The following is a 144,179-nucleotide window of genomic DNA, read 5'->3' as shown; positions in this document are numbered from 1 at the left end:
AATTTGGGGACCAAAATTGTGAATAGTGCTTTGCAAGGTTCTATATAAGCTCAACATAACATCTCTGCTTTTCAATTCTTTCCCTCTAGAAGTGAACCCCACAGTTTTGTTTTCTTTGTTATTTGGCCCACTGTGCCCTCCCCCATACACAACTCTTTGCCCTCCATTAGAACTGCCCTGTACCCAGGCTGCAGCTGGTTGCACTAGTGCTGCCATGTACCCAGGCTGCAGCTGGTTGCACTAGTGCTGCCCTGTACCCAGGCTGCAGCTGTTTGCACTAGTGCTGGCCTGTACCCAGGCTGCAGCTGGTTGCACTAGTGCTGCCCTGTACCCAGTTGCAGCTGGTTGCACTAGTGCTGCCCTGTACCCAGGCTGCAGCTGGTTGCACTAGTGCTGCCCTGTACCCAGGCTGCAGCTGGTTGCACTAGTGCTGCCCTGTACCCAGACTGCAGCTGGTTGCACTAGTGCTGCCCTACCCAGGCTGCAGCTGTTTGCACTAGTGCTGCCCTGTACCCAGGCTGCAGCAGGATGCATTAGTGCTGCCCTGTACCCAGGCTGCAGCAGGATGCATTAGTGCTGCCCTGTACCCAGGCTGCAGCTGGTTGCACTAGTGCTGCCCTGTACCCAGGCTGCAGCTGGTTGCACTAGTGCTGCCCTGTACCCAGGCTGCAGCTGGTTGCACTAGTGCTGTCCTGTACCCAGGCTGCAGCTGGATGCACTAGTGCTGTCCTGTACCCAGACTGCAGCAGGATGCATTAGTGCTGCCCTGTACCCAGGCTGCAGCTGGTTGCACTAGTGCTGCCCTGTACCCAGGCTGCAGCTGATTGCACTAGTGCTGCCCTGTACCCAGGTTGCAGCTGGTTGCACTAGTGCTGCCCTGTACCCAGGTTGCAGCTGGTTGCACTAGTGCTGCCCTACCCAGGCTGCAGCTGGTTGCACTAGTGCTGCCCTGTACCCAGGCTGCAGCTGGTTGCACTAGTGCTGCCCTGTGTCCAGGCTGCAGCTGGTTGCATTAGTGCTGCCCTGTACCCAGGCTGCAGCTGGTTGCACTAGTGCTGCCCTGTGCCCAGGCTGCAGCTGGTTGCATTAGCACTGCTTCAAGTATGTTACTGTTCTGGCTACTGAAGTAGCATTGCAGTAGAAATTAAACTGTGTACATGGGAGTACAGGCTCATTATGTGGTTTTCGTTCCCTACTTGTGGTCTTGAAGCACCAGCACCAGCAAAGACAAAGTTTACTGCAGGCGCCACTTATCATCAGGCCTGCAATTTTGTTCTGACTCTCAGCCTGTCTGTACAAGCCAGCAAGGCAGTTCTTACATCAGGGTAACCCAAGGCCAAGGCCAGAAATGCTAAAATAAAACATAATGCAATTTTTTTTAAGGGACTATACATACAGTTTCCGTGCAGTCTCCAGATCTGTGCAGAGAAGATTCATAACCTGAGAGACCAGTTGCTGTCTGCTACGAATGGGCTATCGTTTTCTCTCACTCCCAGTAGGGAGTCACCTTGCCTGTCTCCCTGTGTCAGTGTGAGGAATAACAGATACAAATTCAGGCCCTACCATTCCGCTGAAACAACATGTTAAGACGTGGCACTGCTCACTTTAGGTGGTTTTATTAACAGTCCTTCAGCAACTTGCCTGAAACACACAGCTGAAATTTAATGCAGAAAAGTGTGAAGTAATGTATGCTGGAAGGAAGAATAGGGAGAGGCAATATAAACAAAATGGTACAATTTTAAGCAACAGACAGACCTGGAGTCGTATGTCCACAATTCGGTAAGGGTGAAAGGAAAAGTTGAGAAAGCTGTTTTAAAAAATCATCAGGGATCCTTGTCTTTATAAATAGAGGCCGAGGGCTGAATTTACCCAGGTCCGAGGAGACAGGTTTGGAGGCAGGGGCACAGGGTAATTTGGTAGATTGACACCTTCCTGCCTCCGTACGTTTTTCCCAGAGGTGGACGAGCAGGTTTGACGCCACCCGCCTGGCAGAGTTGGGAATCCAATTCTTGCTGGAAATGAGCCACCAGTCTGCAATTTTCCAGGCTGCAAGAGATTGTCCCTGGAATACATGGGCCCCCCACTGTGTCGAGAGCCTGAATATGGATTGGAGGCAGCTTCGCAGTGGGAGGTCTGAGCAGTGAATCATTGGAGGGTTTATGTTTATTTTCCGGCAGTAATTTACAAAGGGGATTTACCCCAGGCAGCAGGAGCTCTTGCAGCCACTTCATGGAGACTGATGTCTCTGCTACAATGGCAGCCTCTTCCCTCCCACTGAAGGTGTCTCCATGACAAGGCTGCTCCTGCTGATGGTCAGGCATCGCCCACACAGCGAGGGCAGCCGGCGGCCTTACACCCATGGGCCGCACTGATTGGACCGTCTGATCCTGGAACCTGCCCACTAATTGGACAGGCTTCTTAATTGGCCGCTTCCAGGAAGACCGTGTCTGACATTCCACTATGGTCATTTCCGGATTCCTGATCCAGAATTCATCCCATGTCGGGATCGGCACACTAGCGACAAAATGTAGCCCATAGAGTACAAAAGCAAGGAAATTATGCTAAATATTTATAGAACACTGGTTAGGCCTCAGCTGGAGGATTGTGTCCAATTCCGGGCACCACACTTTAGGAAGGATGTTGAGGCCTTGCAGAGGGTGCAGAGGAGATTCACTGGAATGGTGGCAGGAATGAGGGAATTCAGTTATGTGGAGAGACTGGAGAAGCTGAGGTTGTTCTCCTTAGAGCGGAGAAGGTTAAGAGGAGATTTAATAGAGGTGTTCAAAATGTTGAGGATTTTTGACTAAGCAGATAGGGAGAAACTGTTTGTACTGGCAGGAGGTCAGTAACCAGAGGGCACAGATTGAAGATCATTGGCAAAAGAGCCAAAGGGGAGAGGAGGAGAATTTTTATTTTACGCAGTGAGTTGCTGTGATCTGGAACGCGCTGCCTGAAAGGGCGGTGGAAGCAGATTCAATAGTAACTTTCAAAAGGGAATTGGATAAATAAGTGAAGGGAAAAAAATTCCAGGGCTTTGGGGAAAGAGTAGGGGAGTGGGATTAATTGGATAGCTCTTTCAAAGAGCCAGCAGAGACCCATTGGGCTGAATGGCCTCGTTCTGTGCTATAAGATTCTATGCCTGTACTATCACCTATACAGGTGAAATTGAATAATCCGGATGTTATTGACAGAATTCCCAGCCTGAATTGAATTGTACAAGTCTTGGAATTGGGTGACAGAAATAATTTAAACTGCTACATAGCAAATAAAGAAAATTATATTTTTTCAGGGACTATAGTCTTCATTAGAACAGAATTTCATTCAAGTACTTACATCCTCGTGACTCTATGCCTTAACATTCCACTGTTTTATCTTCTTCCTATAATGGGATATCCAAAACTGCACATCAAACTCAAACTGCAGCTCACCATCTCATGACAAGTTCAGTACCAACTTCTTGTTTTTGTACTCAATGCCACTACGTACAAAGCCAAGGATTCAAAGTGACTTTTTCTGGTTTGACCAACTTGTGCTGCCTCTTTTAATGATCTCTGCAATTGCACAACAAGATCTGTCTGCTCCACTACACTATTTAAAACCTTGTCATTTAAGGTATATTTCTTTCCTCTAGTCTTACGTTGCCCTTTCCTACTGTATCTGCCACCTCTCCTCCCATCCTGCTAACCTATCTATGTCCACTGACCATCTTTACAACCCTCATCAGATGTTTGCCATAGTCTACAGTTTATTTAAGGTGTTAAAATGCCTCTAATGTTTATTTGAATGCACTCATTTCAACAATCAGAACTATACTGTCCAGACAATGTCAGACTGACCTGTCCCTTCTTCACACTGATGACACAGATTACATACAAAATAAAAATAAGTAAAATTTTCCACCAGAATTTGCTGTCAAAATAATGGTGAGGCTGAAGGTGTTTGCCGTTTTTGGTGTGTAAATGATACAGCAACTCCAGGCGAGAAGTAAATGTGCACTAAATGCCCATGTCTAAAATTCGCTCTCTGTGTTAAGCTACTCCACTGTTCACTTTGCAAAAACAGCATCCCCATTTTTTTAGGGAACTTTCTGCATTTTCCCATTAAACTCATCACAAAAAGGTAAGACTTGTCATTACAAGTGAAGGTACTCTATTAACAAGGTGATAATTGTTAATTACTGCTAATCAACCTCTCTGGCCCTGAAAATTAACTAGTATAAGTCTGTATTCTCATTCTTTTAGGTTTTGAGACTTTCAGGGAGATTTTAAATAAATCAGATTTGAATTTTTTTTCTTTCCCTTACTGTCTCTCCTCCTCTCAATCCCATCTTTCTGCCCTAATTTTATTTCTCATTCTGTACTTATTTTGATATTAAACTATTCCCCTTTAATTCACCTTCCTTCTTAGCCTTACCTCTATTTATTTCCCAGTCCTTCAATCTGATTGGTTAAGGAGATATCCAGTTGCTTGCCCTGATCCCGGATGTCCAGATTCCCTCACTGCGACATTGTCCCTCGCACTCTCAGCAACTCTGTGGGGACAAATTTGAGTTGAACAGTTTGAGCTGAAGGATGCAGTGGCAAGTCTACTAATGGCAGACCCGGTGACTAACACCAGACCCCAATTACTAACACCAGACCCCACTGACTAACGCCAGACCCCAATTACTAACACCAGACCCCACTGACTAACGCCAGACCCCAATGACTAACGCCAGACCCCATTGACTAACGCCAGACCCCAATGACTAACGCCAGACCCCAATGACTAACGCCAGACCCCAAAGACTAACGCCAGACCCCACTGACTAACACCAGACCCCAATGACTAACACCAGATCCCATTGACTAACGCTAGACCCCATTGACTAACGCCAGACCCCACTGACTAACACCAGACCCCAAAGACTAACGCCAGACCCCACTGACTAACACCAGATCCCATTGACTAACGCCAGACCCCATTGACTAACACCAGACCCCAATGACTAACACCAGATCCCATTGACTAACGCCAGACCCCATTGACTAACGCCAGACCCCATTGACTAACGCCAGATCCCATTGACTAACGCCAGACCCCATTGACTAACGCCAGACCCCACTGACTAACACCAGACCCCAATGACTAACACCAGATCCCATTGACTAACACCAGACCCCAATGACTAACACCAGACCCCATTGACTAACGCCAGACCCCACTGACTAACACCAGACCCCAATGACTAACACCAGATCCCATTGACTAACACCAGACCCCAATGACTAACACCAGACCCCATTGACTAACGCCAGACCCCACTGACTAACGCCAGACCCCAATGACTAACACCAGATCCCATTGACTAACGCCAGACCCCAATGACTAACACCAGATCCCATTGACTAACGCCAGACCCCACTGACTAACGCCAGACCCCAATGACTAACACCAGATCCCATTGACTAACGCCAGACCCCACTGACTAACGCCAGACCCCACTGACTAACGCCAGACCCCAATGACTAACACCAGATCCCATTGACTAACGCCAGACCCCACTGACTAACACCAGACCCCAATGACTAATGCCAGATCCCGCTGACTAAATCCAAACCCCACTGACTACGGGCAAACCCCGCTGACTAAATCCAAAATGCACTCACTAACGCCAGACCCCGGTGACTAACACAGACCACGCTGACTAACGCAGACCCCGCTGACTAACGCAGATCCCGCCGACTAACGCAGATCACGCTGACTAATGCAGACCCCGGTGACTAATGCAGACCCCGCTGACTAACGCAGACTCCGCTGACTAACGCAGACCCGCTAACTAATGCAGACCCCGCTGACTAACGCAGACCCCGCTGACTAACGCAGACCTGCTGACTAACGCAGACCCCGCAGACTAACGCAGACCCAGGTGACTAACACAGACCCCGCTGACTAACGCAGACCTGCTGACTTACGCAGACCCTGGTGAGTAACGCAAACCCCACTGACTAACGCAGACCTGCTGACTAACGCAGACGCTGGTGACTAATGCAGACCCCGGTGACTAATGCAGACCCCGCTGACTAACGCAGACGCCAGTGACTAATGCAGACCCCGGTGACAAACACAGACCCCAGTGACTAATGCAAACCCCGGTGACAAACACAGACCCCGCTGACTAACACAGACCCCGCTGACTAATGCAGACCCCACTGACTAACACAGACCCCGGTGACTAACACAGACCCCGGTGACTAATGCAGACCCCGCTGACTAACACAGACCCCGGTGACTAATGCAGACCCCGCTGACTAATGCAGACCCCGGTGACTAACACAGACCCCAGTGACTAACACAGACCCCACTGACTAACACAGACCCTGGTGACTAATGCAGACCCCGGTGACTAACACAGACCCCGGTGACTAATGCAGACCCTGGTGACTAATGCAGACCCCGCTGACTAACACAGACCCCGGTGACTAATGCAGACCCCGCTGACTAACACAGACCCCGGTGACTAATGCAGACCCCGCTGACTAACACAGACCCCGGTGACTAATGCAGACCCCAGTGACTAACACAGACCCCGGTGACTAACACAGACCCCGGTGACTAATGCAGACCCCGCTGACTAACACAGACCCCGGTGACTAATGCAGACCCCGCTGACTAACACAGACCCCAGTGACTAATGCAGACCCTGGTGACTAACACAGACCCTGGTGACTAATGCAGACCCCGCTGACTAACACAGACCCCGGTGACTAATGCAGACCCCACTGACTAATGCAGACCCCACTGACTAATGCAGACCCCGCTGACTAATGCAGACCCAGGTGACTAACGCAGACCCTGGTGACTAATGCAGACCCTGGTGACTAATGCAGACCCCGCTGACTAACACAGACCCCGGTGACTAATGCAGACCCCACTGACTAATGCAGACCCCGGTGACTAATGCAGACCCCGGTGACTAATGCAGACCCCACTGACTAATGCAGACCCCGCTGACTAATGCAGACCCCACTGACTAATGCAGACCCCGCTGACTAACACAGACCCCGGTGACTAACACAGACCCCACTGACTAATGCAGACCCCACTGACTAATGCAGACCCCGGTGACTAACACAGACCCTGGTGACTAATGCAGACCCCGCTGACTAACACAGACCCCGGTGACTAATGCAGACCCCACTGACTAATGCAGACCCCACTGACTAATGCAGACCCCGCTGACTAATGCAGACCCAGGTGACTAACGCAGACCCTGGTGACTAATGCAGACCCTGGTGACTAATGCAGACCCCGCTGACTAACACAGACCCCGGTGACTAATGCAGACCCCACTGACTAATGCAGACCCCGGTGACTAATGCAGACCCCGGTGACTAATGCAGACCCCACTGACTAATGCAGACCCCGCTGACTAATGCAGACCCCACTGACTAATGCAGACCCCACTGACTAATGCAGACCCCGCTGACTAACACAGACCCCGGTGACTAACACAGACCCCACTGACTAATGCAGACCCCACTGACTAATGCAGACCCCGGTGACTAATGCAGACCCCACTGACTAACACAGACCCCACTGACTAATGCAGACCCCGCTGACTAATGCAGACCCCACTGACTAATGCAGACCCCACTGACTAATGCAGACCCCACTGACTAATGCAGACCCCGCTGACTAATGCAGACCCCACTGACTAATGCAGACCCCGGTGACTAATGCAGACCCCACTGACTAATGCAGACCCCGGTGACTAATGCAGACCCCACTGACTAATGCAGACCCCACTGACTAATGCAGACCCCGGTGACTAATGCAGACCCCACTGACTAACACAGACCCCACTGACTAATGCAGACCCCGCTGACTAATGCAGACCCCACTGACTAATGCAGACCCCACTGACTAATACAGACCCCGCTGACTAACACAGACCCCGGTGACTAACACAGACCCCACTGACTAATGCAGACCCCACTGACTAATGCAGACCCCGGTGACTAACACAGACCCTGGTGACTAATGCAGACCCCGCTGACTAACACAGACCCCGGTGACTAATGCAGACCCCACTGACTAATGCAGACCCCACTGACTAATGCAGACCCCGCTGACTAATGCAGACCCAGGTGACTAACGCAGACCCTGGTGACTAATGCAGACCCTGGTGACTAATGCAGACCCCGCTGACTAACACAGACCCCGGTGACTAATGCAGACCCCACTGACTAATGCAGACCCCGGTGACTAATGCAGACCCCACTGACTAATGCAGACCCCGGTGACTAATGCAGACCCTGGTGACTAATGCAGACCCCGCTGACTAACACAGACCCCGGTGACTAATGCAGACCCCACTGACTAATGCAGACCCCGGTGACTAATGCAGACCCCGGTGACTAATGCAGACCCCACTGACTAATGCAGACCCCACTGACTAATGCAGACCCCACTGACTAATGCAGACCCCGCTGACTAACACAGACCCCGGTGACTAACACAGACCCCACTGACTAATGCAGACCCCACTGACTAACACAGACCCCGCTGACTAACACAGACCCCGGTGACTAACACAGACCCCACTGACTAACACAGACCCCGCTGACTAACACAGACCCCGGTGACTAACACAGACCCCACTGACTAACACAGACCCCGCTGACTAACACAGACCCCGCTGACTAACACAGACCCCGGTGACTAACACAGACCCCGCTGACTAACACAGACCCCGGTGACTAACACAGACCCCACTGACTAATGCAGACCCCACTGACTAATGCAGACCCCACTGACTAATGCAGACCCCGGTGACAAACACAGACCCCGCTGACTAACACAGACCCCGCTGACTAACACAGACCCCACTGACTAATGCAGACCCCGGTGACTAACACAGACCCCACTGACTAACACAGACCCCGCTGACTAACACAGACCCCGGTGACTAACACAGACCCCACTGACTAACACAGACCCCGCTGACTAACACAGACCCCGGTGACTAACACAGACCCCAGTGACTAACACAGACCCCGCTGACTAACACAGACCCCGGTGACTAACACAGACCCCGCTGACTAACACAGACCCCGGTGACTAACACAGACCCCACTGACTAATGCAGACCCCACTGACTAATGCAGACCCCACTGACTAATGCAGACCCAGGTGACTAACACAGACCCCGGCGACTAATGCAGACCCAGGTGACTAACGCAGACCCCGCTGACTAACACAGACCCCACTGACTAACACAGAACCTGCTAGATGCCCTGCTACTGCAGATTTTCATCCATAAATTAACTTGCGTAATAATTTAGAAGGACAAGGGTAGCAAATACATGAGAACACCACCACCTGCAAGTTCCCCTCCAAGTCACACACCATCCTGACTTGGAACTATATCGCCGTTCCTTCACTGTCGCTGGGTCAAAATCCTGGAACTCCCTTCCTAACAGCACTGTGGGTGTACCTACCCCACATGGACTGCAGCGGTTCAAGAAGGCAGCTCACCCCCACCTTCTCAAGGACAATTAGGGATGGGCAATGAATGCTGGCCTGGCCAGCGACACCCACATCCCATGAATGAATTTTTAAAAAACTACATACTAAAAGCAAGTAGATATTCTTGTGTTTGTAGTAAATAGCTTTTACATACAGCCTCACTATTTTTGGGCACAGTAAATCTGTATTTCTGTGCATTGCCAATTGTTGGCCGTAGGAATTGGATGGTTCATTAGCTAATTGCAGCTCCTGGTTACAAACTAAATTAAACAGAGCATGGAGATGCGAGGAGATGTCCACTAACTTGTGCTACTCCTAACCATTGTCAGGAGTGAGGCTTGGGATTGCAATTGGTGTGCACGCCTGGGCTGGGAAAAGGAAAAACCACTCCAGGGTCATGCTGAAGACTGTTATTCAATGATTCAAGCTGGAAACCATCGATGTTGGGCAAGGACAGAATTAAGGTGAGTGCCGCCCATGGTCGAATATTCTACCAATGCTTTAACATTGGTGTTACACAAGCAGAGTGGCCTCTGCTGCAGGGAAGCAGAGAGTTGCTGGAGCTGGTGGAAAGCTGACCTCAGGCTTAAGGAGAGGGAAGTCAGGGAAAAGATTTAAATTTTAAAGTCTTTAATCCATTGTATTTATACTTACACACCATGATCTTACATTTCATAACAAAAGTCCAAAACCAGAACCAGCTGTTTATGAAGCCATGTCAGGTAGTGAACATACCACTTTCATCTGTCACTAGCCAGTAACACAAGCAACTGGGACAGAGTTGTAGTTAACAGAAGAGAGACAGCATTCAGCTTTTAACTCAAGCGTCATTAGTATGTGCTTGTGTAATTGTAGGATTCATTTATAGTGTTCCACTTCTTCTTTGATCTCCATTTGGTGTGGGGACAGTTACAATTAAAATCACCCTGCTCCGCCCAAACCATGGCTCCAGCTAAGTCTGTGCCTACAGATCCTCCTTTAATTCTTGTTTGTATACATTCATGGAGACAGTTGACAACACACTCTCTGCTCACCAGCAGCCACTCACTCCCTCACCAGCATCAAAGGCAAAGTTCAGCCGTAAAATGCAGACAGCAGTGATATTAATTTTACATTTACATTCAATATTATGAATGTATCAGTGTTACCATTAATGCTACACCCTAACTCCCCACCCCACCCCCCCCCCCCCCCCCAAATGGGGAAAACAGTTATTCAAAAAAGCACCTGATTTAAAGCACATGGGTAACAGAAAAATAAAATCAACATATTGGACCGGAGCAACATCAGGTGCCTGGGTCAGATTAGTTGGCAGATTTCTGAATTGGCTTTAGAACAAAAGAGTTGCATTTATATAGCACCTTTCACCACCTCATAACATCCCAAAGTGCTTCTGAAGTTTAGTCAGTGTTGTAGGAAATGTGGCAGACAATTTGCACACAGCAAGATCCCACAAACAGCATGCAATAGTGACCAGATTTCACAGTCATATTGATTGAGGGGTAAATATTGTCCAGGACATCAGTGATCATTCTGCTGCTTTTCTTTGAAATACTGAAAGGGCAGACAGGTTTAATGTCTCATCGGCACCTCCGCACTCCACTGGAGTTTCAGCTTGATTCTTGAGCTCAAATCGTGGAGTCAGGCTTGATTCCACAACCTTGAGGCTCAGAGGCGAGAGCACTACCCACAGGTCCACGGCTGACACGTGGCAATATGAGCAAGGTGCCAGAGAGCTGCTGGTGCCAGTCAAGCACACCCTGAACAAGAGTTAGTACTTCCAGGAGAAGGAGGGGGGAAAACATGAAGAGCAAATAGAAAGAAACTGCATAACAGTTGATTGCAAGTAGCTCCAGTAATAGAGAGAGACAGAGAGGGGCACACAGAGGGGGAACTAAAGTCTTTTAAAGATTTGAAACCTCCAGGACTGGATATTAATTGGACAGGCTGCACTGGTGGAGAGGCAGAGTTTTGGACAGGAAAGTTGGAGTTTAGGTTTCCCCACACGCTGTGGAGTTTTAACTCCACAACGTGCATCTTTGAACCCTGACAGATTCCCCACCTGGAAGTCAGCCTGATTAATAGGCTAGGGTTCCAGTCAGGGCTGCAAACTCTCAAGAGCTGGCCACAGGCCCAGGTAGGTGTGATCCACCTAGTTACTGGGCAGAGTGTGAGCACTGGATGCTCTGCCTACTTTCAGTTGATGGCCCAGCCAAAGTGGAGCCCTGATGGTGGGGCCAGCAGGAACAGGACTGCTCGACTGGGCTGCAACAACACCGTCCTCAACCAGTGCTAGTCCTCTTCACTAGTACTGAGAATGCCGAGCTCTTCTTCCTCGACTTCACTCTGATCTTCCAGAACATATGGATCTGTTATGATTCAAATAGGGTGGTGAAGATTAAACATTCGGAACAGGGAGGAGGCCATTCATCCCTTCGAGCCTGTTCCATGTTCAATCATATCATGGCTAATCTGTACATTAACTCCATTTACCCGTTTTGTTTCCATCTCACTTGATAATAGAAACAAAGGTCTGGAAATTGGTGACTATCAGCACAGACTGAGTGTAGAGAGCAATCCATGTGTTGGAAGGGACCAGCTGAAGAACCACTCAATGTTTGATTAGGACTGGCAGCTCCCCAACAAAGACAACCTGAATTATGCACCGCAGGCAAGAGCCCTCAGGTAGGTCATGGAAGAAGGAGGGAAAGTGATTGAGAATAACATGATTTTGCATGCTCCTTTAACAATGCCTGCTTATTTCATGTCCAATTATGTTGCTGCACTGCTACTTTACAGTAACACTTTGTCTTGCTTTTGTGCTCTGCTCGAAGTTACGCAATATCTTGCAGATTCCCAGCTAGATTATCCGAGTCATTAATCTCACATCCCCTTTTCTCTGACAAAGTCCTGTCCTTGTTGTCCCGTACAATATTTGAGAGGCAAACTCTCTCGACAAAAATCTGTCCTCTTTGCTCCATGACACTGATTAGCAACGCATTCCAGAGCTGATCAATGCTTCATGCTTTCTCAATCTTTATTGAGTCATTCTACACAGCCTGTGCATTCTACAGCTGGATTGTCAAATACTTCACCATTTATACCAGTTTGCATGATTTTTTAGTTGCTTGGGAAGTATCAAAGACTTATTATTGCAGGAGTATCATTTATTAGCATTCAAAATTAACTCATCATACCAGGTGTAATGTAATTTTACATATATCTTTAATAATTACCACCTGCCTTCATGTCCATTTAAATCCCACACATTTCAAAACCACAGATCCCTATAATTCTATTAGGGGTTGATTAATTACAATGCAAACAAGCATTTCTCCCATATTTTAAAGAAGTCTAGGAAAATATGATACCCAGTTTTTTGTCGGGCTTCTGAAGACTAGCTACTGGATCAATGAATCTTACTTAACCAATGAAATCTTAAAGGTGTCAACTTCAAAGATTTATGGCATCAACAACTTAATGAAGGGAGCAAACACGTTAGTGCACCTGAGTAGAGATGTCACGTTGCACTCCTTCAGGCAAAACATCTGTTAGAAGCAGGCAAGCTGCATAAAGAAACCATCTGTAGCACACTGCACTTGCAATATGAACAACTGTGCTGGTTCAAAATCCTCCCAATTTGCGTCCATTCCGTATAAAGTAATTGGAAAGCGAGGTTACTGACAACATATAAATGTGGTGGGGAATTGTGGATGTTGATAACATGTGCCGTTTGAGCGCCAATACTTAACCATTCTTAGCAGAGGTGAGATAAGCTCAGCTTTGTTAGAGCTTAATAAAGAACACTCCCATTTCCCAGTGATCATACTGCTGCTACCTACGTGTTAATTGGCACGGAATTGGCAGCCTCATCCCGAGCAGCCAAAGACAATAATTGGTGTACGGAGCAGAAAACTTTACATTTATGCTGTCGGAATGCTTTACTGAGGCTGGGTTTTGGGAAAATTGTTGGGGTAGCGTAGAGGAAAGAGATTTTTACTCTGCATTGTCCATGTACTATACCTGAGAGGCAAGTTTTTGATACAGCTGGTGTATACTTCCTCCTGTGTATACTTCCTCCTGTGTATACTTCCTCCTGTGTATACTTCCTCCTGTGTATACCTCCTCCTGTGTATAATTCCTCCTGTGTATACTTCCTCCTGTGTATACCTCCTCCTGTGTATACCTCCTCCTGTGTATACCTCCTCCTGTATATACTTCCTCCTGTGTATACCTCCTCCTGTGTATACCTCCTCCTGTGTATACCTCCTCCTGTATATACCTCCTCCTGTGTATACCTCCTCCTGTGTATACCTCCTCCTGTGTATACCTCCTCCTGTATATACCTCCTCCTGTGTATACCTCCTCCTGTATATACCTCCTCCTGTGTATACCTCCTCCTGTTTATACCTCCTCCTGTTTATACCTCCTCCTGTGTATACCTCCTCATGTATATACCTCCTCCTGTGTATACCTCCTCCTGTTTATACCTCCTCCTGTTTATACCTCCTCCTGTGTATACCTCCTCATGTATATACCTCCTCCTGTGTATACCTCCTCCTGTATATACCTCCTCCTGTGTATACCTCCTCCTGTGTATACCTCCTCCTGTGTATACCTCCTCCTGTATATACCTCCTCCTGTGTATACCTCCTCCTGTGTATACCTCCTCCTGTATATACCTCCTCCTGTGTATACCTCCTCCTGTGTATACCTCCTCCTGTATATACCTCCTCCTGTATATACCTCCTCCTGTGTATACCTCCTCCTGTGTATACCTCCTCCTGTATATACCTCCTCCTGTGTATACCTCCTCCTGTATATACCTCTCACTCTGAGAGATCCCACTCTGTCTCACTCGACCATTTCCAATCCTGAGGCTCCCATTCCCAGCCAGATTGGAGATGATTGGGTAATTCCCTCGCCAATCACGCCTGGAGACTGTGCTGCTGTAAGTAACTGGGATTGATTTTATACGCACATCATTTGTTTATAACTATCCTCCACTCACTGCATTTTCCTGGAGAAATAACCATGCTTTTATCAGAAGACATCGCTGCAGTTATGGTCATGAGTTCTGCTTGCTGTAGATCATAGAGGCTCTTTTTTAAACAGACTCTGTAGACTGTTTGCTGTAGTGTGCTGTTTAAACAGTCTCTGTTTGCTGAGTTAGAGGATTTCGTTTGCTGTAAGACAGACTGCTTACTGTGAATGCTGCCATAAGTTCCGCACCACTTCCAACTCTTTGGCTAACACAGTGGTAACAACAGGCACCCTGTCCATTACCTGCAGCCTCCTTGTGCTCACACCTTCAGCTTCAGTTTGACACCCCTGACTCAGACACAGGCACTGGAGATGGTGTAAAGCAGATTCACAAGGATGATACCAGAACGGAGAGGTTATAACTATCAAACAAGATTGAACAGGTTGAGATTCTTCTCTTTCGAATATAGACAGCTGAGGGATGGCCTGATAGAGGTTTATAAGATTGCTGATAAGGTGAGATGAAGTAAGGTGAGAGGAGGCTCGTATGGAGCATAAATACCAGCGTCGACCATTTGGGCCAAATGGCCTGTTTCTGTGCTGTAGATTTTATTTATTTAATAAATGTAAAACTACTGCACACTCAACACATACCCTGTCGAAAACTGGGCACCGCAGCATCCAAGCACGCCCAGACTGTTATCAGGGATAATGTGCAGCATGGACATTTAAATCAGCTGATTCAAAATGATCTGAGCTACAATTTTCCAACCTTTTCAATCACCAAAACTTCCCAGAGCGCGAGAAGCTCCAATTGGCTGATTGTAGGGTATAGGCTGCTGTTAATAACAGTCTCACACCCACAATGCTGTTAGCCACCGCCCTCTGCAGGGCAAGTGTACAGCTATTGCTCAGCCAGAAGGTAATAACTATATAGACATTGTTGCCTGGCAATCCCACACCACCCAGGATGCTGTTTTCTGATTTTTTTTTTTACCTCTGCCAATCTGCAAGGTCTCGGAATATCTGTTCCTGCTCTGAACCACCCCCCATTGTCTCCCTGGCAGCAATCCCCTGAGTGAGTCCCGAGATCTTGTGGAAGGAAACAAGTCCCTTTAGCAAACAGGAAGAAATAAACTAAGGTTTAAGGAAGAAAATCTCCAGACAGAGACACTGGAAGCACAGACGGGAGTTATATTCCAATGCAGTGCCAAGATGAAGTGGTGTGAAACAGACTCCTGGAGGCATTGAACACCACTTGGCTGTAATGCAATGTCTGGAGTTGGATTGCCACATTATTTCAGAGTTATAGTGCCACTTTTGTGTTCATGAGCACCCAAAATTGCTTTGCTTCAACGCAAAGAATAAGTGCAGCCTTGTATTCATCTTCCAAGTCTACTGCTCACTACTCTCACTGTTACTCATTACTATTAGTCCCTGTTTGTTTCCAATTTGTTGATTTTGGCTCTGTTTTCTCAGCAGTCTGTTTCTCACTTGTCTTTTCTTTCTCCTTTGCCTTTGCGGTGATACCAGGAAAGAAACCAATGAAAGAAACAAACGATTGTAGGTGAATAGGAGGGTGTTATGGCAAATCAGGGATCAGCATTTCCACAAGTCCCAAAAATATCAGGAAAGGAGAGAGTTTTTATTCTGGAGAAAGAACAAACATGCTCTGTTCACTGCTGTATGAAAGAATTTGTTTCTCTAAACTTCAGTCACATGTGGATTTGTACAATGTGAACAAGCCATTCAGGCCGTCAAGACCAGGTTGATGTTTTTGACTGCATGAGCTACCTAGTCCTATTGCACACCCCTTAACATCCCTCTTTCTCAGGCCACTGTCTAAATCCCTTTTGAAAGAACTTTTAGGGGCGAAATTGTCCTCTTCAAGGTGATATTTTAGTGGAAAATGCCTCTCTGCATCCACCCCAGCTCCAACCCATTTTACCTGAGGCAAAGATCATGGTGTATGACACAGAGAGATTCTGAAGCACCAGAAGAGGTGGCAAAGGACTTGAAAGGAGCAGAATCGCCTCGAAGATGGGATTCAAGGCTGAAGCAGGTAAGACTCAGGGGCTGACTGGAAGAAGTGGAGGGCTGTTAAATTGTCCTCTCTCTCTACTGGCCCCACCCATTACAGCAGCTACTAGTTTCTTCATTGCCTCCAGTATCCTAAACTTGCTTTTAGATTCTCTAAATTCTGTGCTTCTAATCCCAAGTTAAATAATTTGCTAAATTTATATTGCCTATGTTTTTCAACATTTTAAAGAGTTGGGGTCCTTTTCTGCATTAAAAATAAGTTCAGCTCTGCAAGTGTGTATCTATAACTTAGACTCTTAAATTCCAGAATCATGGCTGTTGTTCTTTTCTAAACCCTCTTGAGTGCATCGATGTTCTTGTGAATGAAGAATATCCAGAATTTCACAGGGAATCTCAAAGGTCTCACCGTTGATCCATGTACAGTTAGCAAAGGTTGTCTTGATTATTTGTCCTTGTTGTATCCTCATTGGCTGAAACGTTCCATTTAAAAAGAAAGCACAACCCAAAAAGGTCAATTACATTTACAATTACAATTGGCAGGGAAGTGGGACTAACGAAATTGTTCTTGCAGAGAGCTGGCACCGACCCAACGGGCCGAATAGCCTCCTTCTGTGCTGTGACCATTCTATGATTCTACACCTGAAAATGACAGGGAAAACTCACACTGCAAAGACACCAAGGAGTTGGAGGAACTGAAAAAATCAGCCAAACAGAGGCAGATGTAAATTCAACAAACACGAGCATGAAATCCAAGCATTAGGAAGCCAAGATAGGAACATTATATTGCAAATTAACAACTAACAAGAGGGGCGAGCTGGAGGGTTATCTCAACGTAAGATACACAGAATAGTAAAAAAGGAATCTGATTAAACACCAGGCCCTAATGTAACACTAAAGCAAATAACAATACAAGCTCAAGAATACCCAAAGAAACCAACCTGCTAGGAGAAACGATTTACAAAGAAAAGGAGCAACTTGTGGAAGAAATTCTTTCCCCTTTCCCTGACCCTCTGCAAACATTCAGAATGCATTACTCGCTGACTGAGTTTTGTATAGCAGGAAAATGTACTTGTGTTTGTTTGTCTCCTTCACTCACAGCATTGACCGTGGCCCCACTCCACAGCTGAAAATACCAGCCCAATAAACAATTCAGACTTCCTTTTATTTCACGTGATGTTTTTACTTTTTGATTACATAATTTTCCTCCTCTTATTTCTTGGCTGGTGAGGCTATGGGGGTGGGTTGGAGGGGAGGAGGGGGAAGGGAGCACAGAGGAGGAGGGAGGGGGTAAGGGGTGGGGAAAGGGAAGGGGTGATGAGGATGGGAGTGCAGGTAGGGGTGGGGTGGGGAAGGGGGTTCATGGGTATGATAACCCTATTGACAGCCTCAGCTACCATTGAACAGACCACTAAGAAAGAGTGGCCCAAGATTATTCACTCCAGTTGTATTTCCCCTGCTGCTCCATTCTCAGTCACATTGTAGATTATTACAGTGATACACTGCCAGAAGAACTATTCAGGTCCCGTGTTCAGTCCTTGATTTGAGTTCAGTCTAGTTATTTCAGCTGAGGCAAGGCTGGGATGTTGCAATTGGTTTTAATGTCCCTGGAATAGGGTATGCAGGAAATGGCTGGAGTCTTGCTCCTGGTCACTATCCAGTGCAGGAAAGTGCACCAGGGGCCAGGACAGGATCTGGCCCGGCTGTAATCCACACCCACCCACTCCCCTCCCCCGCCCACATCTGTACAGACTGTCGACTTTTGGAGTGTAGGCTCACACATGACAAGCAGCCATTTAAACAAGATGCTGGAGGACAGCCAGCAATAGTATTCCAGAATGACTCACTGCTTTCAGGTCAGGGGCGAAAAAAAAAGCAATTCTCAAATCACCTACACACTACATAAATCAAACGGGACGTGTCATAAGGCAGAAAGGAGCCATGGTGCAGGATTTAAACCTCAAACCTTATGTTCACTCTCCCGAACAACTCCTTGCTAAATTATCTGCCATCCCTGTAACTATACAACCGATAATATGCTCATAAACCAGAAGGTGAGATTATATTTCAGTTTTAATGAACATTTTTTCACTAAAAAAATGTAACTCTCCAGTGGAAAGATTAAAATGCTCCACTTCCTGTTATGTTACAGGGTTGTAGGGTTTCAATCAATGATTCTGCGGAGCACCATGTGGGCAAATTGCCAAGAATAATAGATGTATCTACCCAGGTGCCCCATGTAACATACACTCCAAACCACACTTTGAAAAGTTAGTAACTGCAGTGCTGTAGATTCAAGTAGAAAACAGAAATAAATAGACAATTGATTTGAGTTGTGAATAAGAAAACGTTTTCTGTTTCCGAAACATGAGCGTGTGAGCTGAATTTCTTCATCAACTTTCCAAAGCACACGTTCAGGATTTGTGTGGTTTGCTTTGTCAATATTCTTCAGTAACACTTTCTTTGCTCCATTTCTCCCCCTGTCCCTAAGTGAGGTGACTTATGTTGGGATAAAAAGAATATTGGAAAATGCTGTAAATCTGAGATCAAAAACAGAAAGTGCTGAATCAGTCAGGATCAGAAAGAATAGTTAAGCTTTGCGCTCCAGTTCAGACCTGCTGTGGGCCCACATGCTGGCAGCCCACTCTCCAGTGATCAATATTCACACATGTGTTTGGACAGTGACTTCAGCAGAAAATCAGCAGTAAGAACATGAATGTCGTGCCTGATAGTGTCCACAATATCCACATCAGTGTCAGCTGCAGCTCAGTGTCTAAAGTTCTTGCCTGTGTGTCAGAAGGTTCTGGGTTCAAGAAACTCCAGAGACTTGAGTACAACAACCTAGGGTGACACTTCAGTGCAGTACTAAGGGAGGGTTACAGTGTCAGAGGAGCCATCTTTCAGTTGAGATGTTAAACCGAGGCCCCGTCTGCCCTCTCAAGTGGATGTGAAAGATCCCATGGCACTGTTTCAAAGACGAGCAGGGGAGTTCTTCCAGGTATCCTGGTCAATATTTATCCCTCAACCAATATCACAAAAATAGATTATCTGGTCATTTCTCTTCCTAACAGCACTGTGGGTGTACCTACACCACAAGGACTGTAGCAGTTCAAGTAAAACATAGAAACATAGAAAAAGTAGGCAGCTCACCACCACCTTCTCAAGGGCAATAAGATGGGTAATAAATGCTGGTCTTGACAGTGACATTTATGTTCCCTAAACCAATTTTAAAAACTCTCATTGCTGTTTGTGAAATCGTGTTGTGTGCAAATTGGCTGCCCCGCTTCCTATATTATAACAGTGACCACACTTCAAAATTACTTAATTGGCTGTAAAGCACTTCGGGATGTCCTGAAGTCATGAAAGGCGCTATATAAATGCAAGTTTTTCCTTTATACGCTCTGTCTACCGTTCAGTTCCACTTATCTCAATGGAGTTGGTGAGTGCGTAATAGGTGGCTGAAGTGATACCAATTGTTTCACACTAGCAACCGACAGGAATTTCTAACCCATAGCATCAAAGGTGGGGTGGGAAAATCTAATCTAATTTACGGAGGAAGCCAAAGGCATTGGGAATTTTTACAGACACAATTAAAATAAAAATGCTTGAGGCCAAAGAAATGAGCTCCTCTGAATAAGCAAGACAACAACAAAATTCAAGTAAAGTTGAAAGCTGTAATTTGAAATGGCCGTTTATATTTTCTAGCATAATTTAATAACAGATGAGGCAGGACCATTCGATGTGAGTATGGTGATGTCAAGATTTCCTTGGGCAATAATATAAAGTGATTTTTGTGTTGCTAATGCCACTGATTGTGAATTTAAGCCTGAAAATCTTTGGAGTGAACTGTACCTGCTTATCATGACTTCAATAGTCACTCATCACTTACAGTTTTTCCACTAGCTAAATGATATCTGAATTGAGGAATGAGAAATTCAATAGTCATGCTGTGATCAACCAAGTGTATTACCAACCCAAGCCAAATCTATCTTTCACTTAAAATAATAAACTTGCCCCATCAGTGCTGAGTCACCTGATCTGAGAGGCAGGTCAACTCAGCTGAGTCAGGGAGTTGGAGCATTGCCTTTGTCATCACTGTCCATTGGCCTCTGGTGGAAGTGTAGTTGTCTGGACATTGGATGAGGAGGAGAATAGGTTTAGTTATGATATTCTCCTGGGCTAAACAACCTGCCAACACTCACTGAGAAAGCAATGTACTACAGAGCAACTGATGGAATATTCTCCACCTGCCTGGATGGGTGAAGCTCCAACAATCCTCAAGAAGCTCAACACCATCCAGGGCAAAGTAGCCCATTTGATCAGAACCCCATCCACTACCTTCAACATTCATTCCCTCCACCGCCGGGGCACAGTGGCAGCAGTGCGTTCAATATACATTGTTCAGTGATAGCAGCCTCATCTATTTCATTCTTTCTATCTACACAATTATTTACCTACATAACAACAGTCACAGTTGTCAGAAGCACTTTTTAAAAATTGCTAAAGCTCCATATCAGAACTATTTAAATAGCAAAATGTACCTTATACATACTGTTACCACCAGGTGAGAGGGGTCTAGGGGTTCCCTCTCAACCTTCGCCTGGTTTAACCGTAACAGGGATTAATTTTAAAAACACCGTGTTTTAGCTCCCCCCTTAGTGAATCCTTGTTCACTGCTTTCCAATCATAAGGCAAATAAATCAATTCAGACAGGTTTTCTTAGATTTTTAAACAAGAAAGGTAGAAGTTTATTAATCTTCAACTCTAATCCGGTTAATGACTATGAATATGCAACGCAACCACGCGATAAACAGATATGCAGATAGAGACAGAAAAAGTAGAAGGAATAAAAAGGAAAAGTTTGAGGCAATATCTGGTAGTTACAGTCCTTTAAGTTCAATGTGGAGTCTTTGGTTGCTGGTAAGTCTTACAATTCGTTGGGACCCAGTGCACGCTTCAACTTGTTCCGATGTAGGACTCTTTTCTTTCTTGAGGTTTACATGTCTTCCATGGGTCCAGTGGCTTGGGAGAAAGCAAGAGAGAGAGAGAACGAGAGAGAGAGAGAGAGAGCTGCTTCCTTGTTCCAGCTTCCAGTTCAAACAGCCTTCTGCCTCTTTCTCTGTGGCACAATCCACGAATGTTTTTCCAGTCAAATGTCTGGTGATTTTTTTTAACTAGTCCTTTCTTCACTCCAGCAACAGTTTAAAATCAATGTTCATATGACAAAATTAATATGCCTCATTCTTGGCAGGTTGGGGTAGAGGCCTGCTACCTGACCCGAACCTGACGGGACCCAACGACATGTGTCGGGTTCGAGTCAGGTCAGGCCCATCTTCAGGGTTCGGCTTTCAGGCTCGGGTTGGGTCGGGCCGAGTCCAGGTCGAGTCGGGTCGGGCTGGACACACACGGTAAGTGCTCTGCTGGTAAGTATTGAAATTAAAAAACTTACCTGAGCTGGGAGTCCGGGACGAAACTGAGTCTGCGCAGTGAGCGAGTGACGTCACTATGACGTCATCGTGCATGCGCTGCAGCTTCTTGCAGGTTCGGTGTCAGGAAGGTAAGTAAACGGATGGTCGGGTGAGGCTCGGGTGAGGCTTGAGTCGGGCCCGGGGCTAAATAGGAGGGACTCGGGCCGGGTCAGGCTCAGGTCCTCTGTGGTTTGGTCGGGTTCGGTTCGGCTTCCTTTTTCCCGACCTGAGTAGGCCTCTAGGTGGGGGTCTGCCTGACAATACTTACTATAAAATGTAAAACAAGAGATGGAAGTATTGCTTCAAAATGGCCAGTAGGTTTATAAGCCCTGTGGTAGGAATTGGTCCTCATTGTGCCTCTTTTCCATGACCAGTTTTAGGGTGCAGTGTGTCATGGGTACTGTCATGTTGGGTCAGGTGGCCTTGCAGCCTTTGCACATCGGGCCTTAAACCTAATAAACCTAATAGGCCTAATGAATGTGAAGCCTGTTTTAGGAACCTCCCAGGAAATAGGTGCTCCTCCCCGGTCCACAGTGCTCCTAACAGCTGCTACTGGGCCTTACTTGACCCTGCTCCTGTTCCCTTCCTCCCTCCCCCATGCAGGTTATCTCAGGGTTGCAGAGCTTTTAAAAATGAAGCCCTAGGACAGCTATTGACCAACGCCGCTGGCCTACCAGCTCGGTGGCAGGGAACAATTGCTTTCCCACCCCTGACGAGTTTCTACCCCACTGTTTACACAGATATTTGTAACTAATATTCCAAACAATGCAGTTTCAGAATTACAAATTCATTGCAACTGCAAGACAGCATTACAAAGATGAACCCGGAATGTTTGTTAGAAATGCTTTAGAAAATCAGGCCCTAGGTTCTTTATTTTGAAACTTCTACAAAACATTCTGTTGTGCAGCATCCTCTAAGATCAGTAATACACAGAATTTACAAGACAGAAACAGGCCATTCGGCCCAACTGGTCTGTGCCGGTGTTTATGCTCCATATGAGCCTCCTCCCACCCCCTATTTCATCTCATCCCATCAACATATCCTTGCATTCCTTTCTCCCTCATGTGTTTATCCAGATTCCCTTTAAATACATCAATACCACTGGGTCTCAAAGAGACCTGGGAGTGAATGTACACAAATCTTTGAAGGTGACAGGTTGGTATTGTGATTAAGAAAGTATATGGAATACTTGACTTTGCAAATAAGGACATTGAATACAAAAGCAAGGAAGTCATGCTAAACCTCTACAAATCTCTTGTTAGTTCCCAGCCTGAGTCCTGCGCCAATTCTGTGCACCACACTTTAGGAAGGAGGTCTAGGCGTTGGAGTGAATACGAAGGAGATTTACCAGGATGACACCAGGGATGAAGGACTTCAGTTATGTGGAAAGACTGGAGAAGCTGGGATTATTCTTCCCAGGGCAGGGAAGACCCAACAGAGGTATATAAAATTATGAGTGGTTTTGAGAGACTAAGTAGGGAGAAACTATTAACTCTGGCAAGTGTGTCAGTAACCAGAGGTCATAGGCTTAAAATAACTGGCAAAAGAATTGGAGGGAAATGAGGAGTTTTTTTGGCAGCAAGGGTTGTTAAGATCTGGAACGCACAACCTGAAAGGTTGCTGGAATCAGCAACAGTAACTTGCATTTATATAGCACCTTTAACGTAGTGAAACGTCCCAAGGGGCTTCACAGGAGCAAACAAAATTTGGCACGAGCCATAAAAGGAGATATTAGGGCAGGTGACCAAAAGCTAGGTCAATGGTTCCATAGGAACTGAGTGTTGTTTTGATTTTTGTTGGGTAATTACTCTAAAGCGGACTTCTCCACATTCTGAGCCTTCAGCAAGCTCCCTGCAATCAGTCTTTCACAAGATATACAATTATCTTTTGGGAACAGACCAACTCCGAAAACAATCCGGCTGCTTAACGAGTAGTAGCTTCATTTCCTGTCGGTTTCACTTGTAGATGACAGGCTCTTTTTTCAGTTTCTTTACCAACTCTGGTTATTCTACCTGTGTTAAAAATATTGAACTGGTAAAACATGGTTAAATGAAATAAAGGCTTTGCATCTGCATTCCCCTGCTGCTCTTTATTTTTTGCACTAGTGTTTTCACTAATGTAGCAGTCAGATTTAATAGATTTTACCTGCACAACAAGGCAAAATAATTAGTACCTCTCCCGTCCTCAGAAAACCACAGCCAATGAGTGCAGTCACTGTTGTAATGGAGGAAATTGGCAGCCAATTTGTGCACAGCAAGCTCCCACAAACTGCAGTGAGATAAATCAACAGATAATCTGTTTCTGATGTTGCTGGTTAAGGGATAAGTGTTGTCTAGGATAACAGGAAAACTATTTCATATCCACCTAGGAGGGTAGATATGATCACACTTTAGCATCTCATTCAAAAGACAGCAGCTCTGAAAATGCAGCGGTACCTCAGTAATATTTGATGCAGCAGGAAAACCATTAAGTTAAGTGACAAATTTGCAATGTACAATGTGCATCCTTTTATTCTGCTTGGGTCAAAAATCAGCCAATTAATGCCCGACTTACAAAATGCAGATTCAACTGATTAGATCTGATATTTTTCTGTCTTTCCTATTGTTTTGGGGAGTGTTCTTCCTGGCCTCCATTGTGCCTTTAATAACCTTGGCCAATTTTAACCATCTTTTCTGGCCAATAGCACAGGTGACTGATCTGAACTATGTGGGTGATTTAAATGCAGCAATAATTAAATGGTGGTATCATATATTCTATTTTCCATCAGTACTGTGTCTAATACATTGAGAAGCAGGCTATTGTATTGTGCTCATAAAAAGGTAGCAGTTGGTTCAAAGGACCCAACATTGAGTCCGGACCCCATGAAGTCTCATGGCATGAGGTCAAACATGGGCAAGAAAACCACCTGCTGATTACCACCTAGCACCTTCCCTCGGCTGATGAATCAGTGCTTCTCCACGTTGAACACCACTTGGAAGAAGCACTGAGGGTAGCAAGGGCACAGAATGTACTCTGGGTGGGGGACTTCAATGTCCATCACCAAGAGTGGCTCGGTAGCACCACTACTGACCGAGCTGGCCGAGTCCTAAAGGACATAGCTGCTAGACTGGGTCCGTGGCAGGTGGTGAGGGAACCAACAAGAGTGAAAAATATACTTAACTTTGTCCTCACCAATCTGCCTGTCGCAGATCATCTATCCATGACAGTATTGGTAGGAGTGACCACCGCACAGTCCTTGTAGAGACGAAGTCCCGTCTTCATACTGAGGGTACCCACCATTACCATTGCTGAATCCTCAACCATCAACATCCTGGGGCTTACCATTGATCAGAAACTGAACTGGAGCAGCCACATAAATGCTGTGGCTACATGTCAGAGGCTGGGAATCCTGCGGCGAGTAACTCACCCCCTGACTCCCCAAAGCCTGTCCACCATCTACAAGGCACAAGTCAGGAGTGTGATGGAATACTCTCCACTTGCCTGGATGGGTGCAGCTCCAAAAACACTCAAGAAGTTCGACACCATCCAGGACAAAGCAGCCCGCTTGATTGGCACACCATCCACAAACATTCACTCCCTCCACCACCGACGCACAGTGGCAGCAGTGTGTACCATCTACAAGATGCACTGCAGTAACTCACCAAGGCTCCTTCAACAGCACCTTCCAAACCCGTGACCTCTACCACCTCGAAGGACAAGGGCAGCAGATGCATGGGAACACCACCATCTGCAAGTTCCCCTCCAAGTCACACACCATCCTGACTTGGAACTATATCGCCGTTCCTTCACTGTCGCTGGGCAAAATCCTGGAACTCCCTTCCTAACAGCACTGTGGGTGTACCTACCCCACATGGACTGCAGCGGTTTAAGAAGGCAGCTCACCACCACCTTCTCAAGGGCAATTAGGGATGGGCAATAAATGCTGGCCTAGCCAGCGACGCCCACATCCCCCGAACAAATAAAAAAAATCTACTTTGAAAGGATTCTCAGAATGCTAATTTCTCAGTCAATTTTCAATGCTTTGTTTTGTTAATTCACTAGTGACAACTGCTGTATAACCTAGAAATGCTGGAACCACTCAGCAGGTCTGGCAGCATCTGTGGAAAGAGAAGCAGAATTAACGTTTCGGGTCAGTTCCGAAGAAGGGTCACTGACCCGAAACGTTAACTCTGCTTCTCTTTCCACAGATGCTGCCAGACCTGCTGAGTGGTTCCAGCATTTCTTGTTTTTATTTCAGATTTCCAGCATCCGCAGTATTCTGCTTTTATTATTATGCTGTATAACCTACCTTTGTGTCTTGTGTTGTGTGGTTCTCTACTTCCCCTTTCCCCACTTCTAAAGAAAGCACATTCACTTCCCCGGGGCTAGCTGACCTCTGACCTATATGGGTTCCCAATCTGGCAATGCCTCAATTTTAACATTTTCATCCATGTTTTCAAATGCCTCCATGGCCACGCCCCTCCCTATCTCTGTAACCTCCTCCATGGCCACGCCCCTCCCTATCTCTATAACCTCCTCCATGGCCACGCCCCTCCCTATCTCTGTAACCTCCTCCATGGCCTCGCCCCTCCCTATCTCCGTAACCTCCTCCATGGCCACGCCCTCCCTATCTCTGTAACCTCCTCCATGGCCTCGGCCCTCCCTATCTCTGTAACCTCCTCCATGGCCACGCCCCTCCCTGTCTCTCTAACCTCCTCCATGGCCTCGCCCCTCTCTATCTCTGTAACCTCCTCCATGGCCACGCCCCTCCCTGTCTCTCTAACCAGCTCCATGGCCTCGCCCCTCCCTATCTCTCTAACCTCCTCCATGGCCACGCCCCTCCCTATCTCTGTAACCTCCTCCATGGCCACGCCCCTCCCTATCTCTGTAACCTCCTCCATGGCCTCGCCCCTCCCTATCTCTGTAACCTCCTCCATGGCCTCGCCCCTCCCTATCTCTGTAACCTCCTCCATGGCCTCGCCCCTCCCAATCTCTCTAACCTCCTCCATGGCCACGCCCCTCCCTATCTCTGTAACCTCCTCCATGGCCACGCCCCTCCCTATCTCTCTAACCTCCTCCATGGCCTCGCCCCTCCCTATCTCTGTAACCTCCTCCATGGCCACGCCCCTCCCTATCTCTGTAACTTCCTTCATGGCCTCGCCCCTCCCTATCTCTGTAACCTCCTCCATGGCCACGCCCCTCCCTATCTCTGTAACCTCCCCCATGGCCTCGCCCCTCCCTATCTCTGTAACCTCCTCCATGGCCTCGCCCCTCCCTATCTCTCTAACCTCCTCCATGGCCTCGCCCCTCCCTATCTCTCTAACCGCCTCCATAGCCTCGCCCCTCCCTATCTCTCTAACCTCCTCCATAGCCTCGCCCCTCCCTATCTCTCTAACCTCCTCCATAGCCTCGCCCCTCCCTATCTCTCTAACCTCCTCCATGGCCTCGCCCCTCCCTATCTCTCTAACCTCCTCCATGGCCTCGCCCCTCCCTATCTCTCTAACCTCCTCCATGGCCTCGCCCCTCCCTATCTCTCTAACCGCCTCCAGCCCCACAACCCTCCGTGATCTCTGCCCTCCTTTAATCTGGTCTCTTGTGCATCACCGATTTTAAAGAAAAATTAGAAAGAAAAGTTCCAAGGGGAGGACCATCCGTGGTTACCTAAAAAAGTTAATGATAGTATCAAACTTAAAGGAAAAGCATATAATTGCGCAAAGATGGGTGGCAGGTCAGAAGATTGGACAGAATATAAAAAACAGCAAAGGACAACTAAAAGATGAATAAAGAAAGCTAGCTAGAAACATAAAAACAGATAGTAAGAGTTTCTATAAATATTTTAAAAAGGAAAGAGTTAACAAAGTGAGCGTTAGTCCTATAGAAAGTGAGTCTGGGGAATTAATAAGGGAAAATAAGACGATGGCAGATGAATTGAACAGTTATTTTGCATCGGTCTTCACTATTGAGGATACAAGTAACATCCCAGAATTAGCTGTAAGTCAGGAAATGGAAGGGAGGGAGGAACTCAAGAAAATTACAATCACCAGGGAAGTGGCCTTGAACGAATTGTTGGAGCTGCGGGCTGACAAGTCCCCGGGTCCTGATGGACTTCATCCTAGGGTCTTAAAAGAAGTGGCAAGTGAGATAGTTGGTGTGTTGGTTTTAATTTTCCAAAATTCCCTAGATTCGGGGAAGGTTCCGTTAAATTGGAAAATAGTGAATGTAACTCCTTTATTCAAAAAGGGAGGGAGAAATAAAGCAGGAAACAACAGGCCAGTTAGCTTAACATCTCAGGGAAAATGTTAGAAGCTATTATTAAAGATATTATAGTAGGGCATTTAGAAAAAGTCAAGGTAATCAGGCAGAGTCAACATGGTTCTGTGAAAGGGAAATCAAGTTTAACCAATTTATTGGAGTTCTTTGAAGAAGTAACATGTGCTGTGAATAAAGGGGAACTGGTGGATGTACTGTACTTAGATTTCCAGAAGGCATTTGATAAGGTGCCACATCAAAGGTTATTGCGGAAAATAAAAGTTCATGGTGTAGGGGGTAACATTTTGGCATGGATAGAAGATTGGCTAGCTAACAGCAAACAGAGAGTAGGCATAAATAGGTCATTTTCTGTTTGGCAAGATGTAACGAGTGGTGTGCCACAAGGGATCTGTGCTGGGGCCTCAACTTTTTACAATTTATTTCAATGACTTGGATGAAGGGACCGAAGGTATGGTTGCTAAATTTGCTGATGACACAAAGATAGGTAGGAAAGTCATTTGTGAAGAGGACATAAGGAGGCTACAAAGGGATATAGATAGGTTAAGTGAGTGGGCAAAGACCTAGCAAATGGAGTATAATGTGGGAAAATGTGAAATTGTCCACTTTGGCAGGAAGAATAAAAAAGAAGCATATTATACAAATTGTGAGAGTTTGCAGAGCTCTGAGATGCAGAGGGATCTGGGTGTCCTAGTGCATGAATTACAAAAGGTTGGTATGCAGGTACAACAAGTAATTAGGAAAGCTAATAGAATATTATTGTTTATTGTGAGGGAATTGAATACAAAGGTAGGAAGGTTATGCTTCAGTTATACAGGGCATTGGTGACACCACATCTCGAATACTGTGTACAGTGCTGGTCTCCTTATTTAAGGAAGAATGTAAATGCATTGGAAGCAGTTCAGAGAAGGTTTAGAAGCATAGAAAAATAGGAGCAGGAGTAGGCCATTCGTCCCTTCGAGCCTGCTCTGCCATTCAATACGATCAAGGCTGATCATCCAAACTCAGTAACCTTTTCCCACTTTCTCCCCGTATCCCTTGATCCCATTAGCCCTAAGAAATATATCTAACTCTTTCTCGAATATATTTTAATGATTTGGCCTCAACTGCTTTCCGTGGTAGAGAATTCCACAGGTTCACCATTCTCTGGGTGAAGATATCTCTCCTCATCTCAGTCCTGAATGGCTTACCCCTTACCCTGGTCCTGGACTCCCCCGCCATCGGGAACATCCTTCCTGCATCTAGTCTGTCCAGTCCTGTTAGAATTTTGTAGGTTTCTATGAGATCCCCTCTCATTCTTCTAAACTCTAGTGAATACAAGCCTAATTGACCCAATCTCTCTTCATACGTCAGTCCTGCCATCCCAGGAATCAGTCTGGTGAACCTTCGCTGCACTCCCTCCATAGCAAGAACATCCTTCCTCAGATAAGGAGAACAAAACTGCACACAATACTCCAGATGTGGTCTCACCAAGGCCCTGTATAATTGCAGCAAGACATCCTTGCTCCTGTACTCAAATCCTCTCGCTATGAAGGCCAACATACCATTTGCCTTCTTAACTGCCTGCTGCACCTGCATGTTTACTTTCAGCTACTGGTGCACAAGGACACCCAGGTCTCGCTGTACCTCCCCCTTCCCCAATCTATCGCCGTTCAGATAATAATCAGCCTTTCTGTTTTTGCCACCAAAGTGGATAACCTCACATTTATCCACATTATACTGCATCTGCCATGTATTTTCCCACTCACTCAACCTGTCCAAATCACACTGGAGCTTCTCTGCATCCTCCTCACAGCTCACCCTCCCACCCAGCTTTGTGTCATCTGCAAACTTGGATAAATTACATTTAATTCCCTCATCTATATCATTAATATATATTGTGAATAGCTGGGGTCCTAGCACTGATCACTGCCTGCCACTCGGAACGCTTATTCCTACTCTTTGTTTCCTGTCTGCCAACCAGTTCTCTATCCTTGTCAGTACCTTACCCCCAATCCCATGACCTTTAATTTTGCACGCTAATCTCTTATGTGGGACCTTATCGAAAGCCTTCTGAAAGTCCAAATACACCACATCCACTGGTTCTCCCTTATCTATTCTACTAGTTACATCCTCTAGATAAATACCTGGAATGGACCGGTTGTCTTATGAGGAAAGGTTGGACAGGCTAGGCTTGTATCCGTTGGAGTTGAGAAGGGTAAAAGGTGACTTGATTGAAACACATAAGACTCTACAGCTTCCAACCTCATAGTCCTGCAATCCCGGAGAGCCCGCTTCTACCTCCTTCCCAAAATCCACAAACAGGACTGTCCTGACCCAACATTTCAGCCTGTTCCTGCCCCACTGAACTTATTTCTTCCTATGTTTACTCTATCTTTTCTCCACTGGCTTCCCACCTACATCTGTGACTCTTCTGACACGCTACCTCATTTTGACAATTTCCAGTTTCCTGGACCTAACCACCTCCTTTTCACTATGGACGTCCAATCTCTCTACACTTCCATCCCCCACCAGGATGGATTGAGGGTTCTCTGTGTCTTCCTTGAACAGAGGCCCAACCAGTCCCCATCCACCACTACCCTCCTCCGCCTGGCTGAACTTGTTCTTACATTGAATAACTTCTCCATCAACTCCACTCACTTCCTTCAAATAAAAGGTGTTGCTATGGGGACCTGTATGAGTCCTAGTTATGCCTGTCTTTTTGTGGGATATGTCGAACATTCCTTGTTCCAGTCCTACTCAGGCCCCCTCCCCCAACTCTTTTTCCGGTACATTGATGACTGCATCGGTGCCGTTTCCTGCTCCCGCCCCGAACTAGAAAACTTTATCAACTTTGCTTCCAATTTCAACCCTTCTCTCACCTTTACATGGTCCATCTCCGACACTTCCCTTCCCTTCCTCTACTTCTCTGTCTCCATCTCTGGGGATAGGCTGTCTACTAATATTCATTATAAGCCCACTGTCTCCCACAGCTACCTCGACTACACTTCTTCACACCCTGCTTCCTGTAAGGACTCCATTCCATTCTCCCAATTTCTCCGTCTCCGACGCATCTGTTCTGATGATGCAACTTTCCACAACAGCGCTTCTGATCTGTCTTCCTTTTTCCTCAACCGAGGATTTCCCCCCACTGTTGTTGACAGGGCCCTCAACCGTGTCCGGCCCATTTTCTGCACCTCTACCCTCAACCCTTCCCCTCCCTCCCAGAACCATGACAGGGTTCCCCTTGTCCTCACTTTCCACCCCACCAGCCTCCACATCTAAAGGATCATCCTCCACCATTTCTGTCACCTCCAGCGTGATGCCACCACCAAACATATCTTCCCCTCCCCCTGTCAGCATTCTGAAGAGATCGTTGCCTCCGCGACACCCTGGTCCACTCCTCCATTACCTTGATACCTCGTCCCCTTCCCACGGCACTTTCCCGTGCAATCGCAGGAGGTGTAATACCTGCCCTTTTACCTCCTTTCTCCACGCCATCCTGGGATCCAAACACTCCTTTCAGGTGAAGCAGCGATTTACTTGTACCTCTTTCAATGTAGTATACTGTATTCGCTGCTCACAATGTGGTCTCCTCTACATTGGGGAGACCAAGCGCAGACTGGGTGACCGCTTTGCGAAACACCTTTGCTCAGGCCAAAATCATGATCCCGAGCTTCCAGTTCCTTGTCATTTCAACACTCACCCCTCCCCCCACCCCCCACTGCTCCCGTGCCCACGTGTCTGTCCTTGGCCTGCTGCAGTGTTCCAGGGAAGCTCAATGCAAGCTTGAGGAACAGTACCTCATTTTCCGATTAGGCACTTTACAGCCTTCCAGACTGAACATTGAATTCAATAATTTCAGAGTATGACTGGCCCCTTTTTAATTATTATTTTGTTTTATCATTTTTTTTACCATGTGCTTGCTTTAAACTATTTTCTCATGTTTGTGCTTTTGGCTAGGGCTGTTCATTATTCTGTCCTTAACACTCTCTATGCACTAATGCTTTGTCTTTCACCACACCATTAGTGCACTCCTTTGCCCCACGACCACCTTGTCAGTTAATCTCTCCTGCCCTCTGCCCTATCATACACCTTCCCTTTTGTTCTCTTCCTCCGCCCCTCCACCATCCTCACTTTATTTGCTTAAAACCCATTACATTTCTAACCTTTGCCAGTTCTGATGAAGGGTCACTGACCTGAGACATTAACTCTGCTTCTCTCTCCACAGATGCTGCCAGACCTGCTGAGTATTTCCAGCACTTTCTATTTTTATGTATGATTCTGAGGGGTCTTGACAGGGTGGATGTGGAAAGGATGTTTCCCCTTGTGGGAGAATCTAGAACTAGGGGTCACTGTTTAAAAATAAAGGGTCACCCATTTAAGACAGAGATGAGGAGAATTTTTTTCCCTCAGAGGGTCGTGAGTCTTTGGAATTCTCTTCCTCAAAAGGCAGTGGAAGCAGAGTCTTTGAATATTTTTAAGGCAGAGATAGATAGATTCTTGATAAGCAAGGGGGTGAAAGGTTGTTGGGGAGGCGGGACTGTGGAGTTGAAGTTATAATCAGAGCAGCCATGATCTTATTGAATGGCGGAGAACGCTCGAGGAGCCGAGTGGCCTAATTGTATGTTTGTATGTATGTTCATAATTGCTCCCCCATTGGCAGCTGTGCCTTCAGCTGCCTGGGCCCAAAGCTCAGGAATTCCCTCCCTGAACCTCTCCGTCCCTCTTTTCTTCTTTAAAGTGCTCCTTGAAACCTACCTCTTAGTTCAAGCTTTTGGTCACGTGTCCTGGTATCTTCTCATATGACTTGGTGTCAAATTTTTTTCGATAATCACTCCAGTGAAACACCTTAGGACGTTTTACTACTTTAAACGTGCTATAGAAATGCAATGTTGTTGTTGTGTGGGGTCATGGAACTTGCATTCACTGCCTTGGTCACCTCTTTCTGCTGAGCGGTAGCTCATCATTTGAGAACTAATGCCAGTCAGTCCCAGCAGGACCTCCTGTTCATGCTGCCTCCAAGAACCAAGGGGCTCTGTGCCCTGCAGCAGACCTGGCTTAAAGATAACTGTGTTGTGATTATATCTTGCCCTTTAACCTGCTACGGGCCTTTAAAGCCAGCTGCACCATAAGATTTCTTCCCCTAAATGAGGAAATTGTCACTGAGAGCTCACCGATAAAATAAGGCAACCTCAAAAACTTTTGGTGACTGGTGACAGAATAGTCAAGAGATTGGAAATCCCATCCAGCAACAGTTCCCTTGGCAATCACACTGTTGAGCAAAACCTGGGCAATGAATTATTTGCAAAGCTCGATTGGTGCTTTATTACACTGTCAAGCGTACATTGATGGGAGGATTGGTTGATATAAATACTTTCTGATTTTGTGCTGTTATCTTGTATTGTGTTAATAGTGATGGGATGACTGAATACTGGGCAGCAGGATATTGCAGTTACCTGCAGAAAGAGGAGGCAAAGCAGGTAAATAAGTTAATTGTGAAGACGTATCAACGGTAACCTTTGTAGCAGGACATTGAATTGTGCTGTCCATCATTACCCACATTGGTCCATTCCGTCCAAGTGCAAAGATATACTGCCGAGATAATTACTCTCCACATCAGTGGTCACTTTTTTGTCTGAAGCTTCTAAGTGTTGTGGGGACGACATGTCTAAACCAGGATAATTTGGTCCATGGTAATAATATGTTGCCTCTGAATGGTGTCTCCATCACTGGCAAGTACTGTCTGGGAACTCATGCTAGCTTTTTTATGTTTAGTATTTCTAATAATAAAGATTGTTTGATATGGAACATTTTTGAAATTTTTTTTGCATATACTTGGGTAATTTTACTTCAGGCGTGTCAGAGTGAGTGATGTCAGTTCTCAGGAATGAAGCAATTTTGCCCTTCAGGTGCTGACATCAAAGGATAGATTTTCTTGATATTGCACCTTGTCTATTGGATCAGAGGGACCCAGTTCACAATGGAAAATCAGGCAGGACCAGGTGTGCCAGTCATTGAAATTAATGGACAGGAAATCAGGCATCACCCTAATAGGTATGAGATCCTACTACTCAAACTACCCTCAAACAGTCCCAGCTCAGATATATTGCTGCTTAGATTCAAAGTTAAGGTTTATTAGAGTCCGTTATTACCTAGTGAAAACCATGTGTTTATATGGAGTTTTTTTGGTTTATTTTTGCTACAAAAATGAGAAAATCAGTGGAAGAAAACTGGACCCTAAAAAACCTGGGTAAAGATAGAGAAATTTAATGAAAGAAAAAGTTTTTAGTTTTCAGTTCCTCATTAATATCGGACGTTGGTCCCCAAAAAACTGGGCTGCCTGTTTCAGGGGAGCACCTCATTAAGTGATGCAGATCAGAATTGTATGATTAGCTTTGAGCATTGCAGGCTTGTTTCAATGAGCAGAGGGTGTGTGATGTATCATTACTGTGAGGTATGGAGCAGCCTAGATAGCAGTCCTTAAAGGCCTGCAGCAGCTCACTCATATGAAGGTTTTTTTTAAAAAACGATTCTTGGGTCCACAAAAATATTCTCTGTATCCCGCCCCCACCCCCCCCCCCCCCCCCCCACCTTTAACCTCTAACTTCCAGCTTAGCTGTGTAGAGCAGTTGCTGGATTCTGCTGCCTGCAATCAGCAGGTGGCCTGTGATAGCTAGTTCAATACTCGCAGCTTTCTGAGTCCAAGCAGTTCACCCCCGACCATGAAAATGGTTCAGCCTCTCACTGAGGAAATCATTCAGGCAGCATAGTTGCTTCTGCTATTGTCCATGCCTGATCTGCAAAGAAGTTTAAATTAACCTTGTGTTTGTTAACTGAGGAATTAGGTAACAGATGTCCTGTAAATACATAAAGGTTCGATTATCTGACTGCTTATTATTTGTGTAGGAAATTCACTTCCTATTTTAAATTCTATAAACTTGAGATCATCCAAATCTCTACTGCCCCATTCCTAACTCACACCAAGTCCCGTTCACTCATCACCCCTGTGCTCACTGATCTCACACTGGTTCCTGGTGCAGCAACTCCTCGATTTTAAAATTCTCATCCTTGTTTTCAAATCCCTCCATGGCCTCGCCCCTCCCTATCTCTGTAATCTCCTCCAGTCCCTCAACCTTCCAAGATCTCTGCTCTCCTCCAATTCTGGCCTCTTGTGCATCCCTGATTTTAATCACTCCACCATTGGTGGCCGTGCCTTCAGCTGCCTGGGCCCTAAGCTCTGGAATTCCCTCCCTAAACCTCTCTACCTCTTTCCTCCTTTAAGACGCTCCTTAAAACCTATCTCTATGACTAAGCTTTGGCCACCTGTCCTAATATCGCTTTATTTTGTTTGATAATCACTCCTGTGAAGCCCCTTGGGATGTTTTACTGTGTTAAAGACACTATTTATATATGCAATTTGTTGTTGGTGTTTAAACAAGCTTTGTTGTGATACCTCATTGCTTTCAAAGACTAAAGTGGAATCTTAAAGTGATAGCATAAGATAACCGATACCTAAAATGGAATTGTTTGTTTACCTGGACATGTTACCAAAAGCTTATGTAAATCTTAAGGCAAGGATAGAAATCTGAAGATGTGGGAAGTTGGAATGCACCCACAAGAATGATTTAAGGTATAACAATGGAAATCATTGGTCTGGAGCAGGTAGGTGATGAAACCCAATTTCTGACAAGAGCAGAAGATGACACTGACCCAGAGAAAGACAAGACATCTCCGCACATATCTGTCCACTCAGCAAGATCTATAAAGCAGGTATTAACAGACAACGCTGTTAGTTAAATACCTGTAACATCCAATGTTGGCCATTTAACTCTGCCACCTCCTATTCTTGGGAACTTAGAGGAGTAGAAGAAGATATTTTGAAGGTCAGCAGTAAAGTGTCCATTAAAACAGAGCTTACATGGAAATTTTCTATTGTGATGCACTGTAGTTCATCTGCAAGTCATCGTTCAGCATCCATGACGTGTTCAGTATCTTCTGTTCCAAGATATCTGCACATAAGTCTCTATCTCACTCCAGACATTCTTCCCATTCTCTACTCGGCAAAATGGTAGGTTCCATAAGTAGACCTCTGATCGTAAACATGTCACATGTGGGAGAATGTGCTGTAGAAATATCAATTATCCTTTTTGCTACTGTGTTAAGCATTTTATTACCATATACCTCCCATATACCACAGGAAAAGGTGAAAAACATCACTCTGTCAGGCTAAAAATGCTAGGGACATTTATTTATACGAATTTATAATTACACAGAAGCAGCACATATCAGCAATATATTGCTTCACTTAATAATATAAACTGCCTCAAAAATAATTTTCAAAAGTCCAAGATCTTAATGTCCTTTCCAGAATCTTTTCAGACAGTCTTTGATCCATGTAACACAAACATTTCAGCTCTACAGAACCACTCTTTCTGCCACAATGTCGATACAAACAAATGAGGACAGGAGAATAAGTAACAGTAACACTTCGACTGTTCCAAGCAGGTTGTAACACCTCAGATCAAACCGATTCCTTCACACTAGAGGAGGGCAGTCATGTTATTAATCAATTTTACTATTTAAGTATATAGCAAACACCCATCTGGTCATTCTGCTGATTTGATTGCTTTTGACACTTAACTTACATATCATATAACCTGGCTTCAAGAGAAAGCCTAGAGCATCCAACAGGTGTCTACAAGTTTGACAACCATTTAACATTTCAAAGAGGAAATCTCTGGTGTAATTGATATAAATGCCTGTGGAATCCAGCTGTGACTAGATGGTCCTTTCTGGAAATGTAGCTTCCTCCAGAAAGCTTATTGTATTGATCTTCACTCCACAAAGACTGAAAATCTTTCCACTTCAAGTATTTATCCAATTCTGTTTTGAAAGTTGTGATTGAATTTGTTTCCACTGCAATTTTAGACAAGGAAATCTGGATAATCACCTTTCTCTTTATTAAATATTTTGGACTAGAAATTCCTGGTGAGCGTCTATGTCTCCAGAAATGCTGGTGTCTGTCCACCAGTCTGGCCTGGTGCTGACTCTCTCCCAAATCCCATGAAGGAGGTCATCAACATAGCAGGGGTGGACACCTATGCCAGGTGTGGCATTCCCTGGTGTTGAGTCCGGAGTGGGGTAATGTGGGCTAATGGGCAGTCAGCATTTTACAGTGACACTTTGCCACTCTCTCAGGGTGGGAGGTGTGCTGGTCTAATCAAAGAAATAAGTTTGCCTCCTGAAAGTCATCCTTGGTGCCAGTTTTCGTGCAGGGACTCAATCTCTCTGCCGTATTTCATAAAAACACTCTGCTATGTATTAAGTTGCTGATCTTCAGGAAGTGTAGAATTTCCCCATAATTCCACTAGTACAATGAATAAGAGAATCAGAATGAAGAGGTATGCACTTTGGAAATTTAAGGCCAATCCCCACATTCAGGTAGTGGATTTTTTTTTAAATAAGGAACAGAAAATATAGTCTTTACTTCCTGTTACATCACATAAATATTGTGCTCTTCATTTGTTTAAATATCTGTCTTCCTTCTCTCTTAAAGCAGGTTTAGTTCAGCAGGCACTGCTACCCTCTGCTACCCTGTCCAAATGCTCATTCTTCACGTCACCCTAGACTGCGCCAGGAGGCTGTTAACCTGTGATCATATTACAGCCGAGTTTCATTCTGTTCTCCTTCATTCTCTCACTTTTACATTTAAGCAGCCTATTACATTCTCGATGATTTCAGTTTGAAGTCACTGTCATGCAGGTGAATGCAGTATCTATCCCCATTGCAAAGTCCTGTAAACAATAAATTAATGAAATACTATCATTCTTTTTGGTGTTGTTGGTTGAGAGTGGAATATTGGTCAGCTCACCCAGAGAACTCTTCACTTTTCCATGAATAATGCCATGGGATTGTAAAGTCAATCTTACAATCAGAATTGGATGAAATGTCATTCAAAATAGATGCCTGCAGCAATAGTTCAGTGCTGTGTTGAAGTATCAATCTCGATTATGTGCTCAAGTCCATAATAACTTGAGCAAAGGTGACACAAGATATGGAGAGCCCCTAAGTACATGACAAATTCAGCATGAGCTCCTACAAATGGAAATTCACTATCACTAAGGATATGTTGCTTACAGGAAAATTCCTCTACATGCATACACAAGTTAGAATATCCTACAAGATGTATTATAGTCATTTTCTAAATGCTTTAATGGAAATTGAAGATAATGTTTTGAATTTTGAAAAAAAATCAATGATTTATTTTTTCATACTGAATTTATGGCTGGGATTTTTTGGCCCCTTCGCGGAAAGCCCTGCAGGTGGGGGGTGGGGCATAAAATCACATGGGGTGGCATTGGAACAGAGTTCCGCATCATCACGTCAGGCACCGATTTTATGAGGGGCAGATGGCATGTCTATTGGAACCTGCATGCGGATCTGAAAACAAGGTACTAAGGCACTTATAGTTCCAATTGACTGGGATTTTACAGGCCCGTGCCAATTTTACACAAACTGCATTGGGGCCCCGATGGGTATATCAGGGTGGCAGGTCTGTGTTGAATTCGGCAGCTGTCAGGTGAGGCAATGTGTCTTCACAGGAAGGCTGCAGCAGCACAGCCATATCCTATTGTGGCAAGGGGGGGAGGGGGTTCAGGTGCCAGGGCTCTGGGGACAAACCTCCATAATGCCATCTGGCTGCTGGCACTTGGGTGCATTGAGAGAGGGCTGAGAGGGGGTAGGGTCGGCTGGTTGGAGGAAGCATCCGGGAGAGTGGCCCTCGAGACCAGGAGTACCCACCTGCCATGGGCATTGTCCACTCAGGAGGTGGGTCCTTCAGCGAGGGGGGGAATCTGAGAGGGAGGGAGCTGCAGTCACAGGGGTCCAAACAGGAGCAACGTCATGGCCACCTGCAGGAGCAGCCTCAGGGTGGGAAGCGACAGAAGGCTGCAGAGGAGACCACGAGCAGGCTCCAGCACGGAGAAGAAGGTACCCTGTAGAAATGGTATGCAGACAAAGGATAAACTACCTCCAGATGCCAAAGTGGCACTGTCGCTGGAGACTGTTCCTCTCCCAAGAGACGGTCACAGATCTTTGTGCCATGATGACAAATGAGCTGGGCCCCATTAACATTGGTGGTCACCTGATGCCAGTACCAGTGAAGGTCACTGTGGCCCTTAATTTCTATGCCTCTGGTTCATTCCAGGGGCCCAGTGGAGACATGTGGCATCACCCAATCAGTGGCACATCATTGCATCCAAGTGGTGATCAATGCCCTCTTCAGGAGGGCCAGCCAATACAGCCATTATCACAGTGATCTGAACAGTCTGTCTGAGAGAACCATTGGCTTCAGGGCCATCGCTGGATTCCCCCAGGTACAAGGTGTGACAGGCAGCACACATATGGTCATTAGGCCTTCCACAGGCCAGCCTTGCATCTCTACTGTCCTACTCTTTAACTTAATTTCCCAGTTCACTTTTACCTTCATACCCTTGTAATTGCCTTGATTTAAACTTATGACACTAGTCTTAGACCCACATTTCACACTATAAAACTGAATGCCAAATTCAAGCATGTTATGATCACTGCTGCCTAGAGGCTCCTTTACTATGTGGTTATTAATTAATCTTGTCTCATTACACATTAACCAGATACTCTCACGTTGATTGGTATGCATTGGCAAGAAAGTATTCCATTCCCTCAATGTCCAACTGGTCTGTAACTACCGCCAGAGATGGCCACTACCTCCAGTGAGGAACCCTAGGATGGAGGCAGAGGAGAAATACACCAGTCACATGGTGACCCGAGCCATTATCGAACAGACCATAGGTCTTCTGAAGATGAGATTCAGGTGCCTGGATTGTTTCACCTCAATCAGCCCCAGTGAGGGTTCTCCTGGATTGTGGTGATCTGTTGTGCTTTGCACAATCTGGCACTGCAGAGGAGGGAGGCCCTGACCAATGAGGATATAGTGGAGTGTGAGGTATCCTCAGATGAGGAGGAATATGAGGAAGCTGATGATCAACCGTAGCATTCTGAAAGACATAATGGACTGCATGGAAGGCGCAATGACAGAGGCACTAGGGAGGCTCAGGAGACCCTTATACATACACGTTTCAGATGATCCTTCCTACATCATCCTTCCAATCAAAAAAGGCCCACCTTCACTATTGCCGTTTACCTCAGCTGCAGCCCAGGCTCCTGCTCCAAGTGTCACCTGGTACTTCTGCACAGTCAATACAATGACCACAGACACTCTGGTCTCTTCCAATCAGCCCGTAGGGCAAGCCAGGGTACTCCTGTACTCACAAAGGGCCTCCAGTAATAGATGGAAATGTCGACATAATGCAGAACACTTTCTATACAGACACAAGCAGTAACTCCCTAACAATTTATTCACCCATGAAGCACAAGTGCATCTAGTGTGTTTTCTGAAATCTTTACTGTGCACCTATGTGGTGCCCCCTCCACCCCCCCCCCCCCCCCGCCCCCCAGCGCTGCCAGCTGTGGTGGAGGCAGGCTACTGACCTTGCAGGCCCGTGGCTTGTGATGACCTTGGCAGCTGTCCTCTGGCTGCCGAAGGCTTGGAGGGCCTCGGCACACTGAGGGGCCTCCTGCACATGTAGGGACCCCCCTCTGTTGTCGTGGTAACTTAAGGAGCTGGTGCATCTGGCAGATGAGTTGCTGTCCACAGCAGCAGCGCCCTGAGAGGAACCCCCAGATGTAGAAGGCAGCCTCTCCTCCTCCCTCGCAAGGCACACTTGTACCTCTCTGCTAACTTGTGATTGATAAGGACCTGGTGGAGACTCCAGGTGCCACGTTCCCTTCTCGCCTTGCCACTGCTCCATTGAGCTCATCGACAAGTCGATGGTATGCAGGTCTGTGCGCATCTCCGGCATCCACTGACTGGCCTATTTCATCTGGCTCTCCATGAAAGTCGCCAACCTCTCGTTGGAGGAGGCTACGTGCACAGACATGAGGAAAATGGCAGCACTCATAGCCTGGATGCACTCTTCCACTGTCCGAGCCAGGGTGCACATACCCTCTGGAATCTCCGCCAGGTCTTCACACACCTCACGCTGTACGTCCAGCACCTACTACCTGACTGACGACTCCAAAGTCATGTCATCAGCTTGAGGCTCAGCATTGACCTGGTTTCCCACACTCCTCCGAGTGTCAGCAGCCTTGGTGTCACAGCCTCCGACAGCTGGTCAGGCGCGTGTGTGGTGGTCTCACCAGGTCGTGACCCAAAATCTAAGTGCCAATGCATACCCACTAATGTGAGGGTATCTGCGTAATGTGTAATGAGACAGGATTAATTAATGACCTCATAGTAAAGGAGCCTCTAGGTAGCAGTGATCATAATATGATAGAATTTCACATTCAGTTTGAGGGTGAGAAGTGTGGGTCTAAGACTAGTGTTTTAAACTTAAATAAAGGGTCTGAAGGCAAAAATGAACTGGGAAATTAGGTTAAAGGGTAGGACAGTAGCGATGCAGTGACAGACATTTAGGAGATATTTCATAACAATCAGCAAAGATACGTTCCAGTGAGAAAGATAGACTCTACGAGAAGGCTGCACCATCCGTGGCTAACTAAGGAAGTTAAGGATGTTATCAAATTGAAAGAAAAAGTGGACAATTCTGCGAGGATTAGAGGTAGGTCAGAAGATTGGACGGAATTTAAAAACCTGCAAGGATTGATGAAAAAAATAAGGAGGAAGTAATTAGAGTATGAAAGAAAGCTAGCTAGAAATATAAAAATGGATAGTAAGAGTTTCTACAAGTATTTAAAAAGGAAAAGAGAAATTAAAGTGAGTGTTGGTCCTTTAGAGAATGAGTCTGGGGAATTAATAATGGGAAATAAAGAATTGGTAGAAGCGTTGAACAGATATTTTGTCTGTCTTCACTGCAGAAGACACAAATAACATCCCATAAATACTTGTAAATCAAGAGGTAAAAGGGAGGGAGGAACTTAAAAACAATTACAATCACTAGCGAAAGGGTACTGAGAAAACTATTAGAACCAAAGACTGACAAGTCCCTGGGACCTGATGGCCTCCATCCTGGGGTCTTAAAAGAAGTGGCTGCAGAGATAGTGGATGTATTGGTTGTAATTTTCCAAAATTCCCTCAATTCTGGAAAGGTCCCATCAGATTGGAAAATAGCCAATGTATCTCCTCTATTCAAGAAAGGAAGGAGACAGAAAGCAGGAAACTACAGGCCAATTAGCCTAACTTCCATCATAGGGAAAATGCTAGAATCTATTATTAAGGAGGTTATAGCAGGGCACTTAGAAAGTCTTAATGCAATCAGGCAGAGTCAACATGGTTTTATGAAAGGGAAATTGTGTTTAACTAATTTATTAGAGTTCTATGAGCAAGTAACAAGTAAGGTGGATAAAGGGGAACCTGTAGATGTAGTGTACTAGGATTTCCAAAAGGCATTTGATAAGGTGCCACATCAAAGGTTACTACACAAAATAAGAGCTCATGGTGTAGGGGGTAACATATTAGCAGGGATAGAAGATTGGTTTGCTAACGGGAAGCAGAGAATAGGAATAAATGGGGCATTTTCGGGTTGGCAACCTGTAACTAGTGGAGTGCCACAGGGATCAGTGCTGGGTCTCAACTATTTACAATTTATATCAATGACTTGGATGAAGGGACTTAATGTGTGGTTGCTGAATTTGCTGATGACACAAAGATAGGTGGGAGTGTAAGTTGTGAAGAGGACATAAGGAGGCTGCAAAGGGATATAGATAGGTTAAGTGAGTGGGCAAAAACTTGTCAGATGGAGTATAATGTGGGAAATGTGAATTTGTCCACTTTGGCAGGAAGAATAGAAAAGCTGTATATTATTTAAATGGAGAGAAGAGAAGGTCGAGAGGAGGTTGATAGTGGTGTTCAAAATCATGAGAGATCTAGGGCGGCGCAGTGGCGCAGTGGTTAGCACCACAGCCTCACAGCTGCAGGGACCCGGGTTCGATTCCGGGTACTGCCTGTGTGGAGTTTGCAAGTTCTCCCTGTGTCAGCGTGGGTTTTCTCCGGGTGCTCCGGTTTCCTCCCACAAGCCAAAAGACTTGCAGGTTGATAGGTAAATTGGCCATTATAAATTGTCACCAGTATAGGTAGGTGGTAGGGAAATATAGGGACAGGTGGGGATGTTTGTTGGGAATATGGGATTAGTGTAGGATTAGTATAAATGGGTGGTTGATGTTCGGCACAGACTCGGTGGGCCAAAGGGCCTGTTTCAGTGCTGTATTTCTAATCTAATCTAATGTAGACAGAGTAGATAGAAATTGTTCCCATTGGTGGAAGTATCTAGAATCAGAGGACACCAATATAAGGTGAGTGGCAAAAGAACCAGAGGCAACATGAGGAAAACCTTTTTTACGCAATGTGTGGTTACAATCTGGAATACAGTATATTATTTAAATGGAGAGAGATTGCAGAACTCTATGGTTAGTATGCAGGTACAGCAAGTGATTAGGAAGGCTAATGGAATGTTGTCATTTATTGCAAGGGGATATAAAAGTAGGGAAGTTTTGCTACAGCTGTATAGGGCACTGATGAGATCACATCTGGTGTATTGTGTACAGTTTTGATCTCCTTACTTAAGAAAGGATATAATTGCATTAGAAGCAGTTCAGAGAAGGTTCATTTGTCTGATTCCTGGGATGGGGGTGGTTATCTTATGAGGAAAGGTTGGACAGGTTGGGTCTGTATCCATTGGAGTTTAGAAGAATGAGAGTTGATCTTATTGAAACATATAAGATCCTGAGGGGATTTGACAGGGTAGATGCTGAGAAGATGTTTCCCCTTATGGGAGAGACTCGAACGAGGACACACAGTTTAAAAATTCGGGATCTCCCATTTAAGACGGAGACAAGGAGTTTTTTTTCTCTCAGACGGTTGTTAGTCTGTGGAATTCTCTACCCCAGAGAGCAGTGGAGGCTGGATCATTGAATATTTTTAAGGCTGAGTTAGATAAATTCTTGATTGACAAGTGAGTCACAGGGTATCTGGGTAGGTAGGAAAGTAGAGTTGAGGCCACAATCAGATCCACCATGATCGTATTAAATGGTGGAGCAGGCTCGAGGGGCCGATTGGCCTACTCCCGTTCCTAATTCGTATGTTTGTCTGGTGAAGGGTGCAATGGAATGATGTGACGCTGGATCTCCTGTGGTCCCCTCCTTCTCCTCAGAGGTGGATGGCTGTCCCCAGAGACGGCAGCTCTTCTTTCTTGTGGATGACCTGCTTGTGAGAACAGAAAGATCAAAGGGTTTTTCCCTTCCAAACACAAGCCTCCAGAATCAGCTGGTCATCAGATTGATATCTATAAAGTGGAGGACACGGAACACCATCCCTTGTGCTTGCCTAAGGCTCCCTTTTGCCCGGTCATGAGGCTACTCACCCTCTTGTGCCTGACACCTGCCTCACCATCTGCAATGGAGTGGCTGCTATGCTGCAGAGACCCCTCTTCCATGGGCATGAGGATAGTGAGAAATGGCACCCCCTCCGCTGATCTGGACCCTTTCTTTGGCATTGTGGGCTCTCTTCTCCTGCAGGAACAAAGAAGAGAAATGTTAGTTGCTCCACAATAACAGGCACAATGCCTATGTGAGTGGCAGCCTAGCGATTCGTTTTGGAGGCACTCGAACATATCTGGCTTTCAGCTACTCTGGAGTGACCCCGTAAGGGTTGCCACTGGCAGACTAACACCCGTTGACCAAGCAGTATCCATTCATTTTAGGGGAACTGCTGCAGCCTGACCCCATTGCCACTGACTGGGTGGGCTCTCCCTCCCCAACAACTGCACCCTCACAGTTATCCATTTGTTAACCCTGAGGGGGCTGAGGTATGGGGTTCTCACCTTAATGGAATGAAGAAGGCCATTCACTCACTTATGGTACTGCAGCCAGGTTCTCCAGACCACTCCACGGCTGCTGATCTCCTCCGTCACCTCCATCCGGGCTTGCTTGGTCAGGCAGGCAAATCTCCTCCTCCTTGTCCCTGGGGAAGAAGACCTCTAGCCTCTCCTGTGTACCCTGGAGGGGTACATGCAGAGAGTTGTCACTGAGCCATGGGGCAACCTGGGATCTTCCTTCTGCCATGCCTTGATCCTCTGGCCTTCACAATGTCTGCTTTGCTGACCTGTTGGCCTTTTCCCACTGGTAGGCCTAGACAGCTGGTTGGGTCTTCAGAGATGCTTCGGCTGCATTCCCGTGCTGGCAGTCCTTTAAAGATGCTGCCAGCACATCCATCGGCATCAGTTGACGCTGTGGCCATTGCTTCATTGCCCGCTTCCATCCCCAGAATGGTCACCTGCCCTCTGCCAACCCACCCCACCCTCCCCCCAAGCCTGCCAACAGTTAATTAACCAGCTGGGGTGAGATAGCAGTTCAATCAGGGATTGGGTTGGGAGCACCTCCCGCTTCCAGTCCCGGTGGCCAATCCTTGGCTCTGCATGTAAAATCCCAGCCATTGTTACTACATAGAATTACATGGAGACTAGAGCACAGAAACAGGCCATTCAGTCCAACTGAGCTGTGCTGGTGTTTATGCTCCATACGAGCCTCCTCACACCCCTTTTCATCTCACCCTATTAGCATATCCCATTCACAGAGTCACAGAGAATCACAGAATTGTTACAGTGCAGAAGGAGGCCATTTGACCCATCGTGTCTGCACCAGCTCTCCAAAAAAGCAATTCATCTAGTGCCACTCCCCTGCCTTCTCCCCATAACCCTGCACATTCTTCCTTCTCATATAACTGTCTAATTCCCTTTTGAATGCTTCAATTGAACCTGCCTCCACCACGTTCTCAGGCAGCGCATTCCAGACCTTAACCACTTGCTGCGTGTAAAAGTTTTTCCTCATGTCACTTTTGCTTCTCTTACCAAATACTTTAAATCTGTGCCCTCTTATTCATGATCCTTTTACAAGTGGGACCAGTTTCTCTCCATCTACTCTGTCCAGACCCCTCATGATTTTGAATACCTCTATCAAATCACCTCTCAGCCTTCTCTTCTCCAAGGAAAACAGTCCTAACTTCTCCAATCTATCTTCATAACTGAAATTCCTCATCCCTGGAACCATTCTCCTGAATCTTTTCTGTAATCTCTCCAATGCCTTCAAATCTTTCCTAAAGTGCGGTGCCCAGAACTGGATGCAATACTCCAGCTGAGACCAAACTAGTGTCTTATATGTTTAACATAATGTCATGCTAGACCCCCACCTGCCAAGAATGAGGGATATTAATTTTGTCATATGACCAATGATTTGAAAACTGTTGCTGAAGTGAAGAAAGGACTTGTTCAAAAAGTCACCAGGCCCCTGGCTGGAAAGACATTTGCATATTAACGACAGTGCTTGTGGAGACAAAGGGGTTACTACCCTTATCCAGTTTAACCCACAATGGTCTTTGAGCACAAGGTATTGTGTGTAAGAAAAGACATTCCAGGGTTGGCTAAGACCAGAGTATCCACAAACAGACATGGTCACACTAGCTGGTCACGTGACTAGCCTGCTTGGCAACCCATTTTTTTCTGAATTGTATGAACAGTTTGAACTCAGTGTGTCTGTTTGCTCCTGGACAGAAAAGACATCTCCTGGTTGGTTCACCACAGCCTCTCCTGTCTGCTCCCATCTTTTTGTCACGGAACCCCAAATTCACTGAAGACACATGAACCCCAAGAGGGAAAAGTCTCCTACAGCGAATAAGATTTAAGAAGAATACTGGGCCCCAATGAAAAGCAAGGTCTACCTACAATCAAGGACTCTACAGTGAGTTCGAAGATCTGTAACAAAAATCCTCTTCAGAGATTGCCTCAAACATTTCCACTTTATTTCTTCTGCTCTGTTCTGTCTCAATCTGCATGTGTGTATCGCGTATGCATGCCAGCATGGGCATGTCGTGTTTCCGTAGGCGTTAACCGAATTAGAGTTTAAGTTTAATAAATTTCAACCCTTCTTTGAACCTAAGCAAGCCTGTTTGTGCTGGTTTCTTTGGCTTATAATTGGAAAGCAGTTAACAATGGATTCACCAAGGGGGAGCTAAAAACACGGTGTGTTTAAAATTAAACCCTATTACAGTAAGACCAGGTGAAGGCTGAGAGGGAACCCTAGACCCCTTTCTCACCAGGTTGTAACAATAGCTTCCTTGCTCTTGTACTCTATGCCCCTATTAATAAAGCCCAGGATACTGTATACTTTATTAACTGCTCTCTCAACCTGTCCTGCCATCTTCAATGATTTAGGCACATATACACCTAGCTCTCTATGCTCCTGCACCCCCTTTAGAATTATACCCTTTATTTTATATTGTTTCTTCATGTTCTTCCTACCAAAATGAATCACTTCACATTTCTCTGCATTGAACTTCATCTGCCACCTGTCTGCCCATTCCACCAACTCCTTTTGAAATTCTATACTATCCTCCTCACAGTTCACAATGCTTCCAAGTTTCGTATCACCTGCAAACTTTGAAATTGTGTCCTGTACACCAAGGTCTAGGTCAATATATATCAGGAAAAGCAAGGGTCCCAACACTGATCCCTGGGGAACTCCACTACAAACATTCCTCCAGCCCAAAAACATCCATTAACCACTACTCTTTGTTTCCTGTCACTCAGCCAATTCCGTATCCATGTTGCTACTGTCCCTTTTATTCAATGAGCTATAAGTTTGCTCACAAGTCTGTTGTGTGGCACTGTATCAAATGCCTTTTGAAAGACCATGTACACCACATCAACAGCATTACTCTCATCAACCCTCTCTGTTACCTCCTCAAAGAAACTCCAGCAAGTTAGTTACACATTATTTTCCCTTAAGAAATCCATGCTGGCTTTCCTTAATTAACCCACATTTGTCCATGTGACTATTAATTTTGTCCCAAATTATTTTTTCTAGAAGTTTTCCCACTACTGATGTTAAACTGACTGGCCTGTAGTTGCTGGGCTTATCTTTGTACCCTTTTTTGAACAAGAGTATAAGGTTTGCAATTCTCCAGTCCTCTGGCACACCCCGAAATCTAAGGAAGACTGAAAAATTATGGCCAGTGTCTCCACGATTTCCACCCTCACTTCCCTCAGTATCCTTGGATGCATTTCATCTGGTCCTGGTTCTTTATCCACTTTAAGTACAAGCAGCCTATCTAATATGTCCTCTTTATCATTTTTAAGCCCTTCTAGTGTCCGAATTACCTCCTCTTTCACCATTGCCTGGGTTGCATCTTCTTCCATGGTAAAGACAGAGGCAAAGTATTAGATTAGATTAGATTAGAGATACAGCACTGAAACAGGCCCTTCGGCCCACCGAGTCTGTGCCGAACATCAACCACCCATTTATACTAATCCTACACTAATCCCATATTCCTACCAAACATCCCCACCTGTCCCTATATTTCCCTACCACCTATCTATACTAGTGACAATTTATAATGGCCAATTTACCTATCAACCTGCAAGTCTTTTGGCTTGTGGGAGGAAACCGGAGCACCCGGAGAAAACCCACGCAGACACAGGGAGAACTTGCAAACTCCACACAGGCAGTACCCGGAATCGAACCCGGGTCCCTGGAGCTGTGAGGCTGCGGTGCTAACCACTGCGCCACTGTGCCGCCCTAAAGTCATTCATTTAATACCTCAGCTATGCCCTCTGCCTCCATGTGTAAATCCCCTTTATGGCCCCTAATCAGCACCACTCCTCCTTTTACTACCCTTTTACCCTTTATATGTCTATAGAAAACTTTGGGATTTCCTTTTAATGTTAGCTGCCAGTCTCTTTTCATGCTCTCTCTTTGCTTCTCTTATTTGTTTTTCACTTCCCCTCTGGACCTTCTATATTCAGCCTGGTTCTCCATAGTATTTTCTACCTGGCATCTGTCATAAGCACTTTTCCTCTTTATCTTAATCTCTACCTCTCTTGTCATCCAGGGAGCTCTGGATTTGTTTGCCCTACTTTTCCCCTTCGAAGGAACATACCTTGGACTGTGCCTGAACTATCTCTCCTTTGAAGGTAGCCCATTGTTCTGCTACTGGTTTTCCTGCCAACTTTTGACTCCAATTTATTCATCCCAGCTCCATTCTTACCCCATTGAAGTTACCTTTCCCCCAGTTAATTATTCTTAGTCTGGATTGTCCATTGTCGTTTTCCATAGTCAGCCTAAACCTTATGATACAATGATCACTATCCCCTAAATGCTCTCTTACTGATACTTGATCCACTTGACCCACCTCATTCCCTGAGGTGTAGAAAATTTTCCTGAACACACTCTAGGAACTCTTGCCCCTCACTGCCCTTTACACTATTATCCCAGTCTATGTTTGGATAGTTAAAGCCCCCCATTATAATTACCCTATAATTTTTGCACCTCTCTGTAACTTCCTTGCAAATTTGTTCCTCCACCTACTTCCCACTAGTTGGTGGTCTATAGACAACACCGAGCAATATAACTGCACCTTTTTTGTTCCTTAGCTCTAGCCAAATTGATTCTGTCCTCGACCCCTCTGGGACATCCTTTTTCTCAAGCACTGCAATGCTCTCCTCAATCAATACCGCCACCCCTCCCCCTTTTTTCCCTTTCCTGTCTTTCCTGAACACCTTGTATCCAGGAATATTTAACACCCAGTTCTGCCCTTCTTTGAGCCAGGTCTCTGTTATAGCCACAACATCATATTTCCACATGTCAATCTGTGCCTGTACCTCCCCAGTCTTATTAACCACACTCCATGCATTCACATAAAGGCACATTAATCCTGATTCAGACTTTATTACTTTATCCCTTACTCTGACCCCACCTAATAAAGAACTATTCTCTACTCTAGTGCCAGTATTCTGTGCACCTTGGTATTCCTCTCTGATACTTACTCCTGGCTCCCACACCCCTGGCTAGTTACCAGTTTTGCCTCCCTCCAATCTGAGCTCCCTCTCAGGTTCCCATCCCCCTGACAATTTAGTTTAAACCCTCTCCAACAGCACTAGCAAATCTCCCTGTGAGGATATTCATCCCAGTCCTGCTGAGATGCAACCATCATGAACAGGTCCCACCTGCCCCAGACTGGTCCCAATGCCTCAGAAATCTGATGCCCTCCCTCCTACACCAGTTCTCCAGCCATGTGCTCAATTGTTCAATTCTCCTATTCCTATACTCACTCGCACACGGGACTGGGAGTAATTCTGAGATTACTGCTTTTGAAGTCCTGCTTTTTAACCTCCTTCCTAGCTCCCTCAATCTGCTTTCAGGACTCCAACCCCCTTCTTATCTATGTCATTGGTGCCAATGTGGACCACGACCTCTGGCTGTTCACCCTCCCCCAGAAGAATGTCCTGCAGCCGTTCTGTGACATCCTTGGCCCTGACACCAGGGAGGCAACACACCATCTGGAATCATGTTTACTGTCGCAGAAATGCCTGTCTGTTCACCTACCTAACGAGTCCCCTATCACTACTGCTCTTCCACTCTTCTTCCTCCCCTCCTGTGCAGCTGAGCCACTTGTGGTGCCACAAGCTTGGCTCTGACTTCACTCCTGTGAGGAACCATCACCCTCACCAGTATCCAAAATGGAAAACTGATTAGCAAGTGATATCATATCTGGGGACTCTTGCACTACCTACCTGGTTCTCTTAGACTGCCTGGTGGTCACCCATTCCCTATCTGCCTGCATGGTCCTAATCTGTGGTGTGACGACCTCCTCTAAACATGCTATCCGCATAGTTCTCTGCCTCACGGATGCACCACAGTGACTCCTGCCGCCGCTCGAGTTCCGAAACCCGGAGCTTAAACTTGTGCAGCCGGTAATACCTCCTGCAGATGTGTTTGTCTAGGACACATGGTGAGTCCATGACTTTCCATATGCCACAGGCTGTACATTCCACTCGGCCAAGCTGCCCTGCCATACTTTAACTTTACAGACTATTTATTATAAGTAGAATAGCTTACCAGTTACTCACCAACCAGCTCCTTCTACTGCACTGAAGCAAGAACCAAATACTGGAGGGTGAAAAAAGCAGAAAAAAGCAAAAAATGGAAAAAAGGAGCACCTCCTCCTCCTTCACCGAAATCGCCACTCACCAAACTCCTATCTCCACACTCCGTTTGCTTTATGCCTCATGTGTTTATCCAGCTTCTACTTTATCCACCTCAGCCATTCCCTGTGATAGTGAATTCCACATTCTAACCACTCTCTGGGTAAAGAAATTTCTCCTGAATTCCCTATTGGATGTATTAGCGACTGTCTTATATTGATGGCCCCTAGTTCTAGTCTCCCTTACAGGTGGAAATATCCTCTGTACATGTAAGTATGACAATTTTTGTTGCTCTTGTGTTTTGAAGCATTTGATTAAGGATTCTACACATCCTCTGGATTGGAAATATTTGGATATTAATGATCACCGTACATCTTCATTTGCCTCCAGCCGCTGCAAGCCTCTGAGATCTCTGCGCTCCTCCAATTCTGGCCCCTTGCACATCCCGATTTTAATCGCTCCACCATTGGCAGCCATGCCTTCGGCTGCTTGGGACCTAAGCTCTGAAATTGCCTCCCTAAACCTCTCTACTTCCTCATCTTCCTTTACGATGTTCCTTAAAACCTACCTCTTTGACCAAGTTTCTGATCACCTGTCCTAATATCTCATGTGACCTGGTGTCAAATTTAGTTTTGATAATCACTCCTGTGAAGAGCCTTGGGAAGCTTTACTATGTTAAAGGTGCTACATAAATGCAGGTTGTTGCTGTTGGATGTAATAGCAGGGAGTTCCCACACCATGGCCTTGCTATGAGCAGTGTGATGCAGGTCTTGATGCTGCTGTGTGCAATCAGAAGGCTCCCAGCGACTGTCACCGCCTGCACTTGCCGAAAGCCAGGAAGATCAGGAAGCTTCGATGAACTCAGTCCCCAGCGGAAATCCCACCTCTCAGGTTCACGATTCATAACATGACACATCTCACTGGCATCTTACACTCTATTTATACCAAATCGCAGCCGAATTGGACAGGCTGTGGAAAACCTGCTCTCAATATCGTGTTACAATCTAGTGTAGCCAGTCACTGCCATTATTCTCCTTTTGAGCTTTTAGAAAGCTCTGGAATACATCCCAAATCTTACATGGAGACTTTCTTGTTCCTGTGAGCAATTGCAATAATTTTACAGTATTAAGAATTCTTCCTTGTTCCAGCCATTCAAATAAGTATTGTGTTGAGAGTCACTGAGTGTGTGTGGGGGGGGGGGAGGGGTGTGTGTGGGGGGGAGGGGAGTGTGTGGGGGAGATGTGTGGGGGGGGGGAGGGGAGTGTGGGGGGGAGGGGTGTGGGGGGAGGGGTGTGTGTGGGGCGAGGGGTGTGTGTGGGGCTGGGGTGTGTGTGGCGGGAAGGTGTGTGGGGGTGTGGGGTGTGCAGGAGAGGGGTGTGTGTGGGGGGAGGGGTGTGTGGGGGGGAGGGGTGTGCGAGGGGGGAGGTGTTTTGGGGGTGTGGGGCATGGGGGGTGGGGTGTGTGTGGGGGGAGGGGTGTGGGGGGGAGGGGTGTGTGTGGGGGGAAGGGTGTGTGTTGGGGGGAGGGGTGTGTGTGGGGGGAAGGGTGTGTGTTGGGGGGAGGGGTGTGGGGGGGAGGGGTGTGTGTGTGGGGAGGGGTGTGGGGGGGAGGGGGGTGTGTGGGGAGAGGGGTGTGTGGGGGGGGAGGGGTGTGTGTGGCGGGGAGGTGTGTGGGGGTTTGGGGTGTGTGAGGGGGAGTGGGGAGTGGGGGGAGGGGTGTGTGTGGGGGTGTGGTGTGTGGGGGGAGGGGTGTGGGGTGTGGGGTGTGGGGAGGAGTGGTGTGTGGGGGGGAGGGGTGTGTCTGGGGGGAGGGGTGTGTGTTGGGGTAGGGGTGTGTGTGGGGGGGGAGTGGTGTGTGGGGGGGAGGGGTGTGTATGGGGGAGGGGTGTGTATGGGGGGAGGGGTGTGTATGGGGGAGGGGTGTGTATGGGGGAGGGGTGTGTGTGTGGGGAGGGGTGTGTGTGTGGGGAGTGGTGTGTGTTGGGGGAGGGGTGTGTGTGGGGGGGAGGTGTGTGTGGGGGGGAGTGGTGTGTGTGGGGGAGGGGTGTGTGGGGGGGGAGTGGTGTGTGTTGGGGAGGGGTGTGTGTGGGGGGGAGGTGTGTGGGGGGAGGGGTGTGTGTGGGGGGAGGGGTGTGTGGGGGGGAGGGGTGTGTGTGGGGGGGAAGTGTGTGTGTGGGGGGAGAAGGGTGTGTGTGGGGGGGGAGAAGGGTGTGTGTGGGGTGGGAGGGGTGTGGGGTGTGGGGGGGAGTGGTGTGGGGGGGAGGGGTGTGTGTGGGGGGAGGGGTGTGTGTTGGGGGAGGGGTGTGTGTGGGGGGAGGGGTGTGGGGGGGAGGGGTGTGTATGGGGGAGGGGTGTGTATGGGGGGAGGGGTCTGTGGGGGGGAGGGGTGTGTGTGTGGGGAGGGGGTGTGTGTGTGGGGGAGTGGTGTGTGGGGGGGGAGGGGTGTGGGGAAGGGTGTGTGTGGGGGGGAGGGGTGTGTGTGGGGGGAGGGGTGTGTGGGGGGGAGGGGTGTGTGTGTGGGGAGGGGTGTGTGTGTGGGGAGTGGTGTGTGGGGGGGAGGGGTGTGGGGAAGGGTGTGTGTGGGGGAGAGGGGTGTGTGTGGGGGGAGGGGTGTGTGTGGGGGGGAAGTGTGTGTGTGGGGGGAAGGGTGTGTTTGGGGGGGGAAAGTGTGTGTGTGGGGGGGAAGGGTGTGTGTGGGGGAGAGGGTTGTGTGGGGCGGAGAAGGGTGTGTGTGGGGGGAGGGGTGTGTGTGGGGGGAGGGGTGTGTGTGGGGGGAGGGGTGTGTGGGGGAGAAGGGTGTGTGCGGGGGGGAAGGGTGTGGTGGGGGGAAGGGTGTGTGGGGGGGAGGGGTGTGTGGGGGGAGTGGTGTGTGTGGGGGGAAGGGTGGGTGTGGGGGGGAAGGGTGGGTGTGGGGGGGAAGGGTGTGTGTGGGGGAGAGGGGTGTGTGTGGGGAGGAAGGGTGTGTGGGGGGGAAGGGTGTGTGTGGGGGGGAGGGGTGTGGGGGGTGGGGAGTGGGGGGGAGGGGTGTGGGGTGTGTGTGGGGGGAGAGGTGTGTGTGTGGGGGAAGGGTGTGTGGGGGGAAGGGTGTGTGTGGGGGGGAAGGGTGTGTGTGGGGGAGAGGGGTGTGTGTGGGGGGGAAGGGTGTGTGTGGGGGGGAAGGGTGTGTGTGGGGGGAAGGGTGTGTGTGGGGGGGAGGGGTGTGTGTGGGGGGGAGGGGTGTGTGTGGGGGGGAAGGGTGTGGGGGGTGGGGAGTGGGGGGGAGGGGTGTGTGGGGGGGAGGGGTGTGTGTGGGGGAGGGGTGTGTGTGTGGGGAGGGGTGTGGGGGGGAAGGGTGTGTGTGGGGGGGAAGGGTGTGTGTGTGGGGGGAGGGGTGTTTGTGGGGGGAGGGGTGTGTGTGTGGGAAGGGTGTGTGTGGGGAGAGGGGTGTGTGGGGGGGAAGGGTGTGTGTGGGGGGAGGGGTGTGTGTGGGGGGGGAAGGGTGTGTGTGGGGGGAGGGGTGTGTGGGGGGGAAGGGTGTGTGTGGGGGGAGGGGTGTGTGTGGGGGGAGCGGTGTGTGTGGGGAAGGGGTGTGGGGGGGGAGGGGTGTGTGAGGGGGGAGTTGTTTTGGGGGTGTGGGGCGCGAGGGGTGTGTGTGGGGGGAAGGGTGTGTGTGGGGGGGACGGGTGTGTGTGTGTGTGGGGGGAAGGGTGTGTGTGGGGGGGAAGGGTGTGTGTGTGGGGGGGAAGGGTGTGTGTGGGGGGAAGGGTGTGTGTGTGGGGGAAGGGTGTGTGTGGGGGAGGGGTGTGGGGGGGGAGGGGTGTGTGAGGGGGGAGGTGTTTTGGGGGTGTGGGTGGGGGTAGGGGTGTGTGTGGGGGGAAGGGTGTGTGGGGGAGGGGTGTGTGGGGGGAGGGGTGTGTGAGGGGGGAGGTGTTTTGGGGGGGTGGGGGGTGTGTGGGGGAGGGGTGTGTGTGGGGGAAGGGTGTGTGTGGGGGGAGGGGTGTGTGTGGGGGGAGGGGTGTGTGTGGGGGGGGAGGGGTGTGTGTGGGGGAAGGGTGTGTGGGGGGGAGAGGGGTGTGTGGGGGGGAAGGGTGTGGGGGGGGAGGGGTGTGTGTGGGGGAAGGGTGTGTGTGTGGGGGAGGGGTGTGTGTGGGGGAGGGGTGTGTGTGGGGGAGGGGTGTGTGGGGGGGGAGAGGTGTGTGTGTGGGGGGGGAGGGTGTGTGTGGGGGGAAGGGTGTGTGTGGGGGAAGGGTGTGTGTGTGGGGGAGGGGTGTGTGTGGGGGAGGGGTGTGTGTGGGGGAGGGGTGTGTGGGGGGGGAGAGGTGTGTGTGTGGGGGGGGAGGGTGTGTGTGGGGGGAAGGGTGTGTGTGGGGGGAAGGGTGTGTGTGTGGGGGGAAGGGTGTGTGTGGGGGGAAGGGTGTGTGTGTGGGGGGGAAGGGTGTGTGTGTGGGGGGAAGGGTGTGTGTGGGGGGGAAGGGTGTGTGTGGGGGGGAGGGGTGTGTGTGGGGGAAGGGTGTGTGTGGGGGGGGAATGGTGTGTGTGTGGGGGGAAGGTTGTGTGTGTGGGGTGAAGGGTGTGTGTGGGGTGAAGGGTGTGTGTGGGGGGAAGGGTGTGTGTGGGGGGAAGGGTGTGTGTGGGGGGGAGGGGTGTGTGTGGGGGAAGGGTGTGTGTGGGGGGGAAGGGTGTGTGTGGGGGGGAAGGGTGTGTGGGGGGGAGAGGGTGTGTGTGGGGGGGGAAGGGTGTGTGTGGGGGGGGAAGGGTGTGTGTGTGGGGGGAAGGGTGTGTGTGGGGGGGAAGGGTGTGTGTGGGGGGGAGGGGTGTGTGTGTGGGGGGAAGGGTGTGTGTGGGGGGGAGGGGTGTGTGTTGGGGGGGAAGGGTGTGTGTGGGGGGGAAGGGTGTGTGTGGGGGGGGAAGGGTGTGTGTGGGGGGGGAAGGGTGTGTGTGTGGGGGGAAGGGTGTGTGTGGGGGGGAGGGGTGTGTGTTGGGGGGGAAGGGTGTGTGTGGGGGGGGAAGGGTGTGTGTGGGGGAGAAGGGTGTGTGTGGGGGGGAAGGGTGTGTGTGGGGGGGGAGGGGTGTGTGTGTGGGGGGAAGGGTGTGTGTGGGGGGGAAGGGTGTGTGTGGGGGAGAGGGGTGTGTGTGGGGGGGAAGGGTGTGTGTGGGGGGGAGGGGTGTGTGTGGGGGGGAGGGGTGTGTGTGTGGGGGGAAGGGTGTGTGTGGGGGGGAAGGGTGTGTGTGGGGGGAAGGGTGTGTGTGGGGGGGAAGGGTGTGTGTGGGGGGGAGGGGTGTGTGTGGGGGGGGAAGGGTGTGTGTGGGGTGGAGGGGTGTGTGTGGGGGGGGAAGGGTGTGTGTGGGGGGGAAGGGTGTGTGTGGGGGGGGAAGGGTGTGTGTGGGGGGGAGGGGTGTGTGTGTGGGGGGAAGGGTGTGTGTGGGGGGGAAGGGTGTGTGTGGGGGGGGAAGGGTGTGTGTGGGGGGGAAGGGTGTGTGTGGGGGGAAGGGTGTGTGTGGGGGGGAAGGGTGTGTGGGGGGGAGAGGGTGTGTGTGGGGGGAAGGGTGTGTGTGTGGGGGGAAGGGTGTGTGTGTGGGGGGGGAGGGGTGTGTGTGGGGGGGAGGGGTGTGTGTGTGGGGGGAAGGGTGTGTGTGGGGGGGAAGGGTGTGTGTTGGGGGGGAAGGGTGTGTGTGGGGGGAGGGGTGTGTGTGGGGGGGAGGGGTGTGTGTGGGGGGGAAGGGTGTGTGTGGGGGGGAGGGGTGTGTGTGGGGGGGGGAGGGGTGTGTGTTGGGGGGGAAGGGTGTGTGTGGGGGGGAGGGGTGTGTGTGGGGGGGAAGGGTGTGTGTGGGGGAGAGGGGTGTGTGTGGGGGAGAGGGGTGTGTGTGGGGGAGAGGGGTGTGTGTGGGGGGGAAGGGTGTGTGTGGGGGGGAGGGGTGTGTGTGGGGGGGAGGGGTGTGTGTGGGGGGGAGGGGTGTGTGTGTGGGGGGGAGGGGTGTGTGTGGGGGGGGAAGGGTGTGTGTGGGGGGGAGGGGTGTGTGTGGGGGGGGAAGGGTGTGTGTGGGGGGGAGGGTGTGTGTTGGGGGGAAGGGTGTGTGTGGGGGGGAAGGGTGTGTGTGTGGGGGGAAGGGTGTGTGTGGGGGGGAAGGGTGTGTGTGGGGGGAAGGGTGTGTGTGGGGGGGGAGGGGTGTGTGTGGGGGGAGGGGGTGTGTGTGGGGGGAGGGTGTGTGTGGGGGGGAAGGGTGTGTGTTGGGGGGAAGGGTGTGTGTGGGGGGAGGGTGTGTGTGTGGGGGGAAGGGTGTGTGTGGGGGGAAGGGTGTGTGTGGGGGGGAGGGGTGTGTGTGGGGGGGAGGGGTGTGTGTGGGGGAGGGGTGTGTGTGGGGGGGAAGGGTGTGTGTGGGGGAGAGGGGTGTGTGTTGGGGGGGAAGGGTGTGTGTGGGGGAGAGGGTGTGTGTGGGGGAGAGGGGTGTGTGTGTGGGGGGGAGAGGGTGTGTGTGGGGGAGAGGGGTGTGTGTGGGGGGAAGGGTGTGTGTGGGGGAGAGGGTGTGTGTGGGGGAGAGGGGTGTGTGTGTGGGGGGGAGAGGGTGTGTGTGGGGGAGAGGGGTGTGTGTGGGGGGGAAGGGTGTGTGTGGGGGAGAGGGGTGTGTGTGGGGGGGAAGGGTGTGTGTGGGGGAGAGGGGTGTGTGTGGGGGGGAAGGGTGTGTGGGGGGGAAGGGTGTGTGTGGGGGGAAGGGTGTGTGTGGGGGAGAGGGGTGTGTGTGGGGGGAAGGGTGTGTGTGGGGGGGAAGGGTGTGTGTGGGGGAGAGGGGTGTGTGTGGGGGGGAAGGGTGTGTGTGGGGGGGAAGGGTGTGTGTGGGGGGGAGGGATGTGTGTGGGGGGGAGGGGTGTGTGTTGGGGGAGAGGGGTGTGTGTGTGGGGGGGAGAGGGTGTGTGTGGGGGAGAGGGGTGTGTGTGGGGGGAAGGGTGTGTGTGGGGGGAAGGGTGTGTGTGGGGGAGAGGGGTGTGTGTGTGGGGGGAAGGGTGTGTGTGTGTGGGGGAAGGGTGTGTGTGGGGGGGAAGGGTGTGTGTGGGGGAGAGGGGTGTGTGTGTGGGGGGGAGGGGTGTGTGTGGGGGGGAAGGGTGTGTGTGGGGGGGAAGGGTGTGTGTGGGGGAGAGGGGAGTGTGGGGGGAAGGGTGTGTGGGGGGGGGGAAGGGTGTGTGTGGGGGGAGGGGTGTGTGTGGGGGGGAAGGGTGTGTGTGGGGGGGAAGGGTGTGTGTGGGGGGGAAGGGTGTGTGTGGGGGAGAGGGGTGTGTGTGGGGGGGAGGGGTGTGTGTGGGGGGGAAGGGTGTGTGTGGGGGGGAAGGGTGTGTGTGGGGGAGAGGGGTGTGTGGGGGGAAGGGTGTGTTGGGGGGGGAAGGGTGTGTGTGGGGGAGAGGGGTGTGTGTGGGGGGGAGGGGTGTGTGTGGGGGGGAAGGGTGTGTGTGGGGGGGAAGGGTGTGTGTGGGGGAGAGGGGTGTGTGGGGGGAAGGGTGTGTGGGGGGGGGAAGGGTGTGTGTGGGGGAGAGGGGTGTGTGTGGGGGGGAAGGGTGTGTGTGGGGGAGAGGGTGTGTGTGGGGAGAGGGGTGTGTGTGGGGGAGAGGGTGTGTGTGGGGGAGAGGGGTGTGTGTGGGGGAGAGGGGTGTGTGTGGGGGGGAAGGGTGTGTGTGGGGGAGAGGGGTGTGTGTGGGGGAGAGGGGTGTGTGTGGGGGAGAGGGGTGTGTGTGTGGGGGGGAGAGGGTGTGTGTGGGGGAGAGGGGTGTGTGTGGGGGGAAGGGTGTGTGTGTGGGGGGAGAGGGTGTGTGTGGGGGAGAGGGGTGTGTGTGGGGGAGAGGGGTGTGTGTGGGGGGGAGAGGGTGTGTGTGGGGGGGAGAGGGTGTGTGTGGGGGGGAAGGGTGTGTGTGGGGGAGAGGGGTGTGTGTGGGGGAGAGGGGTGTGTGTGGGGGAGAGGGGTGTGTGTGTGGGGAGGGGTGTGGGGGGGAGGGGGTGTGTGGGGAGAGGGTGTGTGTGTGGGGGGAAGGGTGTGTGTGGGGGAGAGGGGTGTGTGTGGGGGGAAGGGTGTGTGTGGGGGAGAGGGTGTGTGTGGGGGAGAGGGGTGTGTGTGGGGGGAAGGCAGCTACAAACAGTTATTTCGGAGGATGATGTGAAGCTGTCAGTGTTTTTCTGGAACATGCTGCGACTGATTGGAACGGCTGTTGTTTTGCAATATTTTGAAGGTAGAGGTCGGTAGATTGATGATAAAGGAGGTGTGAACAGTTACTGGGGACTGTCAGGAATGTGGAGTCGAGGTTCCAATCAGATCAGCCATGATCCTATTGAATAGCAGAGCAGGCTCGAGGGGCTGAGTGGCCTAGTCCTGCTCTGAATTTGTATGTGAAATGAACACAATCACAGAATTATTGCAGTGGAGAAGGAGGTCACTTGGCCCATCGTGTCTGTACTGGCTCTCTGAATGAGCAATTCACCAACTGAACCCTGGAACAAACAAAATCAACAGCAATTTCAGACCCTTTCCCTCCTTGGAGCAATTTCTCCAGTGCTCGGTGGTGGGCGGGGTTTATTTGCATAGCTCTGCTCTGATGGGCTGGGAGGGCTGCCTGTTTTGGGATTGCGGAGTGTTGATAGGCTGTGACGGCTGAGGGGCGGGGTTTAGAAGCTGGGCGGAGCCAATGGGCCATTGCGCAGTCCATCAATCAGCCAATGGCAGCTGCTGTCATTGTAACAAACTGGAGAAGTTACAGTGAGCAGGAATGGGATAGTCCGGATACACTTTAGCTCTTTTGTAGCGGATAAGAAAAGCGGTAGCATATTTTGTTTCAAATCTTTTTCATTCATATTAAAACAGAATCAGTAACCGCACCCCTTTCCCCGGCTGCTTTCCTGCTCCGAGCTCCAGGCTGACTTACCACTCAGGGTAAGTGTTGTGAATCTTACGGTGTCGGTTTGCTGCTTGTGTTGGTAAGGGAGTGTTAACCCCACAGCCGCTTGTTTCAGAGCTGCCCAGCAATTGTTCATCCAGGGCTCTGTTTAAATGGGTGGTGAGGGGCAGTAAGTTGGGTAAATGCAGAGTGGGAGATTGGGGGAAGATGCAGCTGAAGCTTGGCGCTGCTCCCAGTCAGAGAGGAGGCGAATGAGCGGCTCTGCGGGTTATTCCAGGAGGGATGGAGTAGGACAGCCTGTCCTCAGTGTATTCACACTGCAAACCAGTCCTCAATCTGCATCACTCTAAACCTTTACCGCAGGCAGGGCATGAGAAGCAGCTCTTTAAATCTCTCTTTTTCTGTCGGGGAGTTAAATTTTAATGTTTAACATTTGGAAAAGCTGGTGGCTTGGTTACCTTAAAAAAAAATGCAACTTTCACCATTGTGTAAAACAAGCCAGTTAATCAGGCGAGTAAGTGTGTCTTTGCAAATCTTTGTTGGGGAAAGTTTTAGGAGATTTCCAGCGAATTGAAAGGGGAACCTAATGATGACCATTTGGATGTTGTGTGTTTTGAAGAAGACAGGCAGTAATCAGAGCCTCTGCCTCTGGCACAATGACTGTGTACATTGGATCTCACAAAGTGTAGTTACTTGAGAGATTAACATGCTTAGAAGTTGAAGCCTCGAACTGTGATCATAAAGCAATTTATAGTAGCTCAGTTAATTCATGGACACTACTGCATGTTAACAGCACTGGTGTAAACTAATGATTCATAGGAAGTGTGTACCAGTTTTTTGTATATTGTGTGGTAACATGTCAATATAGAATATGCAGCAGTTTATTTTGAAGAACATTTTCAACCAAATAAGCTGTCAAGTAATAAAATTGACAGGATTATGATCAGCAGTAAAATCAGTGATCCACTATTTAAAAATAAGTATCTGAATAGCTGAGAGTAATCCTGTTTCTGAATAAAAGCAAAATACTGTGGATGCTGGAAATCTGAAATAAAAACGGAAAGTGCTGGGAATACTCAGCAGATCAGGCAGCATCTATGGAGAGAGAAACAGTTAACGTTTCAGGTCAGTGACCTTTCATCAGAACTGATTCTTATTCCTATTTCTGAATATTTTGTTTTCTGCACAATCTCAACAGTGTTAAACTCTTGCTCAGCTATTTGGTATGAACTAGCTTCCATCATAACAGTTGTGATAATTCACATCCAGTCTACTCCCGCTGTACTGTACTCTGACAATACCCAATACTTGCTTCTGAAATAAAAACAGAAAGTGATGGAAATACTCAGCAGATCTGGCAGCATCTGAGGAGAGAGAAACAGAGTTAACGTTTCAAGTCGATGACCCGTCATCAGAACAGTTAAAAGTAGAAATGTAGTAGGTTTTAAGTAGGTCAAATGGGACAAGTGGAAATAGGGCAGAAGATGGGAAGCAAAGGGAGTAATAATGGGACAATAAAGAAACGAAAGGTGCATTCAGAGGGGGTGTGAATGGCAGATTAATGAACAGCTGCTGTCCAAAAGCAAAAACAAGAGAAAAAAAGAGAAAAACAAGATTAAAGCTTGTCTCTAGCCAGTTCCCATATCATGCTGGGTCCTCAGACTGATTTCTCTGATAGGATAACCCTTTGACAAGAATGTAAACTTTTTTGAGAGAAATCCATTGGAGATACTTCATGTTTGTGCTTCATTCAGCTGGGAACTAGCTGTTCCACTGACACCCCCACACCAGAGCTGGTAAATAACTTTTTCCATGTTTGCAACAGGAAAAATTGTAATTCCCGCTCAACATGCATGCTGTCAGGTCATTGTATTCAACCCCCTCCACCCCCCTCCCCACCCCCCACAGTACATCCCCAGAGTAGTTTGTCCCAGCTGTGCAATCCAGGAGTTAGCTTTGGCTCCATATGGAATTTCCCCTTCCAGATGATAGAGGTAATATATCACGTGGTGCAGGTGACATTTGAGAACCATTTGAGCTCAACTTGCAGTTGTCATTGGAATCAAATCCCCTGTAATACTGCTTTTTAATTCACTTTAATATTGGACATCTACCACCTAGATTTAAGCGGCTTGATAATCTGATTACTTCTGTATTATTTCTGATCTACATGCTGTCTCTCAGTGACATCATCCAAAAACGCAGCATTTATTTTCACATGTATGACACCCAGCTCTACCTCACCACCACCTCTCTCAACCCCTCACTAATTTGTCAGACTGCTTTTCCAACATCCAGGATTTTCCTCTCATTAAATATTGGGAAGACTGAAGCCATAGTCTTTGGTCCCCACTACAACTTCCATTCCCTAGCCACTGACTCCATCCCTGTGCTTGACAAACTGTCTGAAGCTGACCCAGACTGTTTGCAACCTTCGTGTTATATTTGACCCCGAGATGAGTTTCCGACCGCATATTCACGCCATCGCTAAGCCTGCCTATTTCCAACTCTATAATAACACCCAACTCTGCCCTGCCTCAGTTATATAAGATTCTGAGGGGGTTTGACAGGGTAGATGCTGAGAGATCGTTTCCTCTCATGGGAGAATCTAGAACTAGGGAGCACAGTTTCATAATAAGGGGGTCTCCCGTTTAAGATGGAGATGAGGAATTTCTTCTCTCAGGGTTGTTAATCTTTGGAATTCTCTTCCCCAGAGAGCAGTGGAGGCTGGATCATTGAATATATTCAAGGCTGAGTTAGACAGATTTTTGATCTACAAGGGAGTTGAGGGTTATGGGGGGCAGGCAGGAAAGGGGAGTTAAGGCCACAATCAGATCAGCCATGATCTTATTGATTGGTGGAATGACCTACTCCTGCTCCTATTCCTTATGTGCTTATGATCAGCTCTTCTGTTGCTGAAGCCCTCATTCATGCCTTTTATTATTTCTAGACTTGACTATTCCAACATATGTCTGGCCAGCTTCCCACATTCTACCCTCTGTAAACCTGAGGTCATCCTGCTGCCCATGTGCTTACTCACACCAAGACCTGTTCACCTGTCACCCCTAACCTGCATTGGCTCCTGGGTAAGCAACGACTCCAGGCCACAATCCTCCGAGATCTCTGCACTTTTCTAATTTTGGCCTCCGAAATCCTCAATTTTAATGACTCCACCACTGACAGGTGTGCCTTCAGTTACCTGAACCTTAAGCTCTGCAATTCCCTCCCTAACCCTCTCCGCCTCTCTACCTCTCTTTCCTTCTTTAAGATGCTCCTGAAAATCTACCTCTGTAACCAAGCTTTTGGCCATCTGCCCTAATATCTCCTTATATGGCTTGGTGTCAAATTTTGCTTTATGCTTCCCCTGCAAAGTGCCTTGAAATGTTGTATCACATTAAAGGCGCTATATAAATACAAGTTGTTGTAAGTTTTCTGTTGAATATTTTAATGTGTATGGGTCTTTACAATAAATGTGCATCTGTTACAGCTGAATTGTCAGTTGTTTCATTTGGACACTGTCACATGTGAATGGAAGTGTGCTCTTGCTGTCTGTGTGACATTCCCCCCTGTCAGTAAAGGACCTAATGTGGATTGAAGCTATGTTTTAATCTGGACACATTAATGAAATAATGGGCACACAGAAGTGAGTGGAAAACATCAATCTCTTCTTGAATTTAGAAGATAGTTAGACTGTCTTGCTGCTTGATGTTTTCTATTTTAGTTTTTGATCTGGGATGTCCCTCCGTGGGATTGCTGACTTTTAATCAATGCTGGGTGCCCATTATTCTTCGTTTTTATCACAGCTATGCTGTGTTTGAACATTTCCTGTTAAAAAGGAGGTTGGAATTTATTTTTTTTATAAATATTACATTTTATTTATTTTATTTATCTCTTTTATTTCTAAGATAGGGTTCAGATAAGCAGAAATGTAAAACAGCCAACTATAGCTCAGAAGGTATAGCTGAAACTTACAGCTGTTTATGGGCCAATGTTTTAAAAAAAAAATACTCAGCATTGAACTTGTTTTTAATATTGTCAATTGTCAGATGCCACTGATTCTTACTGCTTTTAAATTGCTGTCCAGGCACAATAATAAAGCAGGGGGTATGGCCCATTTACAACAATCATGTATGAGGTATTTGTGCTTTGTGAATGAATTTCTGTGGCATGCATCTTAGTCTGATTTCAGCTACTGAATGCATAGGCTTCCAGTGTTTAATATGAGGACTGGGTGTTTCCTAAACTACTGCTGCTGCCTTTTGATAAACATTGGTTATGAATTCCATTTCAACATCACTTTTTACAATAGTTGTTTCTCTGAGATTCCAAAATGAAGAGTTGAGTTTGCCCATTAATGAGCAAAACGTCTGAAATTTAGTCTGGTTTATTTCCATATGGTCTTGGAGGTTGTATTTTGATCAGTATGTCCTAATCCACAGCAACTTAATGATGTATGTCAGTGAAATTCATAATGTTTGTGCTGTTTGAATTGGTATTGCTGCTTTGCATACCCTGCTCCCTTCCATCCCTCAGTCTGAAAGAAATAAATCAACAGGTATTTGTGCTGGCATAGTCACAGTATATTTAAACTTTGATTATACTCTGCTTGCAGGAATTTCATGTGCAGTAGACGTCTCTGTTCAAATCATGCCACGTGCAAAGTTTTTGTCTTTTTGGCAACTAAGAGATTAAACATTTATTTTGTCTTTTCCTTTTGAAATGCTTTGACATAATGGGATTTTACGGGAAGTCACAGCAGATTCATCAGTGTGTAAGCCAACATCTGTGTAAAAGTATGTTCAGCTTTTGCCAGTGCTAATGGCAGACGCGGGGAGGACTGTATTTGAAGTAGGAATCACCACAGTACAATTCAGTATTTTCAGCCTTGGATGCATTGAACAGAATTAATTCTGCTTTTGGTGGGAGGGAGAGACATTTCACAATAACAGCTTATACTTGTAAAGAGCTTTTAATGTAATAAAATTTCCCAAAGTGTTTCACGGGACCGTTACAAAACAAGACATGACGCTGAGCTTTAGTCTAATTTTTAACAAGATATTGAAGCTGTTTGTGTAAATAATCTAAATCAAGTCTAGAAACGCTGTCAAAGGAGTTGGTTGATCAAAGCTCTGGCTGTCTGTCTCTCTACTATATCATCCAAAGTTGGAGAGTGAGATAACCCTTAAAAATTGTGACTATGCTGGGGTTAATAATTGGTCTCATATGGGGTGTATATAGTCTTTTTTTCACTTAAAAAAAAACTGTGACCTTTTGCAATGCTGCTTACATATACTTGATAAACAATCCATGTTCTGTCGTGATTTGTGCCCATTGTGCAGCTGACAGATAATTAAGAGAGATTTTAGATACAGGGCTAGAAAATGATTTGGAAAAATAGCTGCCCTAACTTTTTGATGTATGTGTGTGTGTTTGCTGCTCCTCGTAGCATTTGACATTTTTAACTTGTGCCTAGTCTTATGTTATAAAGTGCATCTGATTTAGTGATTTGTAACATTACATTTTATCTAAGAGAGAACAAAGAACAGTAAAAGTTGTTGCTTGAGCAAGGGAATACAATCGTTTTTATTAAAATGAATAAATGGCATGGAGAGTATGTTTAACGTTTAACATGGAGAGTATGTTTAACGCTCTAATATTAAACATTTATGAGGTTGAAAAAGGCAGAAACGAAAAGGATGAATGAAGAAGCTTGTGTTTTTAAACGTTGGACTTGTGCTACTTGATTTGATGACTAAAAGGATAACCGTCAAACCTAAACATTTTTTTAAAACATTGTAAAAGGGGAAAATGGTTTATATGTGTAATTGTAGCACTTTTTCAACACCCTATTGACAGCAGGTACATTGACATAGCTATACATTTTCCAACAATAATTTCACAAGCTGTCAGGAGCAGATAACCATGGGACAACAGTAGATGGTGTTGCGATACAGGCTTCAGGGGCACTCATAGCTTTTCTTTAACTTAATGTTGAAATGTCTCCAGACTATAGTGGGAAGAAGATTCTGTGGAGTAAGGACTTGGGTGAAGGAACTAAATGAACATTTCCAAGTTTGCAGGCGACACAAAGCTGGGGGGGGTGTGGGGCGGGTGGTTGCTGCGAATGTGAGCTGTGAGGAGAATGCAAAGAGGCTCCAATGTGATTGGGACAAGTTGGGTGAGTGGGCAAATGCATGGCAGATGCAGTATAATGGGGATAAATGTGAGGTTATCAACTTTGGTTGTAAAAACAGAAAGGCAGATTATTATCTGAATGGTGATAGATTGGGAAAGGGGGAGGTGCAACGAGACCTGGGTGTCCTTGTACACCAGTCGCTGAAAGCAAGCATTCAGGTGCAGCAAGCAGTTAGGAAGGCGAATGGTATGTTGGCCTTCATTGCAAGAGGGTTTGAGTACAGGAGCAAGGATGTCTTACTGCAGTTATACAGGCCTTGGTGAGACTACATCTGGAGTATTGTGTGCAGTTTTGGTCTCGTTAATCTGAGGAAGGATATTCTTGCCTTGGAGGGAGCGCAAAGAAGATTTACTAGGCTGATTCCTGGGATGGCAGGATTGACGTATGAGGAGAGATTGGGTTGACTAGGCCCATATTCACTAGAGTTTAGAAGAATGAGAGGGGATCTCATAGAAACCTATAAAATTTTAACAGGCTAGATGCAGGGAGGATGTTCCTGATGGCTGGGGAGTACAGAACCAGAGGTCACAGTCTCGGGATACGGGGTATGCCATTTAGAACGGAGATGAGGAGAAATTTCTTCACTCCGAGGGTAGTGAACCTGTGGAATTCTCTACCGCAGAAGGCAGTGGAGGTTGTCATTAAGTATGTTCAAGAAGGAGATAGATATATTAATGCCAAAGGGATCAAGGGATATGGGGAGAAAGCGGGAACAGGGTACTGAATTAGACAATCAGCCATGATCTTTTTTGAATGGCAGAGCAGGCCCGAAGGGCCGAATGGCCTACTCCTGCTCCTATTTTCTATGTTTCTATGACTTCTCTAGTTTTGAGAGCCTCAGAAAGAATGTGCCGAGCATCCAGCTTTTTCCACACCAGCCTCTCTCAGGACAATTGCAGATCAGGGAGAGTTTATGTGTTGTGGACCCACATCCTTTCAAAACTGAAGGATCAGGACCACTGGGACTCTTAATTCATGTAGCAGTCTTGGAGCTGTTAGATTGAGGAGACTACCACAACATCAGTCCTGGTATCATTTGAACCCAGACCTTAACTGTGAAAAAGTATTAACTAATCCACCCATGGCCAATAAGATTTTTTTTTTAAAGTAATTTATTTAAAATTATAGTAAATTGACTTTGGAATGGATGCCTACAAGGCCTGCATATTATATAAGCAACTGAGAAGTAATACCTTGGAAACTGGAGTGGAAAAATGGGAGGGCAGTTAACCCAAAGATGAAATTTCTATTTTTCAAATCCTTGCTTGTTTCTTTGTATTGTAAGAGAGATTTGGGAAGCAGGGTGGAAATGAGAGAGAGCGAGAGAGACAAACAAACCAACATACACTGGACAAAACCCTCGAAAAAAGCAATTTCTGTATTTTTAAAAAACAGTGTTGTCTCCGTTAATCTGATGCCAGAGTGCACACGTCAGCCTCAACTCTCCTCTATACATTGTGGCAGCAAGGAAACAGTGATTTTACAGAGATTCATGTAAATGGCAGCAGTGAGAGTAAGTACCCAAAGATCTTCCGTTAGATATAAATTCTGAGATTCAGTATTGTCGTGCACATATTTTGGGGTAAGCATTAAGATTTGAGTCATCCCTAGCATTTTTAATTTTGGAAAGCAAATTTATTTGTGTTTCTCCATTACTGTTGAAAATTGATGTCAGTGGCCAGATTCTGCAGAACTCTCCTGATTCACTGGCAGGGAAATCTATGAAACTTAGTGTCAGCATAACTAGCTGACAGTTGAAGGGAAGTTTCTGAAAGGTGAGTGCTGAAACATAGTTACTCAAGGTCCTGACTATAAAGTAGTTTAATCGTGATCTGATTGCAACACATTGTCATGCTAATGCCAAGTGTATCTTTGACTTGTGATAGACTGTGTGTTAGAACCGAGCTGAATGTCAGCCATACTGTGTCCATCTTTTCCATGGGAGTGTATCTCCTTCTTCTTTGGCCTCCTTGTCTCGGGAGACAATGGGTAAGCGTCTAGAGGTGGTCAGTGGTTTGTGGAGCAGCGCCTGGAGTGGCTATAAAGGCCAATTCTAGAGTGACAGACTCTTTCACAGGTGCTGCAGATAAAATTGGTTGTCGGGGCTGTTTCACAGTTGGCTCTCTCCTTGCGCTTCTGTCTTTTTTCCTGCCAACTGCTAAGTCTCTTTGACTCGCCACACTTTAGCCCCGCCTTTATGGCTGTCCGCCACCTCTGGCGAACGCTGGCAACTGATTCCCACGACTTGTGGTCAATGTCACAGGACTTCATGTCGCGTTTGCAGACGTCTTTAAAGCGGAGACATGGACGGCCGGTGGGTCTGATACCAGTGACGAGCTCGCTGTACAATGTGTCTTTGGGGATCCTGCCATCTTATCTATATTTAATAATTCTGGACCGCAGCATCTCTCCTGTTATTCACAAATGTATGTGCAGTAGAACCAGTTGTTATTGGACACCTGTGGACTGGAAGAGTGACCATAACTTTAAAATGCTGGTAACTTTGAAGTGTTGATTTATAAGCAAATCTGTTAAAGTATGCCTTCAATAAATGTCTAAACTTGAAGAAACAAAAATGAATTGCGACAAGTACTAGAAGTGTAGAATTGTGCTTTACTGTGAAAACATAGGGAGGTTTTCATTTTTTAAAAAAGCGCAGGGTCTCCCTGAAAGAATTATGTTGGCCATTCTGGCAGTTGTAAGGATGCAGGGAGAGTGCAGTACCTTATAGTGTAATGAGAAAAACCTGTGTGTTTGGAGAGAGAAGGACCTTTTTATATATTTAATAAACCAGTTCAGGATATCTTAAGGGCTCATTCACTTCTTGGCTGATAGCAAACTTTATAGTGCAGCTGAATATTCTTGCTGCATGATGATCAATTAGCAATCCTTACAGAAAGAAAGACCTGCCTTTTATATAGCACCTTCCACATCCTCAGGATGTTCCAAAGCACCTGGCAGCCAATGAGATGCTTTTGAAATGTAGTCACTGTTATAACGTAGGAATTTCATAATATATGAATATAAAGTATGCTCCTAGGTTTCTAACTGATAATGAGGAGTTCCTTTCAATCTCTGCAAAGCCTGTCCCTCATTTGAACCAGTGGCCAATTGTGACCTGAAGCTGTCTTTTGTGGAATATAACTTTGCTGAGACATGGTTTAGGAAGGATCAGTAAAATATAAGCTTTGGCACTTGACAAACTCTCCACCGTTATTTATGTTAGTTATTTAAGAATGGAATGTACTTCAGCATTCCCAATGTTGTTGCACTAAAGTGAGTTTCAGGCAGTACTTAGTGATTTCCTAATCTTGTATCTGAAGTACAGCATAGATTCACAATAAGCAGGTTTGTATTCATTCACAGCTTTCGATCAGTCAAAGATAGCAACTGAAATCACACTGTGCAAAGTTCAGGAAGAGTCTCCTTTTCCCCACCTGAGAAAACTGAGACTTTACCAAATGTATCAAATTAGCTCCCCTGCCGTGATTTAAGTAAATCCTCAGGTTTTGTTAGTCACTTTGACTGGTGCTGTGACACTAAACCACTCTGCCTCTTCATCAGAGACACTTTGCACCTAAACATTGTTGGATGTGCGTTTGGAGAAGCAGTATTATGGAACTGCAGAAGTAAATTTTGTCTGAGGCAACACAGCGTGAGAATGAAGTGTGGGCTCCTGCTCCTCTAGAGAGTAAAGTCGCTAAAACAAACAATGACATCTTCCTTTATGGAAAGGATCTGAATAATTGGCCTGAGTAATGCTTATAATTTTGTATTAAAAGGAAAGTCTTAATTTCTTTGGCTGTTCAAAGTTTTAATTTAAAATCTTCCCATTTTAGCTATTAATTTTGGTATGGAATGGAGTTTTATAGTTGGGACTGGTTTAAACAAATTGACAGGAACAAATATTTGATTCAGCCTCAGAAATTAAATGGCTGTAGGTTTTTCCTTGTTGTGTTGTTAATTCATGCTGCATTTTTTTTCAAACTGCCTTTGAAGTGTTCGTTTTGTGATGGATTCTGTTCTTTGCCTAAGCAGTATGTAACCATGAAGATACATGAATACAGCATGTTGTATTAGCACTGATCAGATATTTTCTCGGTTGTGTTGGTTGCAAACATCAATGTAAGGTTGGGGTTTTAGATTTATTGTATGGTAAATCTAAATCAGCATTGTCACTAGATTTTAGCAAAGTGTTATGAGTATGTGACTTTTTTTAATGTCCCTGTCAACAGTGAAACAACAAATCAGTTTGTGGTCTGACAGCTTTTAGAGTATAATATTGCTTGTGTCGGAGAATTTTTTTAAGGATGGTAGGGGAGGGAGTAATTTAAGGTGATGGCTTTCTAGTAATGTTACATGCAGTGTATTGGCACAACATTACAGAGTACTTTTCCAACAGTGCATTATTAATATGGTAAATAAGCTCAGAGATGCGTACAAAATCTGCCAACACGCCCCGTCTGTTGAATTGTAGGGAGAATGAATATTTGGGCCTGGCACTGGAAGGTTGCGAATGCCTGTGGAATCAGACTGCAGAATGGTCTTTGGGGATGGAAAATTGGTCACTCATTTTACACTCTACATTGAAGCCAATGGAAAATAAATCAGTCAGGTGTAAAGTCAGTGGCCAGTTCATTATCACCAGGGACCAATTCCCCCACTAATGAGTTATTGGGGTAGATTCCAAGCTGGTAGATTCCAAACTGTGGGTGTTGCTGATTGGGGTGTCCACTAAAATCAGGAGGTTTTTAAAAAATATGTAGTCCATGAAATTGCCCTTGTTCTGGGAGTTAGGTTTCATATCACTGTTAGTTTAAGTTGGGATTTTAAAAAAAATGTTTTGCTGTAGTGTTTAAAAGTTGTGTGTTTATATGGTAATATGTCATTTACTTTCAAAATACCTTTTTGGTTTTATTTATCTTGTAATATTTCACTTTTTCCCCTCTTTCTGGCATTCAGTACTCCAAACATCATTAATATTTTCATCTGTTTAAGAGTTATTATGGCCCATTGAATCCTTGCCGGCTCTCTGTAGTCACCCACTCACACAAGGAGAAATTATGAACGATATAATCTTATGAAACAAACCCAAAACAGACACTTTTCCTACAAAACAAAAAGGCGTCTAGAGGTCAGGTGACCTTATTCTGTACTGCTAATACACATGCAAACTGCAAGAACCCTGAACCACATGTCTGGACAAGCCTTGGAGAAGGCATTAAAATGTAAATGACCCATTCTGTGCTAATGGCTACTTCTCTCCAACGAATTGGGTTAACAACAGCATTGCAGACTTGGTGCCTCCAAATTCAAACTCAAGAGAATGGATCTGAAAAAACTCCACTTTATTGAGATGGAATGAAGGTGAGTGACACCCAGACCCCATTGTCTAACAATGGCCTCACTATCAAACACCATTTATGAGAACAATGAGAGAAAAACTCTGGTCACATGACAGAAACCCAGTTTCTGATAAGGAACTTAATAAAGGTATATGCTTAGCAGACAAAGCCAGAGGAGAAGAGACAGAGATTCATCTATGCATCAAAGAGTCAGGTCCCTGCCTAAGATTACCAGTTTTGAACAACATATAGGCAGCTACTGGAACTTGGCCTTGAACTCCCCACCTGAAAAATCATACCCTGACTTCTCCAGTGACCTTTGGCTGGAAGATAACAAAAGCAGTCCGCAGCAACATATCCGTCTTCCTAAACCTCCCAAGTCTTTCTTCGGTGAACAAGAGAAAAGAATACGAGCCTGCACCGTTCCAACTCTTCAGCCCAGGGAAACGCAAATTAAACAAAGGACACTTTTAAACCAACAGACCTAAATGCATTTTATCTTTTAATCTCTACCTTTTTGTGTGTGAACATGTGAGAGAGAATGGGTGAAGTTGCGTACATTTTCGGGTGTTGTATAATAAACATTTATCTTCCTTTTAAACTTAGGAGAAAACCTGTCATTTGTCTGTTTGTTAACCATTAAAACACTTGTTTAAAAAAAATGTGTTTTATTTCCTAAAATGCTGTCTTGGGTCAGTTGAGAGTGAAAAAGGGGCAATCGTCCCTTTTTTGTTTTTACCACCTGTCCATCACAATAGAGCAATCCAATCAATCCCATTGGCTAGGAAGCTAACTCATTCCAACACCTCATTGAGGGGCAGACTGTATTCATCACTTTCTCAGTTTCTTTCTCAATGAAAATACGCTTTTATCCCTCTAACTTTTTTTATATTCTTTCATGGGTTGTGGGCGCCACTGGCAAGGCCAGCATTTGTTGCCCATGCCTAATCCCTCATGTTGCTGTTATAGAGTGCATGAGCTGGGGGTGTGGTGGGTGGCTGGGTAGGGTCTCGCACACCTAGGACACAAACTGCACACATCAGCTTTTATTGCCTCCATGCTGACTGTAGGTCTTACCTCGGATTATTGCTTTAAGCACACCCTTATCTGGCAGCTCAATGATTGCTAACAACTTACTTCATCATTACTCATTGAGAGAGGAAAGGAAAGTACTGGAATTACACAGCAGGCTCACCAACATCTAAAAGAAAAAAAACAGGTCGGACGGCCTCCTACTGCTCCCAGTTCTTATGATCTTAACAGTTTGGGCCTGCAGTCCAGAAATGTTAACCCATCCTTTTATCTGTTGACAGATATGGCACGAACCTTCAGCATTTTCTGTACTGTAGCATCTTCACAAGTACCTTTTGGTGGTTGGCACCTTGAATTTGTGCAGCATAGGCATCGCACCTGTACAGGACACCTCACCCAGCTCGCATCACAGTTGGCCCTGGGTGTCAAGTTGTCCAGGGTAGCCTGCCTTACACCCGCTGAAGCTATTGCTTTCTTCTTGTACTCCTGGCTTCCAAATGTTCCTACAAGTCTTGGTGGGGTGGGGGGTGGGGGGATGCGGTTTGGGGTGTGTGGGGGTGGGGGGGGATGCGGTTTGGTGGGTTTGGGTGTGGGGGTGGGGGGGGATGCGGTTTGGGTTGAGTGGGGGTGGGGAGGGATGCGGTTTGGGTTGGGTGGGGGGGATGCGGTTTGGGTTGAGTGGGGGTGGGGGGGATGCGGTTTGGGTTGAGTGGGGGTGGGGGGGGATGCGGTTTGGGTTGAGTGGGGGTGGGGGGGGATGCGGTTTGGGTTGAGTGGGGGTGGGGGGGGATGCGGTTTGGGGTGTGTGGGGGTGGGGGGGGATGCGGTTTGGGGTGTGTGGGGGTGGGGTGGATGCGGTTTGGGTTGTGTGGGAGTGGGGGGGGATGCGGTTTGGAGTATGCTGTGGGGTTTAGTTGGACATTTTCCCCATTTGAGTTTTGTTGCTTTGCTCTGTAGCATCTTGCAGCACACAGTAATTTGCTTTTCTCATCTGTAGACATTTATTTTGGAAACAAAAATGATTATCTGTTGACATGGTGTGTAATGTAGTGTTTGTAACTTTAAAAAAAAATCTTTCATGGCTTGTGGGTGTCGCTGGCCAGGCCAGCATTTATTGCCCATCCTTAATTGCCCATGAGAAGGTGGTGGTGAGCTGCCACCTTGAACTGCTGCAGTCCATGTGGTGTAGGTACACCCACAATGCTATTAGGAAGGGAGTTCCAGGATTTTGACACGGTGACAGTGAAGGAACGGCAATATAGTTCCAAGTCAGGATGGTGTGTGACTTAGAGGGGGACTTGCAGGTGGTGGTGTTCCCATGTGTCTGCTGCCCTTGTCCTTCTACGTGGTAGAGATCAAAGGTTTGGAAGGTGCTGTTGAAGGAGCCGTGGTGCATTGCTGCAGTGCATCTTGTAGATGGTGCACACTGCTGCCACTGTGCGTCGGTGGTGGAGGGAGTGAATGGCACCCTATCTACAAACAATCAAGAGGGCTGCTTTGTCCTGGATGGTGTTGAGCTTCTTGACTGTTGTTGGAGCTGCACTAATCCAGGCAAGTGGAGAGTATTCCATCACACTCCTGACTTGTGCCTTGTAGATGGTGGACAGGTTTTGGGGAGTCAGGAGGTGAGTTACTCGCCGCAGGATTCCTAGCCTCTGACCTGCTCTTGTAGCCACGGTATTTATATGGCTACTCCAGTTATATCTGGTCAATGGTAACCCCCAGGATATTGATAGTGGGAGATTCAGTGATGGTAATGCCATTGAATGTCAAGGGGAGATGGTTAGATTCTCTCTTATTGGAGATAGTCATTGTCTGGCACTTAGGTGGTGTGAATGTTACTTTTCACTTATCAACCCAAGCCTGGATATTGTCCAGGGCTTGCTCTGTGTAGGCACAGACTGCTTCATTATCTGAGGAGTTATGAATGATGCTGAACATCAGTGAACATCCCCACTTCTTACCTTATGTTTGAAGGAAGGTCATTGATGAAGCAGCTGAAGATGGTTGGACCCAGGACACTACCCTGAGGAACTCCTGCAGTGATGTCCTAGGACTGAGATGATTGACCTCCAACAACCACAACCATCTTCCTATGTGCTAGGTATGACTCCAACCAGCAGAGAGTTTTCCCCCGGATTCCTATTTTAATTGCTTTTAACATTGCTTCGCACCAGTCCAGTTAGTAAAGAATAATGATATTTAGAGCAGTCTTGCTCTTGGATTGAGGTAGTGTGTCATTGAGGTAGAATTTATTCTGCAGGTTTAGAATTACTGGGTTGTTCAGTTAGAAATTGTAGTAATGGTGTCTGTTGCCTTTTGTTTTCTTTGAATCTTTTTAATGCCATCTGTTAGGTATTAGGATCATGTTTGGTTTTGGAACAGTCTAAGTCCTTGACCAGCTATCTTGTATTTGTCGTGATTGTGTGAAGTTTTGTGTCAGTGAGGTTGTTTGTGTAGATTTGCTGGTTTTGATTGGTTGTGTGCTTTGCGATATGCTCCCTGTTCCGAGCCTTGTCTCTAGAATTTGTAATTCAGCAGTGGTCTGCAACTCTTGTTGTCAAGAACTTTTTCTGTTCCTGTGAATAATCTTTGGTCCAGGTCATCTAACAACTTTGTCAAAAGTGCATTTTGATTATGGACCAGGAGATTGTTAGTTAAGCACTGGGAATAATGTACATTTCAATAATCTTACTGAATTTCTGATGTATTTATTTTTGCGGTTTGTCTTTATTGGTATCTTTCTATAGTTGTGCGGCAGTTTCAGATTGATATAGCATTAAATATTAAGCTGCTACTGTTGGGTGCATCTCTGAAAGCCGTCTAAGATTTCTGCACTCCAATCCTGGCCTCATGCGCGTCCCGATTTTAATCGCTCCGCCATTGGTGGCCTTGCCTTCAACTGTCTAGGCCCTAAGCTCTGGAATTTCATCCCTAAACCTTGCTGACTCTCTACCCTGCCCCTCCTTTTAAGACACTGCTTAAAACCTATCTCTTTGACCAAGCTCTTGGTCACCTGCCCTAATATCTCCTTACGTGGTTTGGTGTCAAATTTTGTTCCTAGTTGTGAAGTACCTTGTGACATTTTACTCTGTTAACAACTTGCATTTCTATAGTGTGCTGGTGCAATGTACTGTGCATTTTGAGCTAGGGAGGGTACTTTTCTCACCCTTCGCTTTCCAGTGCTACGACCAGCAGGAATGCTAAAGCAAATGAGTCACCAGCATCCTGGGCAACAGAGAGAGAGAGAGTGAGAGAAAGATGTTTCCACAGCCTGATGATGATGCAGGTCAACAGTGAATCTCCTATCATTGGCCTGTGTCCCTTCATAACCTTTCCTGTCTTACACCTACAACCTGCCTTGTGACCCAGCTCACACCCTCTGCTCTTGTGTGTAACTGTGCTAAGCTTTGTCTGTCTCAGCCCTGCACCAGCAATAGAAGAGCCTTCAGCTGTCTGAAATTCTAAAATAGCAAAAAAAGGAGAAGGTGCAAAAACGATTTGCAAGGATGTTGCCACAGCTGAGAGGTTATAACCATCAGTATCTGGAATGTGCTGCCTGAAAGGGCGGTGGAAGCAGATTCAACAGTAACTTTCAAAGGGGAATTGGAGAAATACTTGGAGGGAAATTTGCAGAGGAGTGGGACCGATTGTATGGCTCTTTCAAAGATTCAGCGCAGGCATGATGGGCTGAATGGCCTCCTTCTGAAGTCTATCATTTCTTTTTGATCTTTTCCCAGCTGTTGAGGAATTCCAGTGACCTAAAAATAATTTGCTGCACAAGTTGAGTATGTTTGAAAGACGCGTCATGTAATGTTGAGTGTCTGCTCTGTTTAAACTTCAAAGGGACGTTTGTAAATTCTAAAACATTTTTTGTATCTGCACTTTCAGTAAGAGATGTTAACTGAACAAAAATGATGAATGCGCCACCATATCTCACACTGATAACACAGAAACCCTGTAGACACAGCACTGTAGGTATTGGCTCCTCGGAGCCCTAATGGTCAGACATGTCTACTGGCAGGTCAATGAATAGAGCAGCCTTGATAGCATCTCTCCATAATGATTGCATTCTGGCTTGTGCTGTCTGCTGAGGTGGAGAGTGAGTGAGTGGGGCGATGTTAAGGACCAGGGAGTGAATGTGTGTGGGGTAGTGTTAGCGACTGGGGTGTGGGTGGGTGGAGCGGGAGGTGTAGTGTTAGGGACTGGAGAGGGGGGGTGGGTATGTAGTGTTGGGGACTACAGAGTGAGTATGTGGTGGGGTAGTGTTAGGGACTAGGAAGTGAGTGGGTGTGTAGTGTTAGAGACTAGGGTGTGTGTGTGTGTGTGTTGGGGGGGTGTGCAGTGTAGTGTTGGGGACTAGGAAGTGAGTGTGTATGTGTAGTGTTAGGGACTGGGGTGTGAGAGTGTCTTGTCTAAAAACTTTTGCTCATTTTTAAACAACATGGTACCAATCCTGAAAATGAATAGAATGCAGTTTTTTGGTAACTAATGGGGTTGTGACGAAATGGAACAGTCCCAGTGCAGGAGACAGCAGGCAAGCTGTTGAGTTCAGTTGTTCAGTGGGGGAGGGGAAGAGGAGGAAGCAGGTTAAAGAGGATCCATTACTCTACCAGTCAGTATAGGAACTGTGCTCGAGTCACGGACCTGACACTAATGGGCCAGCTGGCTTGCTACTGATCAGCTCCTGGAATATTTTGGTTCGGTGCTGTGGATCTGACTAGTCTCCTAGTCATTAATCACTTTAGTGCAGGCTGCATTATAAAGCCCCATTGGTGTCGGTGTCGAAAATAACGGAAGAGGTTGCACCAGAACGATCTTGTACCAATCAATTACTACTTTGGCAGTGTTAATGAATGCTGTAAATACAGGTAATTTATGGTATGGCACTCCATGTTTCTAAGTGTGTGTGAGTCTAGATGGTCAGCATCACCTGTGTACTTCAAATCTAGTGATCCCAGTCCACTTTATGGTGGAAATTACATTCTGAATGTAAGCTCCTGTGGACAGAATGACCCAGAATGATGCTTTTTATTCTAAAGATGGCTACACAGAATTCAAATCTCCAATTATCAGAAATCATCTCTCTCACCATTATGGAATGTATTATATTATTAGCCATTAACAGCACAGAGGTACTCCGTTTCTGATTTTAAATGTTTATAGAAGAGGCTGTACTGGAATTCTGCTAATTCTGCCACTTGGTTTTTAAATCGATGGAACAGGTGTATCTGAGGACAGAAGCAGGGGTCAGTTACTGATGGATCTCCCTGGCTCACATCAAAAGGCCAGACTTTGTTCATGGTTGAAGGTAGTTTGCAGAATCTGCACACACAGCAGCTTGTGGCCTGTGTGATCAGTGTAGTGAGTGTCTGAGCACTGGAGTGAGAGGAGACACCTTTCAATGGCATCCTACATTTGTGTTTTTGCAAAAATCTATTGGTTTTGGGAGCGATGGATGAGTTGAATCTGAAACTTCCATGTAACACCTGCACACAGTCATGTGTGAAATAAGAGCCTCGACCATATTAATTATGCTCCTCTAATAAGACATTGTAAACTGCTAATTGCTAATTACCAGTTTGAGCTAGCTGGGTTCGTAAGGAAACCTAATCCACACATTCAAAACTACGAGGGTTGCTGTGATATAGGATGTAGAAAATTGGAGGAAAGTCAGTGGGGAGTCTGGTGATTGGGGGGGGTGGCGGTGGTGTGTAGAGGTGGGGAGAGGAAATCAAATGGTGAAAGACAGTCATTTCCACTGTTGTGTGACTTGTCAAAAAAGTTAATATTCCACACACTGTTTATATTAATATGGGCATAATGCTCTGTATAAAATGATTACATTTACTCATTGACATTACTGACAGACATATTGCTCACTGTACTAAAACAGTGAGTGTGTCAGTGGATGACAGTTACTGCATTAACCTCCGCTGTTTACTTGGGAAGATTTGCTATGGAGTGGAGTATTTACCAGTTTGACTGACTTGTTGGTGTGCATTTCAGCTGTGAAAATGCAGTGGTTTGTAAAGTCTCGGTGTAAATACAGTCGATTATTTGGAAGTCAGTGAGTTCACCTCTTTCAGAGTAGGTTGGCTTCTTTTAAAACTCTTTTTAGTGCTGCTCACTTTCCACTCTCTTTCCCCTTATCACCAGAAGCAGCAGCTGGGTCGAGGGTTTCACTTCCCTTTTTGCTGAACAACCCTCAAAGGCAGCAGCCTGCTGAGAAATGGAAACTAAATTCACCGTGTTCGAGTATATGCTTGGTTGATGGGCAAAACCTTCAGCCCAAGCATCCGTGTTCTGCAGGGTGGGTGGATGCAGATTCCATGCTGTGTAAGGCCCATGTACTGAGCTTCAAAAGTAGTTCAGTGGGTGTAAAGTACTTTGGGACATCCTGCGGATGTATATGGCACTATATAAATGCAATTTGTTTCTCTTTTATTTTCTCTCCCTCTCTCCTTTCTCTCTCCTCTCTCATCTGTCTGCCTGTCTATCTATTGTCTCAGTTCCTAACATCACCATGTTTCCCCTGTTTCTCCTGCTACTCCCTGGAGAGGTCGTTGAGGTGATTTGCTTTTAGACCTGGACCAGTATCTGTCTGTCTCTCTGTAACTGACCATCCAATAAAGCCCACAGTTCCAATGCCCTGACCTATTTTCCTCTTGTCCCTCTCAAGACAATGTTCTCTGACTCTCATTTCTCCCAGCTAGCAACAAGTGCTTTACCTATTCTTGATGTCTCTCCTCTGCTACCTGGCCGAGATTGGAAGGGAACAGAAGGACTTGTTTCTGTACAACGAGGCACAGGATCTTTTATGGTGAAATCAGAAAAAGTATTTAACAGGGAAGAGAAATTGACATAAAATTAGACTTAACGGCACCACGGGATGGGGTTAGTTGAAAATGAACCAAGCTGTATTGGGGGAATTTCATCATTAAAGAGTTTGCTATCCATCTTTGTAAAAGTTTAATCAGCTCTTCCCCGAGAGTGTTGACTGTTTCATTGTGAAGGAAACTGGTTTGGTGAAGCAGCTGATCCCTGTACTTTTGTGCTGCTACGTTACACAAACTAGGAGGACTGGTAATAAAAACATTCTTCTTTGTTTATTCAAGTCGGATGTATTGAATGTATTTTTAGGCAAACCCATCCCATTTATTTGAAACACATCAAAGTTTTAGTGCACATTTAAAGCATTCCAGGAAAATGAACCATGTACAAAGTAACTGAAGAAAAGGAGTAAGAGCTCAAATCTAGAGAACTGAACGGAAAGGCCAGTGCTTAATTACATAGCTGCATGATTGTACAAACACTGAATAGGCAAGTCATTGGTAGCAATGAGCATCACGCTGAGCTTCTGAACTGTTTGTCAATTGCCTGGTAGAAAGCTGTGTACTGACACTGAAATTTCAGAAATTCAGTAAAGAATGATCGAAAGGTTGGGGGTAAAGACAGGGAGAGTGTGTGGACAGTATGCACTGAAGGGAAATTTCTGTAAGCTTCATGATTGCGAAAGATGCAAATTCTTAACAAAACTTTGAGATCTCCTCCAATCCAGTGCTGGAGTAAATTAGAAGTAACTTTTATAAACATTTTGAAATGTGAATTTTTTGGGGGTTTCGGTGTGCAGCTTTACTGACTGGGTAGGGTGGGCTAATTATGTTAGTCCCTTGCAATAACACATCTAATATGTAGAAAAGCGAGAGGGATATGTGATTGATGTAGGAGGGTAGCCAGTCTTGTACAATGTTCTACGATTCCTCTCGCAGTGCAATGACCAAATCACTTCTTCGTGATCTCTTCCATACATTTCAGTAAGGCGAAGAAAATTGAGTCACTCTCAATTCTTCAGTGCAACACCAGTGGGGGAATTAACATCCTCTCTGCCTAGCGGAAAGTGGGTGGTACAAGCATTAAAAGTGGTAGACTTAGCACTGGATTTCTGTTCTTCCGTCATCTTCCCACCACCAGTTTCGTAAGTGGTTCAGAGACCAGCGCGACGCGGGCAAAAGCCTCACAAATATGTTTAAATCAGGGACCTATTCCACAGGCAAGGAGGTGAAGGTGTTTGTACAGCCTGACGGACAAATTGTCTTTTGTAGAGAGCTCCACTCAGTAGATCCTTTTCAGCTTGGAAGCAAAGGTTCTCCAAGGTAAGTGGGGGGGGGGGGGGAGTTCTTTTTGTGGGGCAGTTGGAGAGGCAGTTGACTGTCTGAGCCACACAAAAAATAATTTGAGTCGATGTTGTCCTGGGTAGTCGATAGTGTAGATGCATTTAAGGGGAAGCGAGATAAGCACATGAGGGTGAGAGGAATAGACGGATATGTTGATAGGGTGGGAGGAGGCTCGTGTGGAGCATAAATACTGGCATGGACTTGAGCTGAATGGGCTGTTTCTGTGCTGTAAATAGTGTGTAAGAAGAATCTCAATATTTATGAGTACACTTTGTTATTTAGGCCCTTTCAGTACATCCCATTGAGTTGCTGCTACAGAAACAGGAAGACTGCTGGTTACAAATCCTTGTTCTTTAAGTTTCACCTAATGGTCTTCACTGACTAAAGATCAGTATCCTGAGTTATTTGTTGTTTTGACTTGTATTTCTGGAGAAGGAGGGAGGGATTTTACCGTTACATGTGATTCATGAATATTTAACACTGTTTCCATTGGAGAATTTCTTGTTCCAGGTAATGTCATTTGAAGTATATTTTGATTGGGCGTGTCACCACTAAAACCAAGGTGATGTTGCTCAGGAGGACAGAACAAGATTGATGGCATGTGAAACCTTGAGACATCCAGTGCCCTCAACCAGATTGATTCAGTTTAGTCACTGTTTATAAAAGCTGTGTTAATTACTTGTTTTGCCCAAGCATGATCAAGATGATTGAGAACTTTTTGTTAATTATTTTAAATAGACTTTGTAAAATTGCAATATCGCTACTTAACGGCTGAGCGAATTGAGGTTTTTAAGATAATTGATTAAATGATTTTGTAGGGTAGATGGAGAGAAACTATTTCGTCTGGTGAGGGGAATCCAAAACAAGGGCCCATCACCTTAAAATTAGAGCCAAGCTGTTCAGGGGTGATGTCAAAAAGCACTTGATCACACAAAGGAGGATGGAAATCTGATCTAATTGAAGCTGGACCTGTTCTCCTTGGCGAAGAGATGATTTGATGAAGGTGTTCAAAATCATGAGGAGTCTGGACAAAGTAGAGAGGGAGAATCTGCTCCCATTGGTGGAAAGATCGAGAACCAGAGGACACCAATTTAAGGTGATTGGTAAAAGAACCAGAGGTGACATGAGGAAAATTTTTTTACACAGCGAGTGTTGAGAGTGTGGTGGAGGCAGGTTCAGTGAGTGTTTAGGATCTGGAATGCACTGCCTGAGAGTGTGGTGGAGGCAGGTTCAGTGAGTGTTTAGGATCTGGAATGCACTGCCTGAGAGTGTGGTGGAGGCAGGTTCAGTGAGTGTTTAGGATCCGGAATGCACTGTCTGAGAGTGTGGTGGAGGCAGGTTCAGTGAGTGTTTAGGATCTGGAATGCACTGCCTGAGAGTGTGGTGGAGGCAGGTTCAGTGAGTGTTTAGGATCTGGAATGCACTGCCTGAGAGTGTGGTGGAGGCAGGTTCAGTGAGTGTTTAGGATCTGGAATGCACTGCCTGAGAGGGTGGTGGAGGCAGGTTCAGTGAGTGTTTAGGATCTGGAATGCACTGTCTGAGAGTGTGGTGGAGGCAGGTTCAGTGAGTGTTTAGGATCTGGAATGCACTGCCTGAGAGTGTGGTGGAGGCAGGTTCAGTGAGTGTTTAGGATCCGGAATGCACTGTCTGAGAGTGTGGTGGAGGCAGGTTCAGTGAGTGTTTAGGATCTGGAATGCACTGCCTGAGAGTGTGGTGGAGGCAGGTTCAGTGAGTGTTTAGGATCTGGAATGCACTGCCTGAGAGTGTGGTGGAGGCAGGTTCAGTGAGTGTTTAGGATCTGGAATGCACTGCCTGAGAGGGTGGTGGAGGCAGGTTCAGTGAGTGTTTAGGATCTGGAATGCACTGCCTGAGAGTGTGGTGGAGGCGGGTTCAGTGAGTGTTTAGGATCTGGAATGCACTGCCTGAGAGGGTGGTGGAGGCAGGTTCAGTGAGTGTTTAGGATCTGGAATGCACTGCCTGAGAGGGTGGTGGAGGCAGGTTCAATTGAGGCCTTCAATAGGGAATTGGATAATTATCTGAAGAGAAAAAAATTTGTAGAGCTACGGGGGAAAAGGCTGGTGAGTGGGGCTAGATGAGTTGCTCAAGCAGAGAGCCAGCACAGACACGATGGGCCGAATGACCACCTTCTGTGCTGCAACCATTCTATGATCCTGTGAATGGTGGAACAAGATCGAGGGGCTGAATAGCCTCCTCCTGTTCCTATGTTCAGCTGTATTCAAATTAAATATAAATTATATTTAACAAGTATTGGTATAAATGTTGCCAGTCAGTAATCCTTCACTTCATGATGGTTAATTTTGAGGATTTTTTCTCCCCGTTCCATGAACATATTTTAAAGCTTTTTATCAGTTGTACAGATACAGTTTGCAAGCACCATCATTTTGCGAGGTGGAGTATGTAATGTGCAGTGCTGTACAACATGGTCAGTGAATTCCCAGGGGGAATCCAGCACTCATATCTAATGATGTATACCAGAGCAGGGGTCCTGACTGCTAATATTTGAGCAATGGGCACATATGGACACTTGTGCTAAATAATGACCTCCTCCTGGGCATAAGAAATGTTACGGAGAGGGAAAACATTGTAAAATACCAGGAACGGGAAGAAGATGGTGGCTGTTGTCTTCTGTATTAAGAGAAAATAGAACCAATATCCCCCTCTCTCTTTCTCCCCCCCCCCACACTTCACCCCCTCCCTAAATACTGTAGGGACCTCTCTCTGTTTCTAGTGGAAAACCCTTGAACGCACGACCGTTGAACACAGAGATGTTTAAATGGTCTGCTGACATTGATTTTGAGAGAGTTGGGGGTGGGGGGGGGGGTTGAAATAGAAGAGTTTTTCTTTTTCACACTTCCCCTCCTTCTTTCTTCTCATAATGCTACCACTATATGACATTGAGCAAATTGTAAAATAAATTGCTTCAAATCTCTGAACCAGATTGATTAGACAAAGGCTGATGTGTTTCGGTAGTTGCTGGGAGCTAAGCGCCTGCTTTTGTACATTTTGAGGTAAATGTAGATGGCTGAAAGATAGATGAGGGCCAGATGCAGTTTGGCACACATTCAAGCAGCTGCTGTTGTGCTGTGTTTCATTAGCTAGGAGTTAACTGTTGACCAGCAGTGAAAACTGCCACGAAGCTTCCAACTGTGTTGTGTGAAAGCATGAAATCTGCAACAATGTACAGTCACCTCTTTCTGTGAAGAGACATTTTGCATTTGAAAAGAGCTGCATGTCAAAACCAATTTCAATTTCTCCTTTGTTTTCCCTTATTTTATTCCCCCCGCCCCCCCACTGTCACTCTCCGAGGATGGGTTTATTGCGGTAAAGCAGGAGAGCTTTGGATTGCACTCAGAAAGCAGAGTCCAAATTCCAGTCTTGACAGACATTTGCGTTTCAGATTTCCATTTGCTATCTCAGGAAGGCAGAGGAAAATCTGCCAGGACAGAGTAAAATGACTTGACGTGCAGATTTCAAAATAATCATTCATGGGATGTGGGCGTCACTGGCCAGGCCAGCATTTATTGCCCATCCCTAATTGCCCTTGAGAAGGTGGTGGTGAGCTGCCTTCTTGAACCACTGCAGTCCACGTGGGGTAGGTACACCCACAGTGCTGTTAGGAAGAGAGTTCCAGGATTTTGACTGATATAGTTCCAAGTCAGGATGATGTGTGATTTGGAAGGAAACTTTCAGGTGGTGGTGTTCCCATGTGTCTGCTGCTCTTGTCCTTCTAGGTGTTAGAGGTTGTGGGCTTGGAAGGTGCTGTCGAAGGAGGCTTGGCGAGTTGCTGCAATGCATCTGCCACTGTGTGCTGGTGATGGAGGGAGTGAATGTTTAAGGTGGTGGATGTACTGCTGATCAGGTGGGCTGCTTTGTCTTCACTGACTTTGGTGGGACCTCTTGGGACTTCCTGTAAAAAAATTTCTTTGGTGTTTTCACCACTTGTTCTTCACTGATTTGAATTACTCTCTACCATTGGTAGCTGGGTCCTAATCTCTGGAGTTCCCTCTCTAAACCTCAAATTTTGATAACACACCTGTGAAGCACCTTGGGACACTACTATGTTAAAGTCACTATATAAATGCAAGTTGTTGTTTCAGACAGATTGGTTGACTCCTTTTGTACTCAGTCACAGTGGCGCAGTGGTTAGCACCGCAGCCTCACAGCTCCAGCGACCCGGGTTCGATTCTGGGTACTGCCTGTGTGGAGTTTGCAAGTTCTCCCTGTGTCTGCGTGGGTTTCCTCCGGGTGCTCCGGTTTCCTCCCACATGCCAAAGACTTGCAGGTTGGTAGGTAAATTGGCCATTATAAATTGCCCCTAGTATAGGTAGGTGGTAGGGAAATATAGGGACAGGTGGGGATGTGGTAGGAATATGGAATTAGTGTAGGATTAGTATAAATGGGTGGTTGATGGTCGGCACAGACACGGTGGGCCGAAGGGCCTGTTTCAGTGCTGTATCACTAAACTAAACTAAACTTAACACTCCCTGCATTCTGTAGATGACTGAGTTAATTGGATTTGAAATTGTTGTGAAGGTCCTTTTTGACATTTTACATTTTTTTTGTGAGATTTTGTTAGCACTCTCTGTTCTGACACTTTTTAAGTACATCTTCACCGAGGATTTATTTTTAACGAGATGCCTTTCCTTTTGAAATACAAAGTAAAAGATGAGATTTTCCCAATGATGCAGTGAGTAAGGGCATTGAACCTTTATAAAACACTGGTTCAACCTCAACTGGAGTATTGTGACCAATTCTGGGAACCGCACTTGAAGAAGGATGTAAAGGCATTGGAGAGAGTGCAGAAAAGATTCACGGGAATAGTTCCATGGATGAGGAACTTCAGTTAAGTGGATAGCTTGGTGAAGCTGTGGCTGTTTAGGGGAGAAGATTAAGAGGAGATTTGATGAAGGTGTTCACAATCAGGAGGGGTCTGGACAGAGTAGATAGAGAGAAACTGTCCCCATTGGTGGAAGGGTTGAGAACCAGAGGACACCGATTTTAAGGTGAATGGCAAAAGAACCCAAGGCAACATGAGGAAAAACACTTTTTGCAGAGAGTGGTTAGGATCTGGAATGCACTACCTGAGAGTGTGGTGGAGGCAGGTTCAATTGTGGCTTTCAAAAGGGTATTGGATAATTGGGTAATTTTCTGAATGGAAAAAAAAAATTATAGGGCTACTGGGAAAAGGCAGGGGAGTGGCACTAGTTGAGTTGCTCTTGCAGAGAGCAGGCATGTGCACGATGGGTCGAATGGCCTCCTTCGGTGCTGTAAACGTTGTATGATTCTATGAATTGTTTAGTGACTGATTTAGACAAGGCTTTGGTGTTGCTCTTCACTCCCCTCCCCCCAGTCAGTGTTGGATACTTTCTGTCAAAGCCTACACATGCAGGACGACCACTTTAATGAGGTATTCCTGGGCTTCGGTGCTCATAGAGCTGTACCTCAGAAGGAGCTAGCGTTTTCAGGAAGTAGAGAAATAAAAAGTGAATCTGTTGGCCATGAATAAATGTCACAACAGGACTATGAAACAAATAATTCTCTCGGCCCATGGAACAGAAATCAATGGTCAGCAGCCTTTTACAGCTTTGCTAGAAGCTCAAGTGACAGCCATGCAAGTTTCTGACTGCCCCCTTGGACAGATTAACCGAGTTGCTGAAACTCTCATCAAGGCCTATGTTACCGCTACACTTGACCATTCCACATGCTCTTGGTCGGTCTCTCACCTTTCACCCTCCATAAACTTAAATTCATCCAAAACTTTGCTGTTTGTACCCTAACTCGCACCAGTGCCCATTCACCTATCACCCTGTGCTTGCAGACCTACATTGGATCCCAGTCTGGAAATGCGTAGATTTTAAAATCCTCAACCTTTTGTTCAAATCCTGCCATGGCCTCGTCCCTCCCTATCTCTGTAACATCCTCTAGTCCTACAACCTTCCCAGATCTCTGTGCTGCTCCAATTCTGCCCTTTGCTCATCCCCGATTTTAATCACTGCACCATTGGTGGCCGTGTCTTCAGCTGCATGGGCCATAAGCTCTGGAATTCCCTCCCTAAACCTCTCCACCTCTCTCCTAATTAGGAGCAGGAATAGGCCATTTGGTCCCTCACAAAAGCCTGCTCTACCATGGCTGATCTGAATATGGCCTCACCACTGTCCTGTCTGGCCCCTATAACACTAGACTCCCTTGTCTATCAAGAATCTATCTCTGATGCTCCTTTAAACTCCACCTCTTTAACCAAACTTTGGGTCATGTGTCCTAAAATCTCCTTATGTGTCTGTCATATTTTGTTTGATAATTGCCCCTCTGAAGTGCCTGATGCTGTTTACTGCATTAAAGGTGCTATAGAAATGCAAATTGTTGTCTTGTTGTTGAGAGGGGCTTTCCAAAGTGTCACTGACCTCCTGCAGTCTGTCGAGCAGATGAGTGAGAATGCTGGGACCCAGCTCCATGGGAGAGGCAGTGAATGTTAGCTTCCATAGCCCTCTGGGGTAGAGAATTCCAAAGATTCAGCACTCTCTGAGTAAATAAATTCCTCCTCATCTCAGTCTTTAATGGCCTGCCCCTTATTCTGAGACTGTGTCCCCTTGTTCTAGACTCAACACCCGGAGGAAATATCCTATCCACATCTACCCTGTCAGACCCTGTAAGAATTTTGCACATTTCAATGAGATCACCTCTCATTCTGCAAAACTCCAGAGAATACAGGTCCAGTTTCTACAATCTCTTATAAGACAATCCCACCATCCCAGGGATTAGTCTGGTGAACCTCCACTGCACTCCCTCGATGGCAAGTATATCCTTCCTTAGATAAGGAGACCAAAACTGTACACAATACTCCAGGTGCAGTCTCACCAAGGCTCTATACAATTGCAGCAAGACATCTTTACTCCTGTACTCAAATCCCCTTGCAATGAAGGCCAACATACCATTTGTCTTCTTAATTGCTTGCTGCACTCACATACTAGTTTTTAGTGACTCATGAACAAGGACACCCAGGTCTTTTTGGACATCAACACTTCCCAACCTCTTACCATTTAAGAAATACTCTGTCTTTCTGTTTTTTCTACCAAAGTGGATCACCTCACATTTATTCACATTATATTCCATCTGCCATGTTCTTGCCCATTCACTTAGCCTGTCCAAATCCCCTTGAAGCCTCCTTGCATCCTCCTCACAATTTACATTCCCTAGTTTTGTTTCATCAACAAATTTGGAAATATTACATTTGGTCCCCACATCCAAATCATTTATATAGATTGTAAACAGCTGTGGCCCCAGCACTGATCCTTGCGGTACCCCACTAGTAACAGCCTGCCATCCTGAGAATGACCCGTTTATTCCTACACTCTTCTTTCTGTCTGTTAACTAATTCTCAATCCATTTCAGTATATTACCCCCAATCCCACGTGCTCTAATTTTGTTCACTAACCTCCTGTGTGGGACCTTATCAAAAGCCTTCTGAAAACCCAAATACACCACAACCACTGGTTCTCCTTTATCTATGCTACAAGTAACCTCCTCAAAAAAACTCCAACAGGTTTGTCAAACATAATTTCCCTTTCATAAATCCATGTTGACTCTGCCCAATCATATTTTCCAAGTGTCCAGTTATCACAACCTTTGTAATAAATTCTAACATTTCACTGACTACTGATGTCAAACTAACAGGTCTGTAGTTCTTCATTTTCTCTCTCGCTCCCTTCTTAAATATTGGGGTTATATTTGCTACTTTCCAGTCTGCAGGAACCCTTACAGAATCTATAGAATTTTGAAAGACAACCACCAATGCATCCACTATCTCTATAGCCACCTCCTTCAATACTCTGGGATGTAGCTCATCTGGTCCAGGGAATTTATCAACTTTCAATCCAGTTAATTTTTCGAGTACTGTCTCTTTATTGATACTAATTACTCTCAGTTCCTCATTTTTACAAGTCCCTTGGTTCCCAAGTATATCTGGGAGATTTTCTGTGTCTTTCACTGTGAAGACAAACACAAAGTAATTGTTTGGTCTCTCCACCACTTCCTCATTCTCCACCACAAACTCTCCTGTCTCCACCTGTAATGGACCCATATTCATCCTTGCTAATCCGTTTCCTTTCACATAGCTAAAGAAGTTTTTACAGTCCACCATTATGTTTCTCGCTATCTTGCATTTATAATCTATTTTCCCTTTCTTTATCAGTTTCTTGGTCCTCCTTTGTTGGATTCTAAATTGCTCCCAATCCTCGGGCTTATCACTTTTTTCTGGTGACCTTATAAGTCACTTCCTTTGACCTAATGCAATCCTTAACTTGTTTTGTTAGCCACAAGAATGATGTAAGGAAGCACTTCTTCACATAAAGGGGAGTGGAAATCTGGAACTCTCCCTCCCACCCAAAAAGCTGTTGAGGCTGGGGGTCAATTGGAAATCTCAAAACTGAGATTGATAGGTTTCTGTTGCAAAAGACGAATTGTGGATTACAGGATCAAAGCGGGTAAATGGAGTTAATATACAGATCAGCCATGAGCTAATTGAATGGTGGTACAGGTTTGAGGGACTAAATGGCCTCCTCTTGTTCCTTTATCTATCCTGTCCTCTGAAGTAGAGATGGCTATATTAGTCATGCTGAGCAGCAATTGACCGCAACCTCACACATGGGCTGTTTATCATGAATTGGCGCAGACTCTGCTTTTCCTATCTATTGAGATGCACCACAATATCTGTGGAGAGTGGTCGCCTCATGCCTACTTAATACTCCAGTTCCAACACCATCAGGACCCAGCAATCTTTGGGCCAGTGATGACCTCTGCGAATGCAGGTGGAGGAGGGGAGAGGGGCTGGGGGAGGCCACTGTCAAATGTACATTTGCAAAATTCTCTCTCGTTCCCTTCTGTCCTGTTTGAATTTGGTGCAATGTTTCCTACATAAAGCCAGTGTAAGATCTGATTCTGGAGTATCTGCGTTCCTTTTAACCTTCCTTTCTAACCATCATTAGTGTTTATGTCTCCGGTAAAGGTTTACTTTAGTAATATCTGCCATTAGCTTTTTAAACAATTCATTAAAAAAAGCAAATGGACTGTATTGCTGTTGCCTAGATTACCAACTTTTCCTGGATTCATTGCTGCAGCTGAAATGGGTTTGAATGTTTTAAGAACTGATTTAACCACTTAAACGCTTCAAGATTTGTGTTTATACGGGAATAGGTTTTAAATTCTAATTCATTCAGGTGATGGGACCCACAAGTGACCACAATTATAGTTTACCAAATAGTTTGCCTCCTATGAAAGTGGCAGCATGCCATTTATAACTGGAGAATAAAATGCAGTATCAGTGTTTAAATTCTTTAATCTTCTGTAAATCTTCCAGCCGTGGACAGGCACTTCAGCACCGGAGGAGGCCGTCTAGTAATACCCGTCTAGTAATACCCGTCTAGCCCCTCAGGTGGATGTAAAAGATTCCATGGCACTATGTGAAGAAGAGCAGGGGAGTTCTCCCCAATGTCCTGGTGCCAATATTTGTCTCTCAACCAGGATCACTAAAAACAGATTATCTAGTCATTATAGCAGTGCTGATTTTGGGATCTTGCTGTGCACAACTGGGTTGCAGCGTTTCCAACAGTACAATAGTGACTACATTTCAGAGAAACGTAGGACATTTACAGCACAGAAGGAGGTCATTTGGCCCATCGTGTCTGCCACAACAGAACCTCAGTGAATATAAAGCACTTTGGATCCTGAGGTCATGCAAGTCTTTATAAAAATGCAAGTCTGTCTTTCTTTGCTGATACCAAATGTGAATTGTGGAAATTGCGATAGATGTAAATTTAATTACAGGAGATCGTGTCTGAGAAAGTATCAAAAGTGACAACAAAACAATCTGCCCAAAGTTGGGGCATTATCGTGAGTGAGTCTGGGTGAGCCCCTCTCATTTGTTGGCATTGAGGCTTCGTCTTGTAGTTTTGTTTTAATTAAGATACTAGGCTAAATCGTGGAGTTTGGTGTAAAACGAACTATTTACATTAAACGCAAAAGTAAAAATGGGGAGAGATGTAAAGAGGGTTGCTGACTTGCTCTCTCCTCCGCCCCGGTTTACACATTGTACAAGAGATCGACCCCATTGAGAGCAAAACACTGTAAACTTTCTCACTCAAGTGTACACTGAAATTGTTACTTCTTGTTTTGTGCAATAATCTCCTTACTTACGCTTTCGTTGCTTGGTTATTTAGAAAACCATGTACTTTATCTAAACCTGAGTGCATGAAATTGGTTTATTTCTAGCTGAAAGTGATACTGTATCGCTTCAAATTGGTTCAATTTAAAAACCAGGGGCAAATTACACCTGAAAACTAAGACATGTTCTTGTTGGTATGGGATCAGCTTTAGTTAGTTTGCTTTATAAGTTATACTTTTAGAAAAGTATTTAAAACCGCTTAGAAAAAGAGGAACCAATGAGCCAGGCAGCTAGCAGGATATTGGACTGAAAAGTCTTTGGAGCAAGATTGTTGTCAGTGCTTTGAGAGATTGGTGAGTTTGCATGCTGCTTTTTTTGGTGTGGGAGATATTTCCTGTTGTTGACTAGAATCTATATTTAGAGCTACCTACCAGTTGGGAGTCTGTAGGTTTCAGTTCTTTTTTGGAATCTTCCTCCTCTCTCTTTCTTTTTCTTTCCCTTCCTTCTATTCCCAAAGGGAAGTTCAAGAGAGCAGCATAAGAATGACCCCCTCCCCCGCTGCCCCAACCCCAGCACCCTCCCCAGTCCTCACGAATGTAGCTGTTGCTCAAGACTCGCATAACCGCTTCCCAATTAATAACAACAACTTGTATTTATATAGCACCATTAACGTAATAAAACATCCCAAGGGGCTTTGCAGGAACAAAATTTGACACCGAGCCACATGAGGAGATATGCGGGACAGGTGACTAAAAGCTTGGTCAAAGAGGTAGGTTTTATGGAGCATCTTAAAAGGAGGAAAGAGAGGTGGAAAGGTTTAAAGAGGGAATTCCAGAGCTTAGGGCTCAGGCAACTGAAGGCACAGCCACCAATAGTGGAGTGATTAAAATCAGGGGATGCTCAAGAGGCCAGAATTAGAGGAGTGCTGAGATCTCGAAGGGTTCTGTGGCTGGGGCAGTTTGAACAGATAGGGAGGGGCGAGGCCATTGAGAGATTTGAAAACCAGGATGAGAATTTTAAAATCGAGGTGTTGCTTAACCGGGAGCCAGTGTAGGCGGGCAAGCACAGAAACGATGGGTGAATGGGACTTGGTGTGAGTTAGGACATAGGTAGCAGATTTTTGGAGGGTAGAATGTGGAAGGTCAGGCAGGAGTGCATTGCAATAGTCAAGTCTAGAGGTAACAAAGGCATGGATGAGGAACCAAACACAATAATGGTCCCAGTTAACAGCTGCTCCGAAACCTCCACAGAGAGGGGAATTGTCGAATGAGCCTCTCTGTGCTAGCTTCCCTCTTAATGGATGATTACAAAGACTCTTTGACAGGCTCGAGCCTTGGAAAAGAAAGGAGATGTTTCATTTTTTTTCTCCTCTGGAACCTACTGCATTAGAAGAGACAGAGAGGGACCTAGCAACTCTGAATATCTGCAGTCTACATGCATGCTCCAGTGAAACTTACTGGAAGACAGAGGCCTGAGTGTAAATTGGTCGTCTCATTTGTACCCACTGACAAATATTAGTGTTCCCAAAAAGTCTTAATTTTCAAAGATATACGGAGGAGTTACTACCCAGTAACTTTTATGAGGGAGGGGGAGAAAGAGAGAAACTCCTGTACTCATCAAGTAAAAACGGTGTTAATTCAGGAGCAGCTCCGCAAAGGAAAGCAAGGATCTTTCACTGTTTTCAAATCTTCAAAGAATTAAGAAGCCCAGTGTTCACACAGAATAACAATCATAAATTATACAGCACAGAAGGAGGCCATTTGGCCCATTGTACCTGTGCAGGCTCTTTGGTAGAGCTACCCAATTAGTCCCAAGAAGTTTGCTATTTCTATTACTCAGTCAAGTTGCTGCCCCAGCGATTCAAGTGATCCTGGTGGAAGGCAACTGTTACTCGTGTGAGGAGCCTTGGAGAGCTTGAGCCCAAGAGGATCTGGCTGCAATCTTCAACTCAAAGTGTGGTTGGTGTTGGTTGAGGTGCTGAAATTCACTGCCTCTCCCATGGGGATGGATCCCAGCACACTCCCTCATCTGCTGGACAGCAGACTGCAGCAGATCAGTGATGGTTTGGAAAGCCCCTCTTGTCGTATAAGTTTGTAATGGGTTAATACTGAAGACAGAGAGAGAGAGAGAGAGTCCCCTCCCACTGTATGAACAATGATGTAACAGTCACATGAGATAGGCTTGAGTAGAAGAAGGTATAGCAGCATGAAGGATGCTAGCTTCGGTGGCTTTTGGAGAGTGTATATAGTAACTGTAAATAATAGAGTTGTTAATCTTGGGCTCCAGTAAAGGTTAACTTTCTGTAAAACGCCTGACAATGCTACAATACAAATGCAACTAAACCCAATATGGTGGCAGCAGTGAAAGCGACCAGGAGAATTTGAAAATCTCCTTAACTTTGGAAGAAACACCTGGTGAACAACAGAGAAATTTAAAGATAAAGACTGGCCCGGTACAGTAAGAAAACTACTTACCTGCACAAAGGCTGTAGACTCCTATATTAATTATCTGTATAGATTGACAGAAGGTTGTGAATATGGTGAATTAAAGGCAGAACTAATCAGAGACATGATAGTCATCGGCATAGCAGATGAATCCTTGTCGGACCTGCTGCAATCTAAGGAAGACCTCACACTGGAAAAGGCCATTCACATTGTAAAACAGGCTGAAGTTCACACAGAATGAGGACATCCTACAAGCTGAAGACAAGCTGTGGATGAGAAGGAGTCCAATGCCCGTCCAATTGGTTAAGCCAAAGCCAGGAAAACACTTTGAGGAAGAGAAAAAACATCCAGGTGAGAAGTTGCATGAAATAGGAAAACCTTGTCTATGTTGTGGAGCCAAGAAGACCCACAGATGAGAGCAGTGCCCAGCAAGTAAAGCTGAGTGGTTTAATTGTGGAAAAACTATGGGAAGGTGTGCCAGAGCAACATTTCTTCGTTTAAAGGTACGAAGCAGAAGATCTTCACGAAAACAGCACTGGATCAGGTACAGCAATACACACGAGCGAAAGAACCAGGAGAATTTTGGGAGAAATCAGGAATCCAGACTAAGATTTCTGGACAGCAGACATCTATGTAAATAGACACCTCACGAATGTTAAGTTTGGCACATGGGCTAGTGTCACGGTATTGGAGTCATAGAGAGTCATAGAGAGATACAGCATTGAAACAGGCTCTTCGGCCCACCGAGTCTGTGCCGACCAACAACCACCCATTTATACTAATCCTACATTAATTCACTGTTGAACTACAAGAAAGCCCCCAGCGAGTTAACATCCATAGCACTTAAAGCAGCCAGAAGCACTGCACAAACAACAGCCAGGCGCTGCGCAAACGACTGCTGGCAACACCTATGCAGTCATATTCAGCTGGCCTCAGACACCGGAAACATCAGAGGAATGTATGATGGCATGAAGAGAGCTCTTGGGCCAACCATCAAGAAGATCGCCCCCCTCAAATCTAAATCAGGGGACAAAATCACTGACCAACACAAACAGCTGGACCACTGGGTTGAGCACTACCTAGAACTGTACTCCAGGGAGAATGTTGTCACTGAGACTGCCCTCAATGCAGCCCAGCCTCTACCAGTCATGGATGAGCTGGACATACATCCAACCAAATCGGAACTCAGTGATGCCATTGATTCTCTAGCCAGTGGAAAAGCCCCTGGGAAGGACAGAATTACCCCTGAAATAATCAAGAGTGCCAAGCCTGCTATACTCTCAGCACTACATGAACTGCTATGCCTGTGCTGGGACGAGGGAGCAGTACCCCAGGACATGCGCGATGCCAATATCATCACCCTCTATAAAAACAAAGGTGACCACGGTGACTGCAACAACTACCGTGGAATCTCCCTGCTCAGCATAGTGGGGAAAGTCTTTGCTCGAGTCGCTCTAAACAGGCTCCAGAAGCTGGTCGAGCACGTCTACCCTGAGGCACAGTGTGGCTTTCATGCAGAGAGATTGACCGTTGACATGCTGTTCTCCCTTCGTCAGATACAGGAGAAATGCCGCGAACAACAGATGCCCCTCTACATTGCTTTCATTGATCTCACCAAAGCCTTTGACCTCGTCAGCAGACGTGATCTCTTCAGACTACTAGAAAAGATTGGATGTCCACCAAAGCTACTAAGTATCATCACCTCATTCCATGACAATATGAAAGGCACAATTCAACATGGTGGCTCCTCATCAGAGCCCTTTCCTATCCTGAGTGGTGTGAAACAGGGCTGCGTTCTCGCACCCACACTTTTTGGGATTTTCTTCTCCCTGCTGCTTTCACATGCGTTCAAGTCCTCTGAAGAAGGAATTTTCCTCCACACAAGATCAGGGGGCAGGTTGTTCAACCTTGCCCGTCTAAGAGCGAAGACCAAAGTACGGAAAGTCCTCATCAGGGAACTCCTCTTTGCTGACGATGCTGCTTTAACATCTCACACTGAAGAGTGCCTGCAGAGTCTCATCGACAGGTTTGCGGCTGCCTGCAATGAATTTGGCCTAACCATCAGCCTCAAGAAAACGAACATCATGGGGCAGGACGTCAGAAATGCTCCATCCATCAATATTGGCGACCACGCTCTGGAAGTGGTTCAAGAGTTCACCTACCTAGGCTCAACTATCACCAGTAACCTGTCTCTTGATGCAGAAATCAACAAGCGCATGGGAAAGGCTTACTCTGCTATGTCCAGACTGGCCAAGAGAGTGTGGGAAAATGGCGCACTGACACGGAACACAAAAGTCCGAGTGTATCAAGCCTGTGTCCTCAGTACCTTGCTCTATGGCAGCGAGGCCTGGACAACGTATGTCAGCCAAGAACGACATCTCAATTCATTCCATCTTCGCTGCCTCCGGAGAATACTTGGCATCAGGTGGCAGGACCGTATCTCCAACACAGAAGCCCTCGAGGCGGCCAATATCCCCAGCTTGTACACACTACTGAGTCACTGGCGCTTGAGATGGCTTGGCCATGTGAGCCGCATGGAAGATGGCAGGATCCCCAAAGACACATTGTACAGCGAGCTCGCCACTGGTATCAGACCCACCGGCCGTCCACGTCTCCGCTTTAAAGACGTCTGCAAACGCGACATGAAGTCCTGTGACATTGATCACAAGTCGTGGGAGTCAGTTGCCAGCGTTCGCCAGAGCTGGCGGGCAGCCATAAAGACAGGGCTAAATTGTGGCGAGTCGAAGAGACTTAGTAGTTGGCAGGAAAAAAGACAGAGGCGCAAGGGGAGAGCCAACTGTGCAACAGCCCCGACAAACAAATTTCTCTGCAGCACCTGTGGAAGTGTCTGTCACTCTAGAATTGGCCTTTATAGCCACTCCAGGCGCTGCTTCACAAACCACTGACCACCTCCAGGCGTGTATCCATTGTCTCTCGAGATAAGGAGGCCCAAAAGAAGAAAGAAAAAAGAACACTAATTCCATATTCCTACCACATCCCCACCTGTCCCTATATTTCCCTACCACCTACCTATACTAGGGGCAATTTATAATGGCCAATTTACCTATCACCTGCAAGTCTTTGGCTGTGGGAGGAAACCAGAGCACCCAGCGAAAACCCACGCAGACACAGGGAGAACTTGCAAACTCTGCACAGGCAGTACCCAGAACTGAACCTGGGTCGCTGGAGCTGTGAGGCTGCGGTGCTAACCACTGCACCGCCCCCATAACTTAACTGCTTTTGTACTCTATGCCTCTATTTATAAAGCCCAGGATCCTGTATGCTTTATTAACTTTCTCAACCTTCCCTATCACCTTCAATGATTTTTTTCAAATTCATTCATGCGATGTGGGCATCACTGGCTGGGCCAGCATTTATTGCCCATCCCTAATTGCCCTCTGAGTGGCTAGGCCATTTCAGAAGGCATTTAAGAGTGAACCACATTGCTGTGGGTCTGGAGTCACATGTAGGCCAGACCAGTTGAGGACTTTAGTGAACCAGATGGGTTTCATAGTCACTTTTCAATTCCAGATTTATTAATTGAATTCAAATTTCACCAAATGCCATGGTGAGATTTGAACCCATGAACCCAGAGTACTAGCCTGGGTCTCTGCATTGCTAGCCCAGTGACATTACCACTATGTATTCAAGTCCCCTCGCAATAAACAATAACATTCTATTAGCTTTCCTAAATACTTGCTGAACCTACACAATAACCTTTTGTGATTCATGTACTAGGACATCCAGATCCCTCTGCATCTCAGAGCTCTGCAATCTCTCAACATTTCAATAATATACTTTTTTATTCTTCCTGCCAAAATGGACAATTTCACATTTTCCCACATTATACTCCATTTGTCAGATCTTTGCCCACTCACTCAACCTATCTATATCCCTTTGTAGCCTCCTATATATCTTCTTCACAACTTACTTTCCTACCTATCTTTGTGTCATCAGCAAATTTAGCAACCATACCTTCAGTCCCTTCATCCAAATCATTTATTATAAATTGTAAAAAGTTGAGGCCCCATCACTGATCCTTGCAGCACACCACTCGTTACATCTTGCCAAGCACAAAATGACCCATTTATACCTATTCTCCATTTCCTGTTAGCTTGCCAATCTTCTATCCATGCCAATGTTACCCCCTACACCATGAGCTTTTATTTTCCGCAATAACCTTTGATGTGGCACCTTATCAAATGCCTTCTGGAAATCTAAGTACAGTACATCCACCGGTTCCCCTTTATCCGCAGTACACATTATTTCTTCAAAGAGCTCCAATGAATGGTTAAACATGATTTCCTTTTCACAAAACCATGTTGACTCTGCCTGATTATCTTGAATTTTTCTATGTTTTTTTATTCATTCATGAGATGTGGGCGTCGCTGGCCAGGCCAGCATTTATTGCCCATCTCTAATTGCCCTTGAGAAGGTGGTGGTGAGCTGCCTACTTGAACCGCTGCAGTCCATTTGGGGTAGGTACACCCACAGTGCTGTTAGGAAGGGAGTTCCAGGATTTTGACCCAGCGACAGTGAAGGAACTGTGATATAGTTCCAAGTCAGGATGGTGTGTGACTTGGAGGGGAACTTGCAGGTGGTGGTGTTCCCATGCATCTGCTGCCCTTGTCATTCTAGTTGGTAGAGGTCGCGGGTTTGGAAGGTGCCCTGCTATAACATCTTTAATAATAGCTTCTAAAATTTTCCCTTTGATCGATGTTAAGCTAACTGGCCTGTAGTTTCCTGCTTTCTGTCTCCCTTTTTGAAAAAAGGAATTACATAAAATCAGAGACTTTTGGGGCAGGGGAAGAGAGTAGTAGAGAAGTCATAAATGTATATATGTTTGGGAAAAATGTTGGATAAAAACTTGGGGGATGATGTAGTATAAGGATGTAAAGGGTTAATACCAAAGACAGTGAGAGACCCCTCCCACTGTATGAGTGATGATGTAACAGTCACATGAGATAGGCTTGAGGAGAAGAAGGTATAGCGACACGAAGGATGCTGACATAGCTGGCTTGTGGAGAGTGTATACAGTAACTGTAAATAATAGAGTTGTTAGTTAACCTTTACCGAAGTCGAAGACTTTCTCGAGAACACCCAACAATGCTCCTAATACAAACCCAACTAAGCCCAACACCTCTCAACAACAAGACAACAATTTGCAATTTATGTAGCACCTTTTAATGTAGTAAAACAGTTATTAGTTTTTCACCAGTCAAAAATTATGGATGATTTTACAATGCTTCAAATGGCTGCAATACTATAACCTACAGCCTTTCTTCTCTCAAGTTTGTGTATTGCCAAAGGAAGGTGCTTGAGTAGAAGTTGTTGAAGAGTTTGAATGTGGCCACTTTTCGTAAATAACTGAAATTGATCAGATAGTTTCCATCTCTCTCTGTGCAGTCCAGTTTTCTACTCGCTTTAGAATTGGTTCCTTATTGTCTTTTCTTTGCTACTTTGATTATCCATTATTCCTTTAGTGGGACATGATGTTACAGCTTCACAGTGTACTACAGCTGATTTACAGTATATTAGCATATGTACTCCCCTGAGACATAAAAGCACATGGATCAGACACGAGAGGCTGGAGCCCAGTAAGTATCCTACGTTTGATTGGATAAGCGAGTCTGAGCAAGGGCATGTATGAGTTTTGCTGTTTCCAGCTGCTGAAGGATTAGGAAAGGGGCGGGATTCTGACATCAGAGGAGCAGTATAAAGTACTGTGTTTCACGTCAGCTTTTATGGGCAGTACCTATGAATTAAGGCTGCTTTGTAAATCACTGTGGGATTCACCATTGCATAATACTTGGGAACTAGTGGTTAGTGAGTCTGCAAACTTTGAGTAAAGCGGAGAGATCTGTCCATTGACATCATGGAGCTGAAGTGGTTTCGCATGTGACATGTTTCGCTTTTAACTGGCCTTGAATAGCAAAGTGTTTGGTAAGATCAGCAATATTTCATTTCTAGAAGGGCTCTGGCTGATCGCTGCTAGTCTGAAGCTTAGGGCACGTTCTTTATTACAACCTTTCTAAAAGCAAAGATTGTTATATAGCTAATAAAGGAACACAGTAAACAGAACAGATTTAACATTTGTGAAAATGCATTGAAGAGTGTATGTTAAATAAACAAGCCAGTGAAATGCACTTTTACAATGACTGGTCTTTCAGAAGACAATTGTCAGTAATTAGCTGCTGGTAAGCTAGCACATTTAAAAAAAAATCGAAGACTTTGAGCTCTTTAATTATCAAAGTCCACACATCAGGGTCTTTAAGTAATGTTCACAGTAGTAGATCGCTAGTATTGTACAAACCAACAAACTGCTCTGTAGAACCCGGGGGGTGGAAAGCAGGCAGCTCTCCAGTTTCACATCGAGGGCAGAGGGTTCTGTCTCACTAGTATTTTACGCAACTTGTCATTCATTGGAGTCATGTTGAAAAAACAGTGATTTGTTTGAATACTGTGGGATTTCACTGTTCACTGGTGATAATCACATTGCTAAGGGCAATTTAAAATCTGAAGTTGTGGTTAGCCAAGCTGATCAGATTTTGGACATTTTTTAAAAATTTGGTCTTCTGGTTACTGTAAGTGAATATTAATTATATATAACTTGCTGATTAACACTAGTTACAGTTTCCAAAGGCAGCATACACAATGAGGTGGAGTGCATTCCCAAAAAATTGGTATTGTGCTCTATTCGGGAGGTAATTTTTTTCTATTTTTGGAGAGTAATAAATTGAATTAGTCTGTTTCTGTATGATGCATGAAAGTAATAATTCCACAGAAAGGGGCAAGACCTTCTTCATGGAAGTGTTTGGCAAAGCTATTTTTTTTCAATAACCAACATGCAGTCAATACATGTAATATCAGGATTGAAATGATTCATTTTCTCTCTCTTTCAAAACAAGTTTGGCAAGCACTTTTCTCATGAAGATAGTGCTCCTTTTTGAAGCTGTTTGTCTTTGAGCTGTTTGGGAGTTGGGCTGCTTTACACAGTAATGTAGTTCTGCAGCAACAGTCTCCACAGTGGGTCTTCATTACTCTCTGGTTACTGAATAGAAAGGATTTGGAGTGAGTATGAATGCAGCTAGGAGTTCTGCTCACAGAAGAGAAAGGGGATAAAGGAGAGTTTCTGACTGAATGTGATCTGTAAGGGAATGTCTGTTCCTATCTACACATGGACATTGTTACCCTTTCTGAGTTGTATATTGGGATCAGTTCCTGAACACTCTAGTCCAAAAATGCCTGTGTGCAGTTGAAGGATTTTTACTGTAATGTGTGAGCAAACGTTTGTGCATGCTTTGTGTATGACAGATTTAAAAATATCTTTCACAATTTTCAGTAAATGACCAATGTATTTTGGATGGAGCTTTGGAAGAATTACTTTGGCATTGTAACAGTGTCCTTTTGAATGAGGTATTAGTGAGACTGGAATACATGGACAACTGGTGTCCAACATCTGTTGGCTGAGGGAAAGGGAGAATGAAAGAGGTAACCATAGATGTTAAATATAACAACTGTGTATATGAGAATAGCAAATCAAAGCACTGATTGCAAGATCTCCATACAGTCGGTATAAATAAACTTAACATGATACTAAATTTTGCATGTGGTTGCCCTGGTTTTTGATGTAATAAACCTTCAGATAGTTTTTTTAAGGCCCGTATCTCTTTTTTAAAAATTAGCCTCTGTATTGTATTGACAAACACTATTTTCCTGCAGGAATCAATTTTCAGCTTTAATTTTCAGTGCTGAATTCGCTGGAACATGTTCATTTTGGCAGATGCAGGAAATGTAACCGCTTGACTTTCGTTTAAAACGATTTAATATTACAGTTCAGTAAAGTTTTCATGGACTGGTTTTGGAATAATGTGGTAACATTTCAGGCAGTTGTTTGACACCATTTAGCTGAATTTTGATATGAGAGAATGGTCTTTGCAATGTGGCAACTTAAATCCACTTTCATAAAACAGTGTTACATTGCTTGCACTTTTTTTGAGAAAATATGTGTGTGTATTATTTCTGTGTTGCACTCTTGTGCACGCTCTCACTCTGTGTGTCTCTCTCTCTGTGTGTGTGTCTCTCTCTCTGTGTGTGTGTCTCTCTTTCTCTGAGTGTGTCTCTCTCTGGATCTGTCTGTCTCTATCTCTGTGTGTGTCTCTCTCTCTCTCTGTCTGTGTGTATGTGTCTGTCTCTTTTCTCTGAGTGTGTGTCTCTCTCTGCATCTGTCTGTCTCTCTATCTGAGTCACTCTCTGTCTGTGTGTGTCTCTGTGTGTGTGTGTGTCTCTGTGCTTCCCTTTTTGTGTCTCTGTCTGTGTGCGTGTGTGTGTCTCTCTCACTCTCTCCCTGTGTGTCTCTGTCTCTTTTTGTGTGTGTGTGTGTCTCTCTCTCTTTGTCTGTGTGTCTCTCTCTCTGCCTTGAGCTTAGACTGGAGAGGCAATGAGTGATGGCTTGAATTGCAACATTACTTTTGAGAAAGAAATATGTCAGAAGCAGTAACTATGCTTTGAGTCTAAAGGGCAAGTTTTGTGGAGGGTGGGGGAGGAGTGAGCTGACAGAGACAGGGCCAAGGTCCAGTTTAAATGCTGAGTAAGTGCTATAGCTCAGAATGCACAGAAACACCAACACGAGTAAACGATAAAGTGCAGGGTGGGGTGATTAGGTTTGGGAGTGTAATGTAAATTTTGTTTTCGGACTATGTGCAATGTTAGGAAACCGGTTTGATTAGTTTGAACTGCTGTCAAGAGCTTGTTCAAGAGGAATTATAATGGTTGAAAATGGGCAGAGTGCAGAATAAACTGACAAACTACAGTGTTGTTTAGCGTGCCCCGTCAGATTGCTTATACCTGCTCTATGAGATTGTGTGCTCACGTAGACACACCTTTTCCTTCGAGATTGAAGATGACACAAGATTCACTGCTGCCTTGAAACCCAATGTAAAATACAAGTAGTTTACAGTAATTCACACCGTATCGTACTGAAGGAAGTCATTTATTCATCAAGTCCTTTGCTAAAGCAATCCTAAAACTGATCCTCATTTCCATGCTTTATCCCTCCATCTTCCTCTGCTTCAAACTATCCATATGTGAAGGTTGTGAAAATGTATGTTTGTAGTCATTGCTATAAGTGTTACATGGAGTGTGCATTAGTTAAAGATTCTTTGCATTAAAAAAAACTAACAGCTTCTACTGCTGTTTTTGTTATTGGCAAGTTTTTTCTTACAGTTACAAACAGGACAACAGCAGCATAAAATTCACCTCGCCGAGTTTATTTGACGCACTGTTTATATTAGCACTTTTGGTGAGAATCGACACCAATGAATATGAAATAGTAATTGTGGCGTAAATAGGGCTTGTGCTCATGTAATTAAAGTTTTTGAAACTTTTTAAAAAATTTAAATATGACCCATTTACAAACTAGAAAACAGCTAGAAAATCCTTTGGCAATGAAAAATCACATTTTACATCTAATTTTATGATCTGAATTTGATCTCTCTCTGTCTGCCTCTTTCTTTTTTTCTCTCTCTCTCTCTCTCTCCCCCCCCCCCCACTCTGTGTGTGTCTCTCTCTCCCCCTCTGTGTGTGTGTGTGTGTCTCCGTCTCTCTCTCTCTCTCCCTCTGTGCGTGTGTCTCTGTCTCTCTACCACCACCCCCCCCCCCCCGCCATGTCTCTCTCCCCCCCTCTGTGTGTGTGTGTGTGTGTGTGTGTCTCTCTCTCTCTTTCTCACTTTCCCCCCCCCCCACTTTCTCACTCTTTTCCCCCCCCCGTGTGTGTGCGTGTCTCTCTCTCTGTCCATCTGTCATTGTCTCTCTTGTCTGTCGCTGCCTCTGTGTCTCGGTCTCTGTCTTTCTCACATATATATCTGTTAGCTCTCTTTCTGAAAGATCTCCTGTTTTGGATATATTAATCCCTCCCTCACCCCCTGCTACAATCCACTCCACAAAACAAACTTGAATGCAGCTTCTATTAGTGTGGAACCGAGCAGAGTGTTTGCTGTAACTCCATGCAGCGCTGGGACACAAATTTAATCACTTACTCCAAGATGTCAGTGACACCCTCTGCACATTGATAACAAGTAGAGGCAAAGTGTCTTCTATCAAGTGAGAAGATGAACAACTCCGTGAAGCGGTGGAAATTCACAGTGATCAGGGAGTTAGCCACTCGCCTTCTTGGTTCATGAAAGCGTGCAATATAAAATAAAAAGAAAGACTTGCATTTCTATAACCCCTTTCTTGACTATCGAACGTCTCAAAGTGCTTTCCAGCCAATGAAGTACTTTTGAAGTGTAGTCACTGTTGTAATGTAGGAAACACAGCAGCCAATGTGTACACAGCAAGATCCCACGAACAGCAATGTGATAGTGACCTGATAATCTGTTTGTGTGATGTTGATTGAGGGATAAATATTGACCAGGACACCGGGGAGAACTCCCCTGCTTTTCTTCAAAATAGTGGCCATGAGATCTTTTACATCCACCTGAGCAGATAGGACCTCGATTTAATGTCTCATCCAAAAGACAGCACCTCCAACAATGCAGCACTCCCTCAGTACTGCACTGGAGTGTCAATATATTAGAATTATAGAATGATACTGCACAGAAGGAGGCCATTCAGCCCATTTGTGCCTGTGCTGGCTCTCTTTGGTAGAGAGCTCCAGTTAGTCTTTCTTTCCTGCTCTTTCCCTATTTCCCAGCAAATTTCTCCAACTATTTCACCAATTCCCTTTTGAAGGTGACTATTGAATCTGTATCCATCACCCTATCAGACAGCGGATTCCAAATCCTAACCACTCGTGTAAAAATGTTTTCCTCATCTCGCCCCTGGTTCTTCTGCCAATCACCTTAAATCTGTGTCCTTTGTTTATTGACACAAGTTCCCATTGGTGCAGCAAGAGATTGGGGTAAAGGAGAAGCAGCCTTCATTTACATTAGCCTGTGTTACTCTTGCTTGCTGTCGAGACTGAGAGCTCAAAGAGGAAAAACTGATCCACTCACACATCCCCCGGAGCTGTTCCTGTCGAAGCTGTTCATGTAATACAGGATTCTCTTGGCCATGCACTGTTCCCCACATCCTTCATGTGATAAAATCTCTTGTTGGTTTTCTTGACTTATGTTCAAAGGATCTTTGATATTAGATCAGATTGACTTGTTCCTTTACATTGCCAATGACCTCTGATTTAAATAGCAGGGGATTTCCTATGGTGTGTTAAGTAGTGCAGATACGTGAGGTGTTAATATTGTGCTGTTACCTCCTGTAAACATAGGCTTCTATATCATGGAGGCTGTCTATTCCTGATTCATGTAGAGCATAGACAGCAGCACAGACTAGATGGGCTGAATAGCCTGTATATGTGGTGTATATTCTATGTAAATATATTTGTTCACAAAGTAATTTGTTTTAGTAATCACCTAATCCTGGATTTCCCAGAAGTCTTGCATCTATGCAGTTAACAGCAGGAAATCTGTAACAGAGAAAAAGTTGTGTGAAAGCGGTCGGACTGGAGAGTTCCTCGAGGTGTTAGTGCTGGTGGAGATGGGCAATCCGCACACTAGCCAGAACTACCTTTGTCAGATGGACAGAGATGCTCAAACTACGTAGAGCTGACTTAACGAGGGGAGATTAACCTCTTTGCCATCTGCTTGTTATACAGATATTTTTTACTTGTTTTTATATAATTATTAGCAAGTTTAGTCTCTCAACCTTCAGTCTATGTGGTAATATCTGCACTTTCAAAGAGAATTAGATAGTGTGTTTGCAGATTACTGTAAGTAATTGTTAACCCTCGGATGTATCTCTAACAGTAGGATACAGAAAAGGGGACTCGGGTTTCTTTCCAGGAATAGCCTTGTACATGTGGCCTTAATTTTGAGCCCTTCTTTAGTCAGAGTGACAATTGCATGGGGTCCATTTTCCTGATGAACTAAGCTTATAGCTAATACACCTGTTTCTGCAATTATTTGATCATCTAAGTAATACCCCAACTCCAGTCTTTAATGGTTCATATTTTTGATAGTTGTTTAGTTCCAGCATTAACCAGAACAAGTGATTCAACCTATATTAAATGTTTATATTGTTCTCTGGCTTGGATCCTTTCATTGTTTACGTAGACTTCAGAAAGACAAAGAAGTTAATTACAAACTTGAAATCAGCTGGTACTAAAGGTTATTATCCAAGTGGTTATAATAAATACTGTGAGCAAAGAGAAGGGGAATGGCTGTTTTTATGGGATTGAGTTTTGTGGTAGTGTACAAACAAGTTCAACATTGGCCAGCAGAGCTTGAAGTAGTGGGGAAGTCTCTGATTTTATCTGCTTTGACATAATCAAACACGAGCACTGTCAGACCTGCTGATTTTGTTTTTTTTTTGTTAATTTGCGATTAGCAAGTAGGGTTGAATATCTTGTGTTATTGTCTGGAAGATCAGAATCCACAAGGGAAAATTAGAGCCTATTCTGCTAGTCCTGTGCTCTCCCTGTGGGCCAGTACATTAAGCAATTCACTCTCTGCAATACTTGGAGTAACTTGCACGTGAAGAAGACCAACCCTTTGCTACAGCTGAGATCCAAGCTAGCCTGAACTATTAGAAAGTAGAGCTGTCTCCAGTTTTCCAGTATTTTAGTACAGTTGATATGTTGGTGTCGTACATGCTATATGCCTCTCCTCATTTAAATAGTGAACAAGTGGGATTTATTGCATAATACCAGAGGGACAAAATACTGAAAGTGTTACTGCATTAATACAATTTGTATTAATGCAGTATCATACTGGGACTGGGTGTGGTACACTAATATCTTCAGTTCCTCTAGTTTACAAATAAAGTTAAAGGAATAGTGAGACTTGTAACAAAGTGCAACATTTCAGAGGACTTGTGACACAATCATTTTGGGTGGTGATTTGGTTGTTCTACTAGAAGGCAGGAGAGTTCTCCTGAGTGCCCTGGCTGATATTTAACCCTCACTCAATACCTTAAGAACAGATTGTCTGGTCATTATTGCATTGTTCTTTGTTGGATCTTGCTGTGCACAAATTGGCTGTTGCATTCCCTACATTATGGGGGACTGGGACTAGCTGAGTTCTTGCAGAGAGCTGGCATGGACAGGATGGGCTGAATGGTGTCCTATGCTGTAACCATTCTATGATAGGATTACAATGGTGACTACACTTCAAAACTAATTCATTGGCTCTAAAGCACTTTAGGAAGTCCTGAGGTTGTGAAAGGTGCTATATATATAAAAAAAAATTCTGTCTTTATTGGTGGTTAAAGTTGCGTCTCTTGGTGGCCCAATCAGAGTTTACATTGCCTCCTCGTTCTGATGTATTCCTGCCATGTGTTTAATTGTATCAAGTGCTCCCCCATGGGGAAATGCTGTATTTTGTAGTTTTCTTTCTTCATTTTCTTTTCAAAAATATAAAATCAGCCTCCAGCTGAGTGTATTTGGAGCAGTCCGAAGCTTGATCAGATGTGCTGCTCACACCGGTGAAAGGCATCCTGTGAAATGTAGCATCAGGCTGCTCTAGAGGCTACATTAGTTAACGTAAACCTGCATCCAGAGGTCTTTATCACATGCATCCTGTCCTGTTCTATATTCAGCTCATCACTCTCCTCCTTTAAGTCGCCTGTTGTAACATTTCAACTTTTGGCTCTGTCAATTTCTCCCCGACTCTCTCTCTCTCTCTCTCTCTCTGTTCCCCTCTCATACCCTTTCTCTCTCTGTCTCCCCCCTCCCTTTCTCTGTCTGTCCCACCCCTCCCCCCCACACCCTCTTTCTGACAGTTGCACTGAACGGGTGTGCTCGGTCAGTTTGTTTAAAAACATCACGCTGAGTTTCACAGCTGAGCTGCTGAAGCAGGAACTCTCCTCCCAACATTGGACATATTCGGGGTTTTCAAGCGGGCTTTTGAAAAGAATTCGGAAAACCCCAAATCTGTCAAAGTTAGGAAGCACGTTCCTGCTTCACCAGCTGAGCTGTGAAACTCAGTGCGATGTTTTTAAAAAGGTCGCTGTGCAAGAAGACGACAAAGGGAAATTTCCCATCCCCAGTCACGGAGCCCTGGTGAGGATGAGGAACGGCCCGGGTACAGTTTACACCTGCAGGCCGGATGGAAGCCTTTGGCGGGCCTGATGTTGGACAACCCTGTTGTATATGTTGCTAGGCCATGTAATAATTGTCTGAAATGGTATCTGTTCCTTGTTAAATACAAAATATTGAGCTGATGCTGGCTCTGTCGTAACATTCTTTTACTTTAGATGATCTTCAGTAAATGCAGAATCCAATCCCAAGTCATTTATCCTTTGACATTATTTTTGTCAGATTGTAGAGAGTACAATCCTGTGAAACACTCTGTATTTTCCACTCTAGTCAATTGCTCTGCTGATGTATTTATAGAAGAGTCCCTGATGCACTCAAATGTCCTTTTATTGTTTTCCACAAATATTTAATTTTCCTGGTTGTGGAATAAAATTAGTACTTCATAGTGGACCCTTAACATTTGTGCATCTGTGTTCTAAAAAGAAGTTGAGATTGCTCTTTACTGAATGTGTTGTGTACAGTACAAAAGCAAAATACTGCAGATGCTGGAAATCTGAAATAAAAACAGAAAGTGTTGGAAATACTCAGCAGGTCAGGCAGTATCTGTGGAGAGAGAAACAGAGTTAATGTTTCAAGTCTGTGACCTTTCATCAGAACTGGGAAGAGTTAGAGATGTAACAGATTTTAAGCAAGAACAGAGGAGGGAAAGGGGTGGGAGGGGAGGAAAGAACAAAAGGGAACGTGTGGGTTGGGGTGGAAGTCAGGAAAGAGTAAATGAGACCAGGGATGATGGTGCAAGGCCAAAGGGAGTGGTAATGGAACAAGTAAAGAAACAAAAGATGGGTCTAGAGGAGGTGTAAATGATAACAGCAGAATCATCACCAACAGTTGCTGTCTGAAAAAATGGGGGCAGAGATTAAGGTGTGAAACTGTTGAACTCTGTGTTCAGTCTGGAAGCTGTAAAGTGCCCAGTCAAAAGATGAGGTTCCTCAAGCTTCTGTTCCGTTTCATTGGAACGGTGAAGGAGGCTGAGAACCAAGAGGTCAGACTGGGAATGAGGCGGAGAATTAAAATGACAGGCAACTAGAAGCTCAGGGTCACGCGAACAGAACAGAGGAGTTCAGAAATGCAGTCACTTAGTCTGCATTTGGTCTTCTCAGTGTAGAGGAGATTGCATTGTGAGCAGCATATACAGTATATTAAATTCAAAGAAGTACAAATAAATCACTGGTTCACCTGGAAGGAGAGTACAGTATCTTGACCATGTGTTTTTCATTGATGAAGGTGTGTAACTTAACTGATCCAGTGCAGCATCGCCCAAGTATATTCCATTGCACCAAGGATGGTGTGTGTGTATCTGGCTCCCTGTCTGTGTCCTTGCCAGTGCTTCAGGGAACAGTGCCATATTCTGTGTATTGAGCCAGAGAAGGATCACAGGTCAAGGACCATTGTCCCCTTCTGGTCAACATTCACTCTCGTTTTGGCAGAAAAAACAATTTGATGTTAGGAATCCTGCCATCAGATTTTTTACTAATGAAAACACTTGAGTATTCCAGCATTTTCCTGGCTGGCCTCTGATTCTCTATTCTCCATAAATTTCAGCTCATTGGAATTCTGTTGCCAATCTCGCATTCTACACCAAGTCCTGCTTACCTCTGTGCTCATTGGCTCCTGTTCCCCCATTGCCCCAATTTAAAAGTCACATTTTTAAAAATTCTTTCACGGGATGTGGGCATCACTGGCCAGGCCAGCATTTATTGCCCATCCCTAATTGCCCTTGAGAAGGTGGTGGTGAGCTGCCGCCTTGAACTGTTGCTCAGTTGGAGTCCTTGGAGTGTAAGTATACCCACAGTGCTGTTAGGAAGGGAGTTCCAGGCTTTTGACCCAGTGACAGTGAAGGAACGACAATATAGTTCCAAGTCAGGATGGTGTGTGGCTTGGAGGGGAACTTGCAGGTGGTGGTAGACCCATGCATCTGCTGCCCTTGTCCTCCTAGGTGGTAGAGGTTATAGGTTTGAAAGGTGTTGTTGAAGTAGGTTTGGTGAGTTTCTGCAGTGCATCTTGTAGATGGTACACACTGCTGCCACTGTGTATCGGTGGTAGATGGTGTGCCAATCAAGCAGGCTGCTTTGTTGTGGATGGTGTCGAGCTTCTTGAGTGTTATTGGAGCTGCACCCATCCAGGCAAGTGGAGAGTATTCCATCACACTTCTGACTTGTGCCTTGTAGATGGTGGACAGGCTTTGGGGAGTCAGGGGGTGAGTTACTCGCCACAGAATTCCCAGCCTCTGACCTGCTCTTGTAGCCATGGTATTTATATGGCTACTCTAGTTCAGTTTCTGGTCAATGGTAGCCTCCAGGATGTTGATAGTGGGGGCTTCAGTGATGGTAATGCCATTGAATGTCAAGGGGAGATGGTTAGATTCTCTCTTGTTGGAGATGGTCATTGCCTGGTACTTGTGTGGCACGAATGTTACTTGCCACTTATCAGCCCAAGCCTGGATATTGTCCAAGTCTTGCTGCATTTCTACACAGACTGCTTCAGTATCTGAGGAGTCAATAATGGTGCTGAACATTGTGCAATCATCAGCGAACATCCCCACTTCTGACCTTTTGCTGGAGGGAAGGTCATTGATGAAGCAGCTGAATATGGTTGAGCCCAGGACACTACCCTGAGGAACTCCTGCAGTGATGTCCTGGAACTGAGATGATTGACCTCCAACAACCACAGCCATCTTCCTTTGTGCTAGGTATGACTCTAACCAGCAGAGGGTTTTCCCCAATTTCCATTGACTCCAGTTTTGCTAGGGCTCCTTGATGCCATATTCGGTCAAATGTTGCCTTGATGTATATAGCAGTCACACTCACCTCACTTCTTGAGTTCAGGTTTTTCTTTGTCCATATTTAAATCAAGGCTGTAAGGTCAGGAGCTGAGTGGCCCTGGCAGAACCCAAACTGAGCGTCATTGAGCAGGTTATTGCTGAGTAAGTGCCGCTTGATAGCACTGTCGACAACACCTTCCATCACTTTGCTGATCGAAAGTAGACTGATGGGGTGGTAATTAGCCGGGTTGGATTTGACAACCTTATTGTGTACAGGACGTACCTGGGCAATTTTCTACATTGCTGGGTAGATGCCAGTGTTGTGCTTAAATTCCTTCATGGCCTTGCCCCCTCCTTTCTCTGTGACCATTTACATCCCCCCTCTTCAAAACTCTGTTCCCACATAGAAACCTCTCTGTCAGTAAACACCTATTCTGTTTTTAAGACCCTCTTCAATATCCACCTATTTGATCTTGCATTCACCTCTCCTACTATCTCCTCCATCTCTTTCCCATCTGGCTTTGTTTTTGATGACAGTTCCTGTGAAGTGATTTGAGATTCTTTTTTCCATAAATCCAAATCATTGTAAAACAAAAAAGCATTGCCAGTGTGCAGACCTAGTTCTTGGGGGATGTTACCAAAGAAATTGGAATTTATCAGGACTGCAGATTTCAAAAGTTCATAATCGGGACTGGGAACCGAATATCTTTGTTGCCGTATGTATTTTTGTATAACCCCTGACCTGTCAATTTAACGTGTTTCATTGGCCTTTAAGTTTGGTCAGTTTTTTTTTTTATAACTTTCAATTTTATTGTGTCACTAAGTTACATTTAGACATTGGAAGAGTAGCTTACTGCGAGCAGGGAATTCTCTGAGGATTACACTGTCTGCATTTCTCTGACATTTAAAAATGGAAACAAGCAAGATAATCTCAAACAAAAACAAGAAATGCTGGAAATACTCAGCAGGTCTGGCAGAATCTGTGGAGAGAGAAGCAGATTTAACGTTTCAGGTCAGTGACCCTTCTTCAGAACTGGCAAATATTAGAAATGTAAAAGGTTATAAGCAAGTAAAGTGGGGGTGGGACAAGAGATAACAAAGGAGAAGGTGTAAATAGGACAAGGTCACAGAATAGCTGACCAAAAGGTCGTGGAGCAAAGGCAAACAATATGTTAATGGTGTGTTGAAAGACAAAGCATTAGTACAGATAGGGTGTTAACGGACTGAAGATTGAACAACCACAAGTACAAACATGAAAAAAACAGTGGGTAAGCAAACTGAACAAACTAAGATGAAATAAAATAAAATAAACAGAAAAAATATCCTTTTTAAAAAAAAAAAGGAAAAAGAAAAAAATAACTAAAAATAAAAGTAAAATGGGGGGTCGTCATGCTCTGAAATTATTGAACTCAATGTTCAGTCCGGCAGGCTGTAGTGTGCCTAATCGGTAAATGAGATGCTGTTCCCCGAGCTTCCGTTGATGTTCACTGGAATCACAAATAATCACAAATAATGTTCAGTAGAAAGCATTTGTCATGAGGATCTCCTTCATTTGATGAGTCACCAGACTCAAAAATGAGTCAAATCTTGTGTAGATCTTAGTATTGCTGTAACACAAGGTACACAAATCACTAAAAGTAGCAACACTGGTTCATAAAGCCATTTTTTAAAAAAACAAAGCATTGGGGTTAATTTCTACAGGGGCAGAGGAGTTATGCTAAACTTATATAAAACCTTAGTTAAACCACACTTGCAATATTGTGCACAATTCTGGTCTCTATATTACACAAAGAATATGAAGTCAGTGGAGAAGGGGTAAAAAAGCTTCACAAAGATGATACCAGAACTGAGATGATAAACTTATCAGGGCAGATTGAACAGGCTGGGGTTTCTTGCTCTAGAAAAGAAAAGACTGAGAGATGACTTGATGCACATCACTAGATAATGAAAGGGTTTGACGGTAATTTGGAGAAAATTTGGGGAGACCAGAACAAGGGGCCATCAGGATAAGATAATCACCAATAAATCCAATCGGGAATTCAGGAGAAACCCCTTTACCCAGAGAGTGGTGAGAATGTGGATCTCGCTACCACAGGGAGTGGTTCAGGTGAATAGTATCGATACATTTAAGGGGAAGCTGGATAGGATGGGAGGAGGTTCGTGCAGAGCATAAACACTGGCATGGACCAGATGGGCCGAATGGCCTGTTTCTGTGCTGTAAACTCAATGCAGTATTCCAATTCCCCTAAGTAATAAAAAATCACAACATACCAGTTACTGTTGGAGCTGCAGCAAATCTTGACGGACTGATGTGTTTTAAAGTTTTTTTTTCTATGTCTTGTTAATTTGTGTGTCTGTATAGGTCCATTTTGGTTTAGGGTTTCCCATGGTTTCATACAGTCATGATAAAGTGAACTTTCCATTAGGGGAAAGGAAAGTTTGAGATGGGAAATGGTGCTGTTCTTTGAGGAGACCTAGTTGTGTCCTGTTGGTGTGGTATGAACAGACAGGACACTGCCCTTCTGCCACTAATGTCCATCAATACAAATTATAATAATTCTGCATCTCACTGGAATCCAGGATCGGATTTAACAAACCCCAAGGGTGATTAGGGTTTAGTCTTGTTTTGTAGCTTTGTTGAATAGACTTTCCGCAAAAAGTTTCTTTTTTTAAACAAACAATAACAGCCTAATTCTGGCCTCTTGAGCATTCCCAATTTTAATCACTCCACCATTGGCAGCCTTCAGCTGCCTGAGCCCTAATCACAGGAATTCCCTCCCTAAACCTCTCCGCCTCTCTTTCCTCCTTTAAGACGCTCCCTAAAACCTACCTCTTTAGTCATCTGCCCCAATATGTGGCTCAGTGTTGAATTTTGTTTGATAATCCTGTGAAGCCCCTTGGGACATTTTACTACATTAAAAGTGCAATACAAATGCGAGTATTTGTTGTTAACTATATGGATAAAATATTTGGTTAGACTGGGATTGTAAGGACATGAACAGATATAAACTCTCTCAGAACAACATGCTTCTAGTAGCTGCTGAAGTGGTGGATCCATTATCAGCAGAATCAGTGGTCACTGCTGAATAACGCATGGTTTGAAACTGGAATTCATATCTTGGAGATTCATTTGTTTCAGCATTGGCCATTAGGGACACTTTTTGGGAGTTTTTTTTCTTGGTTTGATCTGTGTATTAGGGTAGATTCCATAGTCAGGAAAATGATGCTTTGTGGAGTAAATGAGTTTGAGTTTGAAGAATGAGTTGCCTCTCCTTAGCCTATGCTTTATGTTGCTCACTTTAAAATCCATCTTATTTGTAAGATGAAATTTAGCACAATATTGCTGCTTTGTAGTGAAAATTTACATTGTTTGAACTGTGGAAGAAAGCACATTTTCTAATTTTATGTAAATTAGATCAAATTAGTATAATTCATGCATTCTTCATTTCAGAAGTAAGCTAATCCATTTTGTTCTTTAAACCATTTCACTTCTTTGTCTGTATTTATAAAGCGCACAATGATTAGTGGAGTCTGAAATAAAACCAAAAGGTGCTGGAAATACTCAGCAGGTCTGGCAGCATCTGTGGAGAGAGAAACAGAGTTAACGTTTCAGGTCAGTGACCCTTCACCGGGTTATTTCAGATTTCCAGCATCTGCAGTATTTTGCTTTTATTATTAGATTATTGGAATCTGTTTAATTTCACAGGGTTTCAAGGGAGGAGTTTTAGCCCACGTTTTGAACACTCCCCTGCCCCACTCCATTATTTCTATCAAAGGAAACATGCATTTGCTCTAAAAGCTGCAAAGAAAGCAGCATTTTTTTAAAATTGCCAGTCTGTCCCAGTTGGTAGCACTGTCCTCTCCAAATTAGATGCCATTCCCACTATGGACTTGAGCACATAATCCAGGACTGAGGGAGCACTGCAATGTTAACAAATGGATGTAAAAGATCCCACAATATAAAATACTAAGAATTTCCCTGATATCTGGTTATTTGTTTGCTTTGTGTAAATGGCTCTCGCCTTTGGCAGTGACTGCCTCTCAACAGTAATCCATTCATTGTAAAGCACGTTGAGATGTTCTGAGGATGTGGTAAAGCAACATATAAACATGATCCTTCCTTCTCTCTGTTTTTTCTTTATTTCATTACCCCAATATAGAAGCTCACATAATGGGACAGGGGTAGGTAAAGGCAGGCTGTCTCTGGCAGGCTGTCTCTGGAATACATAGTGAATTAGATTGGTTTGCAATTGGAGAATCATCGTGGAATTCTGAACTTGAATTCAGTTTGGAAATCTGGATTTGGAGAGGTAATTTCAATAAAAACTAAGTTCACATTTAGTCCTGTGGGGTTGGAGTGTCCACCCGCTTTTGTTCTCTGTCAGTGAGATTGATGACTCATGTGATATCTGGTGCTGGGGTGATTGCGGAGAGTTTTGTAATTACAAAGGGTTTGCTAACGTGAAGAGGCGGAAGATTAGGAGAAACTCCTTCATACAGAGGGAGGATTATTGCAGCATTGAATACTTTGCCATGGGGACTGATTGTGTAAAATATATTTTGCTGATTGCTGTTTTTTGGATAACCTGTTTCATTTTATTAATCCTGAAATCCTACAAATATGGTCATCCAAACATTGATCTCTCGGGGATCCTGCAAGCAGAAATCTGTGTAAAATAGGGGCGTGGAAGAGGGAATTTCCATTCATCAAGATGTGGGGAAACTTTCTTCATAAAATATTTGTGTACTGACCCCACCACATGATAATTGTTGAGCTGGCTGGAACAAAACATGAGAGCAAGAGAACTGGTAGAGTGGGAGAACCAATTTGATTTGCCTGTACTGTTGTCTTGACAAATTATCTGGGGACTGTTTTTCATCCTTTGTTGTTCACTCTCTCTTGTATTAAGGGGTAGCAGGTGCAGAACTCAAAAATGTAAACACACCTGAAGCAGTTAATGGGGGACTGTAACCTGTAATGAGCTATCTGAACAGACAGTGTCTTACAAGTCAGTTCACTGGGTTAGTACACAAGCTCATCCTGCCCGTTTGGTATTACATCCACTGTTAGTATTACATTGAACAGAAATAAAAACTGCTTCGCCAAGTTCAGATGCTGCATGAAACTGCTTTGGTGGTTATGGCAACAGAATTCTCAGAGCATGTTCCAGAAACTAAGCCTGCCCAAAAAATTCGACCCGTCACACATCTCATTTAGCCTTTATTGCATTAGCAAGCTGTAGGCTTTGTAGATTGAAATGTGTTGTTAAACATTAACGTTTAGAAACGTTGGGGAAATTCTAATGCAACTTTTCATTTTAACAGAAATGAAGATTGCTTTGAATATGTTTAATTCTGACAGCTGAAAAAAACTAGTGTTGTAAATATAAATTGGGATCCATAATCATATTGGTAACTTAACAAGAATGACTCAATTATTCTTGCTTTTAAAGTTTAGCACTTTTTTGGGGACTGTTGAATACATCTGTCAGGGTAACTGTCAGAAGATACAAAGCTGCTGGAGAACTTATCCCAACATCACCTATAAATTTCAAGTCCTTTCTGTTAACAGTAAAATCGACCAAGCCAGGTGATTATTTGTTTAAGTGAAAGACCAGAGACTGACCCATTGCACCTCCCAATCACTAAACCAATGCACTCCAGATGTGACTCCTCAATGTGAAGCCAGCTGAGCTTTATTTGTAAACTGCAGCACCAAGTGTAAAGTAAATTCTAATTTGTGAAGATACAACAATCATTGAGCAGAATCTTAAAATCACAATTTGAATTCAAGTGTGTTTGACAAGTTTGCAAATTCTAGTCTTACGCCCCTTGCAGATAAAAACTGAATTATGAGATAATTAGGGAAAAGCTGCATCTCAGCTCGGACACCTCTGGAGAAACCTGTGTCCGTGAAATCCTGTTGCAGTTTATGCCATTTTTCTGGGAGTTTTGTTGATCCCATGTTGGAGTTACTGTGGACGCCAGTAAAACCCCTGTGGAATTTCGGCACCATCTCCCTCCAGCACTGCTCCTTATAATATCCATTATCTCTTAAATCTCTGGTCATGCCTCAGCTGGAATATTGTGTTCAGTTCCGAGCACCACACTTTAGGAAGGATGTCGAGGCCTTGCAGAGGGTGCAGAGGAGATTCACTGGAATGGTGGCAGGAATGAGGGACTTCAGTTATGTGGAGAGACTGGAGAAGCTGAGGTTGTTCTCCTTAGAGCGGAGAAGGTTAAGAGGAGATTTGATAGAGGTGTTCAAAATCATGAAGGGTTTTGACAGAGTAAATAAGGAGAAACTGTTTCTAGTGACAGAAGGGCCGGTAACCAAGAGGGCACCGATTTGAAGTGATTGACAAAGGATCTTGAAGCAACATGAGATTATTTTTTACGCAGTGAGTTGCTGTGATCTGGAACGCGCTGCCTGAAAGGGCGGTGGAAGCAAATTCAATAGTAACTTTCAAAAGGGAATTGGATAAATACTTAAAGGGAAAACATTTACAGGGCAATGGGAAAAGAACAGAGCAGGGGAGTGGGACTAATTGGATAGTTCTTTCAACGAGCTTGTACAGACAATATGGGCCGAATGGCCTCCTTCTGTGCTGTGTCAGTCTGACTTCCGGATTTATGCTGCCTTGTATAAACCCAAAGCTCAAAATTTGAAATTATTTAGGATCGTAGGAGTAAATCTTACGTGTTAACACTGGGTACAAAGTTTTGACTACCGAGAGCATCCATTCAACCTTCCGGCACGGAGAACAGCAGGCCCACAGTTCTCAAGTGTATGATGTGAAAATATCTGTGCTCAAATTCCTAACATGCTCTCCCATCACATAGAGTTCGACGCTAGGAGCATCACACCCATGGAACCATGGAGCTTTACTCCATCTGCTGAATGGAAAGGCAGTCCTGTCCCAAATGTCATTTGGCGCAATGAATATCCTAGCAAATGCAGGAGCTAATTATAATTCTGAGACTTTACAGTGTTGCATGATTACATTTTGCGTGTTGCTAAATGTTTTGTGTGGAATCAGTGGCTTGTCCAATTCGTGGTCTTTTTTCCCCCCTTCTCTCCCACCAGTCTTTGAACACCATGATTGCCAGACTCCGGGTGATTGGGTTATTAAGGGTCTGTCTACATAATTGTGTTTTGTTTAAAATTTGTGTCCATTTTGATAACATTTCTAAACACTCTTGTGTGAATATACCTGCCCGAAGAGCATGAAGTTTATCAACAGCTGGTGCTGGGGAAAGCTGGCTTTTCAAACTTAAATCACATAATAATGCCTGATAGACGGACAGCTTCCTAATGTCAGTGTTATGAGGCTAACATTAGTTCAGGTAACTGCTACAGACAATTTAATTGTTGCTCTTCAGTTTGCCTGTGCTGAGTCTCTCTATTGTTACTCCAGGTATTAATTATTTCTTTCCTCAAATCAATTAATTATCATTAAATGAAGTGAGATACAAAATGAGGGGGAGGGGGAAGAAATTGACTAATTGTTACATATGAATTACTCCATTCCCACACAGCAGATAAAATCACATCTCACACCTGACTGTGTGGGATCCACTGTTTACTGGAGTTTTTCTTTGGCAGCTGAACTCACGTTTTGGTAATGTTCCAGCAAGAAAAAGTATCAGTCATGCAAGATGTGAGGGTGTAGCAAAATACCTCAGTTTGCCAATTTAATTGATATCTAATCACACGGTCCTCTATTAATTAGGTCGATGGAGTAAATCTACATCATTATCTGTTCCTTTAAATACTGTTATTACATGCGATCATTTACAGTAATACAATAGCTGATAGTTTCTTTGTTAAAGTTTTGTGTTTCCATTCTTCATGACGCTGGGGTGACAATCGACAACTCCCAAACGGTGCTTTCACCATGTGTACAGGACTGCACGCCACACGTCAGTGAAATAAATGTCATTATTGCAGAGGTGAACTCCGTTTACTGATGGGTAGCCAGAATGTGATTGTGGATTCCAGTGAAACCTGTAAATTACTGACAGCCTTGGGACGGGTGTCTGCTGTCGTTTTTTTCACGGGTGTCTTTACAGTGCATACAATGACCATTTTGAAAGCAAAGAATTTCAGTAGAATGGGGAGTTCTTTACCCAGCATCTGTAGTGAGAGAGAAGGCACTCTATCCCTGGCATGGAGCTGTGCAGTGTTCAATCCCAAGAGACAGAGCAGTCTCTCAGCCATAATGCTCGCTGAGTAAAGAGCTCCCACTCTACAAAAGAACCTGTTGTCACCTTGCACTGACCTGGCTAACAGACCACACGAGCATTTATGTGGGGTTGTAGAAAGGAACAAGCGCAAGGTGAAAGGCCAGAGATTCCAACTCAGTGCAAGTTGCAGATACGACAACTTTGTGACAGTTTGTCTCTCGTGTTTTAAGTTATAAAAGGTGCTCAGCACATTGAAAGCTGCCCCTAGTTTACGATTTACGAGTGCCTCTGGTACAGTTTACAGCTGGTTATTTGGGGTCTCAACACAAGTCTGTTTTTTGGGAGTGTCTGTTTTTATCTGTTTCACTCTGAAAGAGTTACACTGCAATAATTACCACTATTAATGCATTGGCTATTTACACACACAGTGACATCTCACAAGGATGCTCGCTGTTCTGCCCAGTCTTAATCTTCTTTGGCCTCCTTGTCTCGAGAGACAATGGGTAAGCGCCTGGAGGTGGTCAGTGGTTTGTGAAGCAGTGCCTGGAGTGGCTATAAAGGCCAATTCTAGAGTGACAGACTCTTCCACAGGTGCTGCAGATAAAATTGGTTGCCGGGGCTGTTACACAGTTGGCTCTTCCCTTGTGCTTCTGTCTTTTTTCCTGCCAACTGCTAAGTCTCTTCGACTCGCCACGCTTTAGCCCCGCCTTTATGGCTGTCCGCCAGCTCTGGCGATCACTGGCAACTGACTCCCACGACTTGTGATCAATGTCACAGGATTTCATGTTGCGTTTGCAGACGTCTTTAAAGCGGAGACATGGACGGCCGGTGGGTCTGATACCAGTGGCGAGCTCGCTGTACAATGTGTCTTTGGGGATCCTGCCATCTTCCATGTGGCTCACATGGCCAAGCCATCTCAGGCGCCGCTGACTCAGTAGTGTGTATAAGCTGGGGATGTTGGCTGCCTCGAGGACTTCTGTGTTGGAGATACGGTCCTGCCACCTGATGTCAAGGATTCTCCGGAGGCAGCGAAGATGGAACGAATTGAGACGTCGCTCTTGGCTGACATACGTTGTCCAGGCCTCGCTGCCATAGAGCAAGGTACTGAGGACACAGGCCTGATACACTCGGACTTTTGTGTTCTGTGTCAGTGCGCCATTTTCCCACACTCTCTTGGCCAGTCTGGACATAGCAGAGTAAGCCTTTCCCATGCGCTTGTTTAATTCTGCATCGAGAGACAGGTTACTGGTGATAGTTGAGCCTAGGTAGGTGAACTCTTGAACCACTTCCAGAGCGTGGTCGCCGATACTGATAGATGGGGCATTTCTGACGTCCTGTCCCATGATGTTCGTTTTCTTGAGGCTGATGGTTAGGCCAAATTCGTTGCAGGCAGCCGCAAACCCGTCGATGAGTCTCTGCAGATACTCTTCAGTGTGAGATGTTAAAGCAGCATCGTCAGCAAAGAGGAGTTCCCTGATGAGGACTTTCCGTACTTTGGTCTTCGCTCTAAGACGGGCAAGGCAATGGTGGATCTCTCTGCTCGAAAGCCAGACTATGCCTCAGGGTAGACACGCTCAGTCAGCTTCTGGAGTCTGTTTAAAGTGACACGAGCGAAGACTTTCCCCACTATGCTGAGCAGGGAGATTCCACGGTAGTTGTTGCAGTCACCGCGGTCACCTTTGTTTTTATAGAGGGTGATGATGTTGGCATCGCGCATGTCCTGAGGTACTGCTCCCTCGTCCCAGCACAGGCATAGCAGTTCATGTAGTGCTGAGAGTATAGCAGGCTTGGCACTCTTGATGATTTCAGGGGTAATGCCGTCCTTCCCAGGGGCTTTTCCACTGGCTAGAGAATCAATGGCATCACTGAGTTCCGATTTTGTTGGCTGTTCGTCCAGCTCATCCATGACTGGCAGAGACTGGGCTGCATTGAGGGCAGTCTCAGTGACAATATTTTCCCTGGAGTACAGTTCTAGGTAGTGCTCAACCCAGCGGTCCATTTGTTTGCGTTGGTCAGTGATTGTGTCCCCTGATTTAGATTTGAGGGGGGGCGATCTTCTTGATGGTTGGCCCAAGAGCTCTCTTAATGCCATCATACATTCCTCTGATGTTTCCGGTGTCTGAGGCCAGCTGAATATGACTGCATAGGTGTTGCCAGTAGTCGATTGCGCAGCGCCTGGCTGTTCTTTGTGCAGCGCTTCTGGCTGCTTTAAGAGCTACGGATGTTAACTCGCTGGGGGCTTTCTTGTAGTTCAACAGTGCAATGCGCTTAGTGGCTATGACAGGTTCCAGCTCTTCAATGTGAGATTGAAACCAGTCTGCATTCCGCTTCACACAATTGCCATAGGTGGTCATTGCTGAGTCATAGATGGCGTCTCTCATGTGGGCCCACTTGGTCTCTGCATCCCCTGTGGGAGTGTTTTGAAGAGCTTTTTCAAGTGAATTTAGAAACTTGCGTAACAGCTGTGGCTGAGAAATTCTGCTAGTGTTGATGCGCGGGTGGCCCTTCTGCTTGGAGTGATGCAGCTTCTTTGGTTTGAGTCTAACCTTGCTGCACACCAGGGAGTGGTCGGTGTCGCAGACGTAGGCAGCACTATTCAAGAGGTAGAAGCCGTAGAGTATATTGAGCTTGAATTTGTGTTGTGAATGTAGAGGAACTCGGGCAGCAGCTTACAGAGTCCACACGTGGGCGGTTAAACACAGAAATCTGGATATTGCTGTCTCCTCCACAGGTAACACTATAACTTACCTCGCTGATAGATTCAGCATTGAAATCAATCTAAGAGTATGAAGTTGTGGGTCTTACCCACTAATTTTGTCAGAAAATGTTAGGGCTGGTGTATTCATGTATAAAGTGAAATTTCAATGACGTGGCATGTCCTAATGACAAACAGCCTCTCTGGCCCTGAAAATTTAATTTTATAAGAGTGGAGTCTCACTCCTTCAGAATTTAATTCAAAGACAAAAACTTTTGAAATGTTTCTTATCCTTTTACCTCTCTCTTTCTATCTTTCTTTCCCAATCTTTTTCATTTCTGCACATGATTTAAATCAGATTTATACTTCCTGGTTTCGACTCTGTGTGTCTCAGTGAGGATTCTCCAATTTGATTGGTTGAAGAGTCACAGTGTTGCAGATCCCCTGCACAGTGCATCGCGCTGGATCAGATACCTGATGACAGTGAGTCTCCACTTAACAGCCCATGAAAACTCTCTAGGTAACAGTCAGCGTGGTGAGTGCTGCCACATTGTCACTGACTGCAAAATCTGAATTTTTAATCTGAATTTAATTCGAAGACAAAAAAAAACTTTTGAAGTGTTTCTTATCCTTTTACCAATTTTATCAATTTAAAAATTTGATTTAAAGCCTCCGTCTGCTGCTTATTAGCCCCAGCTCTGCGATCTATGGAGAGGGACAGACTGCCTGCCTTTCTTCTGTAGAATTGTGCCCAGTTGAGTGGACCTGGAGCGGGTTCACGGGGCACCCACTGATGTGCTTGTGGTTTCCTACAACCAGCGGTCACCACAGGATGAAGCAAATTTTGATTTGGATTCACTTTTTATTTTTGTCCATCTCTGTTTGAATAGACTTTATGTGAGAGTTACTGATGCAATCATCTTGTGTTTATTTGGTATTTGAAATCCAGTTAGCCTCTACTTCTGCAGCTCTTACAAAACCGCAGTGAAACTCCTCGGGTACTGTAGGTTTCTTGGAAGAAATACCAGTCCTTTATTTCTGTCCTCCCACATAGCAATGTTTACTGCAGACACTGCTGATGTTAATATGGGCTGTCTAGATTAGGTTTGATATTGGGTAGCCTTTTAGATTCTCACTGTTATATTTTCACTGCAAATCTTGAAAATAACACAACTTCAGTTTGTTAAGTTATGCAAGGGAAGCTGCTGGCCTGTCCTAAACGTTTATTAGTTGACTTTTAAAGACTCTTGTTTAAAGACCTGCATAACTTTCCACTGCGGAATAAAACTAGTCCAGAAGAACAAGCAATTAATTTTAATCCAAGCAGTTTCCCAGAAAATGTGGACAGGCCACAAAGACAAACTAGGAATAGTTTGAGTCTATCACAGGGCGACTGGGAGTCACTTCCTAGTTCAGAGAAACAAGTTACACTTGAAATGGGAGCTGCTGCATTTTTCAGAATTTTCTCTAAATAGAGTTCTGGTTTCTGTAAATCTGTCTCCTGCACTGAATTAAGAATGGATCCAGACTGCCTAACGATTAGTGAAGCTGAATTCAGGCAAGAGGTCTTCCACAGCCTGTACACGGTCTGTCACTGAGTCCTGTACAAGGGAATGAGTGGCTGTATTCTCCTGGTCCCTATCAAGGCAACTGCTTCAGTCAAATGCCAGGTATTAGGTCTGCCAATCGGTCTTTGTGGAGGAATATTATTTTTAAGAAGGTAATCAGTTGCTATTAAATGAACTCTGCACGGCGGAGGAGATGAGTACAAGATACTGAAAGTTCTTTTCTGCCTTGATTTTTGCTTTTACATTTTGCAATATTTGTAACTTTTTGGTTTTTGCTCGAGTGTTTTAGATTTTAATGCACGTTCACTGGTGCAGAACCCTTTCACTGTTCATTTAATTTCCACATTTCTGCCTCCAATTTCAAGAACAATTTATTTCTCTCATATGCAATAAACGATTTGCGCGATTACAGTTCAAACCACTTTCTAACAAGTCTGTGTCTCGGGAAATTGCATGAATTAAGTCACTGGTTGCTCCACACTGGGCTTTACCAGTGTCAGAGCCTATTGCACTTTTCAAAGGATTTAGAAGTTTGATTAACAGTGGTTGTCTCACAAGCTCCCCCCAAAAAAACTCTCCATCAAGTAACCAGTATATTTCCAGGTGATATTTCAGCAATAATGTATGTTTCATTATTGAGGTAAATGTGGGAACCACTTTAACATGGCTTGTTTTTCTGCCATCCAAAGACACTGGTACCCTGCACACACACACCTACACGCGCCCCCACACACACCTGCAGCTACACATGCCCGCACATGCCTGCACACACTCGCACCTGCGTTCACTAGGAATATTAACTCACTATTTAAATTAGTCTAAGTTTGGAACATTAATCTGTTCCTGATTGTGTATTTTTGATCATTTTACAAACTACAGTAAATATGGAACACCAACAATGTGTGGAAAATTCTGTAGGCTCTCCAGCATTTCTGTTTCTCTCTCAAACTGAAGCCAATTTGAAACGTCTGTATCACCTTAAATCCTGTGTGTGGCAAGTGCTGTGCAGAATCACTTTCAAACGTAATTTGCTTGGCTTTGTTTTCAGTCACTTCCTTTGGAACAGTTTGTATTTTATCTGCTTTGCTGCCGCCTCGTGGTTAACCCCTCCCTCAGTGTGTTGACCATCAGTTGCAGCTTGACCCTTGATGGACACTTTCAGCCTCTGAGTCTCAATGTAGTGAAAATGGAATCTGTGTTGGATTACAGAATTGTGACATGGTAGGATGTGGTACTTTAGCAATATACTGTCCAATTAAATGGACAGCTTGTTTGTGTATTTAAACTTTGTGTTTTGTTGTCTTGGTTCTTGAATAATACGAAGGCATTTGTTTGTGATTCTCTCACCTCACTTGTATGAACAAAAGTAATTCTTTTCTCATTCCCCTCATTGAGATTTATTGATTGAAACCAAACATGAATTTGAAACCCATCTGTAAGAAAGAGTTAACATTATACTGAGTGCAGGATACAGAGAATTCACCACACGGACACAACACAGGTATATGAACGGTTCTCGCTTTCTACTGTAGCCCACACTTGAAATAACTCCTGTGTATTTATCACAGTACGAACATTGAGAGAAATAGCTGCAGTGATAATGCATGGTACTGGCTTAATGAAAATAGACTGATGGCCTCGGGGGGGGGGGGGGGGGGGGGATATTTGCACCTGAAAATTCGATCAACCTGAATACTGAATTCTCAAGTGTCATGTTTTCCGACACCCAAACATCACCCAGTATGTCATAGACATAATGGCACAGATGGAGGCCATTTGCTTGTAAGTACTATTTAAAGTATATGTTGAAGTACTGTTGCACATGCAAGGAACATAGGAACAGGAGGCCATTCAGCCCCTCAAGCCTATTCTGCCATTCAATTAGATCATGGAGGATCTGTATCTTAACTCCATCAACTCGCCTTGCTTCTGTAACCCTCTAATCCCCTAACCTAACAATAATCTATCAATCTCGATTTTGAGAGAGTTCCAGATTTCCACTACCCTTTATGTGAAAAAGTGCTTCCTGATATTATCCCTGAAATGCCTGGCTCTAATTTTAAGGTTACACCCCCTTGTCCTGGACTCTTCCACCAGAGGAAATAGTTTATTTACTTCAGCTCATCTGCTCTGATTGATTAACATTTCTAGAATGTTATTAATTCTAAAGAATAGATGGATCATTTGATCATAAGCAAATGTATCCTCTAACTGTTAGTGCACTGTGGTGTAAAGTTCCATTTTTTCCAAAAATAAATGTTATTCATAACAATTTGTAAAAAAATACATTACAAAACAGTTCAAAATAGTTCAAATTTGATATTTTGGAATTCTTTTGATACAGAACATGGTTTCTTTGATGCAGAATCTGAGTTGCCTCACAACTCTTGCCATTCCATTTTATATGCAATGTACATTTGCATTACACACTAAAAACATATTTTGGTGCGTACTGTCCGAGGGGTTTTACATGGGTTGCAGCCCCTCGGTTCACTATGGCGGGAGGACCTTACACAGTGTCCTTTCCTCATTGAGCCTTTGCAGCGGCTGCCCCAAGCTTTAGTGCGTTTAGCCCGTTCCATTGTCTTATAAAAGGTGAACCTTTAGGGCCACCACCTGATTGTGGCACAGGTAGGGGAGATTGTCCAGCTCCCTACAGCAGTGCTTGCATGTGACACTAAACTGCTACAAAAACCATGGCAGAATCAAAACATAACCTCAGTGAGAATTTAGAGAAATGTATCCTTTAACATTAAAGAACATTTGTGTTCGTTACAATCCAACAGAATGACCCATTTCTCTTTAATGAGGAGACCACAAGGTAAAAGGACATGATGATCGGAACGTTCTGTGTAAACTGTCCAGTCCTGATCAGTTAGAACTGCGTTCATAACGTTGTAATAAATTAAAGGAAGCTGGTGAGAGGTGATTGAGGAGTTAAAAGGAAACCCTTTGGCAGCAAAGAAAAGCTGGAATGCAGTTCCTGAAAGTTAGTTTGTGTGTTTTTGGATTTGTCACACTGTACAGTGGATTTGATCACGGTCAAACTCCAAAGATTGCCGATCAATGACTTTTCCAATGTGTTAACGACTGAGATTCTTAGACTTGTTGCTCTTTGGAATTGAGTCCTTGAGTTCATCCATTTCCTTGCTGCATATCAAAGTAGAGCAGTGTGGAATTGTAAGGTAAAAAACTTACTGTACTGAGATAGCAGCTGAGTTGGGAGTTGAGGCTTTCACTGGGTGAATTGCTGAGCCAAGCAGCTCCTGCTATGGGGAATCTGGGAATGTTTTGAGGTGTTGCCGTAATGGGAAGGAGACGGGGTGAAATGGGGGGGGGAGAGGGTCAGTCATTCCCTAGAAGCTGACTCCAAGTTGGTTTTGCTATGGTCGTGTGTGCAGGTTGGATCAGTTGGTAATAGCGCACAGTGATTGCCACCTTTGGGTTGTATGTATTCCAGGAGGTTTCATCATGTGACCTCCGGCCTCTGACTCCCGCTCCCTCACACTTCCCCCATTTGTCAGCAGACATGTCCGTCCTCGTAGTGTCCCTCCCCCAAGCCCTGACTCGAAAGTAAAAACACTTTGTCACCTGGTTGGATGATTCTTGACTGCCTGTTTACCCCCATCCCCCATATCGTTATCATTAATAAAAATTTGTTCAACAATAATGGGGTGGAAAAACAGACTCTCTTTTATTGCCCTTGTGATTTTACAATGAATGACGTTGAGTCTACAGCACAGAAACAGGCCATTCGGCCCAACTGCTCCATGCCGATATTTCTGCTCTGCACGAACCTCCTCCCACCCTATTGCATCTCACCCTATCAACATATCCTTCTATTCCTTTCTCCTGCATGTGTTTATCCAGCTTCCCCTTCAAAATATCTATTACTATTCATCTCAGCTACTCCCTCTGGTAGCGACTTCCACATTCTCACCACTCTCTGGGTGAAGAAGTTTCTCCTGAATTCCCGATTGGATTTATTCGTGACTGTCTTATGCTGTTGGCCTCTAGTTCTGGTCTGCCACGAGTGGGAACATCTTCTCTACATCTACCCTATCAAAACCCTTTCATTATCTTAAATCTGTTGTTTGCAGTGGTGTCTGGGGAATTGATCTTTAATGCCTGAACAATCCTGCAGGAATAGTTTGCACACACCATTGTGAATATGGATGTTTATTTTAAGTTTTACATACTTATGACCTCGAGAAATGCTCTGGCACTGTGTTCCTCCCTTGTATTGTGAAGAGTTTGTGACTTTGGGAGTTTTGCATTGACATGTTGTGAGCATGGCTGCTTTTGTGCTGTTATATCAGAGTTCTACAGGGTTTTGGCAACTCCCTTCTTAAACTCTTGCAACCATTGAGTTTCAGCAGCCAATCATTCAGCAGCAACATGTGTGAATAACTTGTAAAAAATGTGCAGCATGTGTGAGCAGGGTGGGGTGGCAGAGAATTCTGTTACTGGAGTAACCTGGCTGATTTAACTATGAGCTGAGGTTTCTTTTTAAAGAATTCCTATAAAGGAAAAGTTGAATGAAGAAGTTGGCTGTTAGCACAGGAAGTAAGTTCTGTTACCATGATCTCTGTCCATTTTCTGGCTTGTATTGTCTTTGTGTAGGAGATGAATTATTGGTGATAAAAACCAAACCAACAATTGCCTCTGATTGAAATTAAAGTCCACGGGATAAGTTCTTACCGAGAATTTTATTCCTCTTTCACTTTTTAAATAGTTGGAGGCTCAGATTTGTTAACATTTGGTATCCTGAATTTCCTCCGTTCTGCCACTGTAAATCTGTCAGAACAGTGGATCCAATTTCCACACAGATTTCTGACTGCACTTACTGTAGGGGCAGTTTGTCCGGCAGAATTCCGCTGGCGTTAAGTTGCCGAAAATGCGGTGCAAATTACATATACACCAGTAAACTGTATTCAGCCTCTCTCAGTTCTTTAAAAGGGTGTAGATTTACTTTTATAAAGAGATGGCTGTAACAGTTTCTGACAAAGTTGTGAATCCAACTGCGTTAGAATTTGCTGAGTCTGTTTTATATTTGTATCACCTTTTGGTCTAGTTAAGTAGTTTACTAGTTATTGACATCCAACCAGGTTTTGGTTCGTTTGTGTACTGGAAATTGTACCTTACTCTTAAAATTATGAGCAACAGTTTGAAAAGTCGAGGAAACTGGGGTAAATTCTTTTATTGGTCATCTCACGTTCTGAGGCTTGTTAACTTGTGTTCAGAAAGCTTCAATTTTCATATTTTCTCTATAGTAACCGCTAGTTGTTTAACTAGCTTATTAAAATCAATTTGAAGATAGTTCACAACAATAAGGTAAATTATGAGAATTGTAAGGTGATCATTCCGATCCAGGTTTTTGGTTTGTTGAAAACATATTTTTCCTATATTTCTAATATGAACATATATTTAATCAATAGTAAATGGTGTTTGCAACAGAATTGCTATGTTAATGATGGGTTGTTTGAACTTCTATCAACCTAAGATGCAGTGTTTCAATTTAATATCCTCTGTCTGTTGTTTAGCAGAGCTGCTACTGCACTTATCCCTTCCATCAGGGATCATCACAGTGTTGGTACCCCACTCCAGTCTGATATCACCTAGGCACAAACACCAATCAGCTTATTTCTGGCCTGGATTTTGTGGTTGTAATGATGGTGAAACTGTCAATCATAACTCCTCTGAAACTGACAGCAACTTCCAGAGTCCACACATGCGCAGATTAACGGTGAAATCCAGAAGTTGCTGTAAGTGCCCCACAGAGTGCAGTGCTGAAGTCTCCAGAGTAAGCAATCAATTAGAAATCACTGATAGGAATTTGTCCTATTATGCTATTAATATCGCTGTAAAAACCTTTAGAAAGTTGCACCTTGTTGAATGAGGGACACTTTTTTTAGAAAAAGACTTTCACGACCACTGGACATCTCAAAGTGCTTTACAGCCAATAGTCATTGTTGTTATGCAGGAAATGCAGCAGCCAAGGTGCACACAGCAAACACTGGTTACCATTCAAATTTTTTGCTAAAATGAATTGGCATAATCACAAACATAAAATCTACCATGAACCAGCGCATCAGGTAGCGCAGTAGAATGTAATCATTTTTCTTTCCATGAACAAGTATTTCTTGAGCTATTTAAGAATGGTCACCATTGTTGATTACAACTGAAAATGGGTTTAGCTCCAAAAAAAAAAGTATTTTTAATCAGTGTTCAAGTTCTGCCACCTGTGAGTAACCAGATTTATAATGACTGAAATGTTTTTTAAAAAAACTCTACCAAGTCATCGACTAGTTTCACTGGTCAGCATCCTTCCATCAATGAAAGATGATAGACATGGAGCAAACACTCCATTTAAGTGGGGTGAGGTCTCTTGGTGCACCTTTGCTGATGGCTGTGAAGGCCAATCCCTGAGAGGCAGGTTCTGTCACAAGTGCTGCACATGAAGCTACCAAGTGATGCAGTAAGTTGTTGTTTTTGATGTTGGCACCTGTTGCCAAGCTGCTGTAGCAACTGGTCATCGTGGTCGTGCACCAGTCCACAGGCTGTGTCACCATTTCCCTCTTTCTCCAGCTAGTGACTCCCAAGTGCGATAGTCGACATTTAGGGTCTTCATGTCACGCTTGCAAGCATCCTTGAAGTGCAGCTTTAGGAGCCCCACTGGTCATCTGGCCCCGGCTACCTCACTGTACAGAAGGTCCTTGGATATGTGACCATCTTCCATCCTGCAGACGTTTCCGATCCACCGAAGCTGCCTCTGTTTGATTAGTGCCAACACACTTGGGAGCTCTGCCTTTGAGAGAACTGTGGCATTTGTGATTTTGTCCTGCCAGGATATACCCATAATGCACTGCAGACAGCTGGTATACACTAGCCTGTTATAGTAAATTAAATATTTTTTGTTATGAGAAATGGTTTAAAATGTGCTGAGTGGTGCTTGTATGCCTAAGAATGAGCGAAATTTGAAGAACCTTCCCGAACCAGCGCAGTTAGTAATGTCAACCTGGGGAAATGACCAGTTTTGAGCAGGAAACATCAGCAAATAAATTGGGCATTAATTTGCATAATTCCCCTCTGCTGAACATAATTGTCACATATTTACAACATGATTTAATCAAACCTACATCATCCCTAAGAGGAGCTCGTAGGATATTAGTTCTCAGTTTTATTCCAGGAAGAATCTTTCTCCACAGTGCCCAGTACTTAGCATTCACCCGCTTGCTCACTCACCTCCTCCACCTCCCCCTCTCATCTCCCCCTCCCCCTCCGGCCCTCACCCCCACTCTCTCTCGCCCTCACCTCACCCATCCTTTCCCTTCATTGAACAATCTTTGTTCCATCATTAATCTGATCAGCTTCGACTTGTCTCTGATTTCTGTTAACTGCTCCAAATTGAGATTTCTGAATGAGGATATGGTTCTGGTTCCCTCACTTTCCTAACTTTTCCTAAATGTTACACTTCCTGTTGGGAGCTTATCCTCTGCTATGAGGACTGGAAAAGTTCTTCTCGAAGAAAGCGATTTATTGCAAATTCTCCTGGATTTTCTGAAGGTTCCCTGTCCGTCCCTCCCCAAAAAATAAACATCTAGACGTCTGTTTAAAAGAGACTAAATAGAAGACCCTTCAGAGGAGACCTTTGCAATGATGGAGTCAACCTTTCTTGAACTATTTAAAACACAACATGTGAATTGAAAGTTAACAGTGGTGTGCTGGACAAAGTTCTTTCAAAACTCACAAATTGAGACTCCTTCGATTAATGAATTGACCAGGAGAGTTGGGATCTTGCCTCATGCTCTGTGTCTGCAGCATAACCTTGGCAGAGGTTAATTGCCCTGTGACAGAACATTCTCCACAGCCATCCGTGTCATTAGCTACAGGATTTATTGATGTCAATCACAAGAATCTGTGGCTCCACATCTCTACTGTGAGTCTGAGTTCACGCCGACCTTCATGCAGTGAAGGTATCAGGGCCATTGGTTGTCTAGCTATTGTGCTCACGGTGAACTCCATCAGTTTGCTCACTCGTGGATTCAGTATCTGCAACATACACATCGTCCCCTTAACAATTATCACTAGTCCAGTCTTTTGTTTAACGCTTTCTTGAATGGAAAATATCTGGTGGCATCTGAATGATTTTCAGGATATTTTTCATTCATGAGATGTGGGTGTCACTGACCAGGCCAGCATTTGTTGCCCATCCCTAATTGCCCTTGAGAAGGTGGTGGTGAGCTGCCTTCTTGAACCGCTGCAGTCCTTTGGGTGCAGGTACACGCTGCTTTCTGAATTGAAGTCCCAGAATGAAGTGATGTGTTCCTTTGTCAGTTTGCGAGACTACATGAGCATTGCAAAAAGTGGATTCATCCTGCTCTAGTGAGACTCTGAATTTTATTATTGAATCGAAACAGGCTGTATTTAGATATTCAATATGGGGTCTAGTGATGGGGCACATTTAAGGGAGATAGGAGTGTTCTTTAGTCATTCCAGCAGCAGTTTCACTGTCTAGAAAACCTTTAATCAAACAAGAGAAATACTAAACTGCAACTTACAAATTAAATTATTTTTCAAAAACATACTTTCTGGACCAATGATAAATTGTTAAAATTATAATTAGCCCACTGCTCCTTTTCAAATATTACAATACCAACAATGTCATTTAAAAAGAAAATAATAATTTGATGGGGAATCCCTGTTCCATCTAGTAGCTGTTGGGATGTCAATATCCCAGAAGATTTCTGTGTAAAATTACATCTTAGGATTTTCCCCAACTATATCTGGACATTTTTATAAAGTTGCAGTGTTCAGCAGTAACTTTTAGTTTTTATTTTAAACTTCTGGTGCTAATTTTAGTTGAGCAATTATTCATTAGCCTGTGAAATACACAGATTATTAGCAACTTGATTATATCGTTCAATATATATAGATCATTAATCGAATGTGAAGCACTTTGGGCAATCTGACGATGTGATACAAGGTGCTGGTAAATATAGTTTCATTCTCTTCCAATGTTTGGTAATGATGGGAAATGTGTGTTTTACTGGAGCATACTCTGCTTTGGTACTGAGTTTAAATCAGTACTGACAGGTGTAAGTCACCAGTCTGAGGAATGGGACAATTGATTCCTACATTGAAGAAATGATGAATGTGATTCAACCGTACAGACTAGCACGATTCCACAAAACCTTGTTGGCTTTGTGTATACCTCCTTAGTTTTTCCTTTCTAGTTACATAATAGGTACTAATTCCATGCAATCAACTGCAAATCTTCTGGGGTTGTAATTCGCAATCTCTCAGCATGACGGTAATTGGAAATTAGTGAATTAGAGCACAGTTGCACTCAGTGTACACATCACCACCAAAAAAAAACAGAATTAGAAAACGCTCCAAAACATTCCCAGTGCTGTGAAATGATTCCAAGGTAATTGTCTAGCTCTAAGTTTCAGATGACTCCTCAGCTTCAGATTTGTGTTGTGTGATGCTATCTGACTCATTATATTTAAATTACATCTATATATCAGTTAATTCCAGGCACTGAGGCTAACTCCAGCTGTGCTGAGACTGGAGTTTGAGCTTTGCACCTATAGGTTTGTAGAAGGGAGTATCTTTCTCCACTAGGGAATTGGAGATTTGTTTACTATTGGCTCCAGATATAAACTGTTAGAAGTTAACCTTTTTATGAATTGGAGCATTTGGTTACAGGTCTATATGACACCAAGACTCACTTAAATCCTTCTTTTAAGTCTTCCGAGTATCTGTTTAAATTCAGTGTTTGATATTCTTAAAATAATCCATTTTCCAAGGAGTCCTTTTTAACACCTAGTTTCTGTTTTTTTTCAGATATATGTTGGCTAAAGGAGCAAAACGAAAATTTAGTGAACATGAAGAGGGGCTGGAAGGCAAAATGTCCTGTGGGAATGGTTCATCGAAGGTGTCGTATACCTTACAGCGTCAGACTATCTTCAACATTTCCCTCATGAAACTTTACAATCAGCAGCCGTTAATGGAGCCCAGCTTGCAGAAGACAGTATTAATCAACAATATGCTGAGACGAATTCAGGAAGAGGTGAAACGAGAAGGTAGCTTGAGACCCATGTTCATTGCCCCTGCTCAGTCCAGTGACACACTCAATGATAATTACAGAGAAGTCCAGCCTGTATTCAACCATCTTCCTGCTCCTCCAATCCAGGCGAGTAGTTTAGCAAGCACTACATCACCAGACTCCTGTCTGACACCAGCCTCTGTGCTTGAGGAGGATACCTTTAGCAGCTGTCAAACTATTGAACTGGTTCCAAGCAAATCACCAACCCATTCGCTGAAAGATAGTTTCTCTTCAGCCTTGGATGAAATTGAGGAGCTTTGCCCATCTTCTACCACCACTGACTCAAAAAATTGTAAAGGAGACTCGAGTGAGTCTAACAGTGAAAAACCTGAGGAGATACAGGAGAACAGGTCATCCGAAACTAAGTTTACAGACTCGTTACCAGGCAACTTTGAGATCACCACCACGGGCTTTTTAACAGATCTGACTCTCGATGACATCCTATTTGCAGACATCGACACCTCCATGTATGACTTTGATCCTTGCACCTCCACCACAGGATCTAGTGCAAAAATGACTGCAGTCACAGCAGATGACATTTTGAAAACCTTATCTCCCTACAGTAACCAATCAGTGACTCCAAGTCAACCTTTCAAAATGGACCTTGCAGAACTGGATCACATAATGGAGGTTCTTGTTGGGTCTTGATATGACAAAAAGACTAGGTTTTTTTATACAATATTTACAGATAACATTCATGCAGTTATTGTTTTTAAATGTGATGGAGTCACTGCAAATTCTGTGCATGCATTCTTGCTTGCCTCTATAAAATAACAATTACACTAGTTATTGTTTGCAGTAGCATTGGGAATATCTTCATCTGTATGTCCATTTGTAGGTTTAAATGTTATTTTATTAATCACCGCTTACTGAAAGAGCTATGAATACTTGCTACAGGTGAGGGTTATCTTCACAGTGTGTATGTGACATGTCAATACTGAAGCATTGTGCAATGTGTACACACAGCACAACAGTCATGTCAAAGTTATGAAATGTGTACATTTTTTTTTTACAGTAAGCCAGGCTCTGCAAGTCTCAACATTCTTCCATTTGTCTTTAGTTCAGTCGTTCATTCATTACTAACTGACCTTTGCTCTTTTAAACCTGTGCTCTGAGTTTATTTTGTATTTTTGTACAGGATCAGCAATTGATGGTATTCTTTTCTAAAATACTGTGTTTTATACACCGGAGATAGCTATTTTGATAGGATGTGCTCTCACAAACTCTGCTAAGTTCAGATGAACAAGGATAACTTGTACTTTTATACAAAAAGATAAACTGAATGTTCATTTGGCAGGTGCGAGGGGAATATTGAAGCAGCTGGGATCTACAACAGCATCCAAGACAGTACACACGCAACTAAAGAAAGGATTGTGGGTGGAGGAGATGTACCTCAACTAACTGCATTCTAGAGAATGAACCCTGTGAATTTTGATCCCTTTCCCAGCATATTTACCAGAGCCCTTAATACATGCATTTAGAGCATTAATAATCTGTTTTATGGAAGTATGCTTGAGTAGTTTTAAACCAGATGACAAAATAGAGTAGCTGATGTACAGGCTTGGATTTTGCTGGAAGTGAGAAGCTGACAACCTGCCCCGTTAGTTAGACTTATTCTTGCAGTTTAGTCTTTAACATTTTTGCCCTAGAAATTTCTAGAAGTTCGAGCTGTTAACGGTTGCAGTGAGGGCAACGGGGCACCTGGGAGCTCAGTCAATGATGGGACCAACAGTCTATCTCCTTAACCAATGAGATTAAAGGATTGGGAAATAAACAGAGGAAGGACAAGAAGGAGGGTGAATTAGAGTGCATGAATTCAATGTCAAGTCAGGTACAGAAAGAGAAATAGAGAGGGAATGAAAGATTGAATAAAGAGAAAGAGGAAAAGAGACACAAAGAAGTAGTAAGAAAAGGAAAGAATTTAAAATTAGTTATTTTTAAAATCTAAAGCAATTCACAACCTGACGGAATGAGATTCTACACTTAGAATAATTCACTTTCTGGGCCAGAGAGGTTGATCACCAGTCATTAACAATTATGATGTTATTAAAAGGGTACTTGCACTGATAATTACTAGACTTAACTTTCTGTGATGAGTTTGATGGGAAATTAATGAAAATCATGGGAAGATTAATGGTGAGATGCCATTTTCACAGAACTAATGGAGTTGCGCAGAACATCTGTCAACTTAGGAATCTCTTCCTTGCCATGAGTTGCCGACTAACTTGCGCCTTGGTAATGGCGTGCATTGTTCACACTGTCTGTTATTTATTCTGCAAAATCTGGGCCTTAATTGTGATTTTTCCCCCCCCCAATTATACCCCACCCTCTTTAATTCATTCATACAGGATCAGGAGGTGTCTCACTGCTAATGCACACTGTACCACATCCAGTTTACATCTTTGTGACATTCTATAACTGAGGGGCACAGGAAATCTATGCAAGTGAATGAAATGAAAGAAATCAGATGTCTTGTGTTTTGTCAGGAACTATAAACACAACAACTTGGTGCTATGTCGACAGTTTTCATACCCCGTAAAGCAGGGAGGGCAGTTAAAATTAGGATCTGACCAAACGGCTTTCCAGTTCCACAGTTGGATCTGGCATTAGCTCAGACTGTAAAGGGCAGCAATATGCTGAAATGGTTTTGTGTGACGTGCTGTAAGTGGTCTTTTTTTTAAAATGAAGTCCAAGGAACCAGCAATAAATTTCGATTGTTTTTTTTTTGTGTGTTTTGAAAGATTCTGCTGTGGTCTGAGGAAAGTACCTCCTTATTTTCCAACCTAACCTTTTTTAAAAAAAATCTGTGTACAATATCAATACTTAGCTGTTGCTCAGACTGCTTTCTGCGGGAATGTTGACTTTACTATTTACTGTGACTAAGTACATGCCTTTTTGCTTCAATTGAATGGGACTTCCACGAGCCTCTCAAACTGAAGCCAGCCACGTAACTGCACCTTGCATTTCCAGTTCAACTGGCTTTTTTATCTTGAGTTATTCTTTAGGCTGGTTTTGCAGAAGAGTTCCTTCCTCCCTCTCCCGTTTTACTTTTTAAACAATCAAGTTTCAGGCAAAAGCTGATCTCTATGCATGACTTTTACACTGAGTGTAATTATGCTTTCTACAGCTTATGTTTATGAACAGACAGCATATTTGCTAATTGTCTTGTAAATTGCTTTGAAATGATTGGAATGCACCATGCCAACTGCTAAATTATATAATAGCATTCTAAGTTTTGTTATTTTCTATGGTACCATAGCAGTTGTGTGCAGATTACAACCTATATTGTTGCAATGCATATAGATAATTTAGAGTTACTCTTTAAATTAATTTATTTAAGAATTTTTAAATTATGTTTGTTCTCCCGTGTTATTCTCTGTTTAAATTCTGCTCTTGTCCTTGTAATTGAAAAGATTAATTGCAGTATTTGTAACTGTGACTGTATTTGGGTTTTCGCGTTGCAAATTTAAAACCTTTTACAAACAAGATGAAGGAACAGCCAGTAATTTGCATTACTTGGCCCAGTTTCCATTGATTGGAAGTAAAAAAAAAAGTCTTTATGTTTACAAACTGTGTTTTCCCCTTAAAACCCAAGGCTTAATGTGTGGATTACAACCAGAAGTAGCCACTTTTCAATACTGGTCTCACTTTATAGGAAATTTATAAAGTATGGCATTGTTTTTGTCCAGTTTGATGACGATTGGTGTATTATTGAGCTTTGCTTTGATCAGAAACAAAACAAAAATAATTCCTTCAGATAAATTCACTATACAGTTTATATCATGTCTGATTTTAGAGATATTTGGAGTTCCAAATTAAATTTTAGGTTTAACATTGATGTTTTAATAGGGATTTTTAAAAAAAAAGCACTCTAAAGTGGCCATTTAGAAATTGTGCGTATATATAAAAAGATGTTTTGTTTAAAGCGTAGTGTTTGGACAGAACTGGTAGAAACAGTATAAACTCAAGGACCATAGAGCAAGTTCTCATTGGTTACTGGAAGATAACAAAAGCAAGAAAAGAGCAGAAAAACTTTGGTTGTGAAGTGATATTTTCCCTATACCTTTATTTATTCTGTGTAAATATATTTATTTTTAATGTGTAGCTAACAATCTGCTAAATGGATTTTTACATGTACAGAATGTATGTATCGTAGGAGTGTATTTAGCCTTTGGAATGTACATTTGTGTGGAAGAGTGGAAGCCATAATCAAAAGATTGAAATGCCCCAGCTTTCTCTCGAGATTCCTTAGAGGTGCTTCTCACTTCTGTCAAGGCAGAAACACTGTAATTTCCCGCAGACCCTGGAGCTGTGCCTTTTTCTATGCAATATTTCAAACATATACATCTGAAAGCAAGGTTACTGTATTCACATAATTACAAACTGTAAGTAATTAAATGCAATTGGACAAATGCAAGTGGAATTGAGCAGTCTTACTTTTGTAGTTTTATATTCAACAATAAACTGTAAAATAAAATGCTTTCCTTTCCCAAGCTCTCTTCTTTAAAACGACTGCACTTCTTAAATAGATGCAAGTCCTGGAATAGCCAGTTTGAAACTTGTATTCTAGAACAGTAAAGCATAGAAAGAGCTCTTTTTTTTTTATTCATTCATGGGATGTGGGCATCCCTGGCTAGGCCAGCATTTATTGCCCATCCCTAATTGCCCTTGAGCAGGTGATGGTCAGCTGCTTTCTTTAACAACTGCAGTCTGCATGCATTATAGTATTTCATAATGTTTTTTTGCTACAACTGAATGGCTTGCTAGGCCATTTCAGAGGACAGTTAAAAGTCAGCCACATTGCTGTGGGTCTGAAGTCACATATAGACCAGGCTGGGTAAGGACAGCAGATTTCCTTCCCTAAAGGACATTAGTGAACCAAGTGGGTTTTTAACAACAATTCAATAGTTACAGTCACCATTATTGATACTAGTTCCTTATTCCAGTTTATTTAATTAACTGAATTTAAATTCTGTTCAATAGGACAGAGGTAACAAGAGATGTGATATCTTAAAACTGAATGAGGCGGTTTTGATAGAGACACAAAACTATTTTCACTAGTTGATGAGTCAGTAACTAGAGGTTAGCTCATTATCCCAAATAATAATGGGAGGGTTTAGATTTAATTAGTTTTTATTTTAAACACTTGGAATGCCTGACCAGAAACAGTGGTGAAAGCAGAAGCTTTTTAAAAAGGAAGTGAATAAATAATTGATAAAAGAAACCTTTTAATGGTTGTGAGAAATGGGACTAAGTGCAATAAGTGTCTTCAGAGAGACAGAACAGGAGCAATGGGCCACATGACAGTGATGTAGTGGTTATGTTACTCAACTAGTAATCCAGAGGTAGAGATGAACGATCCAGAGACATGAATTCAAATCCTCATTTGGGCAGTTGGGAAATTTAAATTAGAAGGGGAACTTGCAGGTGGTGGTGTTCCCATGCATCTGCTGACCTCGTCCATCTAGGTGGTAGAGGTCACAGGTTTGGAAGGTGCTGTTGAGGGAGTCTTGGTGGGTTTCTGCAGTGCATCTTGTAGATGTTACACACTGCTGTCACTGTGCGTCGGTGGTGGAGGGAGTAAATGTTCAAAGTGGTGGATGGGGGGGCCAACCAAGCGGGCTGCTTTGTCCTGGATGGTGTTGAGCTTCGAGTGTTGTTGGAGCTGCACCCATCTAGGCAAGTGGAGAGTATTCCATCACACTCCTGACATGTGCCTTGCAGATAGTGGACAGGCTTTGGGGAGTCAGGAGGTAAGTTACTCGCTGTAGAATTCAGTCTCTGACCTGTTCTTGGTAGACAGGCTCACTGTAAACTGAGGGTCAGACATACAGTACAAGCAGAGTAGAATATGATTTAGATTTTAGGAGTGAATTATCAGAAATATAGATGTTTTAAAAGCTGATTTGTTCCTAATCAATATTTGCTACAATCTGATCTGTCAGTGTTGTAACCAAGTCAGTCTCTTCCTGGCAACATTCTTGGATAGTGTTATGACCAGGTGAGAAAGGTGTCTAGGGATCCCTCTCTGCCTTCACCTGGTCTTACTGTAACAGGGTTTAATTTTTAAAACACCGTGTTTTCTGTTCCCCCTTGGTGAATCCTTGTTCACCACTTTCCAATTATAAGGCAAAGAAACCAGCACAACCAGGTTTTCTTAGGTTTAAAGAAGAAAAGTTGAAATTTATTAAACTTGAGCTTAAACTCTAATTCAGTTGATGCCTACGGATACACGACATGCCCACACGAGCGTGCGTATGGGATACATGCAAATAGAGACAGAAAAGAGCAGAAGAAAAATAAAGTGGAAAAGTCGTTAACAGTTCTTCAAGCTCACTGTAGAGTCCTTAATTGTAGGTAGATCTTGCTTTTTGCTGGGTTCCAGTATTCTTCTTCAACCTTGTTCGCTGTAGGAGGCTTTTCTCCCTTGGGGTTCATGTGTCTTCAGTGGATTCAGAGGCTTGTGAGAAAGAGAGGGGAGCAGACAGGAGAGATCTTCTCAGTCCAGGAGCAAACAGTCCTTCTGCTCAAACGCTCTGGCTAGTTCAAAGAACCCTGGAACAGCCAGTTAGCTATGTGACCAGCTGGTCCAACCAGTACTGGCCCCTGTGGATTGCATCACCCCAGCAGGCCCTGGAATGTGCTTCCCCACCCCCTCACTGTCCACTGATCAACATCCATTGTGGGTTGAATGCGTCAGGGAATGGTTCTTTGTCTACACAAGTACCATCTGTTAGTATGCAAATGTTTTTTCCAGCCACGGCTGATCTGTTCAACAAGTCATTTCCTTGCTCCAGCAACAGTTCAAAACCAATGTTCATGTATCACTTACCTTGGACTGCAGCACAGTCGGCAGGCAGATCTGGGAGGAGGCAGATCCAGAGCGGGACCTGTGTAATAAAGAGCGGGGCTCAAGGCCTTCACTTACCTTGGACCGCAGCGGCAGTGGGCAGGTGGCAGCGGCAGTGGGCAGGTGGCAGTGGGCAGTGGACAGGCTCTCTCTCTGTTCCGGCGCGCGGTGAGTTTCAAAGGAGGAGGGGAAGAACTTAGCGACATCATGGGAAATCTGTAAGCTGATTGGTTGGGTAAGTAATAGCTGTTAGTGCCTGTAAATAGCTTTAAAAAAATCAGGGGAGAGAAAGTTATTTAAAATAAAAATCAAAAACTACCTTGTAAGTGATCAGGTGTTTTGTTTTTAATTAGTGTAATTTATTAATTACTAGTAATTACTTTTTTATATAGTAAGTAGTTGTTTTTAGGGAATCAAGGTCCCTCGTGTAAATAATCTCAATTTTTTTGGAGTAAATTAAGGGAAAGTCGTGGCAGAGCATTTCTGCAGTGTGGAGTGCTCCTCCTGTGCAATGTGGGAAGTCAGGGACACTTCCAGTGTCCAGGGCGAACACATGTGCAGGAAGTGTCTCCAGCTGCAGCTACTCAAAATCCACCTTTCGGATCTGGAGCGGCAGCTGGGGTAACTGTGGAGCATCGGTGAGGCTGAGATCATCGTGGATAGCACATACAGGGAGGTGGTCACACTGCAGGTAAAGACTGCTCAGAGAGAAAGGGAATGAATGACCGCCAGGCAGAGTAGAAGAACTAGGCAGGTAGTGCAGGAGTCTCCTGGGTCCATCTCCCCCTCTCACAGATATCCCGCTTTGAGTAATTTTGGGGGAGATGGCTTCTCAGGAATGCAGCAAGAGCCAAGTCTGTGACACCACGGGTGGCTCAGCTGCACAGGAGGGGAGGAAAAGGAGTGGGAGAGCTATAGTGATAGGGGATTCTATCGTAAAGGGTACAAATGGCGTTTCTGTGGCTGCAAATGTGACTCCACGATGGTATGTTGCCTCCCTGGTGCTAGGGTCAAGGATATCACAGAGCAGCTGCAGGGCATTCTGAAGGGGGAGGGTGAACAGTCACAGGTCGTGGTTCACATTGGTACTAATGACATAGGTAGAAAGAGGGATGAGGTCCTGCAACAAGAATTTAGGGAGCTAGGTAGCAGATTAAAAAGCAGGACCTCAAAGGTTGTAATCTCTGGATTACTCCCAGTGCCATGTGCTAGTGAGTATAGGAATAGGAGGATAGAGCAGATGAATGCGTGGCTGAGAACATGGTGTAGGAGGGAGGGCTTTAGTTTCCTGGATCACGGTCTGTTTCTGGCGAAGGTGGGACCTGTACAAGTTGGACGGGTTGCACCTGAACTGGAACGGGACCAACATCCTTGCTGGGAGGTTTGTTCGTGCTGTTGGGGGTTTAATTTGGCAGGGGGATGGGATACAGAGTGTAGGTACAGTAGAGGGTGAGGCACAGCCAAATATAGAAGAGAAATTAAGTCAGTCTGGAAGGCAGAGCAAATATAGACCTGTTAAGGCACAAGTGAATAATGCCAGGCTGGATTGTATCTATTTTAACGCAAGGAGTCTTACCTGTAAGGCAGATGAATTGAGGGCATTGATTAACACATGGGAATATGATATTATTGCTATCACAGAGACATAGTTGAGGGAAGGACAGGACTGGCAGCTCAATATTCCAGGGTATAGAATCTTCAGGCGTAACAGGGGAGGTGATAAAAGGAGGTGGCATTGCACTGTTGATCAAGGAGTCAATTACCACAGTAAGGAGGGATGATATCTTAGATGGTTCCTCAAATGAGGCCATAGGGTAGAATTTAAAAACAAAAAGACTTGGCTGGGAGTGTACTACAGGCCTCCAAACGGTCAGGGAGGGATAGAGGAGCAGATATGTAGGCAAATCTCAGAGAGGTGCAATAATAATAGGGTAATAATAGTGGGGGATTTCAACTTCCCCAATATCAACTGGGATAGTCTTAGTGCAAAAGGCTTAAAGGGGTGGAATTCTTAAAATGCATACAGGAGAGCTTTTTGAGCCAGTATGTAGAAAGTCCGACAAGGGAAGGGGCAGTACTGGACCTAATCCTAGGGAATGAAGCTGGACAAGTGGTAGAAGTGTCAGTGGGGGAGCATTTCAGGGATAGTGACCATAACTCTTAAGCTTTAAGGGAGTTATGGAAAAGAACAAAGGCGGGCCGGAAATAAAGGTACTGAATTGGGGGAAGGCCGATTTCAATATGATAAAACAGGATCTGGCCAAAGTGGACTGGGAGCAGCTACTTGTAGGAAAGTCTACATCAGACTATTGGGAGTCATTCAAAAAGGAAATAATGAGAGTTCAGGGCCAACATGTTTCTGTAAAAGTGAAGGGTAGGACCAACAAGTCCAGGGAACCCTGGATGTCAAGGGATATAGAGGATTGGATAAGGAAAAAAGGAGGCTTATGGCAAATTCAGAGGGCTGAAAACAGTGAAGGCACTAGAGGAGTATATACCCACTAGAGGGGATACTTAAAGTAATTAGGAGAGTGAAGAGGGGACATGAAAAAACACTGGCGGGCAAGATAAAGGAAACTCCCAAGGTGTTTTATAAGTATATTAAGGGTAAAAGGATAACCAGGGAAAGAGTAGGGCCCATTAGGGACCAAAGTGGCAATCTGTGTGTGGAGCTGGAGGACATAGGTGAGGTTTTAAATGATTACTTTTCATCTATGTTCATTATGGAGAAGGACGATGTAGGTGTAGAGATCAGGGAGGGGGATTGTGATATACTTAAACAAATTAGCATTGAAAGGGAGGAAGTATTAGCAGTTTTAGCGGGCTTAAAAGTGCGTAAATCTCCAGGCCCAGATGAGATGTATCCCAGGCTGTTATGTGAGGCAAGGGAGGAGATAGCAGGGGCTTTGACACAAATTTTCAAATCCTCTCTGGCCACAGGAGAGGTACCAGAGGACTGGAGGACAGTGAATGTGGTACCATTATTCAAGAAGGATAGCAGGGATAAACCAGGTAATTACAGGCTGGTGAGTCTAACATCAGTGGTAGGGAAACTATTGGAAAAAATTCTGAGGGACAGGATTAATCTCCACTTGCAGAGGCAGGGATTAATCAGGGATAGTCAACATAGCTTTGTCAGGGGCAGATCGTGTCTAACAATGAGCAGATGAGAACAAAGCAGTTGATGTAGTCTATATGGACATCAGTAAGGCTTTTCATAAGGTCCCGGCATGGGAGATTGGTTAAGAAGGTAAGAGCCCATGGGATCCAGGGCAATTTGGATCCAAAATTGGCTTAGTGGCAGGAGGCAGAGGGTAATGGTCGAGGGCTGTTTTTGTGATTGGAAGCCTGTGACCAGTGGTGTACCGCAGGGAGTGTACATTCATGATTTAGACGTGAATATAGGAGGTATGATCAGTAAGTTCGCAGATGACATGGTGCCGTAAATAGTGAGGAGGAAAGCCTTAGATTACAGGATAATATAGATGGGCTGATAAGATGGGAAGAGCAGTGGCAAATGGAATTTAATCCTGAGAAGTGTGAGGTGATGCATTTTGGGAGGACTAACAAGGCAAGGGAATATACAATGGATGATATGACCCGAGGAAGTACAGGGGGTCAGAGGGACCTTGGTGTACTTGTCCATAGATCACTGAAGGCAGCAGCACAGGTAGATAAGGTGGTTAGGAAGGCATATGGGATACTTGCCTTTATTAGCCGAGGCATAGAATATAAGAGCAGGGAAGTTATGATGGAGCTGTATAAAACGCTAGTTAGGCCACAGCTGGAGTACTGTGTATAGTTCTGGTCACCACACTATAGGAAGGATGTGATTGCACTGGAGAGGGAGCAGAGGAGATTCACCAGGATGTTGCCTGGGCTGGAGCATTTCAGCTATGAAGAGAGACTGGATAGGCTAGGGTTGTTTTCCTTGGAGCAGAGATGGCTGAGGGGGGGGGGGGGCGCGTGCAGATTGAGGTATACAAAATTATGAGGGGCATTGATAGGGTAGATAGGAAGAAGCTTTTTCCCTTAGCGGAGGGGTCAATAACCAGGGGCCATAGATTTAAGGTAAGGGGCAGGAGGTTTAGAGGGGATTTGAGGAAAAAAAATTTCACCCAGAGGGTGGTTGGAATCTGGAACACACTGCCTGAAGAAGTGGTAGAGGCAGGAACCCTCACAACATTTAACAAGTATTTAGATGAGCACCTGAAACGCCATAGCATACAAGGCTACAGGTCAAGTGCTGGAAAATGGGATTAGTATAGATTGGTGCTTGATTGCCAGCATGGATACGATGGGTGAAGGGCCTGTTTCTGTGCTGTATAACTCTAACAAAACCAATGTGCCTCATTTTTGGCAGGTGGGGGGCCTGCATGACATCTCCACACCCAGTGGAATGAAACGCAATTTTAGAAAACACATTTCATTAAAAGGGTTG

General features: G+C 44.9%; 1 protein-coding gene across 5 annotated transcripts; it reads left to right on the top strand.

Annotated features, from left to right (window-relative positions):
- Positions 1 to 59,974: 59,974 nt before the first annotated feature.
- Positions 59,975 to 137,347, top strand: LOC137376181 (SERTA domain-containing protein 2-like). Of its 5 annotated transcripts, none has more exons than XM_068044255.1 (2): positions 59,975 to 60,141; positions 132,627 to 137,347. In XM_068044255.1, exon 2 carries the CDS (start codon positions 132,631 to 132,633, stop codon positions 133,534 to 133,536), a length of 906 nt encoding a protein of 301 aa, XP_067900356.1. In that variant the 5' UTR covers positions 59,975 to 60,141; positions 132,627 to 132,630; the 3' UTR covers positions 133,537 to 137,347. The 5 variants fall into 5 exon arrangements, with proteins under 5 accessions (XP_067900356.1, XP_067900357.1, XP_067900355.1 ...); XM_068044256.1 differs by lacking the exon at positions 59,975 to 60,141 and adding an exon at positions 77,247 to 77,560; XM_068044254.1 differs by lacking the exon at positions 59,975 to 60,141 and adding an exon at positions 77,248 to 77,550.
- The last annotated feature ends 6,832 nt before the right edge of the window (positions 137,348 to 144,179 follow it).

This window comes from Heterodontus francisci, chromosome 13 (genome assembly GCF_036365525.1).
Source record: "Heterodontus francisci isolate sHetFra1 chromosome 13, sHetFra1.hap1, whole genome shotgun sequence".
NCBI lineage: Eukaryota > Metazoa > Chordata > Chondrichthyes > Heterodontiformes > Heterodontidae > Heterodontus > Heterodontus francisci.
The sequence above is the reverse complement of the archived record's forward strand: the minus strand, read 5'-3'. Positions and strand labels throughout refer to the sequence as shown.

Excerpts from the sequence above, each read along its gene's own strand:
- LOC137376181 (XM_068044255.1), top strand. The coding sequence starts at position 132,631 with ATGTTGGCTAAAGGAGCAAAACGAAAATTTAGTGAACATGAAGAGGGG.